Source organism: Saccopteryx leptura, chromosome 7 (assembly GCF_036850995.1).
Source record: "Saccopteryx leptura isolate mSacLep1 chromosome 7, mSacLep1_pri_phased_curated, whole genome shotgun sequence".
Taxonomy (NCBI): domain Eukaryota; kingdom Metazoa; phylum Chordata; class Mammalia; order Chiroptera; family Emballonuridae; genus Saccopteryx; species Saccopteryx leptura.
In genome coordinates this window covers 61,895,693-62,039,871 of record NC_089509.1, presented here as the reverse complement: position 1 = coordinate 62,039,871, position 144,179 = coordinate 61,895,693, and the positions used below count along the sequence as shown (strand labels likewise).

The 144,179-nt window shown below is 35.6% G+C and overlaps 1 protein-coding gene and 1 pseudogene across 4 annotated transcripts; one reads left to right on the top strand and one right to left on the bottom strand.

Annotated features, from left to right (window-relative positions):
* Window positions 1-2,157: 2,157 nt before the first annotated feature.
* On the bottom strand, window positions 2,158-3,028 carry LOC136379001 (small ribosomal subunit protein eS4-like; annotated as a pseudogene).
* A 45,291-nt stretch (window positions 3,029-48,319) lies between these two features.
* Window positions 48,320-139,598, top strand: LNPK (lunapark, ER junction formation factor). 4 transcript variants are annotated; one of them, XM_066345589.1, is made up of 14 exons: window positions 48,320-48,465; window positions 54,117-54,209; window position 54,253; window positions 60,871-60,912; window positions 63,345-63,532; window positions 74,011-74,069; window positions 78,406-78,446; window positions 84,991-85,074; window positions 85,158-85,209; window positions 104,678-104,890; window positions 128,809-128,914; window positions 130,173-130,243; window positions 131,013-131,183; window positions 138,073-139,598. In XM_066345589.1, the coding sequence occupies exons 1-14, from the start codon at window positions 48,335-48,337 to the stop codon at window positions 138,309-138,311; spliced, it is 1,491 nt and encodes a 496-aa protein (XP_066201686.1). In that variant the 5' UTR covers window positions 48,320-48,334; the 3' UTR covers window positions 138,312-139,598. The 4 variants fall into 4 exon arrangements, with proteins under 4 accessions (XP_066201686.1, XP_066201685.1, XP_066201684.1 ...); XM_066345588.1 differs by lacking the exon at window position 54,253 and adding an exon at window positions 132,686-132,768 and having other exon boundaries at window positions 48,354-48,465; window positions 54,117-54,205; window positions 138,073-138,208; XM_066345587.1 differs by lacking the exons at window position 54,253; window positions 138,073-139,598 and adding exons at window positions 132,686-132,768; window positions 132,945-133,810 and having other exon boundaries at window positions 48,354-48,465; window positions 54,117-54,205.
* The last annotated feature ends 4,581 nt before the right edge of the window (window positions 139,599-144,179 follow it).

Sequence of the window (144,179 nt, the reverse complement as noted above, 5' to 3'; positions counted from 1 at the left end):
CAGTGTGGGCACAGGGTAACTCTATAATAAAAAAAAGGCAATAAACCTTGGGTAAGCCAGACCTGCTAGCTGGAACTGGCAGTGTGGACACAGGGTAACTCTATAATCAAAAAAGGCAATAAACCTTGAGTAAGCCAGACCTCACTGCAGAAGCTTCAAGTACCACAGTTGTCTCAGAGTTTTAGGAACCTCTTAGGTGGTGGTGTACATATCCTAATTGAACTCCAATGTGCTTGCGCTCCCTAAAGTTGTATTTCATCTATGAATCAAAAGCTCCATCTCCATTTTTTCTTTTTGTTTGTTAGTCTTGTAGGAAATGGAAGTTTATCTGTGGGTGAGAGGAATGACTCTTCAAGAATCAAAATTCTTTAAACTCGCCTTTGACTCTAGTTCTTTCTTAGTCTTTAAGTAGTTTAGGGTAAAAACTATTACAAAGAAAAGTATTAAGAGTTAAAAAGTGAAAACTTACTTTGTCCAGAAGTCATTTGGCCTATCTTAATATAGTCTTTTTGGTAGCTAGTCCTTTGTTTGAATTGAAATGTCTTTTCTATGGCTTTCATTCATTAATTCTAGTTGTAACCCAGGACCACATAGAACAAATTCAAATGATCTGCTACGTTATAGTCCTTCAATATTCTGAGCCAGCTTGCTTATGTGATTAAAAGTCACTGAACTCATAAATATCATGTGCCATGTGCCTTGGCCCTGGCTGGTTGAGTCAGTGGTAGAGCATCCACCTGGTGTGTGGATGTCCTGGGTTCAATTCCTGGTCAGGGCACACAGGAGAAGTGTCCATCTGCTTTTCCATTCTTCCCCTCCCCCTTTTCTCTTTCTCTTCTCTTCTCACAGCTATGACTAGATTGATTCCAGCACGTTGGCCCTAGGAGTTTGGACAGCTCTGTGGAGCCTCTGCCTCAGGTGCTAAAAATAGCTCTCTTGTGAGCATGGTCCCAGATGGGCAGAGCATTGGCCCTATTGGGGGTTGCTGGATGGATGCCGGTTGGGGTGCCTGTGGGAGTATGTCTCTCTATCTCTACTCCTCTCACTTAAATAAAAATAAAATATATATCATATGCCTAGCATACATCATAAATGGCAGTTGTTGTTATTAGTTGTATCATCTCTGTCCTTTCAAGTCATTTCTTTATTCATAAGTCAAGCCTTTTGAGGAAAATGGCTCACATTGATGTCACAGAATTAACCACACAGAAGTTCCCACTTAATTACATCAATAACTCTATGTGGAAATCTTAGACACCAGGGCACTGGACAACTGGAGATGTCTTTGTTTTACTCTCTACTACCTGTCCTTTGCCTTTATTAAGTACCAAATTACCCTTGAATACTTGTCTCAAGCTGTTTTTGCTTTTAATCTCTTTCCCCTATCCAAGGAGAACTGACCACCACATTTCTTCCCTTGAAATTGAGACTGAATATTGTATTTCTTTTTTTATTATTAATTTTAATTGATAAATCAGGGTACATATGTTCAGAGAAAACCTCTCCAGATTATTTTGACATTTGATTATGTTGCATACCCCTCACCCAAAGTCAAATTGTCTTCCGTCACCTTCTATCTGGTTTTCTTTGTGCCCCTCCTCTCCCCCCACTCCTCCCTCTGCTCCCCGCCCCCCCCCCCTCGTTACCATCACATTCTTGTTCATGTCTCTGAGTCTCATTTTTATGTCCCATCTATGTATGGAATCATATAGTTTTTAGTTTTTTCTGATTTACTTATTTCACTCAGTATAATGTTATCAAAGTCCATCCATGTTATTGTAAATGTTCCAATGTCATCATTTCTTATGGCTGAGTAGTATTCCATAGTGTATATGTACTATATTTCTTTTTGATGTTCCCTCCACTTGCCCCCCCACCTTACCTAGATGCTGAACTCTTTTTGGTATCTCTAATGTCAAGCAGAATGTCTGTAACATAGCATCGATTCACATTTATTAAAGGGATAACAATGTTTTTTGGGTGTCAGGTTATACTAGATTTTATTTATGTATTTATTTATTTATGCCGTATTATCTTTAATTAAATACAATACTTCTTTAATCATGTCACCTAGAGATCAGTTAACTCACTGCTCTGTTTGACCACCAGTCTCTTGTCTCTCTCTCTTCAACAATGCTGAAGTGGATATTTTTTTCTTCAGGGAAAGAAACTGATGCCTTGCTTGACCTCTGATGGTGCAGTGGATAAAGTATTGACCTGGAGTGCTGAGGTTGCCGGTTTGAAGCCCCGGGCTTGCCCAGTCAAGGCACATACGAAAGATGGCTGTGAACTGATTCTTTCTGCTCCCCCACTGCCTTTCTCTCTCTCTCCTCTCTCTAAAACCAATAAACAAAATCTTAAAAAAAAAAGCGAGAAAGAAATCGATGTCTTATTGCCTTCACTGTTAATGATAATGCTGGAGAACCAGGTGGAAAAGCTCTTGCCATTGGCATCTTTTACTTAAACCACATCGAAAAAAACCACGGTATCTCTCTCTTGGTGATCACATCAATTCTTACCAGATTAATACTTCTGGGCACCATATACAAGTTACCAATGTCAAAGTTGATGAAGTTGGTAATCTTGCCAGTCTCCAAATCAGCCTAAATGGTGAAGAGGGACTCCTCTTGTGCCCACAAAGATCTTTCTCACTTTGCACAACTTGTACTAGGCGATCTTAAGGGTAAAATGATGAACAGCAAAACCACCCATATGATGTCATATATTAGACAAAAATTTTCTACCATCCTGTCAATGCTGATGACGTCCATAAAACCGCATAGATGATATCAGTTTGGACCTTATCATCAATCTTAAGACCTGTTGTGTGTAGATCTTCTCTACTTAATCTTCTGTTAAGGCATACTTAAGTCTGTTCCTTAGGAAAATGATGAGAGTGAGACATTCTCTCAGTTTATAAAAACCAGTAGATGGGCAAGGAGCAAACACACTGATCAGTCTGTTTATCCGGCAGCCAATGCTTTGGAGCTGCTACACATTTCAGATGCTTCTTGGGACCCAGGGCCATTGCTGCACTAGACATGAATAGAAGACTGACTTTTTCTGTTATGTGAAAAAAATAGCTAGGCTATACCATTTTTGGAGCTGGGAGGAAATTTCAAAGATTTTCCTGTGCTTCATTCCTCCACTTTAGTGGTTCTCAACCTTGACTTTGTATTAGAAAATATTCAGGAGCTTAAAAAATTCCTGAGGATGAAGTGCTATCCACAAAGGTTGTGATGTAATTGATCTGGGCTGCAGCCTGGTCATTAAGATGTTGAGTATCATCTTAGGTTGTTGATTGCATTCTGCGAACAATGTATTCCCTCTTTGTGGATGAGGAAACTGACTTCCAGAGAGGTCATGTGTCCGTCCCATGTTACATGATGGGTGAAAATGGACGAAGAACTCAGGCTTCCTGACAGCTGCTATAACACACCAATGGTAGAATATCAGTAGTACTATTCATTTTTGCCTCAAACAGTGACACCCCTCTCCACTGGGGCACTGAGGAGCAGCCCTCAGTCCAAAGGCACAGGAAAACCAGTTAACTGTCCAATTTTAGAATAAAAGATTACAAAATAACTTTCATAATTCTGCTTTACAAGTAGCACCAAATAGTAATATTTTTGCATGGGAAAATAACATCATTTTCTTCATTGCTATTTTAATAAAGGGAATAATCTTACTTTCATAAGATTCTACTGACTGAATTGGCCTTTGTTTAAAGGATTTTTACCAGCAACCTTGGATACAATGTTAAGGCAGATTGTCGTTGTTGATCTCTGAGGAAGATCAATGTTTTACCATCCACACAGTTCTCTAAACCTCCTAAAATGTGACTGAGTGGCATTTTTGCCAATACCTCTCTTTAAGTTCCACTGTAGAAACCATCAGGTTAACCCACTTACAGAAAGTAGAAGGTATATGTTCTGCTTATCTATCACTGTGTGACAGGTTATCCCCAAACCTGGCAGTAAAACAGCAATGACTTTGTTATGTCTATGATTTTGAGGAGCAGAGCAGGGTTCAGATGGGTGATTCCTCAGTTCCAAGTGACATTGTTTGAAGTCACTCGGAGAATCAGCTGGAGGTCAGGCTACACAGAGGGCCTAAGATGCTTTACTCACATGTTCTGCTCCTGCAGGGACAGTCGAAAGGTCAAGATCTGCTGCGTCTATCAACCAGAACACCTACCTCCATGTGGCTACACAAGTGATGACCTCAAGGTATTAGGACTAGGAGACTTCCTTCTTCCTCCTCCTTACCCTCCTCTTCCTCCTTCATCTTCTTCTTTAAAAAAAAAAGTGTATGATATAGTATGCCAATTTTTTCTTGTATTTTTCCTTATGGTAAAATATGCACAACATTAACCATTTTAAGTGTACAATTTAATGACATTAAGTTCATTTACAAAGTTGTACAACCATTATCTATTTCCAGAATTTTTTCATTATCCCAAATTGAAACTCTACCCATTAAACAGTAACTCACCCTTACCCCTAAATCCTAGTAACCTCTAATCTATTGTAGTTTCTGTCTCTATGAATTTGCCTATTCCAGATACTTCATATAAGTGCAATCATAAAATATTCATCTTACTGTGTATGGTTTAGTTCATTTAGCATAACTTCTTCAAAATTTACCCATGTTGTAGCATGTGTCAAAACTCCACTTCTTTTTAGTGCTGGATAATATTTCATTGTATACAGACCACATTTTGTTTATGTGTTCATCTGTTGATGAGTGCTTGGGTTGTTTCCACCTTTTAACAATTGTGAATAATGCTGCTATGAAAATGAATGTACAGATATCTGTTTAAGTCTTTGATTTCAATTCTTTTGGCTATGGAATTGCTGGATCATATGCTAATTCTATGTTTGCTTTTTGAGGAGCTACCAAACTATTTTTCATAGAGGCTGCACCATTTTACATTCCTGCCAGCAATGCATGTACATTCCAATTTCTCTACATCTTCAGCAACATTTTTTATTTTCTGTGTTTTGTGCAATAATTATCCTAATGGATGTGAAATGGTTTTGATATGTATTTGTGATTTTTATATACATTCTCCTAATGACTAGAGATGTTGAACATTTCTTTGTGTGCTTATTGGCCATTTATATATCTTCTTTGGAGAAATGTTTATTCAAGTCCTTTACCTATTTTTAAAATTTCGTTATTTTATTGTTGTTGTTATTAAGTTGTAACTTTGGACTTGTTACATGACAGCTCAAGCTGTTCAGAGAGAGGATCCCAAGAGGCTCAGGTGGAATCGGCAAGATTTCCTATGACTTAGCTTCAGAGTCCCAGAACCTTGCTTCTGCTGTATTTTATGTTAGGCAGGACACTGAGGTCAGCCCAGATTCTAGGGGAGAGGTAACACAAAATTTGTGGTCATCTTAAATCTACCAGAGTACAATATTAAAATTAACTAAAGTAATTCAATGGTTTGAATAACAGCAATAATACGAATGAAGGCTGCTACAATGTTGGATTAATATAGCTTTTTTTCTCCTGGGGTCTTGAAGTGCTTTCATCTGTAAAAGCCATCACCATGTTATTGTTACACATTTCTGAGATCTTTAATTATAATATAGAGATGCTTACAGTTACTTGATTTTCCAAAATTACTTTATAATGATGGGGTAAGGCAGAAAACCTGGGTTTCATTCTTGCTCTGCCATTAACTGGCCTCTCTTGGGGGACGGGCTAGATGTCCTCTGCCTTCTCTTCTAGCTCAGACATAGTATTTTTTTAAGAAGAAAGATGAATTGATCAAGAATTAGGAGATGTGGGGTGAGGAGGGAGAGAGGGGGGGGTGTGGGGAGGGGAGAGGCACAAAGAAAACCAGATAGAAGGTGACAGAAAACAATTTGACTTTGGGTGAGGGGTATACAACATAATCAAATGTCAAAATAATCTGGAGATGTTTTCTCTCAACATATGTACCCTGATTTATCAATGTCACTGCATTAAATTTAATAATACTGTTAAGCCTAATCCGGAGGGACGCGAAACATTGAAGACACAAACAAAGTCCATCGATTACACACCAAAGCTTTATTGTCTAGTTTGGCCAAGTGGCGGCAACTCCAACAGTGGTCTGAGGGACCTTTGTTCTACTTAGTTTTTATAGTTTTGTAAGTGGGAAGTACAGAAGCAAAAATTGTAATTAGGAGCCCCTTACCACTATTGGTTATAGTCATATGTCCTTTAACATGATAGGACCACGTTCAATTTGCAAGCCATACATTATTTTGGAGAAAACAAAATTTACAAGTCAACACAATGGTAGAAAGATATCTTTTTACATATTAAAAGGCATTCCCATATTATCTAGTGTTCATCTGCTATCTCTCTGTCCAGAGTCACACGTGTTAACTACACGCATTTACATAGGAGAGGTAGTTTCCATGTGGACAAATACCCGCAAATGGTTCATTGCTATAAGAAAAGGTTTATTTTGGCTTTTCTCTCCCTGCTCCTGGCTAGCCATTCACCCCTTTCCCCACAGGTGTGGTGAAATGTCTGGGGATCCATGTTTTCCTCCCCTTTGTATTTACAATACAATGCCAAGGGCCATCCTGACTATGCCAATCACACAGTACAGAAACTATTCTCACAATTTCTCTACACACCTTAACCCAAATTAATAAAATGTTCTCCAAGCCTCTTAAAATATTAATATTAATTCTGTAGTTTTTGGTACTTTACAACACCTGCAGGTGAAGTGGCTCAGTGGCTCCTCAATACTAATAAATAAATTAATTAAAAAAAGAATTAGAAGATAGAAAATGTCTAAGTACAGGACAATTTGTTGTATAGAAATATTCCCAGGTGTCATTCATTCACTGGGACAGAGAAATAACTTTAGGTAGGAGGGCAAAAAGATGACAGATAAAGCAGTTCACAGGTCAGTTAGGTGCAAGAGTACCAGAAACATGGTTTTCTGGATAAAGTCTCAGTCTAACAGTGGTATATAGCAACAAGATCTGCAAACTGGCTAATTTCACAAAACAAAATATGCAGCAATAGGGTGGTGGCGATTGAGGAAAGAGGGCACTGAACATTTGTAGTGTGAGTTTTTCATATGCTAAGTACAGGGCCAGTTGTTTTCATACTGAGTTTGTTTGATTTTCATAGGCAACCACAAGTGTAAACATTCTTTTCACCTCTTTTCTGTTTTACAAATGAGGAAACTGATGCCTGGTATCCTGTGCATGGTCCCACAGCTGAAGACCTGGGAGAAGCAAAGCTCATGTTTTTTCTACATTAAGCTGCCTTCAATAAGCCACGAAGCTGTATTTAGAGGAGAACAGTGTTTGGAAAAGATTCTTATTAAACATTAATCTTCTCAACATTTAAAAAATAATCATCATCAGTTTTATAGGTCCTCTATTCAAATTCAAATGAAGAGAATGTATCCTCTCAAACCTGGTTTGGAGGATCCTTCAGTAGCTGTTTCTGACTACTTGCAAAATTCTCCAAGATTAGCTGATGACTACCTGTAGTAAAAAAAATGATCCTTAATAGAAGAGATCATCTTAGTAACTTAAGTTCTTTAAAAAGTATACAAGTTATGGCCCTGGCCGGTTGGCTCAGAGGTAGACCATTGGCATGGCATGTGGAAGTTCTGGATTCGATTTCCGACCAAGGCACACAGGAGAAGCGCCCATCTGCTTCTCCATGCTTACTAACTCTTTACTTTTTCTCTATCTCTCTCTTCCCCTCCCATAGCCAAGGCTCCATTGAAGCAAAGTTGGCCCCAGCACTGAGGATGGCTCCATGGCCTCCACCTCAGGTGCTAGAATGGCTCCAGTTGCAGCAGAGCAACGCCCCAGATGGGCAGAGCATCGCCCCCTAGTGGACATGTTGGGTGGATCCTGGTCGGGTGCATGCAGGAGTCTATCCCTCTGCGTTCCCACTTCTCACTTCAGAGAAATACAAAAAAATTTTATGTAAGTTATGAGTGGACCTCAGGACATCTGTACTGAGTCTCAAGCACCTGACAGTTTCTTGTTATTCCCTCATCTAAAGAAGACCGTTGTGTAGTATGGCTGCAAGATCCCAGGCCCAGTAGGTTTTTCTAGCTGTCCCCCAAGGCACAAGGAGTTCCCCAGAAGCTGTGGGTCTTTGCCTGGGTCCCTGCATGAGAGGCTTTGCTACCTTCCTCCTGCCCCTTAGCTGCTCAAAACTAGCTTTGTATGACATGGTTTGGGGGAAGTGGGTTGTGTATTTCATACCTCTCCCCTATGGGAGTTGATTATTTCCTGCATGCCTGAGCCCACAAAGGGGCTCTAGCCCATCTCTTACTCTTCCCCCAATCTTTCTTGAGATCCACCTGGTGGATAAGAGTTTAGAAATAAGTACAATGTCCCTTGTAGAAATCTGAGGATCCCATTTATTCTAAACTGGCACACTAACCCATATTCAGCCTTTAAACATTTGTTAAAAGTTTAGTTGTTTTCTTCTTACCTACCTTAATGGTGGCCATTCCTTCCTTCCATGCTATGCCAAAGGTAAAACTTCATGTGCTCCATTTTTTCTTTGGAGGGGTTTGTTACACTTTGGGATTTAGTTTATTTAGTTATCTTGTGTATTCAGGTCTCTAATGGATTTAAGAGTAATTTTGATTTTGAAGTTTATATTTTTTTTCTTGTTCTTAACACATTGTTGACCAGCAATTTTATTCAGAAGTTATCTCATGTCTCCGGCTATTTTTCGTAATTGAGTATGAAAGTGAAACAATCTAAATAAACTTCAGTATACTTTATTTATACATAATGAATTTAAATGAAACTTTGTACATATCTGCTATGTATTATATTTTATACATATTATATATTTTAGTAACTTTTTTGGTGTGGTATATATACTGTATAGCAATCACTTACGTGTAAAGGTACACAACATGTTTCACTGTGCTTTCCTTTTGAAACACACACTTTACACGTTCTAGTTGGATTCTTTTTATACCAGTGACTATTTCTTTCCTAAAATCTAGTCTTTTAGTTGCCCTGAAAGCTTAAAAAGTGAATCAATGTAAGGAGCTCTTTTAGAAGTACCAAAAGAAGTGTTAGGTTCTGAGCTGTACTCATCTGAACCAGCAGCTATCCATTTCCTAGCTACTTCAAGTAGAAATTTTTTGTATCTTATTTTATTTTGTCTATTGTAATTACAGTAAATTTTGAATGCATTGAATAAAATGCAATGATCAGAAAGAATGCTACTTTTTTAGACCACTTTATACTTTTTCAAGTTAACTCATGAGTGGTCAACATTAAGATGGGGGTGATGTTGTCTTAAAGATTTCTAAATCTTAAACAGAAGTGGAACTCTAAATTACATTTTAAAAACTCTTTGTATTATGAAATTTTTTAAGCATTCAAAGAAGTAGAGAGAAGAATGAGTACTTTTTGGTTTCTGCAAGAATTTGTCATTGACATTCTTCCATATTAACATATGCAGATTCACTTCATTCTTGGTAGCAGCTATATAGTATAGTATAGTATCAAAACACTTCAGTTTATATAACCATTCCCATATTGATGGCTATTCAAGTTGTCTTCAACCAGTAAAAACATTACATCAAACGTATTTTGTGTATATTTCTTTGTGTTTTAGTGTAAGTTTTTTTTTGAGATGGATTTCTAAAAGTGATTTAATAGGTCAAAGATTATGCATATTTTATATTTTGCTAAATAATGTCAAATTGTAATTTTAAAAATCTGTACCAATTATATTCCTTCTAAACATTGCATGAGTGGCACCAACAATCTTAATGTATCAAAAATCTGAGGCTCCTCACACTAAAGAAAATGATGAAACAATTTAGTGTCCTGTTTAAGCTACTGAAAGACATTCTCAGTATAAAGTCTATTTGCCATTTCAAAAGAGCATTTCATAGATGGACATAAAAATTGGCCTTTGGATCTTTTGATCAAGTATTTATAGCTAAAGCTATTTGCTATTTAAATGTAATTCACCAAAATCTAGTGCTTAATCACATGAACAACACTTCTGGTTTTGATTAGATCCTTATTTTTGTACATCAGAGAATAATAATAACTCTGATAATTTATGTCATAAGCAAAGGATGTGCTTAACTCTTGACATTAAAGGAGAGGTGGCTAAATAAACTTCTATAGCTTCCAGTTTAAAAAGAAAGAAAAACATCAGCCATAGATCTGCTTAAATTCTTATACTTCTGATTATTTGAAATTCTAGCATCTCATAAGTTTTTTTAATTAATAAATATTTATATTAGTTCCTATAATATGCATGTGTATTCTGCTATGTACTGAGAGAATTAAAAAATTAGATATGGTTCTTTTTCCTAAGACGTTCCATATATATATATATATATATAGAGAGAGAGAGAGAGAGAGAGAGAGAGAGAAAGAGAGAGAGGAATCTGTTCATCTCTGCATTCATTTATCCATTCATTCATTCAATTTTCATTCAATAAATATTTGTCTCTAGTGTCTCTGTTGTAATAATGTAGTGGGAACTCAAAGTTGAATAAAATATGGTCCCTGTCTTCAAGAAAGAACAATATAGTGGGAGAAACAGACATTATTATGTCCTACTAGAGGATTAGAAAAGGTTTTCCAAGAGAGGTGGTCTTCCTTTCCCTTTCACCTTCCCAAAGATGCCCTGACTATATATAGGAAGATATTTGCAAGATAGGTAGGATTTCAATAAATGGTGTATAAAGAAGTTTATTCAAGGTTGAGGAAATATGAAATATCCTTGGCAAATGCATGCAGGTGCAACGTACATTGGAGAACAGGTTAGAGAGAGAGATTGAGTGATATAGCAGATGTTGAAACTGAAGCTGGAAAAAGTTGGCTAAAATCAGTAAGGAGAAAGGGTCTCATTATGGTGAAGAATGATTAGAGAAGACTTTATGGAGAAAGAGGATATACTTAAACAGGGCTTTGAAGGATGGGTAGGATTTTATAGGCAGATTGCAGGTGGAAAAATACCAGAGGCAGAGAGAACAGTATGAGACTAGCTTTGGAGTTGACCAGGAGCCTAGTGTTTTTAGAGGCAAAGGAATGGAACTATTTTGGAAACAATAGTATCCAACATTGTATTACACTCTTTTCTGCTTTAGGGTTTTCACATGGACAGTTTCCTCTGCCAAGAATCCTCTTTGCCTGTAACAGATTGCTATGAACAAAAAAACTCTCAAGTTGGATGGACTAGTGGCTCGTTTAGCCTTCAGTTCATAATACCACAAGGGCTCTGTCTCATTGTGATTATCCTGGTTCTCTCTTGCATGTTGGCTTTATTTTTCAGGCTTGGTTTTCTCTTGATAGAGAGATGGCTGGTGCTAGCTCCCAAGCTACGTATCTTTGTTCACATCCAGGAAGAAAAAACAGCTATTTCCCATCCACCTTCAAAAGCAAGCCCTATCATTCAGATTAATTCAACTTAGGTCACATGCACACTAAGAATCAATTAATTCGACTGAAATCTGTCATATACTGATTGTCTTAGGCCAGTCCATCTCTGAACCAATCACTATGACAACAGATTTGATTGTACCAGTCAGGGGCCCAATCCTTGAGATGAGAGTAGGCTTCCTATATCAGCCCAAACCTGTGGTTGATAGATTATATGTGTAAGGGGTGTTTGGGGTGAAGGTGTATGAAACTAGGTAATCACAAAAGCTGCTCTGTTTCTCCATTAGATCGTCCAGCCAAGTCACATTCTCTCTTTAGTTTTCATCTTTAATGTCAACTCTGCAGAAAGGCTTTCTCTGATCTCCCAAACTCAGTTAGAGTCTTCCTGTTTTAGCTCATGGTACCCTATAATTTTTCTTTTTCTTTTTTATTTGTGTGTGTGTGAGAGAGAGACAGAAAGAGAGAGAGATGAGAAGCATGAACTTGTAGTCGCATCACTTTAGTTGTTCATTGATTGCTTCTCATACACGCCTTGATGCGGGAAAGTTTAGGTCAAGCCAATGACCCCTTGTTCAAGCCAGTGACCTTGGGCTCAAGCCAGCAATCATGAGTTCATGCCAATTATCCCATGCTCAAGCCAGCAACCTTGGGGTTTCAATCCTGGGACCTCAGTGTCCCAGGTTGATGCTCTATCCATTGCACCATCACTGGTCAAGCTATAATTTTTCTTCATAGTACTTAATCATTTTTAAATTACATATTTATTTGTGTGATTATTTGTTAGAATAAACTTGTTCTTCTACTACTCTAAGCTGTATAAGAGCAGGGACTATGGATGTCAGCACATATCCCTTGCTGGCACATAATAAATAACTCTATATAAATGTGTGAAATGAATCAATGGATTCATCTCAACTCTTACTCAATAAGGAGAAATTTTATTTTGGCTAGCTTCAAAATTTCTATCGTAGCAGGGGCAAGAGAACATAAAAGTGAATATTAAGCTCAAAGCTGTTATAATATGACCTCAAACTGATAAGCACCATGTCCAACAGATAAAGTACTCCAGGAATTTCATAGACTGCAAGACTCACTGGTATTGTAAATTATACTGTTAAGTGCCAGCTTTGCATAAAAAGTCTTGTCATTTATAATAATATTCATTTCCACTTTCTTTTCTTAACAAGGTTATAGCTCACAGAGCAGAGTAAATTTTAAATGTTATTACATAGACCAGGATTATCTTGCTTTCTTATAATAAATTATCTGCATCAGAAATACACAATCATGGAATTGTAAAGAAGTTTTTATATGGGCTAAATAAATGATATGAACCAGTAGAACCGCTGTCATTCAAATAAATATTTTGACTCCTGGCTATTTCAAAATCTGTTTTCATATAAATATAAGTACACTTTTCAATCAGAGGGATTTAGGGAAAAAATCAAGTTTCAACACTTTGAAATATTTATGTCAGGAAATGTGAGTGTACTTTATCTCATCAAACCTCAGCATTCTGGTTAAAGATGTTTGGAAAACCCACCTATAGAGTATTAATTAAACTTGGGCAAATTCTTTGGACAGCCATAATGTAATTAACTTCTATGCTTTCAGTGAAAAAAAGTCCACTGTTGAATTGGTCCTGAATAAATAGTGAAGTGTTTCAGTGACCACACTAAGTAATTATTGATTTTACCTCTTTTAACATAAACATATTTTTGCATTGTTGTGCAAAACAACTCAAGTATGATATGTGTTTAGATTCTTATTTAAATATAAATATATGATGAAGTTTATATTTAATTTAATTTCATCTTATAGTCTTTTATTCATTCTTAAGTTATTCTGGACTTACAGAGCTTGAAATTTCAATTTAGTAGTAATATGAAAATTAAAGATTTAAGTAATATTTATTCCATAGAGAATCTAAAATCAACAATTGATAGGGTGACTGTGGGCTAATCTATTTAGTATAACAACTTCATTTTGTTAGGCAATCTCTGGGAGAAAGCACTTATTTGTGAAAATAAATCATCAATGAAAAGAGACAATTTGTTCTCCTGCCTCTCATCCATTGTTTGTCCTTATTATTTGATATATTATATAGTATTGATTAAAACCTATAGAAATCACCTGACCAGCGGTGGTGCAGTGAATAAAGCATTGACCTGGATGCTGAGGTCCCAGATCGAAAGAAACCCCAAGCATGGGCTCATCTGACTTGAGTGCAGGCTTATCAGCTGGAATGGGGGTCACCAGATTGAGTGCAGGATCATCAACGTGATCCCAAGGTTGCTGGCTTGAGGCAGCAAGGTTGCTTGTTTGAGCCCAAGGTCACAGGCTTGAGCAAGGGGTCACTAGCTTGGCTTGAGACCTCAGGTCAAGGCATGTATGAGAAGCAATCAATGAACAACTAAAGTGACGCAACTATGAGTTGATGCTTCTTATCTCTCTCCCTTTATCTCTCTCTCTCTCAAAAGAAAAAATAAACTTATAAGAATATCACTATATGAAGAAATAAAGACAATATATACAGTAAAGAAATAAAAATCCCAAGCCCTTAGTTAACAAGACATATTTTTGTTAGATTTTTTGAGACACAGATAATGCAATATGATAGATTTTTGTATGGTTTAAGGATTTGTTGGCATCTTTTTGTGTGTGTGGCTCACATTATACAATTCAAAAAATATATTTTGTTCTGTTCAAGAACACATTTTAGGCAGATTTTAAATCATTACGCCCTTCATACAACCAAAACAAGAAATAGGCTTGTCTTTAAAATGTTTCATAATTTGAGAAGCACCTGGCTGTTTCCTAAATCTAAGTTAGGTTTTAACATCACATAATTAACAGTATCAACAGTTCAAATGCTATAGAAATGTTTACCTGAAATCTATGTACTCTTATTGATCAATGTCACCCCTTTAAATGTAATTTTTAAAATAAAATAAATCGCATTAAAAATGGATATTTGTGCCTCAGTCCTCTCTCAACAGTATCTTTGGATAATTGCACCAGATTTCTGTGACTCAGTTTCTCCATCCATTGCTTTGCAGTTGTGTTTAGCGTTTGTTGAATAAATGAATGAACTAATAATAACCATAACATATTGAGTTCTCACCATGTGCTAGACATGTCACATACATTATCACATTGAAGCCCTATGAAGTACATGCAGTTATTAACTATTTTATAGAGGAGAAAGTTAAGCTTAATTAATTGGCCCAAAGTCACACAGCTAGCAATGTGTGAAATTTGAACCGGGCTAAACTCAGTGCCTGTGATCTTAAATATGCTATGTCTGAACCTTTCCTCGGCTCCAGGAGGAGAAAGTCAGCTAAGGGCGACTAATAACACTCCAACTATCCCTTGCCTGGTGAACCTGTGTCTGTGCTTTATCATGTTACACCATGTGAAGAAGGAATTTGGCACAGCTGGAATCTCTCACCAAAATTACTACTGGTCTTGAAGATTGTGTCCTTCTAAACCAAAGAGAGAGAGTAATTGATTTCAAAATATGTATTGCTCTTTGGCCCCTTTCGGGGTAAGTGAGGGGCCAGAACTAACTATTACTGCCACCTTTTTTAGATACATAAATATAATACCCTAAAAAAAATTTGACATCTGACAGAACAAATGACCCATGGATGCTTCAGACCCAGATGACACTGGTTGAAGTTTGGAGGAGGAGGCCCCACTATGGTTTATCGGAGACACATAGTGTTCTAATTCATATTCATAAAGTGTATACATGAACATTGAAGTTGAGTTTATAAGACTCTGAAAACGCTCATTTCATTTTAAAACAGTGCCACATACTAACCTGGCTATGTGGAATTTGAGATGAGATTCTACATTCTTATTGAGGGTTTAGAAATACATTCCATATTTTGGAATCATATTGGAATCTCATTTATATAGTGAACACATTCTAGGGCATAAACTGAATATATAATGAAGCTGAAGTGAAGTGACAGTGGCTCCAGTACCATTGTGGGTGTCAAGGGTGTGCTCAGGCAGAGTTAACCCTGTGAGTCTTGAACAAAATTGGAGAAGCCACAGCCCATGTGAAAGGTCGAGGAAACACACAACCTGTTAGGTCAGGTGTGGGAAACAGGCATCGCAACTGAACAAGTATATATCTTCCCTAATTTATTTTTAAAATATATTTTTTAAAAACTTAGCTTGTCTGAGAGGAAGAGAATAAAAAAGCTACCCCAATGAACAAGGAGAGGACAGATATAGTGGAGGAAAGAACTACAAGGTAAACAGAAGAAATGTGATTTCTGAGTATTTTCTTAACCAGAATCACGTATGCAAAAGGGATTAATGTTTCATAAATTCTCAGAAGTATTTATGATAACAAGAAGATATTTTAAGGCCCTCACTCTGGAAAAACAAAATAAAACACAACACAAAACTATTAAGACCATTATATAAGCCAGTAGATAGTAAAATGTTCTGTTAATTTTGGAAACCTACCATTTGGTATAACACAACAGAATCTATTTTAATGGCTCTCTTAACATATCCTGTGGTGTTTGAGTACTAGATGGCATAATATCCTTCTGGTTTAATTGTGCATTTCCTTACTTCCTTTGGTTTATGCCCGTCAAAACAAAAATATTCTAATGTTGATGCAAGTATAAAAAATTAATAGTTGATCATGGAACAATTTAGTATGCTTGAAACCTTTAAAAAATTCAAAGAAAAGCATACATAATATATAGTAACCTCTAAAAACAGTTTTCTGTGTTAATTATTTACCTTCCAAATAATATTCAGGGAAAGAGATTTTAAGGTGGTTTATTCATACCATGTATGATGCATAATTATTAAAATGGATGAAAAAAATAAAGCTCTAGAGAAATTATTTAAGTTATGTAAAACAACAGTAAATGATATTAAGTTGTTAACTTATAAAACTGAGTACCGTAAATGTTCTTTGTACATTTATGATATCTGAGTACAATTATTTGTATTTAATAAAAGTATTTTTCTTTGTATTATATAAAATATCAAAATAACTGCACTTTAATAATTTGAAATACATTTATCTGAATTTAAAATGTGTTTATGGAATCAAAATCTATTAAGAAAACATCCAGATGATTTTATGTATTAAGGAAAACAAGAAGAGATAAAATTGCTGAGTATACATTAAGGCCAGATTAATATTGATGCACTCAAGAATGAGGTCAGAGTTCTTACTCCTGATGATGTATAGGCAAATATCATTTTTCCTTTTCTCCACAGGTCCTTTTATCTCCATATTAAACTTAAAGAGAACTCTTCTTTTTACAGAATTTAAGGACAAAGAAATATATAGTTAATATTTGAAGAAACAAAAAAATTGCCACACATATGAAAGTTTTAGTTCTGGATCGTACATTTCAAAGAAATAGAATATAATAAGATGGCTTTACCATTAAGATTAAGTCAAACAACTGCACTGCTTTGTGTTTCAGAAGGCACTAGCATCTTGCAAAACCAAAGAACTTCTACAGAAACAAAAATTATCATTGTCTGACTACAAAGAATTCTGTTATTTGGCTCTGGGTAGATAGGTGTTTATGTTATTTGCTTCAATTCTACTTTTGACCTATATAAACAGTACCTTAAGTAAAATGGTTTCCAGAAATTTTCTTAAAGATCTTCTTATAATAAAATAGTCCCTTGTGCCAGATAATTTTTTCAAAACTAAAAATCACAAAAGACTTGTAGTAACTTATGTCCTATTTGTTTATTTACTCTGATTTAATATACTACATTATTAACAGTATATTAAGTATAACAATATATACTACATATATTATGTCAGAAGTAAAAGTCCATTCATCCCTCCATTCATCTATCCATCCATCATCTATCTATATCTATCATCTATCTATCTATCTATCTATCTATCTATCTATCTATCTATCTATCTATCTATCATCATCATCTATCTATCTATCCATCTATTTTGATATCAGGTAAATAAATGTAAAATGATACTTATAATGTCCTTGACTGAATAGTGCCTCCAATTTAAGAACCAAGTTTAATCTGCAGTTCAGTGAGGGGAGTGTATTCTTTCGAACTTTTAAAAATTTGAAACTATGGCCTGACCTGTGGTGGCGCAGTGGATAAAGCGTCAACGTGGAAACACTGAGGTTGCCGGTTCAAAACCCTGGCTTGCCTGGTCAAGGCACATATGGGAATTGATGCTTCCTGCTCCTCCCCCTTCTCTCTCTCTCTCTCTCTCCCTCCTCTCTAAAATGAATAAATTAAAAAAAATTGAAACTATGTACATGATTATTATTTAAAAATATTAAAACAAAGTAGTTGGCATTTTCTTAGGTTAGATTGGAGACAGTAATATGCTATTAGTTTTACCACAGGTGAAATGACTTATTTTAAAAAGTATCTTGCAGATTCAAAATTAAAATGTTATTTAGTTCTCTCTCATTGTTTGTTTTCCTGGATATACTTTCTGAATTGCAGTTACTATAGTGTGACTATGTCTAAAAAATAAAGTAATAAGAATCACTCATCTTATAAGAACATTCTAAGATGAGAGATGCTGAGAAGATCTTTTATAGTTTGGAAAAACATGTATCATGTAAGAAAAAAGAATTATTATATTGAGTTAGGACAATGCAAGTAAAGGAGAGTTTCACAGTGGTTCTTTTGAGGGATTTGACATTTCCCATATTGGAATTCTGTATGTAGAAAACAGGTGCCTGGATGCAAGGGAGTTTACTTTTTCCAGCTGACCTAATAAAACCACATATTTACACTTATGTTTTATTCATGGGAAGATACAGGACAAGTATGCTATTGTTATTTTAACTCAGGATAGTTTAGGACACAAGGTAGGACCCAATAATCTGTTGTTTCAGTGTATTTATGGAGGCAAAGTAATATTAAATACTTGATTTTTGTGCCAGAGGTTGAGATTTGGAAATTGGTGATATCTGATCAATTTTTTTGATTTGGACACCATGCAGCTTAAGTAAAGGCAGTCACAGAATTCTCATTTCGTTATTATGTCTCCAAATTTCCTGGTGGTTTTTAATAAGACTCTAATATTGACTTCAGTAAGGAGATGACTTTGTAAGATAACTTTTTTTATCCTCTTGGAGAGCCTTGCCTACATACAAATGTTCAGCTGAGTAAATATCATAGCAATAGTTCATTTTTATTGAGTGCTTACCATATAGTCTTCACAAAAATCTTTAAAATGTAAGCATGATTGTTATTTGTACTATACCAATAATGAAACTGAGACTCAGAGAAGTTAAAAAACTTGCCCAAGTAAGTACCTGTTCATAAATGCCAAAAGTGGGATTGATTCAAGTCTGTCTGACTCTCAAAACTGAGCTCTTTCTACTCTGCCATCATCAGACTCCAGATCTTAGGCTTGTAACCAATCAGACAATATTTTGTTAACACATACACTTATTAAAAATCAAATATTTATAAACGCTTTGACAAATTGTCCTCAATTCACTGCATTAACAAATGGGCTACCTATTTCTTCTGACTTTTGTTCCAGTATACTTAATAAGGTACAGTTTTATCATCCATCGTTCTTTTTATATTTTTATAGATTGTATCTAATCTTCACAGTGATGGTCCAGATCTTTAAAAGTAAGTGTCAAAATACAGTGCTTCACATTTCCAGTTTCTTGCTTATTTACGTGGAAGTCATTGTCTTTACTTCACCATAGAAAATCCCCAATTTTATTCTCATAGCTTTCTGTGTAAAAGAACTGAATGCCAGAAAATTCTTGTATATAAGATACTACTCCATTAAAAAGAATTAAAATCTGAGTTGGTTTTTAAAAGAAAGTGATCAGAAATGCATAGAAACTATTTTGAATGGAGGAAGTAAATAGAGACAATAAGCCAGCAGCAAAGGGTTATGGCCATCACACTTGACTCTATATGTCCTGAGTACTTCTCCTTAGAACTTCTACTGCATCATTTTGGACTTATTTATTTATTGCCTTGTCACTGTTCTACAGTTTCACGTATTCCTTTTTTGTTATCTCAACTACTTTATAATTTCACCAGAATGGGATTCCCTCATCATCATTGTTTTAAAATTTTTTGAGACTTGATCCTGAATGTCTCAGTATTATGAATAAATCAGCACTCAATAAATACCTAACACAATATACTGAAATAACCATTTCTGTGTGAAAGGAAGAATTTGTACCATAAACGTAAAAATATGTTTTATTTCTTAAATACATTTTTCTAACTCTAAAGTCAAAGTGTATGTTAAAATGTGTGTCTCCTCAAGATCAAACACCAAAGGATGAAGCTATCAACAAACTCAGTTTTTCAAAGAAAAACCATGAGGATGAAAAATATTCTATTAGATTTTATGAAGGTAAAGGCTTAGGCTGTGGGTGATGAGTATCTCACCCATCTCAGTTGTAGGTTTTTAAAAATAGAAATGAAAGGAACATAGAAACCTTTTTGTCTTGGCACAGGAGCATCACACTCTTCCTGAGAAACTGTTAAGAGTTTTTGGTTTGTGGACATGTTACTTAGGATCCCAGTCCTTCATTAAGCAACCCAAGAAAATTGGTTTGACTATATAGTTTGTCTTTCTGTATGAGATTCATTTGTGATCATTTGCTAAGTATCATAGACTCATATTTGGATCTAGACTATCTGGACTAAACCTTTTCCATGAGCGGAATTTAAGGCATAGCAAAGTAAGTGACTTGCCCAGAGTGTTTTTCTACTTAACTCTGACCTTTTCTCTTCTTGAGCCTGATTTTGGGATACAAGATAAACATTAGGTACAACTAGCAATAAAACTTACCTCTGAAGACCCTGGAAAAAAATGCATGGGTTCTTTTGGTATGTGTTTGACTTATAATTTAGGTATTTTTGTTTATTAGTTTGTTTGTTTTGGACAATGATTGAAGTAAACTAAGGTCTTTTAAAAAGGGCCCAAGATATTGCTGATTCTTATAGTGGCACCCTTCTTACTCCATCAAAGTGCTTGCTAAATTTTCTGAAGCTGGGACAGCAATTAGACCCATAAAAATGAAGTTCATTAATGAGAACTAATTGAAAATTAATTCACCATGACTCCAGGGAAAGAGCTTGCATTTAAAATGTTGTGTTGTTAGTGAGCAAGTCTCTAATCATCAGAGCATGGCAAAATACTTCAAAATGACATATAGGTTAATGAGGTGGTGAAACATCAGAAGAACAAAGTCTTGTAATATTATAATAGCCACCAAGCCTAAAACAACTGCCTTGTCCCTCCCTTCTGACTTCCCTTTCTGTCTCATTCCACCTTCTTGCTGTATTATTGTCACTAGACAGAGAAGACCCTCATCATATCATCTTTTCCCCCAATAAATCTTTCTTAGAGAAGAAATTTCACAATATTTTTCAAGTTTTGATTACTAAATATGAACTTGGCAAATGCAATTTACCTACTCTCCAAACCATAAAGAATCCACTTTTTCATTTTTTAAATATTTATTTTGGAAATTTCCAAACACATGCAAAAGAGAGAATGCTATGATGAAATCTCATCTGACTTCTACAGTTAACTATCAGGAAACTATTTAAAACCACATTTTAGTAAATTTTAAAGAGCTAATCTTTAGGCATAGTATTTTCTTTCTTATTCTCATTTATCTAAAAAATATTAAAGGTATTGTACATATAAGATGGAACTAAGAGAGATAAGACATTCATTCTTTTAAAATCCTAACAATATGTCTTCTGAGAAGTCATCTAGGATCCTCTTGAATCATATTTGCATGCAGATAGTTTCTAATTTTATGTTTATATTTGTGGAGCTTTCTTTTTCTCTGTTAGAGCCAGTTACCATTAACATATTATTGTATCTTTAGGTCACTCCGAACGGGCTTGTTTTCCATGAAAACATCCATTTCACTCTGTTCTAAACACAATTCATAGTCATGCTGGTATTTAAAATATAGGTAAACTGGTATGTGAAAGAACCTAAAGAGCACTTCCTTTCTTCTAGATAATGTTATTTTATTATTTTTGAAAACAAGAAATCAAAGGTAGAATTTTGAAGATAAATTCTTCTCCATTTGGTTACTAGAGTCAATTTGTATTTCATCATCAATCCTTTTAGCAAATCTCATCTCTCAACTTGTCCAAACTTTATTATTCAAGTATTCTAGTTTCAATCTCAATCCAAAAATGAGAATAAATACATTCTCTCTGTTTCATCTTTTAGAAAGTTTTTCAGATAGCTATTCAAAACTATTGAACTTTTCTGGAAAGCTTTAGTACATTCTTTCAAGATATAGAGTTTAGATGTATCTTCACAATAGAGCAAGGCCCTCTTTAAATCCTTTCTTTCTTTACATACTCCTCCCATTTGAGTTTCATTCTCTACTTCTCACAAATTATTTCAGAACAATTCTATTTAAGTATGTGCTCTTTAAATTTTATTTTTTTTTAAAAAATGATATATCCTTTCATATCACTTTATTCTGATTTAGTTACTAAATTGTTTAAGCAAATATATATTTATGGCATTGTTATACTGTTATGTTTTGAAATAAGAAATTTTAAAATAGAAAACAGAAAACCTGACAGAGTAAAAAGTTAAACATCCTCTGAAAACACCTATCACTGCCCCAGGTGGAAGAAAAGATTGGTGTTGGGCTCTCTGCGATTTTGTTTCTTATTTATTTAATTGCTAAGAAAAGTTCTTGCGTAAGTCAATTTTCAAAAGATTTGATGTAATACTAGCCATGGCTTTATTAGAACTAGAGGCAACTTCAAAGGAGGACTAGAGACATGAAAAAAATGCATGAATTAATCTCCATTTTAAATGTCTATTAAATTTATCTGATATGTTTGGTCAGGTATTTTACGCCTTTGAATTTCTTCTGCTTTGTACAATTATTGGCTTAAGAAATCTTATGCATCTATTTTAGGTTCATTCCTTGCCTTGTTCTGGAATATGCAAGTATACTACACTTAGTAAGAAATACAGTGTGATGAGTTAACAGTCAGTGAGGGAACAGAAAAAGAAATAGGCTGTTTAACTGAAGTGTTCCATTATGATAGAGAAGTCCAAGACTGGATGCAAGAAGAGCACATCAAGTTGTCTTCTCCTTCACAGAAATACAAGCTTACATGCAGCACATATACCAATGAAATTCATGTACATAGCATTTCTTGAATTTCGGTATGACTCTTTACTTTATAAAAGTCATACCCATTTTTTGTGTATCAAGTTCCTTGGCAGTTGCCAATGAGGGCGATTTTAAGACATGAGCAAAGTATTTGAATGACAGTATCAAAGAAAACATGTCTGTTTTCCTTTATTATTAACAACCAGTCAATTAAATATCTCTAATTTTCCTTCGATAACTTACAGTGGAACTTATAGTTGAAATTTGATCTTGTAAAAAACTTTTTAACTGTAAAAAAAACAACAACACAACAATGAAAGAAAGAATCCTTGGCTTAATTTGACTGAGTATTTCAAAGCTGGTATTCGCAAACTCAGAAAAAAAGAGCTTTTCATTAATCCATGATTTTGGAAACAGTTACTCTAACCCACAACCACATACAAATACAAAAATCCTAATGGGACTATTTTCTTACTAAGCCTGTAACAGTTTACATTCACCTAATGGCCTGGGGTTATGAGCAAACTACTCAATTAGAGAATTTAGGCTGGTTGCCCACATATTTTAGAGCAAATTATCCCTTCACAAATGCAGAACCCCTATATAAAACGCCTAACCAGTATTTCCTGTAAAAAAAAATACTATTCCCTAAATTCCCACCTTAAACCTACTAAGAATTTCTCTTTTTGCTAGGGCAAAGATTTTATGGAAATATTTGTTTTTATATCACATACCTTACTGTTGGTCTTCCTGTGGGCTTGTGTTTTGACCTTAAAGCAGCTAAGAAATTATAATTAAAACACTTCTAAATAAGATATTTCTTTTCTAAGTACTTCTGCTAAGTACTTAAGCTAAGGACCTTAAGTTGGAAGGAATAACGTCCTGCCAATTCTTTGATAACAGATCTTCTGCTTGGGGGGTTAAATGAATTTCATGGTTATCCTTAACACTTACTATTTCTTCTTAGGCCTCTTTCATTTAAAAGGGGGTCGGTGCTTCCAATCTATAAACACCCATTAAAAGTTCTCCACCCTTTTATACTTGGCTGCTGGTCTTAATTGTCTGCAGATGGGTGGATCACTGCATTTTTATTTCAAAGGTAGAGATTTGCAAAATGTAAACGAGCCTATGAAAAGTTCTAAATCAAGACTCTCAACATCCATTAAAGAGATCCATGTGTAAATAGGCATAGAATTCGATCTGAAAGTGTCTTTTTGTAAAAAACGTTTTCAGCCACTTCTAAGTAAAGTATATATCACCTCCAAAGCATTATACATGTGTTCAACACAAATAGTGCACTGCTAGAGTGGTATTTAAATTTTTCATGTAAAACTAAAAATTAAGAAAAATCAGCATTATATGTTTCTTTTGTGATAGTTGATAGATAAGAGATGCCACATAACTTATCCTACATTATAAATTTCACTGGGTTGAAAAGAAAAAAATACATTTTTATATTTTAAACAACAAAATAAAAATTTCAATACAATATGTATTAACAAACATATTTTATTGCATTTAATATAAAATCTTAAAAAGTGACTATTTTCAGCTTACTTATTAAATTATGATTTTCTATCCTGGCAAAATTCCTTTTTAAAAAATGGACCTCAATTCACAGTATTGCTTCTGACTAAGGCCTGAAACCCGAGCTAGTTGTTATTGGCACTGTGGTGTTCTGGCTTATCTTGCCTAAGGGACTGACAGTTTATCTCAGATTCTACAGTTTCTTCCATTCTTCTTTCACTAGCATTTCCCCTTAGTCTTGCTTTTCATTAGCCCACCCTGATGGCTGACCACTTCAAATCCATAAACTAAACAGAAGGAAAACACAAAGGTGTGCTTCTTTTATCTTTGGAAATCAAACCTATTACAAACTCAGTTTAGTTTGATTTCTCTGGGTCTAAAATAAAAAATTTCAAGTTGCACAAAATCTTACTAGAATACGTATGCCTGAAACCCAGCCTGAGATATAGTCACCTTGCAGGAGAGGATGCAATGGAATTGTTTTGGACTATTTTATTCACTTTGACTTTGAGCCTTATAATCTATACCCAGTAGTCAAATCAAGGTTTGACCATTTGACAACTACATTTCCTTCACCCTTTTTCTAAATACAATTAATTTAACTTTAGGGGAATGGTCCAGTACTAATATACAGATTATAATGACAATATTTAAAAGATGGTCCTGTCTTTGAGATTGCATTTTCTTTCTTTTCTTTTCTCTCTTTTCTTTCTTTCTTTCTTTCTTTCTTTCTTTCTTTCTTTCTTTCTTTCTTTCTTTCTTTCTTTCCTTCCTTTCTTTCTTTCGTTCCTTTCTTTCCTTTCTTTCTCTCTCTCTCTCTCTCTCTCTCTTTCTTTCTTTCTTTCTTTCTTCTCTTTTTCTTTCTTTTCTCTCCTTTCTTTCCTTATTTTTTTCAGCATGAAGAAAAGGGAAGCAAACATTGGGTATTTAGATAGAAACAAAAAAACAATTTACATTATTCTCCTTCAGCTTGCAAAAACACATTTACAAGCTCTCAACAAAATTTTTCTTTTAAAAGCCATTTTAATATTTGTTATCTTTTTCTGAGTAAAATAAGCTGATGCTTTTACATGTGGATCTTATTATGTGAAAAGCTGTCTAAGCCTGCTATTGAACATAATCATATGAATTACGAACTGTGACTTTATTTCTTTTATAATCTTTGTAGTTCTTGCCATTACTTTTACATGTCTATGTCTGGCATTATGTGGCTTTGAAACTATGCCAAAAATATTTATTGTCGTATATCTGGCATTCTCATACTACGTGGCTGAGTTTGGTTTCCAAGCTGGGCAAAACTTATTAGCAGATACAGTTTGTGGCAGCATTTGTTTGAAAAAAAAAAATCATATGTAATTTTAGTACCCCCCTGAAATACAACCTTTTGCACTTTCTAAAACATGTATGAAGTTGAAATTCCAATATTTGAGCATCTCTTTTTTCAATTTTGGGTAATATTCACTTGTAGCATGAGTAAAATGAAATGAAATAACAATAACCGAAGAAAACAGAAAAGGGAAGAATGAATTTAACTGCAAACAGAAACATTTTGAAATATTCAGATGGATGATCTGTGTAAGAATATTTCCCTTGTATGCAAATCCCAAGGAGCTGGAGAGGGCCCGGCTGACACGGTTCAGTGTTAGTACTTCGTGGTTACATGAATTAAAAATAATGCTAGAAAGGAGAACAGGTATGAACAATTATTTTACAAATCTTTGTTGTTTGACTAGTAAAATTCATTGAAGAAGAGTTATGAAGATATTTAGTTCCTGCTCAGGTATAGCGTAGTGATCTTCATGTATTTTATTCTCAATGTATTTTTGTGTACATAAATAAGCTATTAACATTATTTAAGATGTTTTTAAGGTATTATTAAGGTTAAAGGAAATTTTATAGAAGGTAAAATCATGACTTGTATTAATATAAAATGAACATTAAATATTTTGTTTAATGCATTAATTAGTGAGGAAATCAGTGGAGTGTTATAAACAAATCAAAAGATAATACAAAGAACCACATACACATGGCAATATGTAAAGCTAAAATACATTTACAGCCCTGGCTGGATGGCTCAGTTGGTTAGAGCATTGTCCCGATGTCCTGGGGTAACTGGTTCCATACACAGTCGGAAATGTACAGAAGCAAATAAATGTTTCTGTCTCTTTCTTTCCCTTCCTCTTTGTCTAAAATCAATAAATTTTAAAAAATTCTTTAATAAATAAATTAAATTTATAAATAGATACAAAACTGATCTATGCATAGAGCAATAACCAATTGGATTCTATTGGATGTAATTAATTTGCATTTTTATGAAAAAGAACCATTTGTATTACCCATTTTCTATAATTTACAGATGAATAAATAATAATACTTGTACATGTACTTTAAGTAAAGAGTCTATTATTTGAAATGTAATTTAAATTATTCTAAATTTATATATTCATCACTGGTTTTGGTCGACAAAGACGCTACATACAATGCTAGGTACTGCATTTGATGCTGGAGACACAATGATGATCAAAAATAGCCCTAAGAGATTTATATACAGTTCAGTGTGGGAGACAGACATTAATCAAATAAGCACAAAAATAAATGTACAATTGTAACTGTGATCGGAGCCACAAAAATCTCTGAGATAAGTCTATGGAATCTGAGAGCGTAAAATTTGTAGAATAGTAATCTCAGTGTAAGTTAATTTTACTTTAGCATCTGTATTTTCTGATTTTTGTATTTATCAAAGGTGATACTTTAAATTGAAAATCCTTTTAAAAATTCTCTTACCGAGTCATTTATTTATACAAAACCTAGTAATTTTTCAACACACGTGTAATATTTATATTAAGGTGACCAGTTGTCCTCCTTTAGGGAGAAGTGTCCTTCTTTTGTAAGTTCTGTCCTCCCTCAAAGTGTCCTCCTACATGTCCTCTTTTTTGATATTGGAAGACTAATCTGCAAATGTCCGAATTCGATCGATGCAGAGTCGATTCATTGCATGTGAGGTGACGTATTTGTATCTAAATGAGTACTTTTTTCTTGTAATTATTATTAAAAATTAATAGGCATGTAAGCATACTTACAATATAAAATATTATAAATGTTTTTATTATGCATTTATCATATTATAGTGTATTATTGTTGCAATGAATAAAATGTTTCTTTTATTTACGATATTGTGTTCTTCAATTTATTTTTGTCCTTTTCACTGTAAAAAGGTTGGTCACTTTATTTATATACTTCAATATTATGTAAAAAGTACTGCATAACATAAACTTCTATAGTTAATTTAATAATTGAAATCACAGAAGAGAATTATAGATGGTTCCAATTAGCAAAGTCAAAATTAAATCAGCTAATCTTTTGCCAAATGCTCCTTCTGGAATTTTCCCTCCCACTCTTCCACACCACACTCTACTCTTTTTTAGTTTGGTGGCCAGTGTCCTTGTTCAAAACAACTACAAGTAATACATTTGGCCCAGAGATAGGTGTCACTCCTCAATCCATGACATCCTGTATTCTGAAATGCTCGAAGTTCTTGTTGGATTACCCAGCGATACTGAGCACTTCTGTTGCTCATTCTCTCTGTTCACTTAACTGTATTCCCTTTATCTTCAAAAATCTAATGAGAGGCTCTGGCAGGGTGGCTCAGTTGATTAGAGTGTTATCCTGACATGCTGAGGTTGTAGGTTTGATCCCTGGTCAAGGCACATACAAGAATCAGCTAGAGACATCATGAATAAGTGCAATGTTTCTCTGTCTCACTCTCTTTCTCTCCTTTGTCTCTCTCTCTCTCTTCTTCTCTTTCTAAAAATCAATAAATTAAAAAAAATCTAATTAGATTAATTTTATGAAGCCTAATTTGATAAAATAGAATAAGATACAAATTCATTCATTTTTGCAAGAGGCAGTGAATATCTACACCTCAAAGCTAAATTTATATGTATGAATGTGACCCTAGCAAAATGATAATGATATACACTTTATTTTTTCCCCCATAGTACTAGTGATAGTTGTGAGCTAAGACATTCATACTTATCCAAATGTATGGAGGAGTATGATCTTATATATGAAGCCACTAAAAACTATCCAGCATCTTTTGTGTCTTGATTAGGTTTCCTAGAAGCAGACCATCAAATGAAAATTTATGTGCAAGGGACATACTATAGGAAAATACTCCTGGGGGAAACCAGTAAGGGGATGTGGAAAGCAGGGCAAGGAAGAAAATACAGCCAAGGAAGGATGAGTCTCAGGCCAACTCTTATAGATGGTAGCTCCAGCCTTTGCCTGCACGGAAACCAGAGTGTAAGTTAGGCCTCAGAATTGTCTTGACCAGAGGGTAAGAGAGTTAGCTGGCACTTTCCAGTGTTGGCAAAGTGCAGTGTCCCCAGAGCATCTTTTGAGAAATAGCCCAGAATTTGCTGTTGAAAGCAGAAAACACACAAAGAGGTAAAAAGGGATCTGAGGATATTGGGGAGAAACATTGATAGTGTTTGCAACATACTATTTTACCCTCCAAAATCCATTCTCTTCTTCCTGAGCACATGGTTAGAGTATGCCTGCAGCCTCCCTTGCCAACGGTGGCCCTGTAACTGTCTTCTTCTCAATGGAACAGAGTGAAAGTGATGTGTGCTACTTATGGGCCTAGGACAGTTTCATCCATATTATTTCCTCCCTTCTGGCTGGAACTCAGGGAGACCCAGCTTATAGTATAAAGGTAATGGCAATCATCTAAGATATGTTGATGAAACATGATGGAAGGACTGGGGTCCCTGAATGACTTTAAGAAGTTGAACTTCTTGATGATCTAGAGCAGATATTGGACTGTTAAGTAAAGAAACAAACCCCTTCTTTAAACCACTGAATTATTGTTGGGTCTCTAGCCCAGCAATCCAGCCTTTTTCTAATTAACATAAGATGCTTTATTTTTACCATAGCATCGTTTGTATTACAGATTCATTTTTGTTTATTCCTGATTTCTTCTATTAGAATATATTTTATATGAGAGCAGGAGATTTGCCTATTGTTCTCTCGTTGGCACAAAATACCCAATGAGTACTTATTTAATGAATAAATGAAAGTGAAGTTACCTTACCCTATCACAATTAAAATTTTAAAAACTATATTGTAATGGAAGAACTTAACATAATACTGTTAGGAGTGATATAGAACAAAGTGAAAGAGTTTAATAAAAATAAATACAAATGATTAATGAGATAAATTATTAATATATTAAAGATAGACAGAAGATAAATTATATAATCTTGAAAAAAAAAAGGATGAAGGGCACCTTGGCAACTGCCTTTTGCATCTTAGAAAGCTGATTATAAAGAGGTTGCTGACCAACTGTTTCCATGTCTGCAGAGGAAAAACTAGCAGGAAAGAGCTTAAACTGACCTGACAGTAATAGTGATTAAACATTAGAAAAGGCTCCAGAGTAATATTGTAGAATCTCCGTCCCTAGTGAATTTTAAGGACAAACCATTTGTCTTAGACATTTCAGGCAAAGCCTTGCAGAAAGAGAGAGGTCTAGATTAAAGGATTCTTTGAGCTGGCTCCCTTTCAATTTCAGGAGTCTGTGCTACTTACTATACAGAGTAGCAGGGAATCTGGCGGCGACATCCCTCACTCCAGTGACGCGACATCTCTCACTCCAGTGACCAGTGAACTGATTAATTGACATCTCTTATCTGTACCTTGAGGGAGTTATTTCTCTGGCTAAGGCTGATGGTATAGGGTGAGATAGTAGGAAGAAAAAAGATCAATTTCTCAAATTAATGATATTAAGAAGTATATTTTGTATCTAGAACTCTAAGATGTTAAGTAATTTTCTTATGATCAATACAAACTAATTAGAAAACTCCTGAGATTTTTGATACATTTCAAGTGCTAGGTTTTATTTAGTAAGATTTAATGTCTATTATAATGATGGAACTATAATAAGTGAATGTCAACAGTGAAATGACACAGAACATAGAGAAACATTTCTTTTGATATTAACTTATAATATTTATTTACATTGGTGTTGCAAATCTAGCAACAGTGTAAAAGCTATTTATGGATACTGCATTAAGATTTATACTATATCTATATTACTCATCAATGGTCATGTTAGAAGTCTCTAAAAACAAACTTTCACTTTTTGGAAGTGAAATTTAGAAGAGAAATTTTTCAAGTCTTAGAAGTTTGGTTTTTCATTACTAAATATCACAGCTATAGTTTTGACGAAAACTTTTTTTATTGGTGTATATAATTTGTCATGTAATTGCGAAAAACAATTAAAATAGAGGATTTATATATTGTGGGGATTTTACTAATAGGTAATTTTACTAATAGGTAATTTTAGTGAAACTTTACACGTTTCATTACAAGTCCAAAGATGAACTTTTTTCTTTCAGAAAAAGTAGGAAAACTCTGCTTTTATATTCTAAGATGTTGTAGTATTTTATCTATCTATCTATCTATCTATCTATCTATCATCTATCATCTGTCAATCTATCTTTTAATCTAAACAGCAGATGTTATAAAGTTATAACTCAGTAGAAGGTTTTTCTTTCAATGAAGGAAAAAAACCTAGTCAAATTTAGAAGTGAAGTATTGACCATTTTTAATGTAATGCATCTTGAAAGTAAATATTGTTCTCGAACACATGAAGTGGTGTTCAACCTCCCTCATAATTAGAAAAATATAAAACTACAATGAGATATTATTTTTAAATATCTAGTCTACTCTAAATTTAAAAAAAATGTAATCATACACTCTATTGTCCAGGATGAGGAAGGAGGCGCATTACCGGTGGTACTGTGATTCAGAACAGCCTCTATAAAGGGTAATTTGGCAATATCTATTGAAATCACAGTTGTATATATCCTTTAACCCAGCATTTTCACTTCTAGGGATTCTTTCTTATGGATGTATATTGATGCACAAAGAAATGGCACATGCATAAGGTTATAGATTGCTGCATTGTTTGTAATTGTAAAAGATTAGAAACAACCTAAATGTTCATTAGTAGGAGATTAGATGAGGAATGCTCTATCCTTTCAATTGGATATAATGTAGCCACTAAAAAGATTAATAATTCTTAAGATATGTGCAGAATAGTGTATAAAATGAATTACTTTATACAAAATAAAAATTTAAAAATATATAAAAAGAGAGAACTATATATTTACAAAATATATCTGAAAAGCTACCTAAGAACTGACAACAGTGGTTTTCCATTGTCAGGGGAACTATGAGTCCTGAGAATGAAGTTAGAGAGAGACTTGGTTTTCACTGAATGCTTTTTTGCAACTTTTGAGTTTTGTAACATATGCATGTGTTATCCATTAAAAAATAAACAAAATAATTAAAAAGAGAAATACAAGAAATAGTATAAAAACCCATTTATTCTTAGTTTGAAGAATATTACATTATTATTTAGATTTAATATAAAATTATCTTCAATTTTTAAGACTCTGTCATACTTTCTGAGAGAATTACTAATATTTAAAATATGAAGACACACTTCAAAGCAATTTTAAAATATCACCCTATGTAAAAATCATAAGATACTCTTTTTCTACTTCAAGTATGAGGTCCTTGAAGCCAGGGACCCAATACACTTTTATCCAGAATGATAGAATGAAAGAAACCTACTTTTTAAAAAATTATTGTTTTAATTATAAAAGTAGTATGTGTCATGCATATTTCAAAGTTGGTCATTCTTTCAAATTGACCTTAAACAAGTACCAGTTTATACTTCTACCAATAGTGTATGAGAATACACATTACAGAGCACATCTCAAGTAAAATATTTGAAGTATGTTACTCCATTATCTCAGAGAAATAGTCATAGATATATTTGGCTAGACAATTTAGATAGAAAACTTACTGATATATATATAGAGTTCCTATAGGAAGTATACATATAAGGTCTCCAAAGTACTGTGAAATGAACCATTTTGCAAAAGGTTCAAAGTGAAATTTAAATACTGTAGAAAAACATGGAGTAGATTATTCTAGAGTGAAATTATCTCTAATAGAAATTACTAAAAGATGTCCAAAACAGTAAGCAGTGTTAAATAGAACAATGTTTCTAAGATAAAACAAAGATAACTTGGTCATATTTATCTGTTGTGGAGAGTCAAGCTTTAATGCTAGAAAAATTACTTTTGGAGGTGTTGAAAAATGACATCTGTAGAAATAACTGAATTAAATTAAAATTTGAATTTGAATAATTGAATTTGAAACTGAAAATAATTCAAATTTGCTTTGAATAATTATAAAAAGAAATATTTTAAGTTCTTTCATCAAGTTTTGATCACTAGAACTAATGTGAGCCATATAAGAGTCTAAAGGTAAAAGAAAAAAAATCAGTAAATGGATCCTGTCTTTATATAAAATTTTGATATTTTATTCATCACAGATTTTTAATAATCTTGAATTAAAATACTTTTTATATTGATAACTCAGTTTTTTCTCAATGTTTCTTATATTTTGGACTTGAAGAAAATGCCTCACTCACTTCATCCTGGTTTGTTCTGCTGATCACCCTAATAGCAAAATATTGAAAGAAGGGAAATAAATAAAGTCTCTCTTAAGCACCATTTTCTCAATGTTCTTAATAGTCTATGGAGAGATGTTAAAATGAGAAGAACAGGATTGATGAAATGCTGAATTAAAAAAAAATTCTTACAGTCTGCAAGGTGTATATATATATATTTTCTTATCCATATTTTATGGATGAAGAAATTGAGACACTAAGAAGTTAGTAATTTGCTTGTGACACACAAATGGCACATGACTCACCCAATATTAAAGCCCAAGTTTTTTCCAATACGCTAGGTTCTTTCTCAGGGAATTATTGACATTTGAATCAAGTCCTGAAAGAAGAGTAGGTATAGCCAGGAGCAGAAAAAGGAATCAGACATTCCAGACAGTGGGGGAGAAATTGTGGATAAAGCCTGGAAGTAATGTTCAGAGACAGATTTACCATGAAACTAAGGAGGTTGATGTGTCACGGCTCCTTGGTAGAAACTGTTACAAAGCTTCGTGACAGGGACTCGAATGGCTTCGCAGAATCATGTATTTTAGCAACATTTGCCCTGGTAGGTTATTTTCATTCCAATCAGAGAAGATGACTCTGTCATTCCCTTTTGGCTTTCCCTCCATCATATTTCCCCTTGTGCCAGGTGGCTTTGTAATTGCTCAGGCATTTTTAGGATCCAGTTTAGGGGCAGTTGATTTGGAGATGGGCTATTTTGGGTTTAGTGCGATAATACTTACATGGTTTACAGCCACTCCTGTTGTGATTGCTAGCCCTCTCGGGGTAAGAATAACTTCTAGGCATATTCCAATTGCTCATTCTGCCGATTGACTTGGTTTGACGGTATAAAGGTGCAAGGCCAGAGACTATCACAAAATGAGTGGTACCAGGGTAGTGGGAATATGTTATTAGTGGAACAGAAACAAGGTTTGCAATATATGAAGCTGGAGACTAGTCTGTGAAAAATTCTTTCAGTCATCAGATGAGTAAAATTTAAGAGGATGATTGAGTTCCCATTAACATCTAATGAAATTAAATGTTCTTTCTTATCAGGAATGTACTTGATAATACAACATATGTAATTATATATGACTCACATGGTTTTTCTTTTTTGGTGGGCACTGTGAAAAATAGAGTTTATCTGAATTTCTGTCTTTGTAGGGCACATACTTATAGCAAAACTAAAACAATAAGCATTTTGTGCATTTTTCTGCATCCCAATGTATTGTAAGGTATCTAAGCCTAACTTATTCATCTTATCCTGACAATGTCTGGTTGTTCAGGGGACTACATATGCAAAGTTGCTATGAACACAGTGCAGAGAAGTAGTCCAGTGACAAAATTCCTGCATATATTTATCAATAAATCAATGTATGCAATATGAGTAATTTGCACAATTTTTCAGCTCATTACAATACAGCAACAAATTAAAAATGCATTTGAATTACTCCTTTGCATGTTTTAATTTCAGGATTTAAAAAAATGTAGGCTTATTGTTCATTCTAAACATTCAAATATAGCTAGAAAAAAAGTGTCCTTTTGGAAGGCAAAAATTTAAACTGAAGATTCACAAAAGCTTCAAAATCTCTTATTATATTGGAGTATGCACTGAATGTGTCAACATCATGAAGAAAGCATTTGAGAGAGCAAGAAAATCTATACAATTAAGATGACAACAGAAAAGATAAGATTATAAGAATCAGGACACTCCCGAAGAGGAAATTAAAAAAATGAAATACAAAATAGTAAAGTAAAATACAATTTGCATAGTCAACAAAGGTTGGAAATAGCTTTATGTTAATGACTTCATTGACTTTAATAAATATTATGGTGTTTCACTGTGGCCTGCTACAAAAAGTAATAATGTTATTTAATAATTTAAACTTTTTTCTTCAATCTTGTGATTTCAATATTTATATAAAATCAACAGAATATAAAATGGGCAAAAAATATTTCTCAAAAAAATTAAAAAATAAATAGTCATACTTTTAGATTTTAGCTGGTTTATTTCAAGGGATAAAAATGGTCATAAATATTGCTTGTTTGTAAATTATTTCCAATAAGACAGACGTTACTTATACTGGATGGTTTTTCAGACTTAATATATTGAAAAAACTGAGCACAAGACAACTATCTTTTCTTAGATTACAAAATCAAAAATCAGCTAAGAATGTTCTATTTTACTTTGAAGTGCTAAAAAGAGTAGTTGGGGTTATTGCATTTTAAGGGAAACTCCAGAGGTCATGATGAAGATAATGATCATTGTTTAAAAAAAACAAATTTAATAAGAATCCTAAGTAATTGTTAAATTTAACTCATTTTTACATGAGAACTTGGGAAAAACCCCAAAATGAAAGGGTTAACAAATAATAAACCAGACACCAAATATTGCTTCATTATTGTAGATTCTATGCCGGATGTGTCCAACACTGATTAGGTGGCCATTACTGTGCTCTACTGCTGTGACTGAAAACTGTATAGTTTTAAACTTTTTCACTGACTGAAAACCAGCCTGTGGCTTTATTCAACAATGAGGAATAATAACATTTGGACAATAGTAACCTGTGGTTGAAAACATTCATGGAGTGTTGTCCAACAACATGGCTGCTATGAAAGGTGAGGAAAAGGGCTCCTAGCACTCTTTAAAGATATTAATAAGTGTGCAGGATGTACACCATGTGCGGCTCATTTCTTTAATCTGGTAAGAGAAAATGCTGCCTCCACAGTTGTTAACCACGTTGGCATTTTACGACACGTATTTTCCTTTCAGGTTCTTCTCATAAATGAAGTATTTTACATACACATATTAACTTGGATTAAAAAAAGTCTAAGTGTAATTTAATGCGTTGTCCATTATAAAGCTGTTCAAGTCTTACAACATGGGTCAAGGACATTTTATGGACTCTAAAACATATTTTTCAAAGATTTGAAAGAAGAACTGCAACACAAAAAAAGCAAAAAGCTTATTGAAAAAGATGATAGAAATAAAATATGATACTTTAATTGCAATTCAGAAAGACACTTTGAAAAGTTTCTGTAAGATATTTAAGAAATAGCAATCATGTAATCTCAATTATACGAAGGAGATAATCTTTTGTCATTTTTAAATCCATTTGTTAAGACCTGAGAAAAAAATTCAGGAAGAAAATGGAATATAAAACAAAAGTAAAAAAAAAAAAAAAAAAAGCAATTAAATCAATAGAAAGTATTCTGATATCAAGAAGTATTTGTAACAAAAAATATTTTAAATCACCACTAAAAGCATGAATTCACTAGAAGGAAGAGATACATTTCAAATAGAAATAATGAATAGGCTCTTGGATTATTTGCTAATCCAGTTAATGAGAGGAGGGAGTCATATAAACACATTGGAAAAGGATTTAACGTACTTGTTGATAAAATTATTACTTTGAAAAAGTAATATTGGGTGATGGACACACAACACAGTCAACAGTTCAAACGCTATAGAGATGTTTACCTGAAATCTATGTATTCTTATTGATCAATGTCACTCCATTAAATTTAACTTCTAAATAAGAAAAAGAGAAAAGTAATATAAAACTCATAATTTGCTATGACAACAGGGATATCACGGATGGGTAATAACTGTCACTGATTCAAGGAACACTTCAGATTAATTATTGCACAAGGAAATTTGCAAAGTCCTGACATGTAACGGTATATATATGGAAAAACAAACAAACAACTAACAACCTGGTAGTACTTTTCCCACATTTGACAACCAGTCTAAAAATCTATATAAAATTAATACAAAGCTGAAATATTTTCCTAAAATGTAAATAATGCAAATTTTGTTAATCAATTAAAAGACTGAGTTGTCTATTTTTTATAGAAAATGACATTACAAAATCATTGTCATATAAAGAGGCAATTAAAAAGTATACAGGTTGAACTTCTGATGTGGCCAAGGTGGAGTAAGGCCATTGAAGCCTACCTCTCTGCTAATTACAATTGAAATCTGTAGACAAAATACACAAAGCAACTATCTGAGGACTTTGAAAAGTTAAGCAGGCAGATTGGGGAAAGGGGTCAAAACCTAGAGTGGTGAATTGTATAGGGGTGAGTTTCCCATTTTCCCCCCTCTTTTTGCTCATGGTCTTAAGCCAAGGGTGGGCCCCTGGCAAAGCTGGGGTATCCAGACTGCAGACAGCTAAGACTCAGAGAAATCCCATCTTTTTGTCCAGAAGACCAGGAAAGGGGATACTGTGGACAAGGAAGTGTGGGGATAATACTTTTTTTCTTTTCTTTTATATTCTCCCCCCCCCCCCCATTTATGGCTTACAGAGGCCTGGCCGATGGTAGAGCTGAAGCAGTGGGTTTCCTGTCTTTCCGTTCAGACGGGTTGACATAGGGATCCAAGGGCCAGAGAAGGTGGGGAGTTAAAAGTTTTTTTAACTTTTTATTTTTTTCATCTCCGCCTTGCCCCATGAGTGGCCCCAATTGTTGGAACTGTGCAGCAGCATGGGCATCTAAGAATCGAAGAGTAATCCCATCTTTCAGTCCAGAAAATCAGAAAAAAGGACCCGACGGCTGGAGAGTGTGGGGAGATCCTGGGAAGAAGTGACTTGGAGAAAATGACCTTCCAATTCCGTGATAAACCAGCATAGTATCAATCGGCCTTACCACTGAGTTGTGCACGTGTGGCTGAGCTGTTTTTACTCACAATACTTCTAACATCAAATGTGCTATTTTTTTCCCTGCATGCCAACCAGTTTTCTAACTCTGAATGAACATCAACTGGGTATCCTACAATTCAATTCTGAGACCAGTGGTGGAGTTAGCCTCAGACTCCACGGATTTAAGGGCTCAGTCTCACAAGACTGCCTTCACTTCAGATGCCAGTCACAAATATTGAGTCTCCAGGTTACCCACACTTTCATCTGATTTAGCTATAAATCAGGGGTTTCCACAACCTTCTTCCCTCTGGTTCAATAATTTGCTCAAACAGCTCATAGAACTAAGGAAAACAGTGTACTTACTATTTCTAAATTTATTATTAAGGCTACAACTCAGGAACAGCCAAATGGAAGAGAAGCACAGGGCAGGGTGAGGAGTGGGAGAGAGTAACTCAAAGCTCTGTGCCCTCTCTGGGCCCACCACCTCCTAGTACCTCAATGTGTTCACCAAGCCAGGAGCTCCTTGCACCCTGTAGTTTAGGGTTTTTATGGAAGTTTCATTTATATAATAAGCACGATTGATGGAATCATTGGCCATTGGTAATCACCCTCCCATCTCCCCTTCCTGAAGGTCAGTGGATGAGACTGAAAGCTTAAAAAGGTTTGATCTTGGCCTGACCTGTGGTGGCACTGTGGATAAAGTGACAACCTGGAATGCTGAGGGCTGAAGTTGACAGTTTGAAACCTTGGGCTTGCCTGGTCAAGGCACATATGGGAGTTGATGCTTCCTGCTCCTCCCCCTTCTCTCTCTCTCTCTCTCTTCTCTAAAATGAATAAATAAAATCTTAAAAAAAAAAGATTTGGTCTTTCTAGTGATCAGCTCTTATCCTGAAACTATCTTGGAACCCCTGAGGCAACAGTCATCTCTTAGTTTGCCAAAGGAATTTTTATATAGGAGAATGCAAGGGTTTTTAGGAGTTTAGTGCCAGGACCCAGGAACAAAGACCAAATAAAAATATTTTTATTTTACCACAGTAGGAGACACAAAGTTACATAGCCAAGGCTTTGAGAATGGAATTAAAAACCTTAAAACTTAGACTAAGTAAAACATGAGACAAACACAAAACAGCCTAGCAAATCAATCACTCAAAACAAAACAAAACAAATAAATCCTAAACACTGGAACCATCACCTATAGAAGGAATGGTGAAACTTGTGTGTTGAGCCTAAATTGATTGCATGCTACCTAGAGTTAGCTAAAGTGTGAAGTTTAAGAGTACAGGTTTCCAGATAGCCAAGTCTACCTAAGTTTACTGACACAAACTGCAAGTTCAGAGGGGTTCTCAAAACCGCATTCAGGTTTGATCATTCACTAGAAAGATGCACAGAACTTAGAATTATTATACTTATGGTCACAGTTTTGTACAGGATTTAAGAGTGAAAATCAGTATCATTCATCATATCTTCTCAGTAAAAAAGAAAAACCATGTGATCAGTCCAGTAGATGTTTCAAAAGCATTTCACAATATATATTTTTTATCAGATAATTCTCTGAGTATGACCTATTTGGGGAATAAAGAGAAGTCTATATAGCTTCTGAGTCTACAAAGGTAATGCCAGAAGATGGTTTGGGCACAGGAAGTTGGTCTTTATCTTAAAGGAAAATATTTTGCCTTATTTCAGTACGGATTCATTGGGACTTATGTGTATATATAAGGAAAAACGGGCCCTGGCTAGTTGCCTCAGTGGTAGAGCATCAGCCTGGCGTGTGGATGTCCTGCGTTCTTTTCCTGGTCAGGTAACACAGGAGAAGCACCCATCTGCTTTGCCACCCCTCCCCCTCTCAGTTCTCTCTTTTTCTCTCTCTCTTTCTCCTTCTCCTCCTCTTGCAGTCATGGCTTGATTGGAGCAAGTTGGCCCTGGGCACTGAGAATGGCTCTATGGCCTTCGCCTCAGGGGCTAAGAGCTCAGTTGCTGAGCAACAGAGCAAGGCTCCAGATGGGCAGAGCATCACCCCCTAGTGGGCTTGCTGGGCAGATCCAGGTCAGGGTGCATGTGGGAGCCTGCCTCTACTGCCCCTCCTTTCACTGAATTAAAAAAAAAAGAGAGAGAAAAGAAAATTAGTGCTTCTAAAGTGAAATTTCTATAACACTAAAGCTCAAAAATATCCTTAACTTTTTAAGTTGTTCACAATTCAGCTGCATAAAGATCTGTATGGAATTACATATATAGATACATATGTTTTAGATAGAATAATATGGTTTGAACAGAGGTTTGGTTTAATATCTATTGTTTGGGAAAACAAGATCTTAAGTTTTATAACAAATGAATTATATAGTTAGAATTTTCAGTTGTCTAATTTTTGTCAAGCAAATCAATCTTACTTTCTTTTTCACATATTGGTTTGTATCTTATAGCACCAAGTCTTTTCATCCACCTTTATCTTCCTCTTTCCTCATTTCTTAGAACTTTGTCTTTCATTTCTCTCAGCTCTTTTTCACTCTTTGAGCTTTCAATGTTGCCTTTTACCCAAATCCCTGGAGTTTTCCAATTCTCTATTTTTATAGGACATCTATTTTAATACCCAGTCTTCCATTGGTGATCACTTTGTAAATCACCATGACTTAATATTTTTCCTGTTAGCTATTGCATACACATGTTTTACTAAGCTCTTCAGGGAAGAAAATTTGTCTTTCATATTTTATGCTTTGTAAAGCGCCATGTACTCTTATGACTTTTATAAACAATAAATCTTATTATGACTTAGCTAAAGCTATGTGTTATTTTATGTATAAGCCTTACATGCATACAAGAGAAAATTCAAGTTTCACCAGCTACCTGATTTGTCATGTGTATCATTGTTTTTTAAGTAGCATTAGAATACCACCTTTTGGAATTACTAGATATCAAGTCAAGAATTATTTTAACCTGCTTAATTTACATATATATGTTATATATATATTTATATATATATATATATTTTCAGAACAAGCAAAGTTTTTTTGTATTGTAAGAAGGAAATGTTTCTCTTCTTCAAAAACTAGATTGAGTTCACATGGAATTGTGTACATCCAGATACCTTGTGTTTTAATTTTAAATCATGATTTTTCAGATACAAATGCCTTTTGGAATTATGCATTTATGATAATAGGAATCTTTAATTTAATGTTAGCCTTGACAACTGTCAATATAAAAATACATTGTCTTTTCACAGGGGTATAGACTTTATTTTCTACTTTTTTATTGGAACATGGGAACCAAGGTTAGCATACATTGCTCCAGGAGAGTGTGATGGATGAGTTTATAGTGAAGTGAGCAAGCTGTGGTTGAGGAGCCACACTGTTCATTCTGCTCCATTCCGAGCTCTTGACTTAGGTGCTGTCCTTTCCCTGACTTGTCCCTCCTTTCCCAATACTCTCTTATCTTGTCTACCCAACCTACCTTCCGGAGGTAGCTCAGAGTAGCTTTAAGTTGCCACCTCCCTTAGATATATGTGCATTTGTAGTCTGGATTCTAAAAGGTCAATCTCAGCTGTAGGATTTGAGTAGTGCAACCTTCCTGGTTTCATTCTGCATAAAGGCTTACTTGATGAGCCAACAAACATATTTTAGCTTAATAAGAAAGGTATTAGTTTTATTTTCCTGCCATAACACATTATCACAACTTGAGCATCTTAAAACAGCACTCATTTATTATTTCACAGTTCTGTAGATCAGAAATCCAGGCAGGTGTGACTCAGTTGGTTCTGTGCTCTGGGTTTCATGAGGCTGAAATAAAAGTTTCAGCAGATGATGCACCTTTCTGGAGATTGCAAGGGAGAATATATTTCTAAGTTCATTCAGGCTGTTGACAGAACTCTGATCCATACAGTTGTGTACTGAGCTTTCTATTTGTTTGCTAGCTATCAGCCAGGAGGCATTCTCAGCTTCTAGAGCTGCCTGCACTCCTTGGTTTATGATTCTTGTCCTTCATTTTCAAAGTTAGCAAGAATGGGTCAAGTCCTTATGCTTTAATGTCTCTCACCTCTTCTGCTGCATTTCTCTCCAGCTTTCCTCTTATGCCACATCTCTGTGACTCTGGCTAGAAAATTTCTGTTTTAAGGGGCTCAAGTGGTTAGATTATTCAAGATAATCTATAACTTTAGTTACATCTGTAATTGTCCTTCACAGTAGTACCTAGACTAGTATTTTATTTACTAACCAGGGGATGGGAATCTTGAAGAAACATTTTCAGCCTGACCTGTGGTGGCACAGTGGATAAAATGTCAACCTGGAATGCTGAGGTTGCCAGTTCAAACTCTGGGCTTGCCTGGTAAAGGCACATATGAGAGTTGATGTTTCTTGCTCCTCCTACCCCCTCTCTAAAATGCATAAATAAAATCTAAAAGAAAAGAAAAGAAACATTTTAAGAATTCTACCTACTATAAGGTATGAGATCTATATGATAAAAAAATTTTTTTGAAGAACACTTGAGGACAAATGTAGAGCTAAACCATATTCCAGAACAAGTTCATGTCTAAGAATGTCATTCTCCCTGAAATTAATATACACAATTAAATAAATATTAATAAAAATAGAAATGTTTTTTTGGGGAGGTTCTTGACAATTTTATTGCAAAAACAAGAAGAGTAAGTGGGTAAAAATGTCAATAGAGAGAAAAAAGAAATTATATTCCCCAAGTCATTTTATGAGGCTAGCTAGTATAACTGATACCAAATCCAAAGGACATTACAAGAAAGAAAAATTACAGATCAATCTTATTCAAAGAGTTTTCCACCACCCTTCCAACCTAGGTCTTAAAAAATATTAACATGTTGAATCTAGTAACATATAAAAAAAATAAAATAGGCCAATGGAACAGATTAAGGTCAAAACAAATTCATGCATATATGACTTCCTGATTTATGACCAAGATAGCACAGCAAGTTAGAGGGCAGAGAACCACCTGTCAACAAATGGTGGTTGTTTACATTTCCACATTGGAAGAAGGTGGAGGAAAGTGAGTACTACAGATGTCTTAATTTCTTCATACATAAAAAAGTTAATTTCAGGTCTGCTTAGAACTAAATTTGAAAAGCAAAACAATATACTTTTAGAAGACAGTGTGCCTTTAGGGTAGGAAAAATCTCTTAAACAGAATACAGACATCCCTAATTATAAAGGGAAAGAGTGATAAATTTGACTCCATTAAAAATTTCTTTTCATCAAAAGACATTATTAACAGAGTGAAAAGGCAAGCCAGAGAGTGGAAAAAATACATGTAGCACATATAATCAACCAAATACTTGTTTCCACACTCTATAATCAATTAATACAAATAGATAAGAAAAAAGACAAACAACTCAATATAAAAATGGGGAAATACCTGAACAATGAGGCAATACTCACATGAAAAGATTCTATTCTTCATTAATAATCAGAGAAATGCAAAACAGTGTCACAATAAGTTGGCAGTACACATCCATTAGATTGACAAAAATTAAAAATGTTCGACAATGTTGGTTATATAAATTGGTACAATTATTTTGAAAAAGTCTAGCATAGTCTTGTAGAGAGGAAGATAAACATCCCTATGAATCAGGAATTCCATTCCAAGGTAAAGATTCTATAGAAATCAGTGTTTATGTGTTCCAGTATACACACACACACACACACACACACACACACACACACACACTCACTTAAAAACAACAGCATTCTTTATAATAGCCCACAGTTTGAAATAGGTTATATGTCCATCAATAGTATAGTAGATAAATTATGCAGCATAGTAATGTAAGCAATGAAAATGAATAAACGACAGCCACATTCCATGTCTGAATCTTAAGGACATAATATTGATCAAAAAACTTTAAGATGTGAAAAAAACTTATTCTATAATTCCATTTACATAGAGTTCCAAAACAGATATAAACTATATTGTTTAAAAGTGAGCAATTAGGCAGTACAACAACAAAGGAAAGCGAGAAAATGAGTAATTTGATAATCATGACAGAGGTGATAACTAGGTACTTGGGGAAGGGGCACATTGGGGCCTTTTGGTAGTCCTACTTTTTGGCCTCTTGTAGTTATATGAGTGTTATAGTCTTTACATAGTATATTTCTGTTCCAGAACCTTTTCTGTTTGTTATATTTCCTATCACAAAAAAATAATTCTAGTCTTCTTTTCCCTCTATTCTTCCTGATTATTTCTCTAGTTAGAAGCATTTATAGTGCCTCATAGAGACTTAGAGTTGTTCTAGCAAGACTACAAAGAGAACAAACAATTCAGTCTTTAAAAACACTTCCAAAGTAGGTTTTCAGGAATTAAAAAAAAAAAAAAAGTTTTGCGGAGAGTGAAATATAACATTTCACCTTGTTTCCCTCCCAGTCCTGGCCAGATTAATTATAAAACTATTGAACTGGAAGGAGTACAAAGTAGGGAATTGGGAGGCCAGGGAGGGAAGGTTGAGGTTTGATGGGAGTAGTGGAAAAAGAGCATCAGAGAGGGCCGAGTGCTATTGCAGTGGACAGGGAAGGAAGCTCGGCCAGGAAAGCTGTTATCAGAGCAGCTTTCAAGGCCTGCTTACTGCGCATGTATACATCACCCAGCAAAGGACATCAGCTTTCCTCTGAACCTGGTAGGGAGCCTACAAAACTTCTGTCAAATATGGAGGCTGGGATTGTACAATTTTCCTCTTTCCATTCATCCCACCCATTATACCCCTAGAGATTTTAGTCTGCAGGGCCCAAGAATCTACATTTTAGCAAGCCCCTTGGATAATTCTCATGCAGGTGGCCTCTGGTACTGGAGTATCATCACCCACGGAAACTCCCACCAGTGGCACTTGTTAAAAATTCAAATTTATGTGCCTCATACCAGACATGTAGAATCAGAATTTCCAGAGAAGGGCTCTGAGAATTTGTTTTTTTTTTAAACAAAGACCACAGGTGATTCACAGGGAAGTCTGGAAAACTGCTCTAGAGATAACTATTTATTTTTTGTTTTTCAACAATGTGGTCAAAAATAAAACATTTAATTTTATTTTGAAAACAAAACAAAACAAAAAACCACAAGTATCTTGTGGGAAAGAACAGATTAGAAACAGTAAAATGTTTTTTCTCCAGTCCAGATTTCTCTTCAGCGCTGAAGATCCATAATCCTTAATTTGTTTACAGGACATCTCTCCTGGTAGTCACAAAAACATCTCAAACTCAATGTGTTCAAACTGACATCACCATCTTCTCCGAAACCCAACTCTTATTTCATTGTTCCTACATGTCATTAATAGCATGACTATCCCCTCACTGGGCCTGACAGAAATCCTGTTATCTCTGACTCCTCCCTCTCCTTCAATCCCCATTTGACCCCACCAAATCTAAATCCATTACCAAGAGCTAACATTTTACTTCCTAAATTGTTCCATTTCCTAATGTGTCTTCATCTCCTTGTTTCCACCCCAATCCACTTGAACTACTACCAACATGTTAACCCAGGGGTCCCCAAACTTTTTACACAGGGGGCCAGTTCACTGTCCCTCAGACCGTTGGAGGGCCAGACTATAAAATAAACTATGAACAAATCCCTATGCACACTGCACATATCTTATTTTAAAGTAAAAAAACAAAATGGGAACAAATATTATACAATATTTAAAATAAAGAACAAGTAAATTTAAATCAACAAACTGACCAGTATTTCAATGGGAACCATGCTGCTCTCACTGACCACCAATGAAAGAGGTGTGCCCCTTCCAGAAGTGCGGTGGGGGCCGGATAAATGGCCTCAGGGGGCCGCATGTAGCCCACGGGCCATAGTTTGGGGACCCCTGCGTTAACCACTACCAATAAATCCTAATTGGTCCAGTGTTGATCCTGTTTGTATTCTCACACTGCCACTGGAATGATCTTTTCAAAACACAGATCTGGGCCCTGGCCAGTTGGCTCAGTGGTAGAGCATAGACCTGGCTTATGGAAGTCCTGGGTTCGATTCCCAGTCAGGGCACACAAGGGAGGTGACCATCTGCTTCTCCCCTTGTCCCCTCCAATATCTCTCTCTCTTCCCCTCCCTCTCCTGTGGCCACAGTGGTACAGTGTTACTTGCAACCGTGTACATAATGGCTTGATTGATTCGAGCACATAGGCCTCGGCACTGAGGATGGCTCCAATAAGCCTCCGCCTCATGCTAAAATAGCTTGGTTGCAAGCATGGTCCCAGATGGGCAGAGAATTGGCCCCAGACAGGGGTTGCCAGGTGGAGCCCAGTTGGGCGCATGTGGGAGTCTGTCTCTGTATATCCCCTACTCTCACTAAAACAAAAACAAAAGCACCAAACCCCAAAAAACCACACAGATCTGATCTGATCAAATCTCTTCCCCACTTTGTTCTCAAGAAAATAAATGACGGTTCTTAGTACGGCCAGTGAGGCAAAGTTCGCTTTGCTTTTAGTGCTTCACACTGTAGCACCGTCTCCCTGCGACTATACCATAGCCACAATGGCCTACTTTCAATCCATCAGGTTTGTCATGCTCTGTGCTGACAAAAGACCTTAACACAAAGTGTTCCTTGTTTCCTTTTCTCCTTTCTTCAGGTTACTATCCTTTAGATTTCTGTTCCGAAGTTACTTCCTCAAAGAGGTCTTCCCTTAACTTTCTGATCAGATCAATGAATGACTCCACTGTAGCCCTCATGGCGCCTATCTCTTGCAACTTTTATTTATTTCTCTAAATAAATGTGGTTCACTTATTTAATTAGACCTTTTTAGAATTCCTTTGGCTAGTGTGGTTTATTTCCTTTCCATCTTTTCTGGTGCTCTTCCAATTTTACTTTCTTGTAATTTATCATGGTATAATTTTAGGATTACTAGGGAATAACTAATATTTAGACTCAGCAAAAGCACCACTTTCACTGGTTGTCCCGTATCACTTCTGGGCAGCTGTTTTATTTATTTCTGTATCCTCAGCACTTACACAAGGTATTGTCCTCAATAAATATAATATTTAGAAGGACACCTATAGCCTGTAGTCCAGCAATACAGTGCATCTGTTGATTTCTCAGCTTGTAATGTCTTCCCCTCATTGTGTCTAACAAATCTTACCACTTGATATAAAGTACAGTGTTACTTGCAACCATGTACATAATCTTTCTATTTTTAAGTTTCCTCATTTGAAAAATAATATTTACCTTAAAAGTTTGTTGGGAGGATTAAAAGCATTAATGATTCAGTACTTCTTTTCCTCCCCTTGACAGGCCAAATCTCTGCTCTTCTGGAGCAATTACCTATAAAATTTTGTCATTGGATTAGGTTTTTGGAATTTCTTGAATAGAGCTAGTTCTTGTCTCCTATCTTTTGTCCCCCCCCTTTACAAATAGACCTTGATGGCTCAATTAAAACTAGAGAACAGCCTGATCAGGCGGTGGCACAGTGGATAGAGCATCCGCCTGGGACGCTAAGGCACTGGGTTTGAAACCCTAAGGTTGCTGGCTTGAGCACAGGTTCATCCAACTGGAGTGCAGGGTGGCTGGCTTGAGTGTGGGATCATAGACATGACCCCATGGTCGACGGCTTGAAGCCCACGACTTGAGCCCAAGGTTGCTGGCTTGAGCAAGGGGTCACTTGCTCAGTTGGAGCCCCCTGGTCAAGGCACAAATGAGAAAGCAATCAATGAACAACTAAAGTGCTTAACACTTTAGTTGTTAAGCTAAATTAACAACAAGTTAATGCTTCTCATCTCTCTCCCTGTCTCTCTTGCTCGCTAAAATAAGCAAAAAAAACCCTAGAGAACAAATTAGCAAGTGGAAAACATTTTTTTCCTATTTTCTTAAGAAAAGAGATCTTCCTGAGGTTAGATCTAATAATTGCATAACTGCACAGCCCCCACCTTCCCCTTGAAATTAATATGTTGAAATAGCAAAGGTTGAAAAAACGGTTTCTATATCAAAATAGGTGAAACCTTTTCTTTTTTCTTATTTCCTTCTTGACTTGTGAAGTGTCTGACCTAGAACACCCAACAAACAAACTTTGGTTCCCTTTCTTTCATTTTGTAACTAAAGACTTGAGCAGCTACTACAGGCAACTCCACACTGAATTATCTGGTAGCTTACAGGATAAATTCTTCTTACCAGCTAGACACTACGTTTTCTTTTCTTTCTTTCCTTGTTTGAATATTAAAACAAGTATACTCTTTAAAAGTAATCCTTTTTTTTTTTTTTTAGAGTAAGTAAAATAGAAAAATCTCATGAAAATGTTAGCACATACGGTTAAAACACGTCATGGGGGTAATACAGGACAAAAAGCTTTTGCTGAAGTTTCTCTGCCCTTGTCCTACGTTACCCTGACGGTTCAATTATCTTTTCATTTAGGATTGTCATGCCCAGTTGGCTAGGACATTGAATGCTTTTCGGCAATGTTTCAAATCTGAGGCAAATGTAGGCTGGGTGGTTCAATGTGGGCCCACCTATCAGGTGCTGTGGGAGTGTTTCCGGAAAACTCGGCTTATGTTGTTATCCACAGTTTGAAATCAAACTCATTTGGCATCTGAAGCTTGCCACGCCCGGGTGAGGTAAGCGTCCAGTTATCAAATGACTCATTTTGACGTCCTTGGGGATACGAGCCTCCAGCACTGCTGGAAGCGAGGCTGAGTTTTCTCCACTGTCTTCTTCGGGAACCGGTGTCTTCTAATACGTGTAGTACTACCTTGCTCTGCCGCCCGCTGGACGACAGCCAATCGGGGACTCTTCAGGGAGCAGTACCTCCCAGAAGACCCACCTCCGCCTTCAACCCCGCTCCTCCCTCGCGGTGGTCTACCACCAGTTTCGGGGATTTCCTTTCTTCAGTGAGGTTTGCAGAAAGAGCTTTAAAAGAAAAGGAGGGGGCAGAGCAAGACTAAGAATTAACTGTAGTGGGACGAGTCAAAATTAGCAGCATCACATCTCTGGGACGCGACGACGAGCACCCCATTTGACCGTAAAGTAACAAGAGAAGGGGTCCCGGGCAGAGCGAGCAGCTCGCCCTCCCCAACCACCCGCTCGAGTCACAGTCACGTGGCGGGGGAGCGGCGCGCGCGGGTCGCGGCGCCGATTGGCCGGCGGCGGGAGCGCGGGGTTTGATGGGAAGGAATTGGCCGGCTGCGTTTCTCAGTCAGGGGCGGCTGCTGCTTGCTCCGGAGGCGGGCTGTGGAGTGGCGGCCGAAGCTGGCAGACGTGAACGCCAGCGCCGGGCTTTGCCCGCTTCCCGAAGGTAGAGCTCTTAAAATGAGGGCCGTTGGAAGGGCTCAGCGGAGAGGAGGCGCGCTGAGCTTTTTCTTGGGCAGTGCGCTCCCGCTGCCCCCGTGCCGAGTGGCCTAAGAGCTTTGCGGTGAAGGCTAGTCTGTCTGCTTCACTCCCGGCTGCGCGCCGACCCAGCGTCGCCGCCCGGTCTCTGCTTTCCCCGCACTGGGGCCGGGGTGGCTCTGGACTGCTGGAGACGCCGTTCTTCCTCCCCAGGGGCGGCGGTTCCCAGCCCTGTCTCGGCGGGGCCGGGGGCGGGGGCCGGGGGGTCCTGGTGTGAGCTGAGCGGCGGCTAGTCGGCCCACCTACGTGGAGGCGAGGCGAGGGGTCAGGAGAGCCTGCGTTACGCTTTTGTTTAGAGGAGCCTACCCAGGTCTTTCAGAGGTTTGCCGGGCGCCACGGGCTGGAGACACCGGGAGGGACCGAAAACTGTCAGTGTCATGCGGCTCGGCCCAGGCGTGTGGGCGTGGATTGTGTGCAGTTTAGAGGAGCTTGTGTACAATTGTCCTTATTTGAGGAATGGTGGGCGGTGTCGGGGGGGGGGGGGGGGGTTAGGGCAAGATTGTTGTTGTCATAAAAGCATGGCAGAAGGAGACCGAATCTAAAAGTACATCAATAGTTTTAATTCTTTTAATATTGTGTATGGGGGTTGAGAGAGAATTGTGTTTGGTGAACTCAGTTTTCCTGATGGTTCCCTGACAGTACTCAGTAAAACCCGTGACTCACTGAGTTTTCCATGTTCTGCTTTTCCTAGTTGGATCCTGGTTTGTGGTGCCTAGTGTCAGCTGTTTCCTCCTTTCTCTGTGGCCTGGGTGTCACAATTGGCAAAACTGACACTATTCAGCAGGGGTTTATGTGGATGTGTGTAGGCTTGGTTTCAGGTATATGTTCAAACAGGCAGAGAATGCTAATTTCTTGTCCCCATAGTTGCGATTTAGGAGGACCAAGTTGATTTTGAACACATTAAAAAACAAAACAAAACAAAACATGAGTGATGCATTTAATAATAGAATTTTAAGTTTCTCTGTCATCTACTGAGATCAGCCAATGCTATTAATAAACTTATATAGTGTTTATGCATATATTGTTAAACTGAAAAAGAAGAAAAGGAAGAAGTTATTGGCTATCATAACTTCATACAGAAATCTTTTAAATCAAATAATTATTTTTGGTAGTGTTTAATTCAGAATGAATGTTGACTTACCATGAAGACCAGAACTGAATCATCATATAGTAAAAGTGCTTTGCAGGTGTACTTCTTTCCAATAATTTTATTTTTAAGTAATGTGGCAGTTTGGGATATTTCAGAATTGCCTTTTCAATTATGATATTTCCAAGTTAGAGTTCTAGAACAAATCACTTTTAACCTTAAATTGAATAGTACAATGTGTTAGAGAGGTACTGTTGAAAGTGATTGAATAGTTTCTACTTAAGTTTTAAACTTGATAAACAAAACTAAACTTCTTTTGCACTTAATAGCCATCATGTTACTTTATGGAAGAGTCTGCAGAGTATTTTGCTTTATTTTTTATACTAGAGAAAATGCGAGCTATACAATTTCAGTTAAAATACAAACTACAATTTGATTTTTCAATTTTAAAATTATGAAACATTCTTTCTTTATAGGAAGTTAGAAATGTGTTCCATATTAGAAGTATTGTCTGTACTACATGTGTTTTTTGGTAATAGTAATAACAATGGCTTATTTTATTAGGCATTTAAAATTTGTTGGACACTGTGCCGGGTGGTATATAATTTCATTTAATTCATACAATAATTCTATGAAGTATAGATATTTTGCCAGTTTACAAATGTGGAATCTGAGGCTTAGAGAGTTTAATTTACCCAACATCACATAGCTAGTATGTGGCTGAGTCATATTTTGAACCTAGACCTTTTATACTCCATTATTTTAACATAACTTGAAATAAGCTGAAAATTTAAAAAGAACATGCCCCAAGACTTTAAATTCATCCAAACCTGAGTGTGAGTTGTAATTAATAGCAAAAACATCCAAATAATATGAAAGCATTATTATTCATTGGAAACATGTTAGATGCACCTAGCTTTTAAGGTCATGTCAGGTCCCATTGTGATATCAGAGTGGAAAGAGACTCTGTACATGTCATGGGAGAGTTGGGGACAAGCCACTTGAGATTGAACCATCTGTCTACTCAAGAGCAAGCAAACTGATTTATACTTGAGAAAGAAATGCTGGTTATTTGGTTCCAATGTAATTAATATGTGGAAAGGAAGCAGAGTAGGGCTAGAAAACAGCAATGATCACAGCAGTTAAAACAACAATTTGTATTGAGAAATTAATATGGGTCAGGCACTGTTGTAAATAGTTCAGAATGCATTATGTCATTTAAGCCTTTCAACATTTAAGAGAGTCCTTAACTATCCCTTTTTTGCAGATGAAGATATTGAGTAACTGAGAGGGTAGGTAACTTATTTGCTCAAGGTTTCATAGTAAATAATGGGCCACAGGAGTTGGAGTCAAGATGTTTCAGTGGCAAGGAAGGAGAAAGTGTTTGAAAATAGAAGAGGTATGAAATTAAAGCTATAAATAAATAGTTGATTTATTTAATTTTGTTATGTTTTTGTATCTTTTGGTACTACCATTTCATGTGCATTATAGTAAATCATCTATTTAAACAAATACCAGAATTTAATAGGAAAATTGCTGGAACAATGACAGTTGACTGTCTCTTTGATTATGAACCTGAAAGCATGGATATGGCGTTAATGACTGTTACTCTAATGTTGTTAGAGGACAAATTGAAAAGCACAATCCTTTGCTTCAGGGATCTTGAAGGCTAAGCCTTAGTTTGTTTCATTAACATCAAAATATTTTTCCAAGCAAACACAACTGATGTCAAAGTCAGTATGAATTGCAATTTTATGCATATATTTCATGTTACACTTATTTTAAAAGTGATATAGAGTAAGCAAGTAAAAGAAGTGCTTGCAGATTTCTAGTGCCAGTTTTGTCCCTAGCTGGAGTTGTATGATTTTGGCAAATCATTTAGCATCTGTTCCATGAAGATTTATGCATTCAAAGTTAACCAAATGAAGGAATTAGACTACATGATACACTGTACTAACACTGTCTCTTGTGTTTATAACTCACTTTCCACTTAAGTAGCTCTGTTTACCAGCTATTTGAGATTGTCAGAGGTATTTTCATGTATTTTATATATAAATATTCCAGTCTAATTAAGCAGATTTTATTTCTAATTTTGTGTTATTGGGAATAACTGGTTGCCTTAAAAATATCAAAACTAAAATGTGGGGCCTTAATAAATCACTTCTCTAGCCTCAATTTCTTCACTTAATAAATGAAGCAATAGAAGTATCTAAATGATAAAATTTTTATAATGCATTTGTTATAGGATCTGAGATGAAGTGCTTACGAAGTGTTTAACTGATGTTATTGTTGTTATTACTTTCAAATATTAAAAATTTTGATTTGTGATGGCTACAAATTTAACTTGGAGGAATATAAGTTTGTTACAAACCAAAATATGTAGGTCAGTTGTGTAAACTCTATACATTAGTTCCAAAATAGTGGGATGATATTTACTTTGAAAATACCAAGGTAAAGTGGATCATCTGAATCTCTTCTCCCCGCCTTTCTTGGTCTAATTATTTTTAGTATCTTAAGGTTTTAAGATCTATTTAATATCTTAACTCAGAAATTTATACTTTCATTCATTAAAGTTTCTGGATTTCCTACAACTGCATTTTAGAAATTTGAATACTGAGTTAATATTAAAGGATTAATAATATTTAGATTGAAACTTGAATATGGCTTGTAACATTCATTATATTTATAAACTTCAAAAAAATTCAGGACAGATTATAGTTCTTTCTGTCCCTGTAAATTACTTTGTAAGTTCAAGTATTTCATAATGAGGCTCTTTGTTACTTCTCTAGCCAAGAAAATCCAAGATGTGTATGGTTTATGCTAATTTTAACCTATGAACAGTGTTGTAGAGAGTACTTACTTGGTGTTGGCATTATTTTTTTTATTACATTTATGGTTTAAAAAAAATAAGAATCAAAGTGTAAGAATCATTGCCCTAACTTTTTTTTTTAATGGAAATGAGGTAATTTTATATGTTGGCAGTATGTAACTATAATCTGGTAAAATATATATAAGTTTGAAAGTGTATTTTCATTGGTTTAACTTAAAGGAATAGAAATTTATATAATTATTGACTGGTAAATTGATTTAGAATATAATGTTGATACGTTTTCAAACATATGGTAATATAATTAAACATTTCAGAGTAATAGAAAAACAACTAAACAAAAAGGGAATATACAGGTAGTTGACAGGAAAGTCAACTAACTCGAGGGGTACTTAGACATAGTTTCAGAGAAAAATGTTTATTTGGATATTGAACAGTAGTGAACAGATGAGAATTCTGCAGATAGAGTGGCTTTGGGCCTTGTTTCTTCTGAGCTATTGGGCAAATCACTAAACCTCCTTTCACTTAATTTTCTTATCTGTAAAATGGTAATAAGGCTATCCTGTGAAAAGTGGTTAGTATTATTAACTCTAATTTACAGAAAAGAAAATTAAAGTTCAAAAACATTCATTGATTTGCTCAAGGTCACAGGTTGCCTTTAGACTCTTATTTTCTTACTCAGAATTACAGTTGGCTTTCTATTATTACTTGTAAAATGATGTTATTCTAAACATTGTAAAACACCCTTACTTCCAAAGAACTAGTTTAGTTGGGAGATAGCTGAATGATAGAAAGTGTTGTGTCATGTAGAATGAAAATAATATGGTAAAACTTTTTTTACAAGAAAAGCTCAGGTACCTATCGTATTTCCCCATGTATAAGACACACCTTTTTTGAAAAATTTGGGGTCTAAGAACTGAGTGCATCTTATGTAGTGGTTGTAGATTTTTTTTTACTTGCATTTCTCGCTTTTTCGCTCGGATAAGGAGTTGTATGAATTTTATGATGAATAAAACTTGAGTTCAATAACTTTATTGTAATACATTTTTTTTTTTCAAATTTTGGGCCCCAAAATTAAGGTACGTCTTATACATGGGAGCATCTTATACATGGGGAAATATGGTACTTTAAAAAACAAAATCACAAAGTGGTATGAATACACACTTCTAAAATGCCTTGCTATTAACCCATTGATGTTGGAGGTTGAAATTTTTGAAATTCAGTTCTTCAAAAATATTCTAAAAATTCACAGCACTTTTTGACAAGTTCCCAGCACACCAGTATCTGCAGCAGTGACTAACTCTGTGTACCACATGATAACATGTACCTTCAGGAGGCAGACATGTGTGAAAAATCAGACCCCGGCAATGACCTTGAGCATTAGGATATAAATAACTCCCATGTTATTATCGTTCCAGTAGTGGAAGATGAGGCATAGATAGTTTAAAAAAAATCTTTCCAACTTTATTTTCACTTTTAAATATGTTCTTATCCCAAGACTTTCTAAAATAAAATTTCACAAAAGTGGAGCCCACAGAAATTAATCTTCTATAGTATTTTTAAGCAGTATTACAACATATAGATTTTATAGTGGGTAGGCTGTGTGTTGTAACTTACAATTTTAAAATACTTGCTTTATTTCTAGCTGTGGATTTCTTTGGACAATTGATGATACTTATCATTGTGCCCAGTTTCTACAAATAAAAGATGGGTGGATTATTTTCTCGCTGGAGGGTAAGTTACTTTTCTTTTTAATTGATTTTAATTTGTTGTGTTTACAGAGTTACAAGTGTACCCCCTGAATATATCTCCCTCCTTCCCCCTTTGTTCTCCTTGATACCTCGCCACTAACACCTTCCCCACTTCCTCCATGATTTACTATCCTGCCCTCTATCTCTCTGTGTTATGTATATATACTTTCACTAATGACTTTCTTTTCTTTGTTCCCCTCCTCTCATTCCCTTTCCTTCTGCCCGCTTTCCTTCTGGACTCTTTGACCCCTCTGCCTCTCTTCCGTTCCTAAGTTCACATTGTTCATTCGATTCCTCATATGAGTGAAGTCATATGATATTTTTCTTTCTCTGCCTGGCTTCTTTTGCTTAGCATAATAGACTCCAGGTCCATCCATGTTGTTGCAAAGGGCAAGACTTCCTTTTTCATGGCCGAGTAGTATTCCGTTGTGTATATATACCACAGCTTTTTAATCTACTTGTCTACTGATGGACACTTGGGCTGTTTCCAGATCTTGGCTATTGTAAACAATGCTGCAATAAACATGGGGGTGTTTTTATTTATTTTGTCCTCTAATTCTTCTTTTGAATCAGTGATTTGTTATTCTTAGAATATATTCCTAGAAGTGGGATAGCTAGGTCAAAAAGCAGTTTGATTTTTAATTTTTTGAGGAATCTCCATACTGTTTTCCACAGTGGCTGCACCAGTCTGCATTCCCACCAGCAGTGCAGGAGGGTTCCCTTTTCTCCACACCCTCGCCAGCACTTGTTAATGAGCGCCGTTCTAACTGGTGTGAGGTAGTATCTCATTGTGGTTTTAATTTACATTTCTCTAATGATTAGTGATGTTGAACATTTTTTCATATACCTATTGGACATCAGTATGTCCTCTTTGGAGAAGTGTCAATTCAGTTCTTTTGCCCAATTTTTGATTAAATTGTTTACTTTCCTGGTGTTGAGTTTTACAAGTTCTTTGTAGATTTTGGTTATTAACACTTTATCGGACATGTTGGCAAATATGTTCTCCCATTGTGTGGTTTGTCTTTTTATTTTGTTCATGTTGTCTTTTGCTGTGCAAAAGGTTTTTAGTTTGATATAGTCCCATTTGTTCATCCTGTCCTTTATTTTACTTGCCTGTGGAGTTAAATCAGCAAATATTGAATATATTGCTACGAGAGATGTCGGAGAGCTTACTGCCTATGTTTTCTTCCAAGATGATTATGGTTTCATGACTACATTTAAGTCTTTTATCCATTTTGAGCTTATTTTTGTGAATGGTGTAAGTTGGTGGTCTAGTTTCATTTTTTTGCAGGTATCTATTCAATTTTCCCAACACCATTTGTTAAAGAGACTGTTTTTACTCCATTGTATGCTCTTACCTTCTTTGTCAAATATCAATTGTCCATACAAGTGTGGGTTTATTTCTGGGTTCTCTCTTTTGTTCCATTGATCTATATGCCTTTTCTTATGCCAGTACCAGGCTGTTTTCAGTACAATGGCCTTGTAATAAAACTTGATATCAGGAAGTGTGATACTACCCACTTTATTCTTCTTTGTCAAGATTGGTGAGACTATTCGTGTTCTTTTTTGGTTCCATATAAATTTTTGGAATCTTTGTTCTATATCTTCAAAGTATGACATTGGTAATTTAATAGGAATTGCATTGAATTTATATATTGCTTTGGGTAGTATAGATACTTTAATTATATTTATTCTTCCTATCCATGAATATGGTATATGCTTCTATTTGTTTGTATCTTTTATGATTTCTTTTATCAGTATTTTATAGTTTTCCGAGTACAGGTCTTTAACCTGCTGGATAAAGAATTCTTGGTTGTGGCCTCTTGTTTTGCATTACTTTGAATATTTCTTGCCATTCCTTTCTGGCCTCAAGTGTTTCTGTTAAAAAGTCAGATATCATCCTTATGGGAACTTCTCTATAGGTAATTGACTTGTTTTCTCTTGCTGCTTTTAGTATTTTTTCTATCTTTTTTTTTTAAATTATTTTTACTTATTTATTCATTTTAGAGGAGAGAGAGAGAGAGATTGAGAGAGAGAGAGAGAGAAGGGGGGAAGAGCAGGAAGCTTCAACTCCCATATGTGCCTTGACCGGGCAAGCCCAGGGTTTTGAACCGACAACCTCAGCATTTCAGGTCAATGCTTTATCCACTGCGCCACCACAGGTCAGGCCTTTTTTCTATCTTTTAACTTTGGTATTTTAATTATGATGTGTCTTGATGTAGGCTTCAGAGGATTTCTCTTTACCAGGACTCTCTGTGTTTCTTGAACTTGTGTGTCTTTTTCCTTCATCAATTTTCATCTATGATTTCTTCTAACAGGTTCTCTATCCCTTGTTTTTTCTCTTCTTCTTCAGGAACCCCTATGATGCAGATGTTATTTTTCTTCATATTGTCACAGAGTTCTCTTATAGTTTCCTCAGACTTTTTGAACCTCTTTTCTTTTTGCTACTCTGTTTCTGTGTTTTTATTTATTTTGTCCTCTGATTCGCTGATTTGATCCTCTGCTTCATCCAGCTTCTGTTGATTCCTTCTAGTGTAGTCTTTATTTTTGATATTGTAATTGCTATTTCTGATTTATTCTTTTTTATGATTTCAGTGTCCTTTTTGATGCTTGCAGTTTATTTAGGTGCTCATTAAGTCCATCCATTGTAGCTCTGAGATCCTTAAGCATCCGAACAATCATTATTTTAAACTCTGCATCTAGTAATTTGGTTACTTCCATCCCATTCAGTTCTTTTTCTGGGGATTTCTCTTGTTGATTCATATGGTTTACATTCCTCTGTCTTCCCATTCTTTCTTTGTGCAGTTTGCAAGCTTGTTAGAGTTGTTGATCTGATGTTGGTTTATGGAATGCAGCTTCTCCTCCAGGACTTTATCCCTCAGCCTCTGCTGGTTGCTTGGATTTTAATTCTCCCTAACTAGTAGAGCCACTTAAAAGTTTTAATTTCCCTGCTGTTTGTTTGCTGAGCCCAGCAGGGAGTTTCTATGTTTGCTGAGCCTAGCAGGGAGCTTCTGTGTTTGTTTGGGGGGAGTGGGCATATCTTTATCTTTGGCCCCAGTTGAAACTCTATCCAGGAATGTGGTGGATGTGACCTCTGAGAACCAGAAGGTGTGATCTGCTCAGTGTCTCTTCAGGGGCAGGCACATTCTCCATATCAGAAGGAGAAGGTGTAGCTCACGTCTCCCCGGAAACCTGAGTCACTGCCCCTCCCCTTTACTTCCTCCTTTCCGCACAATGTTTCACACTGATTGGAGCTGGATAGCTTTTTGGAGGTTTGTCAGCTGGGTCCATGCTAGGTTTGTGCTGGACAGAGGGAGTGACCTCTCTCCCAGCTATGGCCACCTCAGCATTGGAGAATGACTCAGCTCAGGTATTCTTCTCTCCATTACCGTTTGTGTCCCCGTGCCTTGAACTCCCCACTCTCCTCATGCAAGACCTGTCCTCTCAGCCCTCCACGCCCCTGGAGCCCCAGGTAAGTGGCTGTGTGCGATGTTTTCTTCACTGGCCCTTTAAGGCTGCAACTTCTTTTGGCAGCCGTTTCCCAGAGACAGAACTTCCACTCTTCTCCTTACTCAATGCTGTCATGCTATCTCCTCCAGTACCTGGGTTTCTAGGCTGGGACTCCAGTCCTGGGACTGAGGATCCCCACCTCTCAGGGTCTTTCTCCTCGCAATGAGAAACTCTCTGGACCCTCAGCCTCAGCCTCCCCTCGCTCCTGGGAGCCGGGGAGCCCCCACCGTGCCCCTGCACTCCCTCCCAGTCTCAGTGTGGTTTCTTCAGTGCTCCTTGGTTTTTGAGTCCTGTTCTTTTAGTCCAAAGTTGGTTTTTCACGATGATTGTTCTTTTTTTTTTTTTCTTTTTCCGAAGCTGGAAATGGGGAGAGACAATCAGACAGACTCCCGCATGTGCCTGACCGGGATCCACCCGGCACGCCCACCAGGGGCGACGCTCTGCCCACCAGGGGGCGATGCTCTGCCCCTCTGGGGCGTCACTCTGCTGCAACCAGAGCCACTCTAGCGCCTGGGGCAGAGGCCAAGGAGCCATCCCCAGTGCCCGGGCCATCTTTGCTCCAATGGAGCCTTGGCTGCGGGAGGGGAAGAGAGAGACAGAGAGGAAGGAGGGGGGGGGTGGAGAAGCAAATGGGTGCTTCTCCTCTGTGCCCTGGCCGGGAATCAAACCCGGGTCCCCTGCACGCCAGGCCGACGCTCTACCGCTGAGCCAACCGGCCAGGGCCACTATGATTGTTCTTAAATTAATTTGTAATCCAGTTTGGTCACAAGAGATGTCAGTCTGTGCATCTGCCTATTATTCCTCTACCATCTTGGAATTTCCTAAGTTACTTTCCTTTATAGACAGTTTTTAGTCTAATATGAAAGTGTCAAATAAAGCTATTTTTAAAAGTTTTGTTTGACGTGTAGATTTGATAAGTAGTTTGATATTATCCTAGACTCTAAGTTTTCTTTCTTTCTTTATAAGTTAGTTTTTTTATTTGTACTTTAATATGTAGTTCTACTTGCTATATAGGTATCTAATAACTCTGTTTAACAGAAATATTTTACTCTGACTTATGAATTGTTTTTATTTCTCTATGTATTCACTGTAAAAATAGTTATATCTTGTTTTTATCTCATAGTGCCTAAGTTTCAATCTTGTTTGAAAGATAATTGAAATTAGTGTATTGTATAATACTAATGTTTTTACAGGCAATATATTTTTGCTTAAAACTTTTTACAGGCCCTGGCCAGTTGGCTCAGTTGTAGAGAGTCAGCCTGGCATGTGAAAGTCCCACGTTTGATTTCCAGCCAGAGCAAACAGAAGTGCCCACCTTCTTTTCCACTCTTCTTCCCCCTCTCATTTTTCTCTGTCTCTCTCTTCCCCTTCTGCAGCCAAGGCTCCATTAGAGCAAAGTTGGCCTAGGTGCTGAGGATGGCTCCATGGCCTCTGCCTCAGGCAATGTCCCAGATGGGCAGAGCATCGCCCCCTAGTGGTCATGCCAAGTGGATCCTGGTTGGGCACATGCTGGAGTCTGTCTCTCTGCCTCCCTGCTTCTCTCACTTTAGAAAAATACAAAAGAAAACACCAAACTTGTTACAAATATTTACTGAAGTCATACTAAATGTACTTTTAGAAAATATAGGTTAAACATGATTAGAAATGTAGTCTGAGTTTATTGGTTAAGCCCTTAGAGGAAGTAGCTCAACTTTAGAGCTTGAAAAATATAAAATATATTGATAAATGCTCTTATGTAATATAAGAGGAGATAATATAGTCTAGGACAAATTACTTTGCTTTGTTTTCAGACTCTTTTTTCTCATAATGATGGAGTCTAGCAATACTTGGTATACAATTTACTTTTGAACTATTTTGGAACTGTTCTTTTTGGATTGGCATTATATGGGCCCTTTTATAAACCTTTTACAGTTCTGCCTGAAGATCAAATTTATCTATTCTTTCTTTATCCTTCTTGTTCGGTTGAACCATATAAAATTGCCAATATTCAGCAGCTTTGACTTAAATGAAAAGCAATTTCATATGGTTCAACCTAATGTTAATAAGTCTTGTGGGAACTACAATGAATTGATATTCATTACCGTCCTAGATTGTGGAGTATATAGTTGGTAAATATTTTCTCAAGTGTTGTATGAGTCGTTTTGGCTGGTTTTTATTCTAGGTGACATAAAAAAAAAAACCCTTTAACAAACAAGCTTTGTTATAATGAAGTATTCTTAGATGTTCTTTTTAAATCTGATCTTCAGAAAAATACTTCAGGAATTCACAATGAAGGTAGCCTATTTATTTTGACCTCCAGAGTCCTAAGTGAACTTTTAAAAAAATTTATTGGTTTTAGAGCGTGAGAACAGAGCAAGAGAGAGAGGGAGAAAGAGAGAGAGAAAACATTGATTTTGTTGTTCTACCCAGCCGTTCATTCATTGGTTGCTTCTTGCATGTGCCGTTACTAGTGATCAAACCCACAACCTTGGTGTGTTGGGATGATGCTCTAACTAACTGAGCCTACCTGGTCAGGGCCTAAGTGAACTTTTTTTTTTTTTGAACACTTTTTTATTTATTTTTTTATTGACTGCAGAGAGAGAAGGGAGGGAGAGAGAGACAGACAGACAGACAGACAACATAGGAACATCGTTCTGTTCCTGTATGTGCCCTGGCCAGGGATTGAACTGTCAACTTCTGTGCTTCAGTACAACGCTCCAGCCAGCTGAGCTATCCGGCCAGGGCCTAAGTGAACTTTTTAACAAGAGCAAATCAGACCAATGTTAGTCTTGAATTTTTAATATATGAGTATTTTGAATAATCAGTGCCTAAGAAAATTTTTCTTCTAGGAAATTTTTTTCTCTTGATAAAGGTATGTTCTGTTGGGATTAAGAATGGTAAAATTGAGCTATCAGAATTGAAAGCACTTCTAGGACTAAAAAAAAGTAGAAAATGCTTATTTAATCATATTTCATCCTGTTTATAATTATAATTTTTTATTTTTATCTAAATCTTATAAACAAACAGGAATTCACATTGCTTGCCATAACATATGAAAACCAGTTTTGGATGAAAGTGTTCTTTTCTGATTATATAAATCAAGGTGTTTCTAAATTTGCAATAAAAAGTTTTAATGTCTCATTTCTATTTCTATAACAGACAAAACCTTCAACTGTAGAAGTTCTGGAAAATATAGATAAGGTATGGTCTTTGCATCTGGGGTGTTTCATTTAGGTGTTACCCTAAATATTATTTTGAAGACTGGATGTGGTATGAGAATTTAGAGATGATAGAGAGTAAGCATGGGAACTTCAATGTTACATGATCTCAGAGAAAAAGCCAGGTCTGTCACTGACTTAAGACTGTCACATAGTAGAGCTTGTTCAAATGAAATTAGATGTATAATATTGTATGAATAAGTGAAAGGTAGGATAAAGTAGATTATAAGATAGTCTGCAACAATTTTTATTAGTCTGCAAACTTCTCAGCTTTTTATGCTTTCCATGATTATTAAAAATGTCTATTTCATAGGAATACTGAGAGTGATAAATTGAAAAAAAATAGATCACTGTTTCAATGTTTATTCTTTTTATAGCCAGATGTTTTATAGACTTCTTTAAAAAATTTTTTTAAATTAATTTTAATGGGGTGACATTGATTAATTAGGGTACATAGATTCAGAGAAAACATCTCCAGGTTATTTTGACATTTGATTATGTTGTATACCCATCACCCAAAGTCAAATTGTCTTCCATCACCTTCTATTTGGTTTTATTTGTGCCCCTCTCCTCCCCCCACCCTCCCTCTCATCCCTTCCCCTCCCCCTGGTAACCACTACACTCTTGTCCATGTCCCTGAGTCTCATTTTTGTGTCCCACCTATGTATGGAATCATATAGTTCTTAGTTTTTTCCGATTTACTTATTTCACTCAGTATATTATCAAGGTTCGTCCATGTTGTTGTAAATGATCCTATGTAATCATTTCTTATGACTGAGTAGTGTTCCATAGTATATATGTACCACATCTTCTTTATCCAAACATCTACCGAGGGATATTTTGGTTGTTTCCCTGTCTTGGACACTGTGAACAGTGCTGCAATGAACATGGGTCTGCATGTGTCTTTACGTACCAATGTTTTTGAGTTTTGGGGGTACATACCCAGTAGAGGAATTGCTGGGTCATATGGTAGTTCTATTCTTCATTTTTTGAGGAACCACCATACTTTCTTCCATAATGGTTGTACTACTTTACATTCCCACCAACAGTAGATGAGGGTTCCTTTTTCTCCACAGCCTCTCCAACACTTATTACCTGTCTTGTTGATAATAGCTAATCTAACAGGTGTGAGGTGGTATCTCATTGTAGTTTTGATTTGCTTTTCTCTAATAGCTAATGAAGATGAGCATCTTTTCATATATCTATTGGCCATTTGTATTTCATCTTGGGAGAAGTGTCTGTTCATGTCCTTTTCCCATTTTTTTTTATTAGATTGTTTGCTTTGTTGTTGAGTTTTATGAGTTCTTTGTATATTTTGGATATTAGGCACTTATCTGTACTGTTGTTTGAAAATATCATTTCCCATTTAGTTGGCTGTTTGTTTTGTTGTCAGTTTCTCTTGCTGTGCAAAAGCTTCTTAGTCTGATGTAGTCCCATTTACCGTATTTATCTTTGCCTTCACTTCCCTTGCCTTTGGAGCCACATGCAAAAGAATGAAACTTGACTACAGTTTGTCCCCATGTACTAAAATTAATTCAAAATTCATCAAAAACCTAAATATAAGACCTGAAACAATAAATTACATAGAAGAAAACATAGGTACTAAACTCATGGACCTTGGCCATAAAAAGCACTTTATAGACTTTTCACAGGAGAATAGTTGTTTGGTTTGACAAATACTATGTATTGGTGCTAATTTCATATCTCTGACCTTTACTAATTTGATAGGTTAAAAATACTATCTTAATATTAAATTTTAAAAAGTTATTTATTTCAGCATAATGTTATCAAGGTCCATCCATGTTGTTGTAAGTGATGCTATGCCATCATTTCTTATGGCTGAGTAGTATTCCATAGTGTGTGTGTGTATATATATATATTATACTGAGTGAAATAAGTAAATCAGAAAAAGCTATGAATTGTATGATTGCATACATAGGTGGGACACAGAATTGAGGCTTATGAACATAGATAAAGAGTGCAGTGGTTACCAGGGTGAGGGGAAGGGAGGAGAAAGAGGGAGATGGGGAGAGGGGAAGGGGCGTAAAGAGAAACAAATAGAAGGTGACGGAGGATGATTTGACTTTGGGTGATGGGTATACAACATAATCAAATGTCCAAATGATGTGGAGACGTTTTTTCTAAATCTATGTACTCTAGTTGACCAGTGTTACCCCGTTAAAATTAATTGTCTAAATAAAAAGAAAAAAAAGTTATTTTTCAGAATAGGCATTTTTATTTATTTTTAACTTTATTTTCAGTTTTTCATATTCTGTTTTAAAATATTTAGGTGTTAGAAACGTTTCATTGTATTTTAAAAATTCTTTCTATATAACCTATCATGTGAAAAAATTTTAACATTTTATTCTTTATGAAATTTGAAATTTAATAGTATAAAATTTTTTTTCTTAACAGGAAATTCAAGCATTGGAAGAATTTAGGGAAAAAAATCAGAGACTACAAAAATTATGGGTTGGAAGATTAATTCTTTACTCCTCAATTCTCTATCTGTTTACATGTTTAATTGTATATTTGTGGTATCTTCCTGATGAATTTACAGCAAGACTTGCCATGACACTCCCATTTTTTGCTTTTCCACTGATGTAAGTAAATTGTTCTTTTTGTTGACCTTTCCTTATTCTTCTGATGAGTTAATATATTCAATCTTTTTATTAGAAAAAAAGCAATGTCTCAGATTGAATAAATTTTCCTTTTCTTTATAGTTTGAAAAATGTTCTTTTGAAAAAGTAGCACAATGTTTTAAACCTTTATTTACTATCCAGTATACCTGAAGAATATGACCCTGTAGCATTAGTAATAATGTCTCTATATGGCAGTCTTTTCTGATTCTCTAATAGATGGTTATGCTTCCCTTCATAACTGGAATAGGCATTTCAGCTTGTGGTTAGTGGCAAGTGAGGGAGGGTTTGTAAAACAAAAAAGGACAACCGCCTCAGTGATTCTGAATATATTCCATTCATCCTACCTGTCTTCCCCTCTTTTTTGTCACTGTTATAAACAGTAGGCACTTATGATAGAAATACTTTATTATATAGTACATTACAGAAGGTATGTTGTGATTGACAATTTTGAGAGACAATTGAATAAAAAATTTATTCCATCAACAAATCTCTGTGGCTGCCAATTGTGTAGACATTGGAATGGTGTTTGGTCCACAAAAATACAGAATTTCCAACTGTAGATCTTAGCTTGCATATATTAAGTAATAAGTACCTTTAACGGGGCCTTCACACTGCCTAGGTTGAAGGAGGGGGTCAGGGAAGGGCCTTTATCTTCATTTTTTATTGCCGCCACAAATTTAGTGGCTTAAGGCAATACCCGTTTATAATATCAGAGTTGTAAAGGTCAAAACAGATGGCTTGACTAGATTCTCTGTGTAGGATCTTACAGGTTTAAATCAAGGTTATCAGCTGGTCTGGAGTCTTATCTGGAGTCTCTGTAGGGAGAGTCTTCTTACACTCACTCAGGTTATTGGCATCTCTCTGACTTCCTATTCTGCCTTTGGGCCTAGAAAGCTCTGCTTGTAAGGGTTTAGCTGATTATATTAGACCCACTAGGATAATTTCTATTTTAAAATCAATGGAGTAATAATTGTATCTAAAAAATTTCTTCATAGCTGTACATAGATGAATATTTGATTGTATAGCCAGAGGATAAAAATCTTGGTTAAGGAGCTGGATAGCTTTAGTATTCTGCCTACTGCAAGCTCTCTCTGGAAGTGATGTTTGAGTTTGAGACTCAAAAGGATGAGTGTGTGTATCAAGGGTGCAGTGCCTTGGTGGGTAGTGTTCTGGCAGAAGGAACAGCATATTTGAAAGCCTTGAGGAAGGATAGAGCATGGAAGGTTTAAAGAATTAAAAGAACCGTTAGAAGGAAAGGAGAATGTTTTGTGGAACATTTGGGTTTTTTGTGTGTGTGTGGCAGTTTTTAAGTTATTAGTTTTTATAATAGGTACTATTTATTTATTTATTTATTTATTTATTTATTGTATTTTTCTGAAGCTGGAAAGGGGAGAGACAGACAGACTCCCGCATGTGCCCGACCAGGATCCACCCGGCACGCCCACCAGGGGCGACGCTCTGCCCACCAGGGGGCGATGCTCTGCCCCTCCGGGGCGTCGCTCTGTTGCAACCAGAGCCACTCTAGCACCTGGGGCAGAGGCCAAGGAGCCATCCCCAGCGCCAGGGCCATCTTTACTCCAATGGAGCCTCAGCTGCGGGAGGGGAAGAGAGAGACAGAGAGGAAGGAGAGGGGGAGGGGTGGAGAAGCAGATGGGCGCTTCTCCTGTGTGCCCTGGCCGGGAATCGAACCCGGGACTTCTGCACGCCAGGCCGATGCTCTACCACTGAGCCAACCGGCCAGGGCTTATAATCGGTACTTATTAATGGAAACAACTTGACCAAAAATCTATCACAGAATTTTGAGACCTATTAAAACAAAGTTTTTTTTTTTTTTTTTTTTTTTACAGAGGCAGAGATAGACAGGGACAGACAGACAGGAACGGAGAGAGATGAGAAGCATCAATCATCAGTTTCTCGTTGCGCGTTGCGACTTCTTAGTTGTTCATTGATTGCTTTCTCACATGTGCCTTGACCGTGGGCCTTCAGCAGACCGAGTAACCCCCTGCTGGAGCCAGCGACCTTGGATCCAAGCTGGTGAGCTCTTTGCTCAAGCCAGATGAGCCCGCGCTCAAGCTGGCGACCTCGGGGTCTCGAACCTGGGTCCTTCTGCATCCCAGTCCGACGCTCTATCCACTGCGCCACCGCCTGGTCAGGCTAAAACAAAGTTTAATGAGAAAAATAAGCCTGACCAGGCGGTGGCACAGTGGATAGGTGTTGACTTGGTTTATGCTGAGGACCCAGGTTCGAAACTCTAGGGTCACTGGCTTGAACGCAGGCTCATCTGGCTTGAGCGTCGGCTCACCAAGCTTGAAGCATGGTGTCGCCATCTTGAGCATGAGATTCTAGACATGATCCCATGGTCGCTTGCTTGAGCCCAGTGGTCACTGGCTTGAATCTGAAAGACGCTGGTTTGAGTAAGGGGTCACTGGCTCAGCTGGAGAACCTCTGTGAGGGCATGTATGAGAAGGCAATCAATGAACAACTAAAGTGCTGCAGCTATGAGTTGATGCTTCTCCTCTCTCTCCCCTCCTGTGTGTTTGTCTGTTAGTTTGTCTACCTCTCTTGCTTAAAAAATAAAAAGAAAAAAGAATCAAAAGAAGGCCAAAGACTGGATTATAGAGAAAAATATAAGTAGTCAGGCAAGTGATATTTCTTGTGGGCCTTCTAGTTCATAATAAAGATTTTAGGCTCTAATCTAAGAGTATTGGGAAGCCATTGAAGATTTTAAAGAAGGAATACAACATGATCATATTGTTATTTTAAAAATACCATTGAGGCTATGGTATGGAGAATCAATTAGAGGAGAATAAGAATGGGTCTGGAACAGCAAGTTAGAAGTTATTGTAGTTTTCTAGGGAAGAAATGATTGATGGTGATTTGCACTTGACTACTGGTAGCAGAAGTGCAATGGATAGATTGAAGAGATTTAGGAGGTAGAAATGAGGTAATATGGAGAGGCTCTTGATGGTTAGTTGGGTTTGGGGTAAGGGGGGAGAATTGCATCAAGGATAAAATTCAAGTTTATGGCTTGGGAAATTTGATTGATGGTAGTGCTATTAAAATAGGGTGTTCAACAGCCCCAGGAGGAGCAGGTTTGGTGACCTACTGAGACCGAAATACTCATGTTCTATTCAGATAGAGCTGCCAAGTGGGATGCTTACGTATGATTATGGAGCTCAGGAGAAAAATTTGAAGAGGAGATATAGGATTTGTCAGTTTATAAATGTTAATCAAAGCCATCTGTTTATTCTTTAATATTGGGCACTTGCAATCTGTTAGGTATTGGATTAGACCCTTGTGATAGAGAACGTAGTGACAAGATTTGTGCCCTGGAACTTACATTCTATTAAAGTTGGACAGACAAAAAATGAAGAGACAAACTTAAGTAATTTAGAGATAAGTGCAATGAAGAAAATAAAACAGTGATCTGAGCAAGAGAAATAAGCTACTTTAGGTTGGTCCTGAAAGGTCTCTTTTGAGGAGGTGGTATTTGAGTTGAGAACTAAAGTATGAGAAAGAACCAGCATGGAAAGAATTGGAATTTATGGAATATTATTAATAGATGTGGTATATAGTAGCACATTTATCCATAGATAGATGTAGGAAAGGGTTAACCTAAAATTATTAATGGTAATTCTCTCTAGGTGGTAGAAAGCAGCTTTTTTCATATTCTTTTGGTATTGTATGAATTTTTTACTTTAGTGTGTTCTTCAAGTCCTAAAAACAAAACCAAAATTCAAGTCCTGAGAGATCTTTCCAAGAGGCGAGAATGAAAAATGCTAAGGTCAAACAGTAGGAGAGAGCATGACTTATTTGAGCATCAAAAAGATATCTGGAATGTGTAATGGAAAGGAAGAGTGATAATGAAGCAATCTTGCAGAATCGGGCATGATCTAGATTATGAAGAATTGTGGAGAGAAGTTTGAATTTCATTTCGGGCAAAACAGGAAGTTTGTAAAGGTTTTAGAGGAAGAATGGCATGATTTGTTTTTAAGTTGAGAGGTTCAAGTGCACTGCCTTGTGGAGATTAAGACAAGAATGAGTAGAGAGGATAAGAGTAGAAACAGGGAGGAGCCTGTTATAGAAATTTAATCTAAAGATGGAAGATGAAAAAAAATAAATAAAGATGGAAGATGGATTGGATTGCCCTGTGGCAGTGGAGATGAGTAGATGGCTTGTGAATTATTTGGAAGTAAAATTTGAGAAAACTTGATGAGAGGAAATTAGAGGTAAGGAAAAAGGAGAAATCACAATGATACTTAGGTTTATTTTGTTTGACATGGGGGAGGGATAGGGATCTTTTTATTTGGGACTATAATAATTTTGTGTGTGTGTGTGTGTGTGACATTTTTTAAATTGGAACTCCTGGACCTCATGAAATTTTACCTTTGAATATAGATAAGAGAGCCAAAAATGGAATGCATACATACTACAAAATAAATGTCTCTGCCATTTTATTTTCCTTCTCTTTTGAAATCCTTTGGAATGCTTCTTATTTTAGGTATAATAGCAGATTTTTTAATGCCGTGCTTCTTTTTGTTTCCCTTGTATTTTTTCATGAAAAGGGAAGAGAAAAGAAATTTAGAAAGGAAATTAGCATTACTGGGCTCATTTTAATGACTACCCACAAATTGAGATCTAATGTATCTGCTCCTATGATTTAGAAGACTTTTTTTTTTTGGCAAATCATATACTGATTGTTTTTAAAAGCAGAAAAGAACTTCAATTCCTTAAAAATGTTTGCTTTTTCTTCAGTTTGATCTTTCTAGTCCTTTGAGTGTGAGGCTTTATTATTCTTACGGTGTCCTCTGCCTGTTCTGCATCACCTGCATCTAGTATTTCTTGGCTTGTTAAGCTTCAGAGCCATTTCTCACTTTGTCTCATTCATATCTGTGACCTGGTTCTCAACTGCTGCAGCTTCTATTTCAGCAAGCTTTTCACTTTTGGAAGCATAAGCCAGTTACCCAACAAAGAATAGAATTGTCCTTCTGATTGATGACAATCAAAAAAGCATGAAATAAAATACAACAACGTAAAAGTGGATGTTGTGGAAGATAGAAGGAAGACTTACCAAGGGACATTTTCTTTTCTGTGTAATATGAGCTGTTGCCCAAGCTTATTCCTGGACTTTTTTCCTTTGAAAATAAATGTTTTGAGGTCTGGACCTGGGTTTACTTAAAGGGATGGAGGTAGAAGGAGCAATAAAATGTATAGATTTATTCATCACTGTTTACATAGATGTCAAAGCTTAGAAATCTACACAGTAACTGCAAAAAGTTACTGCTCTATCTGTAGTCCAAGTTTTCCAAATGCTTTTACTGGACAGAGAGGCCATGGATTCAGGGCAAAGCATATATTGCATAATCATAACTATTCCAATATTATCTTCTTTTTTTTTTTTTTTTTTTTGTGAGAGACAAATGAGAAGCATCAACTTGTAGTTGCATCACTTTAGTTGTTCATTGATTGCTTTTCATACCATCCTTGACCAGGGAGCTCTCACCGACCCAGTGACCTCTTGCTCAAGCCAGCAACCTTGGGCTTCAAACCAGCGACCTTTGGGCTCAAGCCAGTGACCATGGGGTCATGTCTGTGATCCCATGCTCAAGCTGGTGACCCTGTGTTCAAGCTGAATGATCCTGTGCTCAAGCCAGTGACCTTGGGGTTTCGAACCTGGATCCTCAGCGTCCTAGGTTGATGTTTTATCCACTGCGCCACCACCTGGTCAGGATCCAGATGATCTTTTATGGTATCAATACATTACATGAGATACTTTAAGATTTTTATTATATCTTTTCAGGAGGTAATGTGAAGGAACTAACTGTGATTCCAACCTGTTGTTTTTCTACTTTTCAGATTCACTACTATGTATGTCTGATCTTTTCAACTCTTATGAAACTGAAATTATAATATAAATGCTGAACTTAGAAGTCATTAAGGCTATGCTTAGTGAGTGAAGATATGGGTTATGGTTGGATTTTTGTATTTCTGCCTTATACTGGCAGGTATGCATTACCTTGAGAGTTGCTTCATTTTCTAACAGTGAACAAACATTAAACTTTGCCTCTACTTTAACTGACTCTATAAGCAATCTTAGAGGTTTTTACTTCTGGATACCTTATTTTTACAGATTATAACTTTCTAGAAGTTTCATTCTCTGTAAGATCCTTTTAGAGACCAATTAGCATAAAATGTTGACATCCCCAGATGATTATTTTCCCTCTGTGTGCTTTTTTTTAAAATTTTAAATGGGGTTATTGGGGAAAATTTTAAGCAAAAGAACTAAGGAAAGGTGGTCCTGTCCCAGTTTCTTATGTTTTCTTATTTTCAGTGATTTTCAATCTTTTTCATCTAATGACACATGTAAACTAATTACTAAAATTCTGTGGTACACCAAAAAAATGTAGTTTTTGCTGATCTGACAAAAAAATAGGTATAATTTTGATTCATTCACACTGTACGGCTATTGTTTTGACTGTTGTCATTTTTATTTGACAGTCTAAGGAAAAAGAGGTCAGTGTTCCTGATAAAATAGTTAGGTATTGCACATTTTAAAAATTCTTGCATGGCACACTGGTCCAAAATCGCTGTTCTACTAAATAGCATATTATTTGAGGATAGGGCTTTGATTTTTGTATAATTTCCATCTTTGCATTCCTCCTCCCAACTGATTTGTAACAGATTTTCTCAATCTAGATTAACAAATATAATTTGTAGACTTTTGAGGAAAGTTAAACATTTGTTTCATGGCACTCTAATAAGAATACAAAGTGTCTCTCATCAAGTACAGCTGGCTCTTAAAGGAGAAGTTATCCGTGAATATTTCCTGATATTTACTCAAGGAGAGTACAGTTCATCCTTCAACAATGTGAGGGTTAGGGGCAACGACTCCCACCCTCCTGTGCAATTAGAAACCCACATATAGCTTTTAACTCCCCAAAGTCTTAATTACTAATAACCTATTGCCTGGAATACTGATAACATAAACAGTTAATTAATATATATTTTGTATGTTATATGTATTATGTACTGTATTCTTAAAGTGAGCTAGAGAAAAGAAAATGTTGTTAATAAATCATAAGGAAGAGAAAATAAATTTATTGAAAAAAATCCACATATAAGTGGACCCACACAGTTCAACCTGTGTTGTTCAAGGATCAGCTGTATTTACTTTGGTGGATAAGAAAATTACTTTTCAAGCCTTCCTTTTGCAATATTAATAAATATTTGAATATTTATAAATATTCACTTCATAGGATTTTGTAAAGAATTATGTACTGAGACTTTAATGAAGCACATCTTATTCTTGGATGAGAAGAGTCATTGCAATGAGATCAATTCTCCCTAAATTAATCTAAAAATGTGTGATGATAAAAATGCCAACAATACTTTTAAACTTGGCACACTTCTATAATTTTAGTGGAAAAATCAGCACATAAGAATAGTCTTGAAAATTCTAAAAAAGAGAAGTCTACTAGATATCAAATACATTATAAAAGTTTATTAACTAAAAGTTTGGTATAGTGTATAACTATAAACACAGACCGAAGAAAGAAACACAGAATCCAGAAATAAATTCCAAAAGAAATTTTTATGTGTGATTTGTTTTATATATAATAGAGATGACAATTCTGGTCATTGGGGGTGTTAGTTATATTGAAAAATAAGTAGATAAAAATAAAATGTAAAGCTTGATTCCTGTTTTACTCCTTATACCAAAATAAATCATTGTTTTTTGTCTGAATATGAAGGTTATTCTTGCTAAAGCCTTTGGTAGTTAAATAAACAGATAAAATATTCAACGTAGTTATAAATATTCAGATCTATTTTTTTTCATTTTTAGTTTTGTTTAGTATTTAAATCTCATCTAAAACATTTCAATAATTTGGATAAGGGCTTATGTGGTTTTTGGAAAAAGAACACTTAAGTTTGGCAGAAAGAATAATTTCTCTTTAGGCTCTTCCTTCTCTGTGTTATTGTTGGAACCAAACTGAGGAGTTTCGGCCTGTAGCATGTGTGTCTTATTTTCCTTGCTATAAACAAAGGTTTTAGGTTTTACACTTTGAGAAGTTTATCTTGCTGCCTCTTTGTGAGATAAGCCGTTGTCCTTTGTTTCTACTCTTTTGAGCCCCTGCATGATCTTCATTGCTTTTGAGAGCCCTTCCACATATTTTGAGTTGGGTTTTAGCTATCTCTTCATTTTATTATGGAAGGAATTTGTGTTTTTGTTTTTGTTCTTTGGATTATTTCTAAGAAGAGGAGGGGGAAATGTTGATTGGTTATGTCACTATTCTCAAGTTGGGAGTCAGTAATATCTTTAATATCTTCCCAAAATATGTTGCCACATTTTCATAAATTTATTGATTCCTGAAATACTTTAATTCTTTTTCTAAATTTTATTTTAGAAATGCCAAAGTGTTTCATTTAATTTAGTGTTAAAGAATATCTTACATGTTACCTTTTCAAGTCTTAAAGACTTGATACATGGAAAATTGATAGCTCATTTTCTCTTGCAGTAGTTCTGGTAAAAAACAAAAGGAGAATTTATTGTACACAAAGGGGGACTAATGAGTTTTATTTTGAAATAAGGGAATCTTTCAATTCTTGTAGTTTTTATGCTTTGAAAATTGCATATGTGTCTTAGAAAGTATCTACTCATTAAAGAAAATTAACTGATTTTCTATAGAATTCCAGTCACTATCTCTGCAGTTCCTTCTCTTGTGTTCTCTGTTTTCTTTCTCTGTATTTTTTTTCTAAATCATTTCTCTCAGCTTGCCACTGTTTTAGTGTAATTGAAGTAGAGAAATATTATGGGACTTTTTTACTGTGGTAGGATCCTTGAGGATTATGAGCACTATGTTTAACAACTCTTCTCTCATGTTCCTTTCCTTGATAAGGACAATGCTGATTTTTTTTCTTTTTTTTTTGTTTGTTTTTTGCTTAGGTTGTTGTCCAAGTACCATGTGGGAATTTGGTGCTGGTTATTGTGCCTTTTTAGATCATGAAAATAAAGTATAATGATATAATAACCATGTTTTAGTTATTATGTAACAAATTGTCCCAGAATTTAGTAGTTTAAACCAACAATTATTTACTATCTCTCATAGTTCTTGAGGGATAGGAATGTGGGAGCAGCTTAGTTGGGTAGTTCTGGCTCAGAGTCTATTATGTATATACAGGGTGTATGAATTTCATTTAAGCTGTTCACTGGGGCTGTAATCATCTCAAGACTTAACTGAGGCTGGAGAGTTCACTTCTTAGCTCACACATGTAGTTGTTTGCAGGCCTCAGCTCCTCATTGGCTGTTAGCCAGGGACCTCTGTTCCTCACCACATGGGCATTTCTATAGCGTTCCCTGAATGTCCTCATGTCATAGCAGCTGGCTTCTCTCGGAATGAGTAATCCAAGAGAGAATAAGATAGTGAGTGGACGAGGAGGTCTAAAATGGAAGCTGGTAGCCTTTTATAACCTAATCTTGATGTGACACACTATCACTCTTGCCATATGCTGTTGGTCACACAGACCAACACTGGTGAGAGAGGACTACCCAGGAATGTGTATACCAGGAGATAGGGTTCACTTGTGACTCCTTTCAGGCTGACTCCCAAGAAGAGCAATGACATTTTAGAGTAATAAACTGATTTTCATTCTTACTTGAATTTATAATCAGATACCATGTATTCTTTTATAAAGTGATGTATTCTGCCATAGAGAGAGGTATTTTGCTATATTTACATTAAATTTAAACGATGACCTTGACAAATTTGTGATTAGGATTATTGTTTGATTTCCTTTAAAATTTTTAAAATGTCATTTACTATCTTACTAATACATGGTTTAAACAATTATCCTCATAAAAATCTTAGGAAGGAAGTATTAAGCTAAATTTGCTTATCGAATGATTATTTAAAGGTAAGAATTTTTTCCCCTCCAGATAGCTTATTTCATTTAGTAGAAAAGATCCCTCCAATGTTAAATAACAGGGAAGGAGCAGCAACTTACATTTGTATAAAGCTCTGGATTTTTAAAACGTTCTTTTTCCTTAATGTGTGGAATAGACAAAGTAAGCTGAGATTTACTTAGTAATAAGGGATTCTAAAACTTTTCCCTAATCTTTTGTTGAGGTTCAAAACTCCTTTGAGAATGGTGAAAGCAGTGATCTCTCCAGAGAAACAAATTTTTATATACCAAGACAATTTTGCAATTTAGAGGATCTTCAGAAGGTCCATGGATTTTATATTGAGAACTCCTCCTTTGAAAGCACAGGTAGAATTCTGGTCATCTCTGAAAGAAGAAAGGAGTACTTTTTGATTTTTAACATATAACAAGAAATAGTGGACCTAAATCTAATTGGAAATGAATATTTGTTTTTATTTTATATGGCTTGTAATTTCTTATCCTAATGATGGTTTTGTTTCTTAATTTTGCCTTTTCTTTAGCATCTGGAGTATAAGAACAGTGCTTATTTTCTTCTTTTCCAAGAGAACAGAAAGAAATAGTAAGTTTAATTTCTAAGTTTTTATAAATGCCTTAGAAAACTTATAGTGCACTGGTTTATAATTAAATGATAGGTTGTACAATAGTGATTGAAATAACAATGTGGTAAATATTGAAGAGTTGTTTGCTGTGAAGCATAAGAAAGCTTATAAATGATCAAGATGGTTCTATTTTTTATTTGTGTTATTTCTCTCTTGTTCAGAGTTTTTATTTACACATAACTAAATCATTTCTTTAGGTCAAGAAAAATTATATTTGTTAAATCAATCTTTATAGGAAACTTGTTATGGAGTAAAATATAGTTAAATTCCTTTTGATTTATTATTTTAATTGTACCATTCTCTTTAACCTCAGAACCCCTAGGCTGTTTTTATTGAAATATGCAAATTATGATAAAATAGTTCATATTTGTCCTGTATGTGTACAGATTTTAAGGATTTTCAGGTCTTAAAACTATGAGCTATAATTAAGCAAAGATATGCAGATTTAATTTTTAATAAAATTTATATGTGACTTATTTTTTCTTTTTTGAAACACAATACATTATAACAGCTAAAAAAGAATTTTAAAAAACCCTGAGGTTAACATTGGTTAATAACATTATATAAGGTTTAGGTGTACGACATTATAATTTGGTATCTGTATACACTATAGTGAGCTCACTACCAATAAACTAGTTTCCATCCATCCCCATATATTTGACCCTCACTGACCCCCTTCCCCTCTGGAAACCACCAATCTATTATCTGTGTCTACAAGAGGTATTTTTTGTTTCTTTGTTCATGCTTCTTTAAAAAAATTCATTTTTTTTAAACTTTAGTGAGAGGAGGGGAGGCAGAGGCAGACTCCCACATGTATCCCGACTGGGATCCACCTAGCAAGCCCACTGAAGGGTGATGCTCTGCCCATCTGGGGTCCTTGCTCTGCTGCAACTGGAGCGATTTTTTAGTGCCCGAGGCAGAGTTCATGGAGCCATCTTCAGCGCCTGCGACCAACTCACTCTAATTGAACCATGGCTGCAGGAAAGGAGAAGAGAGAGAGAGAGGGAGAGATAGAGAAGTGAGAGGAGGAAGGGTGGAGAAGCAGATGGGTGCTTCTGTGTGCCTTGACTGGAATCAAACCCGGGACTTACACACACCAGGCCAATGCTCTACCACTGAGCCAACCAGCCAGGGCTAAAAAAATTCTTAATTTCATAAAATTTGAAAGTATTAAATATTAAGTTATCTCATAAATATCATTTTCTCTAAAATATTTTGTTTGTTTGACTCAGGATCTAAATAAGTATCATACAGATATATGACTTTCAAACTGCTCTCTTTCTCACGATTTGAACTCAGTTTGGATTCTTCGGTTTAACCCAATGACTATCCCTTGCAGATTCCCTTGACTTCTTTGCCCCCTTCCCAATCTACTTGTCTGGCAAACCATATCCTGTTTAAATATAAATATATGCTTACTCAATGACTGGCAAAACCCTACCTGGTTAAAAACATTTATATGCTTTTTTTTTCTGTATCAGAAAAGCTAAACATGTTAGAGGAAAATCATATAACATGTTGACCAGACCTACTTAAAAGTATATATGATTGCAAACACCATATGTACACTCAACACTGCTACACAGTCTTATTTTATAGTTCTCTAGTAAATTCACTTTTTTTTCTAGAGCATTGTTTGAAATTTTATTTCTTCTCAAATTACTAATACCCACCTCCCTACAAAAACCCCCAAACCAAACCGGAATAAAACCAACCACCAAATAAACTACCTAATCAAATAAAAATTCAAAAGCCACAAACAAATAAAACCCCACAAAATCTACATGGCAACTCTCACCTGATAGTCTCACTTTATGGAGAAAATAGATGTAAACAGATGGGAGCTACTGCTGCCTCCAAATATATCGTTAGCTCCAACTGTTAGTCAGTATGTTGTCATCCTTCATGGTATTCTGTAAGAATAATTTTGATTCCATCTATGGCTAAACTCTCCATTTGTGCCCTGGATTCTAGATACTCTGGACATTTTTTACAACTTTGCTTTTGCAGTTATCTCTTCCTGGAATTACCCTCTCTTTTGCATTATCTATTTCTGTTGGATTATTTTTACTGGCATATAATCCTGCCTCAAAGCAGTCATCGGGGTTGGGGTGGGGGACTTGTCCTGACTCCATATTCCCTTTAACCTGCATTTTTCTCTCCTCTTCAAAGTCTTGTTATCTTTACCTCCAAAATTATCTTGAATCTTACCACTTCTAACCTTTACTACTGCTACAGTTCTTAATTGGGTCATCATTTCTAGCTGGTAGTACTTCAATGGCTTCATAAACAGACTTTTTAAGGTGTAGTTCAGATCTTCTGTCTCTTCTGCTTAAAATCTAATGGTTTCTTATCGCAACCAGAGTAAAATATGAAATCCCAACTCTGGATTATTTCATCAGATGTTTAGTTTGTCATATAACATTTTTTCTCATTCAAATGTGTTAGTATTTTAACTTACAAATAGGCACATCAGGACATGGTTATTATATAAAAGGATTTTTACTTTAAAAATTTGTTTTAGGGATCATTTCATTTAAAGATTTTACTAATTTGGTGGCCCTGGCTGGTTGGCTCAGTGGTAAAGCATTGGCCTGGTGTGCAGGAGTCCCGGGTTCGATTCCCGGCCAGGGCACACAGGAGAAGCGCCCATCTGCTTCTCCACCCCTCCCCTTCTCCTTCCTCTCTGTCTCTCTCTTCCCCTCCCACAGCCAAGGCTCCATTGGAGCAAAGTTGGCCCAGGCACTGAGGATGGCTCTATGGCCTCTGCCTCATGCGCTAGAATGGCTCTGGTTGCAACAGAGCAACGGCCCAGATGGGCAGAGCATCGCCTCCTGATGAGCATGCCGGTTGGATCCTGGTCAGGCGCATGCGGGAGTCTGTCTGACTGCCTCTCTGTTTCCAACTCCAGAATAATTAAAAAAAAATAAAAATTTTTTTTTTACTAATTTGAATAGGTATTGCATGTATGTTTCAAGTAGACTTCATAAAAGATTGTCTTTTAGTCTTATACTTTTTTTTTAACATAAAGCCAAGTACTATATATTTTTAAATTAAATTTAATGTTATATTGGTTAATAGAATCATATAGGTTTCAAGTGTACATCTCTTGATACATGATCTATATATTGCAGTGTGCTCAATATATATATATATTATTAAGCCTGAAGCTATTTTTCCTGTTTTTTTCATTTTCTATTTTATTTCTTTTGTTGGATCTATTATAGATTAAATTAAGGGTTGGTCATCTTATCTAACTGAAGATGACTATTCTCATTAAAAATGTCAGCATATTTTCCATCCTTTAATAATAAGTCTGCTAGCTTATTAAAGACTACTTAATGTATTTTGGAAAAAAAATTTATATTAATAATATCTTTTCTGTCAGTTCTTATTTCTTTGGGATTTTTACATAAATGATATAGTTTGAATTGGATATTCAGATGTTTGCTACCCCAGAACTTCAGTAAAGAGATAATTTTATTTATATATTTAATTAAAAATTAAGAACAATTATTTAAATTTTCTTTGATAAAATATTTAAATCAAATTAAAACTCTTTCCAGATGAAATAATATTCCTACTTGTACTAGCTAAATATTTTTAGATTAAAACTAGAAACCTAAATTAACTTGTAAGGTAGATATTAACAGTATTTCTAGAGAAGAACTAGAAACCTAAAATACGTTTGTAAAGGAAACATTGATTCATACATTATTTTTTGAATTGATTCTTCACTGTGTCAACCTAAATAAGCAGACAAATCTTAGAAAAGTTTAATTTTGAAAAAAGTGATTAGTATCTCTTTCCTTTCCAAGTCCCTCCTCAAGTATAATACTATAGATTTTCAAAAGATTTTCTTTATTAATGCTCAATATCTTAAAGGTTGAGTAACATAATAAAATATATTATGTACTTATTTCTTTATAAAAAACCATTTTTTATTACTAATGTTTAAAAAGATTTGGTAGCTTGTAAATTTGGGTGAATGTTAAAAGAAAGAAGAAATAGTAAATGTTTCTGAAAACATTTAAAATATATTTTTAAATTTGGGAAGGTATTGTAGTCTGTGTTGGTGTTTTTTGTTCATCTACTTAGCTTATAATGTATAAAATAAGCAAAAATATAAAAGATACATGGATAAAAATTGAGAATTTTTATCTACATATCGGTGAGAAATACTGAAATGATAAAGTTTTCTTGTGTTTGCTTAATGTATATCTTTTGACATGATTTTTCTTTATATCTAAGTGTTTTAATATTTGATTTAGCTTTGATTTAAATCTTGTTTTCTAGATGAAGCATTGGATGATTTAAAATCCCAGAAGAAAAAAATAGTAAGTTCACTCTTACTATTAAGTTCACTCTTACTATTATAAATTAAGAACTGAATAATTAATAGTTTTATGTGTAAGTAATGACTAAGAAACATATACTGTCAGATAGCATTTTAATCATGAAGCTAAATTATGAGTATTTTTGCTAGTAAATAATGATTGACAAGAAAAAGTAGTTAAATGGACTTGAGACCCTGAGACCTATGGCCTTTGGAAGCTGAGAAGTAAGTAAATTGTATTGGAGGACTAAATAAAGCAGAGGGGTAAAAAAAGTGGGTGTCCAGATTAATTATTGATTAGGCCCAAAAAAGGACAAACATTTACATATGTCAGTTCTCAGGTTTTCTTGACACAATAAGGCTAGGAGAAAGGGAATCAAGAAGATTGGTTTAAGAGACAAAATTTAACATGAATAGGCTAAAAGTAAGGTGGGGAAGAGAGAACATTTTTTTCTTTGGTTTCTTCCATTTTCTGTTAGCAGCTCTGATTACATGGGTAACTATGTGGGGCCAGTTAAATGCATCCTTTGGACATATTGGAAAGAGAGCAAAGAGTAAGAGGGCCCTAGATATTTAGAAATTGATATATAACAGTCTGTAATAAGCGAATTGAACTTGATTTTGACTTAAATCTATATGTACCTTTTAACGTAATTATTTTTGAAGTATGAAAATGATCATTGATAGCACTATCATGTTATATGCAACATTATTTAATGAAATTTAATCAGATGCAAATGGTCAATGTATTTTAGTCTAATATAATGTAATAATCATGTGTGGAAGTAATAAAAATTATTATGGTTAAGAGTAATATTAAAAATTGTTCCGTGAATTGGTAATAAAAGACATTGGTCTTGAAGGTTTTAAGTACCTGCAAAATAAAGGAACATTTAATTCTGAAGTCTTCCTTACCTGTTTTGTTTAATGTTTCTTCAGTGTTCTGTGAAGTATTGATCAAAACTGCAATAACATTTTTGATGACCCTAAATTAAAACATAGCAATAATTCCATTATATTGTATTGTATTTCTGGCATTCTGTACATTATTGGAGCAGCCAGAATTCAAAGTGAGGAAATATTGAAAAAGAATATTGAATTACGTAAAGTGTAATTGAAAAAACACAAAGTGAGGAAATACTAATGGTTCTCAGTAATATAGAAGCTGTGATGTGATTGGTTTGCTCTGCTGCTATGATAAAAACAAGAGTTGGTAGTGGTAGTAGGAGCCAAGGCCTACATGTACCAAAATATCGATTAAAGTAGGAAAGACAAGGAGGAAGACAAAAGAAAAAGAAAATAAACCGAAGAAAATAAAAAATTCCAAGTGATAAGAAACGGTCCCAATTTTAGTGGCATCATATCACCAGAAAACAGTATCTTGAAGAACATACATATAACTGAGGAAAAACTCTCGATAGAGTAACAGAGCAGACTTGGGAACTTCTTTGAAAGGGCAAGGCAAGATCTTTAATAGTCCTTGAAAGACTCACAACATAAAAGATGCTTCATCTAGTCCTGACAGTGGGAAATTCTTTTCAGTGTTTAACAGTTATATCAAAATGGTATTACAGAATAGTTCAGTATGATGTTTTTCTTGCAGTATGATTAAAGAAAACAGTTGACTGTTCTAGCTTATTAATTAGGGAACACAATTTACATTGACTTGACTGTTGCTGATTATAATACTGTTGCTACTGGGAACTAGTCCCTGGCCTTTATTTTTTTGATTTTCTTTTTTTTATTTTTTTGTGACAGACAGAAAGGGACAGAGAGAGGGACAGATAGGGACAGAAAGAAGGGAGAGAGATGAAAAGCATCAATTCTTTGTTGCGGCACCTTAGTTATTCCTTAATTGCTTTCTCATATGTGCCTTGACTGGTGGGGGGGCTACAGCAGAGTGAGTGACCCCTTGCTCAAGCCAGCGACCTTGGGCTCAAGCTAGTGAGCCTTGCTCAGTCCCTGGCCTTTATTGCTCAAGCCCTTAACAAAGCTTTGTTAGAATAGCTTTACACTTTGTTTAGAACAATTGATGTTAAGGGTGAATTAGTCACCAAGTTAAACTTAATTTTCTAAGTAAAGTTTAAATTAAAAAGAAAAGTGAATTAGTAAATAGCGCAAGACTAGCTAATGACTGTGCTGGTGATGAGAGGAAAAAAAATGGACATTACTTTGAGCAAAAGCTAATTGTAATCAAAACTGAACTTGTATCATTGAAGCTTAAGTTTAAACTACATTTATGGCTTTAAAAATACTTTTATTGTTAAAATGTCTGCAGGAAAAATGACTTGGTTTAAAATTATCCAATTCCTAAACTTTCTCTTTTATTAACAAAATTAATGCAAGTTATAGTTACTACTTGACATTTTATTAAAGGTGGTTTTCTTAGGGAATGCATCTCTTTATTATGAATAGATTTGTAATGTAATTTGTAACTTGTAAAAGTAATTTGTAACAATGAACGTGAATTATAAATTGGTTAAAAAGTTAAATTACTTAGAAAGGAAAATGAGTGTTTTAAATCTAAGAACTTAATATATTTGCTTATTAAAATAAGGCTAGGAATTAATCTTTAGCTATCTAAAAAACTTGCAAGTCTGGATGTATATATTTTGCCATTCACATAATTTATGGCCTTTAAAAAGAAAAAAAATTTTCTATTAAACAATCCCTGTTCAATACATAATCCCTCTGCATCCTATCAAAACAGTTCAAAAATCAAGATCCTAACCTCCTGAATCAAAATCACCTCTTCAAGTGGCTTCATGAACATGCTGTGCTTTCCCAAAATGATATTTCTCTGTGGTAATTCCTTCCTGGCATTTCTCAAGAAATTTGCCAAACGCTGGGAAAAATCAGTTGAGAAATTGGGAATAGTGAAGAAGTGTTATAACTGAGAATTAAAGCTTAACAGCCAACTACAAATATTACTGTTTCAAAGGAATCCACTAATGTCAGTTGAAAGCAAGAGCAAGAAATGCTGACATGCTGGGTTGTAGGTTAATGTGGACATTTCTGGGAACAGGACAAGACCATGTAGAAGAGAAATGGCACCATCTAATTAGTCAGTCTTGCTCTTGTGGCCATGTTAGAAGTATGTTTTATGGGCCCGTTATTAATGGTAGTTCTTACAAATAAATAATAATAAGTTCATATACATAGTATACTTTATACAAAATCCTGCAAACGATATTCCATGAAATAAATTTTGGAAGCAAAGAATGTCCTTAAATTGGCAATTTCAGCATGTGATTCTGTGCAGCACTGTAACCTCTTTAGATGTTTCAAAGGTTACATTTTTATATTATCCAGTAATGTTGCTGGCATTTTTCAGTGTTTGAATATTCACCACAGGGAACAGATCTTTGTAAATATATATTTTAACAGAAATGCAGAGAGAGATATTGTGACTATTATTGTAAAATATTCCTATATGAAATCAGAAAATGATATAAAATCTCAATTAGTAAAAACAATATTAATTTCAACAGCAAAACCTAAATTAGGGTAAACAGACAATATTTTCATTGCTGTAAAAAGATGAGTTTAAATGATGCAACTTATACCATTAAAGATGCCTTTGCTCACACTCTTAATAATTTGACCAAAGTCAGTGCCAAATAAAATAAATTTTTCTATGAGATATTTGTCATGAAATAAAAATCAAGAATATTGGATAGGACAATTAGTAATTTATTTTAAAATTTTATTTCAAGAATAATTTAAATATTTGTAGAATTATTTTTCAAAATTAAAATAATTTTTGACATTTATTTTGTGTTAGTGTTTCTGTTTAGTGTTCTCTATGATGAAATGTGTATATACCAGGTTGAAATGTTACATATTAAAATATATAACCTTGTCAAAATAATGTTGATTAATATATTATAACCATGATATATAATGATATGATTGAATAATAAATTAATAACTGTGTATTTATTTTCTTAAATAAAAAACTAAAGCTTTCAGTCTAACCATATCATTGAAAAACAATTTAGTCTGTTGTATTATTTTTTAATATATATAAAATATTGTGAAAAATGCATAGTAACTTATAATTTAGGGAATTCAGAGAATCCAGTCTTTTACTTCTGAATCCTAGGATTAATATGTTGGGTATTTGGAAACACTGCTTGTTTCAGACCCATTCTGAGTAATTGAGGTATTATTGAAGATTATGTGTTGTTTTATTAGGTACTGTGGTAGACTTCTTCTCCTACATTATTATATTTAAATTGCGTGACAGTTCTATGAAGAAAATCAATGTGTCTTACAAAAGGAGAAACTGAAGCTAACAGACTTGCTAAAGTCTTTCCAGCTGATTAAGAATGGAGATATGCTTTGAACCTCGAAGTTCCAAATTTATGTTCTTTCCCACTGATCAGAATGTCTATTTAAAAAAAAAATTTACTTAAAATGTGTATATATAAGTATGTTAAAATTGTTGAGTGAAAAAATTTTAGCTAGAAGTAAATGCAAAAGTAGAATGGATTTATATATTTTAGTGCTTTTAAAAATGATTTTATTTAAACACTTTATATGTATATGGATATAAACATGGAGTATTTGTTGAATGATGTACCAGGAATTACAATCTGATGAAGTGGTATTTTGGTTTTGAGTTTTGTGTCGTTTTAAAGATCACAGTTGTATCTAATTATTTTAAACCTAGTGGTGGTCTTGATTTAGAATTGTACTGTCCAAATCAGTAGTCACTAGCTCCATGTAGCTTTTTAAATTTGCACTATTTAAAATGGAATAAAATTACAATTCAGTTCCTCATTTGCACAAGGAACATTTTAAGTGCCCATTTATTACATATGGCTTAGTGGCTACTATATTGTGCAATAAATAAATTTTAAAAAGAAGATATAAATCATTTATTTATGTATGTATGTATTTATTTATTTATTAAATTTTTTTAGTGAGAGAAGGGGAGGCAGAGAGACAGACTCCTGCATGCTCCGCAACTGGCCGCCTTTGTTTGCTCCATTGCAACCTGAGCTATTTTTTTTAGTGCCTGAGGCCAACTCAGAGGGAAAGAGAGAGAGCCAGAGACAGAGGGAAGGGGTAGGGATGGAGAAGCAGATGGTTGCTTCTCCAGTGTACCCTGACTGGGAATTGAACCCGGGACTTCTGTATGCGCTCTACAGCTGAGCCAACTGGCCAGGGCTGATATAAACCATTTCTATCACTACATTAAATTCTATTGGTACACTTGTCTAAAACATCCAAAATTAATTTGTAGAGATCAGGGATTCAGCTCTTTGATATTCCGCTGATTTGGGGATATAGCCAATCATATACCTTCTCTTTACCCTCATTCCCAGTTTTTCCCCAATTTTAAAGTGATATCACAGACATTTCCTTTACATCAGAAAATTAAATGTGCTTGCTTTGAGAATTTATTATTATTTTGAAATAATTAGGAAAATGTTTTAGTTTCACAACACCAAGGTTAATCATTTAAGCACTTGGCTTCTTAAATGTTAAATTGAGTTTTTAATGAGGAGTCTATTAACTACTATTGTAGTAGCATATTTTTAACTTGGTAAGTATGTTCTGTTTTGCATTTTATAATAAATGTCCTTTGGAATATGACATTTTATGAGTACAAGTGGCTATTAGTGGTCACCGAGAAGGAAAAGGTCCCATTCCAATTTTGGCAAAAGCATTTTATTCTACACAGTAGCTATTTGTCATACTATGATTGTCTTGTACTAAAGTTAAACCTTTTCTGACATTGGGTCATAACTGCTAAAATGATACTTTACTAGTGATTACTTTTAAATTAAACCCATGTATTAAGCCATAAAGTGACTTGGATACATTGTAAATAAAATGCTATAATAATGAAGTGTCTTAATTACAGTCCCTAGTGTGAGCATAGAACTCAATAAAAATTTTACTTTAATTCTTACTATGTTCATGTTTTTTCCCTGTAGTTGTTTTACTCTAAGTAAAAAAAAGGAGCTTCAGCTTTTAAAGTCATTTGAACAAAATCTGTGGCTGTTCTCCCAGTTAGTGAGTGTTCACTGCATTTGCAGCAAGCTAATTGCTTCTGCTAATAAATAATCTAAAATCGATGCTGACAGCAGTTAATTGGCACAGAGATTTTATTTTGTAAAGCTCTTGGCTAACGACCTTCTTTAAATTAATAGCATTAAGTGCTATGAGGAAATAAATCTGAGGAATTGCCTGTCATTTGCTTGTCATGTCTAATAACTTCCAATAATGATGGCTGATAGATTTTTGCACATTCCATTATTAAAGTTGGTGCATGTAATTATTCTCCTCATTATATGTAAACAATTAGCAATATTTGGTATTTTCTTGCAGTAGAGCTGTTAAATACAAGTAACATATTACAGGTTAGAAGTCATTTTAAAATCTGGATTTTAATTATTTGAATGTAGGAAGTCTTTCATGCTGTCTGGAGATATTATATGCTGTTTAAGCCTTATACACTTTTTGAATAGAACTTATGAAATAAGTAGTGTGTTTCTTAAAATGTGGCAATTTATGGAAATTTTTGTTTGCAGCTTGAAGAAGTCATGGAAAAAGAGACTTATAAAACAGCTAAATTAATTCTTGAAAGATTTGATCCAGACTCAAAGAAAGCAAAGGTAAGGCTGTGATATCACTACTATTTTATTTTAAGTTATACATTGTAATAGGTCACTTGCAATAACATTATTGTGATTGACAGGAGTTTGAGCCGCCATCTGCTGGAGCAGCTGTAACTGCGAGACCTGGACAAGGTAAATAACTTTGTAGAAACTGCTGCTGCTGTTGGAAAGATCCATATTTACCCAAGTGAGTTCAAAAGTATGGTAGAAGTGTTTGAAAACTTGCATAGAATGCTTTTAAGTTAATTTTTATTTTGTAATGTGGGATAAGACTTAGAGTGACAGCAATAAATTTATTTCATTTTGATTTTATTATGTTGATAGAGATAACTGTTGAGACTAAATATACAATTGGTTTTAATCTTTTGAAATCTAAATAATTTCACCAATATTTTGTAAGTTTCTCCCCCCTTTAAGTATTTCTTGGGATATCTCTTGTTAATAAAATTTTTACATTTCTGTGATTTATTTTTGAGATAAATTTTTATTAAGATTTTTATATTTAAAGTTTCTTTGGCCCTGGCTGGTTGGCTCAGTGGTAGAGTGTCAGCCCACTGTGGGGGTGTTTTAGGTTTGATCCCCAGTCAGCACAGGAGAAGCAACCATCTGCTTCTCCACCCCTCCCCCCTTTCCTTCTGTCTGTCTATCTGTTTGTCCGTCCCTCTCTCATCCCCTCCCACAGTCATGGCTTGATTGGTTCTAGCACATCAGCCCTGGGCTCTGAGGATGACTCTGTGGAGCCCCTGCCTCAGGCACTAAAAATAGCCCAGATGGGCAGAGCATTGGCCCCAGACAGAAGTTGCCGGGTGGATCCCCGTTGGGGTGCATGAAGGAGCTATCTCTCTCTCCTCTTCTCACTTGGAAAAGAAGAAAAAGTTTTTGAAGTTTCTTCTAAAATGACATTTTTATTTAGGAAGAGAATAAAATAACTTAGAAATAAGAAAAAATTGAATTACTGCTATGTAATAACATTAACATTTTGTTTTGGTGGTTGTATTACCAGGTTATTAGTGAAATCATCACTGTTATATCAATTATTATGTAAATTTTAAAAGTCATTATTTTAAGTGTACATAAACTTTTACCAAGAATGGCATGTGAAAAGGTATTTTTGAGTTTGCTTTGGCTTCCCTCTTTGTTCTCTTTTCTAGAATATAATAATTAGTTTGTAAGGCTTTTGTTGAAATACAGAGTATGTTGTTTTCAAGAAATTTAACATCTGTTCTTATAAAGCATCAGAATTGGAGCCTGGTTTATGAAGTTAGGATGGCATTTAGAACTTTGAGAATTTAATTCTTTTATAAATGGTCCACAAAGACTATGGGTACTAAATAAACCATAATAGTTTTAGGTTTTCTAATTGGCAGAGCTATGTGGGAAGAATCCCACTCTCTTCCATTCATATTCCTTAAGTAGGATTTTGGTTTTTAGAAATATTAGTCTGCTCAGTTTACATATGATTAAAATGAATTAGGCATAGATACTTACAATGAAACTCCTATTTTTATTACCAGTTTAAATTTTTCTACAATTTATACTTTCTAGTAATTTAAAAATGTTTTTTTGGCCTATAGGCTAGGCTTATATAATTTTTACAATATTTTGTATAACTGGGAATAACTTTTAAATAATATTAGGGAATATATTTTTAAAATGTGATATTTTGCTGAAAGCTGTTGCTAGCAGTTACTTTTTTTTTTTTAAAACATCTGTTCTTTTCTCTCATTAAAAAGGTACAGATGTATGATCCTCTTTACTGACATTGTTAAGAATTTATTAGTATTTAGGCAACATAACTTCTTTCAAGAAGCTAAACTATCTTTCCTTAGAAGCTTTGATATTCAAATACATTTTTGCCTCTGACATCATAATTATTGAAAAACCATTGCTTAAAAAAAGTAAAAAGAAAAACCACTGCTGATCTTTTTGTTTTAGATTCTAGTGGCACTGCTTTTAAATATTCCTTTCTGGGAAATTAACACTTAGATATATATAAGTGAATTGTTTATTTAAAACAATGTATAACCCATGTGCAGGCACCATTGAGAATAAACAGTGATATAAAGTTTTTTTTTGTTTGTTTGTTTTTTACCTTAAGCTGATAACTGTTTTAAAATATTTATTCTGAAGTGTATTGTTCCAGTATTTCTGGCTCTTCCAGGTCTGTTGTAGTTAACTGCTGTTTGGAGGTGTGGTTGTAAAGAACGGGGTTAATTTGGGATATGTATGTTTGAGATGCCTGTTAGACATCCAAATGGAGATTTTAAGGAAGCAGCTGAGTATGAGTATGGCAAACAGGAATTACCTGGGCTGGCGATATAAATTTGGGTGTGATCAGTATGTTGATGTTGTTAAAACCACGAGACTGGATGAGATTACCAAGGATTAAATGTGAAGAAAGAAAAGGGGCAAACCATGTCACCCCAATAAATTAGAGGAAAAAAAAAAGAAAAAGAGAAGGACCAAGGCCTCCATAGGACATGCTAACATAAAAGTGTTGGGAGTAATGAAGAGGAACCAGAAAAAGAAACTGAAAAGAAGTACTTACGAGATAGGAAACCCAGGAGAGTGTGGAGTCCTGGCGGCTAACTGAAGAGAGTGTTTCGAGATCGTGATCATCTGTGACTGCTGTCAAGTAAGCTCAGAGTCAAGAACTGACAATTGATTTTCAGCAATGTTGAGGTCCTTGAAAAGAACAGTTTTTGGTGGAAGAATGGGGTCAAAGCCTGATTAGGGTGGGTTTAAGAAATAAGAGTAGAGAAGTTGGAGATAATTTGAAGAGACAATCTTTTTGAATGATGGAGTGGAAAAATGGGTAACTGAAGGCAGAAGTATTTGCATGTGTGGGTGAACATAGAAAGAAATGGTAGCATGTTTGTGTGCTACTGGGAATGGCCTAGAAGACATGGAATAATTGATGTTGAAGGAGAGAGTGGGGACAGTTGCTGAACAGTACTTGAGGCAAGAGGGATGGGATTTAGGGTATAAGTGGAGGAGCAGGCTTTTGATAGGAGTACTCACAGTTCCTGTATAGTAAGGAGGAAAGACAGAGAACATGGATAGATAGCATAGGTGATGGACATTTTCTTCTGGTTTTATCTGTTTTCTTAATGAAAATAAGGATGGGGAAGATGTTGCAGTCTTGACGAGAAGGTATAAAATAATTCTCTAGGAGTATAAGAGAGTAAGTGGATTAGGAAAATGTAGGAATGTCAGGGATACTAATGTCCACTTAATAAAGTTAATGTTTATGAATTTAAAGCATTGTTGTGAATTTTCTGGTTGTGTGTAGCTGTATCAGTACCAGAAGTAGGCAGAGTTAGCTTTAACCAGGGCTGAGATTTTGCCTAATGGATTGGATAAAGTAGTAAAGGGGCAGGGAAGTGAAATTTATATACAAGGGAATGATTAAAACGCTGTATTAAGAAATCTAATATGATCATGAGGGAAATAGTGGACAGTCAGAAGATGTTGGTACTATTAATGTAAGGGGTCCGCTAACTACTGCTTACAAATCTGGGCCAAAATCTCTTTTATATGGCTCTTGAGCTTAGAATTGGTTTTACATTTTTAAAGTGTTCTAAAAAACCAAAACAAAGAAGAATAAGAATATGCAACAGAAACCATATTTGGTCAACAAAATGTAAAACATTTACTGTCTGACCTTTTACAAAAAAGCAGGGAACTGAAGTGTGGTTTCAAAGTAGGATGATTGACCTTGAGAGAGGTGCAGTTTTCCTTAATTGCAAAGGATAGACTAGATTCTGACCATTGCTAAGAGTGAATGACTGAAGTAGGGAGGTTGATAAGATTATTGGTGCATGTCATCAGAAAGCTAACATAAATTCTTAACAGACCCTTCTGTATTTGTTTTAAAAGGAAGCCACCTGTACATTCTCTTTTACCTTTGTATATAACACTGCATCATCTCTACTAATGAAATTTAACAAAAGAAAAGTCAGTTGTAACCTGCCACAGCCAAATTTGAAATCTAGAACTATTGCAGAAAAATTTAATGGCTCTAGCAAATAAATAGCAATTTATTTTTTTCCTTTTTTTTTTTTTTTTTTTTTTTTTGATGGGCTATCATCTTTAATCCTAGTTGCACCTGGCGGGCAAGTACAAACACACACTGGGCTCCAAAACCCACTCACATTCAGTGCTCACAAAGCCACTGACTTATCCGATTTTCCTAGAATCAAAGGTTTCTAGCTCACCAGACTTATTCACCTCTGTTCCCCATCTCCTTCCTTCTCCCAGATACAAACTCTGCACAAACTGCCTCTCACTCAACACTCCGCCATCTTGGCTGCTTTTCCTGGCCTCCTCCACGTGGCCTTTCTCTGCTCTCCTCTGCTATCTCCTCTAATATTAATCTCAGGAACCGAGAGAGCAAGCTCCTGTTCTGCCCCCATTTTATAGTGTCTATTTTTTTTCCTTTTTTAGTGAGCGCAAGAGAGAGAGAGGACAGATAGGGACAGACAGACAGGAAGGGAGAGAGATGAGAAGCATCAGCCCATAGTTGCGGTACCTTAGTTGTTTATTGATTGCTTTCTCATATGTGCCTTGACTGGGGGGCTCCAGCCGAGCCAGTGACCCCTTGCTCAATCCAGCGACCTTTGGGCTCAAGCCAGCGACCATGGGGTCATGTCTGTGATCCCACTCAAACCAGCAACCCTGTGCTCAAGCTGGTGATCCCCTGCTCAAGCCTGCAACCTCAGGGTTTTGAACCTTGCTTGCTGCTCAGCATCCCAAGCCCACACTCTATCCACTGTGCCACCACCTAGCCAGGCTACCCCTTCTTTTTTTTTAATTAAGGGAGAGCTGGGGAAGAAGAAAGACAGACTCCCACATGCACTCTGATGGGGATTCACCTGGCAAGGCCCCTATGGGGCAATGCTCTTCCTGTCTGGGGCATCGCTCTATTACTACATAATTAAGATATTTTTAGTGCCTGAGGTGAAGGCCATGGAGCCATCCTCAGCATTCAGAGCCAACTTGCCTGAGCGAATCAAGCCATAGCTGCAAGAGGGGGGAGAAAGAGAGAGAAGAGAGGGTGAGTGGAGAAGCAGATGGTTGCTTCTCCTGTGTGCTCTGACTTAGAATTGAACCTGGGACATCCACACACCAGGCCGACGCTCTACCACACAGCCAACTGGCCAGGGCCTACAACTTCTTATTTAAGTAAGGTTTTAGAGCTTACTCACTTGTGTTTCATGGCATATATGGAAGATTAAAGTAGAAATCATTAATCTTTTTCATCTTGAGAGCAAACAGAATGGTACTTCATATTTTGGTGTGGGTTTTTTTTTTTTTTTTTTTTTTTTTTGAGGAGTGTACATTTGACTAAGAAAATCTGGAAAATACTTTATAATGAAGTAAATTCACTTGTTTGTGTGTTCTTTACTCAAGTGTCATACCTATACTGTTATAGTTATCTATTGTGTAACAAACTACTTTAAAACTTAGTAGCTTAAAACAACATTCATTTGTTTTGCTTTTGAATTTGTAATTTCGGCCAAGTTTGGTAGAATCATCTCATCTCTGTCTCATTGGTTTGGCGGTACCTGATTAGGGCTGGAGGATCTATTACCAAGATGGCTTTCTCACAAGCCTGACAATTTGGTGCTGGCTGTTGGTTTGTCTCCACTTGGATGTCTTTAATGAGGTCATTTGGGCTTGCTTCTAATGTGGTGGCTGGGTTCAAAGAGTAAGCAGTTCAAGAGACAGAAACTAGTCCTAAAAACTGGCACAAATATATTTCTGTGGTCAAACAGTAACAGAGCAGCACAGCTTTAAGGGAGGGGATGTATATTCTTTTCCTCTATTTGATGAGAGGCAAATCAAAGAATTTTGAACTCACTTTAAAAATGCCACATGTACCTTAATACAGTTAACAAGGGCATTTCTATCTACATCTGTTTTCAGTGTTCATCTTAAATGTCATCATTATCATGAACCCTTCATCTTGTCACTGAGCATCCCCGTTGAACTCTCCATGGAACCCTGTTGGTTCCTTTTTTATGGCACTTACCTTGCGTGTGTGTGTTTTGTAATTTTGTATTATCTTTGCTTGCCCACCTCTATATGCAGCTCTGAATCCTTTTCAGTAGTGCCTTACTCATGGTGATTGCTTAATAAATGTGTTCAGCTGAGGAAAATAAGAGGAAACTTTTTTCTTAGCTCTTAAGTTTTGTTTAAATGTTATAAAATAGTAATTTACTGAATGGGATCTTGGTGAACTGTAAGGTACAGGTTGTTTAAAGTTTAGAGAGGTAGGTGACAAACCAGAGTAGAAATAACTATCAAGGTGATGGAAAAAAGTAAATGTTGAGATAAAGAACTATAAAGCAAAATGTATTCTTAATTCAAAAAGCAGAACAGGCCCTGGCTCTTTGGCTCAGTGGTAGAGCTTTGGCCTGGCATGTGGAAGTCCCGGATTTGATTCCCAGTCAGGACACACAGGAGAAGCAACCATCTGCTTCTCCACCCCTCCTTTCCTCCTCCTCCTCCTCCCTCTCCTTCTTCCCCTCCCCCTCCCCTCCCCCTCCCCTCCCCCTCCCCCTCCCTCTTCCCTTCTCCCTCTTCCTCTCCTTCCTGCAGCATGGCTCCATTGGAGTGAGTTGGCCCCAGGCGCTGAGGCTGGCTCCATGGCCTCTGCCTCAAGCTCTAAGAGTTCTCAGTTGCTGAGCAATGGAGCAATGCCACAGATGGGCAGAGCATTGCCCTCTAGTGGGCTTTCTGGGTGGATCCCGGTTGGGGAACATGCGGGAGTCTGTCTCTCTGCTTCCCCTCTCACTGAATTAAAAAAAAAAAAAAAAAAGGAAAAAAGGAAAAAAGAAAGCAGAACTACAAAAAAAAACTCAACTAAAGTCTGGCAAGTGGTATAATTAGCGAATTTTCTGCTTGAATATAGTATTTTTCCTGGTCTCCTGAAGTTCAACTGAAATTCTCAGTGCAGCAGGCAATACAGATTCAACTGATTAACAATCTAAATTTCACCTGCAATGTTAATTCTTCTTGCATGTAATGAACCATATCTTTACAGGTTCTGGTGATGAGGAAGTGGATGTGTTTGGGAGGCCAGTCTGCCTACTATACTATCTATGTAAGTTGTATAGTAGGCAGTTGGAAATTTGGTACTGAAATGCAGGAGAAAAGCAGATTTAAATTTTAGACCTTTATTAAGTTCATACTTTGTGCCAGTTACATTGCCGTATCTCGGGACTACAAAAATGCAGTTCTGGTCCATTAGCTTTTGGTTTAAAAATGGGTGTGTATGTGTAAATAATCTTAGCACACTAAGGACCACAAAGAAGGTAAGCACAAATCATGGTGCATTATAAATTTTAATAACATTTTGCTTTGAGAACACACCTGAATAAAAGACAAGAAGAGAGAAACAACTTGGTACCTAGAGGGACTGTAAATAGTGCCATATGCCTGAAAAAGGGCAGTAGAGTTTAGATGAGGGACGGGTAATTATGAAAGATTTTGTATGCAATATTATGGAGATTAGGCCTTTGTCTTATAAGCAATATGGAAAGCCACTGGAGGCTTTGCATTTTATTTTTGATTTTTATTTTTTTAGTGGGTTAATGATAAGATTTTATTTTCTCATCATAATAAGTCCAATGATAATATTTATCTCCCTATATGGCTTGACTAAGGACTCAAATGACATTGGAAGCTTTGCATTTTAGAAAAATACTTTTATGTAATATGGAAATAGATTGGAGAGAACAAAGCTAAAATCATGGAGATTGGTTTGGATTGCACCGAGCCTGCACTAGATAGATAACTTGTGGCAGAGTCAGAAAAGGAGTTGAAAAGATTTAAGAGTAGATTGACAGGACTTGGTGGCGATTAGATTTATAAAGTGGGGAGTGAGAGGAGTCATCAAAATACTGCCTAGGTTTTTGGCTTAGGTCACTGGTCAGATGTTAGTGTTTTAAGCAAGATAAGGAACTTAAGAATTGGAATAGTAGGTTTGTGTAGAAGATAATGAATTTGCTTTTGCATCTGTAGAGTGGGAGTTAACATTTTGGTGGTGCAGTATAGGAAGTTGATACTGTATTTTCCCATGTATAATACACACATTTTCCAAAAAAATTTGTGGTCTCAAAACTGGGTGCGTCTCATACAATGGTTGTGGCGTTTCTAATGCCATAGATGGAACTGAGGATGAGGCAATATATGAAGACAGTGATTCATCATCAGATATAGATGAGGACAAGCTAATGGATGGGAGTTTTGACAGTGATGAGGAATTGTATCAATTTTATGGTGAATAAAACTTGAGTTCAGTAACTTTATGTAATACATTTCCCCCCCCCCAAATTTTGGGCCCCAAAATTAAGGTGCATTTCATACATGGGAGCGTCTTAAACATGGGGAAATACGGTATTTCATGTGGAGCTCAGGAAAAAAGTTGAGGTTGTAATTACAGATTAGGAATTATAGGAAAGTATAAGTGACAGTTACTGAAACCATGGGATTGAGTGAAATTGCTCAGGCAGGGAAAACAGTAAGAGGACCTGTGGCAGAATGCCAGGGAACATTGATATGTAAGGATAGATGGAGAAACAGGAACCCAGGAAAAAGAAGGCTTGAGCAGAGTTAAAAGCAGAACTAAACTGGTATCTAAAAGTTGAAGTATAGTAAAGATGGCATCCATTGTCATAGTCTGCAAAGAGTCAAGTAAGTAGATGACAAATGAGGCCATTGCATCTGACAGGTTTTACAACATAGTGAGGACATAGTCATAAAAACTGGGATTTGAACCTTGGCTTCAGCTCTTATTTTACTGTGAGACTCTGCAAGTTACTTATCCTCTGAGTTTTGGTTTCTTCTGAAAACTGAGGATAGGAGTTATCTTAAGGAGTTGGTCTAAATGTCACATAAATTAGTAAACTCACAGAAAGCACTTAGTATAGTTCCTAGCAGATAATACCCATTTGATAAACAGCAGCTGTGCTGATAACAATAATGGTGATATAACCAAAGCAGTGGTACTTTCAGTGGTGGGTTACACTGTGGTAGCTACAAAGGAGCACGAGCACAAGATTGTGCTGTGTTGAGGAGTGAAATATTGGGCAAGTTTTTCTTTTTTCAAAAAGCTTTACCTTTATGGGAAGGAAGATGTTAGGGGGTCATTTTTTAAAATAAAAAGCCATCAACCTATTGAGAAAATAATTTCAGTGGAGAAGTAGGGCAGAAACTGTAATTAAAGGAGCTTGCAATGAGTAGGATGTGAAGAAGATGATATAGTGAATGTAGATTTCAGAAAACTTGGAAATAAAAGGAAGAGATCAGAAGCATGGTCTTTATTATATTAGTTATTCAAAGGAATTACATAAATTTAAATAATGAGATCTGAAATTATATAAATTGAAAAATAGAAACTCTCCTGATGATATATCCCTGTATCCCTCCTAACCTCTCAATGATACTTATAAAAAGCCAAATTTAAATTGGCCTTAAATTTAAGTTTCCACATATGCATACATGGGTCATTCATAGGCTTAAAGATTTGTTTCTCTTGAGACTTAGAACTGGACACAATAGGTCAGAAAGCCTTTGACCAGTTCTAAGGAAAATATGAGAATTGTGTTTGTAGTTTTGCCAGCACTGTTTAGGAGAAAATTGAAATCCAGAATGGATAAAGGCTTTTTAGCTCACAAGTGCTATTAGTTAGGGTGAAAATCCACACCTCCTAAATATTATATGGTGTTCTTACTACAACTGAAAACCAAAACATAAAACTTTCTATCAATATGTAAAGAAGCAGTATTTAAAAATTTGATAAATTAAGAGGTAATTATTTGTATTATAGCACATTTATCTCAAGAATTATTTAATAGTAAGCTAGGGCTATAGATTTAAGTTTCTAGATAAATTGTGAATTTACATATTAAAATAAGTTCACAAATAACTAGAAAAACATTTAATATATAAACTAATATCTATTTTATTTTAATAACTGATTTAAAAATTGTAGATGACTTTGCTATTTATTATAATTTCTGGAACTTTTAGAAGTATATATACTTCTAGTTACTGCTTATTAAGTCATTTTTCTGTGCTCTAGCTAAGCTCTGCATTGATGATCTCATTTAACCTTATTTTAAAATTTATTAATTTTTTTTCCTTTTTATTGAAAATTGGGGTGACACTGGTTAACAAAATTGTACAGGTTTCAGGTGCACAATTCCACAACACATCATCTATATAGTTTATTGTGTGTTCACCACCCCAAATCAGATCTCCATCTTTTTTTATTTATTTTTTATTTTTAATTTTTATATTTTTTGAAGTAAGAAGAGGGATGCAGAGAGACAGACTCCCACATGCGCCCTACTGGATCCATCCGGCATGCCCACCAGGGGTCGATGCTCCGTTGCAACTGGAGCCATTCTAATGCGTGAGGCAGAGGCCACAGAGCCATCCTCAGTGCCCTGGCCAACTTTGCTCCAGTGAAACCTTGGCTGCAGGAGGGGAAGATTGAGATAGAGAGGAAGGAGAGGGGGAAGGGTGGAGAAGCAGATGGGCGCTTCTTCTGTGTGTCCTGGTTGGGAATCGAACCTTGGACTTACACATGCCCAGTTGACACTCTGCCATCAGGTCTCCATCTTTTTTTTTTTTTTGTATTTTTCTGAAGCTGGAAACGGGGAGAGACAGTCAGACAGACTCCCGCATGCGCCCGACTGGGATCCACCCGGCACGCCCACCAGGGGGTGATGCTCTGCTGCGACCAGAGCCACTCTAGCACCTGGGGCAGAGGCCAAGGAGCCATCCCCAGCGCCCGGGCCATCTTTGCTCCAATGGAGCCTTGGCCACAGGAGGGGAAGAGAGAGAGAGGAAAGGGGGGGGGGGTGGAGACGCAAATGGGCGCTTCTCCTATGTGCCCTGGCTGGGAATCGAACCCGGGTCCCCCGCACGCCAGGCCGATGCTCTACCGCTGAGCCAACTGGCCAGGGCCCACCCAGGTCTCCATCTTTTATCGTGTATACCCACCATACCCTCCTCCGTCTGCCCCCACTTCCCTTTTCCTCTGGCAGTGACCATGCTGTTTTCTGTGCCCATGAAGTTTTTTTTTTCTTTTTCTTTTTTTTCTTAGTCCCTTGACCCGCCCCTACCCAGGCCCCAGTTCCCCCAACTTTGACAACTGTCAGCCTGCTCTCTGTCTGTGAGTCTGTCTCTGTTTTGCTTGTTAATTCATTTTGTTCATCAGATTCTACTTATGAGTGAAATCACAGGGTACTTGTCTTTCTCTGACTGGTATATTTCATTTAGCAATGCTCTCTGGGTCCATCTGTGCTGTCACAAAGGATAAAATTTCCTTTTTTTTTTTTACTGCTGATTAATATTCCATTGTGTAAATGTACCACAGCTTCTTTGTTCACTCATCTATTGATGAGCACTTGGGCTGCTTCCACATGTTGGCTATTGTAAATAATACTGCAGTGAGCTTAGGGGTGCATATATTCTTTTGAATTAGTGTTTCAGGTTACTTCAGATAAATTTCTAGAAATAGAATTGCTGGGTCATGAGGCAGTTCCATTTTTAATTTTTTGAGGTAACTCCATACTGCTTTCCAAAGTGGTTACACCAGTCTGCATTTCCACCATCAGTGCATAAGGATTCCCTTGTCTCCACATCTTTGCCAATACTTGTTTTTTGTGGATGTATTGATAATAGCCATTCTGACAGGTGTGAGGTGATGTCTCATTGTGGTTTTAATTTGCATTTCTTTGGTAATTAGTGACATTGAACATCTTTTTATATGTCTATTGGCCATTGTGTCCTCTTTGGAGAAGTCTCTACTCAGGTCCTTTGACTATTTTTTAATTGGATTGGGGTTTTTTTTTGGTGTTGAGTTTATAAGTTCTTTATTAATTTTGAATATTAACCCCTTATCAGATGTATCAGTTAATATGTTTTTCCATTCAGTGGGTTGTCTTTTCATTTTGTTGGTGCTTACCATCGCTGTGCAAAAGCTTTTTATTTTGATTTAGTCCTATTTATTTTTTCTTTTGTTTTTCTTGCCCAAGGCAATATATCAGAAAAAGTATTGCCAAGAAAAATGTCTGACATTTTACTGCCCATGTTTTCTTCTAGGATTTTTATGGTTTCAGGTGTAACATTTAAGTCTTTAATCCATTTTGAGTTTCTTATGTACGGTATGAAAAGGTGGTCTAGTTTCCCTTTTTTGCACTTATCTGTCCAACTTTGCCAACACCATTTATTTAATAGAGTATTTTTACCCTATTGTATGTTTTTGCCTCCTATGTAAAATAATAATTGACTATAAAGGTGTAGATTTATTTCTGGGCTCTCTATTCTGTTCCGTTGATCTGTATGTCTGTTTTTATGCCAGTACCATTCTGTTTTGTTTACTGTGACCTTGTAATATAGTTTCATACCATGTGGCGTGATTCCTCTTTGTTCTTTCTCTAGATTGCTGTGGTTATTTGGGTTCTTTTGTGGTGTGTTTGCATAGAAGTTTTTGGAATATTTGTTCTAGTTCTATCAAATACGCCATTGGTATTTTGATAGGAAATGTGTTGAATCTGTAGATTGCTTTGGTTAGTATGGACATTTTATGATGTAAATTCTTCATATCCATGAACATGGTATATGCTCCCACTTATTTTTATCTTCTTCGGTTTCTTTCTTCAGTATCTTTTACTTTTCTGAGTACAGGTCTTTTACATCCTTGGTTAAGTTTATTCCTAGGTATTTTATTCTTTTTGAAGCAATTGTGAATGGGATTGTTTTCTTAGTTTCCCTTTCTGGTAGTTCATTATTGGTGTATAAAAATGCAACTGATTTTTGGATATTTATTTTGTATTCTTTACTGAATTCATTTATCAGTTTTAGTAGATTTTTGGTGGGATCTTCAGGGCTCTCTATATTGTAGTATTTTGTCATCTGCAAATAATGACAGTTTTACTTCTTTCTTTCCAATTTGGATGCCTTTTATTTCTTGTCTGATTGCTGTGGCTAGGACTTTCAGTGCTATGTTGAATGAGAGTGGTGAAAGTGGGCATCCCTGTCTTGTAATTTTTTTACCTGTTGAGTATGATGTTGGCTGCAGGGTTGACATATATGGCCTTTTTTACATTGAGGTATGGTACCTCTATTCCCACTTTGCTGAGAGTTTTTATCATAAATGGATGCTGTATTTTATCAGATGTTTTTTCTGCATCTATTGATGTGATCATATGGTTATTATTCTTCATTTTGTTTATGTGGTGTATCACGTTTATTGATTTGTGGATAGTGTACCAGCCTTGAATCTCCAGAATAAATCCCATTTGATCATGGTATATGATCTTTTTAATGTATTACTGGATCCAGTTGGTAATAATTTGTTGACTATTTTAGTATCTGTGTTTATCAGGGATATTGACCTGTTAATTTCTTTCTTTGTAGTGTCTATATCTGGTTTTGGAATTAGGATAATGCTGGCCTCATAAAATGAGTTTGGGGGTCTTTCCACCTTGAATTTTTAGGACGTTTGGTAAAATTCCCTAGTGATCCCATCCAGTCCAGGACTTTGTTTGTTTGGAGTTTTTTGATTAAGGGCTTAATTTTACTAGTTGTAATTTGTCTATTCAGATTCTACCCAGTTCAGTTTTAGAAGATTGTGTTTCTAAGAATTTATCCATTTCACCCAGATTGTCCAATTTATCGACATATGGTTATTTGTAATATTTTCTTACAACCCTCTTTATTTCTTTGGTATCAGTTGTTACTTTTCCTTTTTCATTTCTGATTTTAATTATTTGAGTCCTCTCTTTTTTTTTAACTGATGAGTCTGGTTAAAAGTTTGTCAATCTTGTTTATTTTTTCAAAGAACCAGCTCTTGCTTTCATTGATCTTTTGTATTGTTCTTTTAGACTCTTATTTCATTAATTCTGCTCTTACTTTTATTGTTTCCTTCCTTTTACTCACATTGAGCTGTATTTGTTGTTGTTTTTCCGAATTCCCTTAGGTTGTTTATTTAAGGTTTTTCTTGTTTCCTTTTTTTTTTTTTTTTTACAGAGAGAGGGATAGATAGGGACAGACAGGAATGGAGAGAGATGAGAAGCATCAATCATTAGTTTTTCGTTGTGACACCTTAGTTGTTCATTGATAGCTTTCTCATATATGCCTTGACCATGGGACTACAGCAGATGGAGTAACCCCTTGCTCAAGCCAGCGACCTTGGATCCAAGCTTGTGAGCTTTGCTCAAACCAGATGAGCCTGCGCTCAGGCTGGCGACCTCAGGGTCTTGAACCTGGGTCCTCTGCATCCCAGTCCGATGTTCTATTCATTGTGCCACCACCTGGTCAGGCAAGATTTTTTTTGTTTCTTGAGATAGGCCTGTGATGCCATGAATTTCCCTCTTAGGACTGCTTTTGCTATGTCTCGTAGATTTTGGGTTGTATTCTCCTTTTGAGTTCTTCCTTGATCTCATTGTTAACCCATTCATTGTTCAGTAAAATGTTATTTAGCCTCCATGTCTTTGTGTGTTTTTAAGTGTTTTTTTTGTGATTGATTTCTAGTTTCATACTCTTATCGCCAGAGAAGATGCTTGTTATGATTTCAGTCTTCTTAAATTTATTGAGAATTGTTTTGTGTCCTAACATGGTCTGTTGTAGAAAATGTTTAATGTGCACCTTAAAAGAATGTATATTCTGTTGCTTTGGGGTGAAATACTCTCAAGATAACAATTTAAATTCATGTGATGTAGTGTGTTATATAAGGCTACTGTTTTCTTGTTGATTTTCTGTCTGGAAGTTCTATTCATTGATGTCTGTGGGGTGTTAACATCCCCTACTATTACATTATTGCTGTCATTCTCTCCCTTTATTCTATCAAGATTTGCTTTACATATTTAAATTCTCCTATGTTGGGTACAGATATGTTTTTTTTTAAATTTTTTTTTACTTTATTCATTTTAGAGAGGGAGAGAGAAAGACAGAGAGAGAGAGAGAGAGAGAGAGAGAGAGAGAGGAGAGAGAGACAGGGGGGAGGAGCTGGAAGCATCAACTCCCATATGTGCCTTGACCAGGCAAGCCCAGGTTTCGAACCGGCGACCTCAGCATTTCCAGGTCGACGCTTTATCCACTGCGCCACCACAGGTCAGGCGGGTACAGATATGTTTATAAGGATTATATCTTTTCTTTTCTTAGACTGCTCTCTTTATAATTATGTAATATCCTTCTTTGTCCTTTACTGTAGCCTTTGTTTTAAAGTCTGTTTTGTCATATGTAAGTATTGCTACTCCAGCTTTTATTCCTTTCCATTTACATTAAATATATTTTTCCATTTCTTTACTTTTAGTCTGTGTATTTCATGCTGGGGTAGGTCTCTTATAGACAGCATGATCTCATTTAATCTTTACAAGAACCTTAAGAGGTAAGTATTCTCATTATGAGGAAGCTGAACTGAGACATGTTATCAACTTGGAAAGGTTGCATGCCCATCTAATAGATAGGGTGTAGCCAAAATTTAAATAGAAACAGTTTGATCTCAGAGTGTATGTATGCTCTAGAAACTATCCTGTTTTATCCTTATTTAAAATTTTTCTTCCGTTTATCATAATATAATAGTTTTTAATCTTATTTTGATTTTAAAAGTATAGGTATGTCCTCATATTCAATGAGCATGATTTGATTAGTCATTGATAAGGACATTAATACATCCTCCAGTCAAGAATTGACCTTTTATACTTTTTAGGATACTATACCAGATTGACATAGAACACTTGGTAAATCTTTTTGGGAGACGCTATTTTATATTTAAATGCTGGAAGTGTTGAATATAACCAATAAAATTACCTTGTTGAATACTAGAAACTTTTTGGAGTGGTAACAGTACAAGGCATTTGTGAGTGGAAAGTGATTAAAAGTTGAGAAATCTTAGATATTTTAACTTGAGACTAACAGAATATTTTATAACACTTTACCAAATATAGATTTACTGTATTGCTAGCTATTTTTAACTAGTGATATTGTAACTCTTTTTTAATTTTTTTTATTAAGTGGGAGACAGGGAGCAGAGAGACAGACTCCTGCATGCACCCCAATTGGGACCTAACCGCAAGCCCTCTGTGGGGCGATACTCTGCCCATCAGAGCATTGCTCTATTGATTGGCAACTGAGCTATTTTAGCACCTGAGTGGAGGCCTTGGAGTCATCCTCAGCATCTGGGGCCAACTTGCTAGAACCATTTGAGCCATGGCTGCAGGAGAGAGAGATAGAGAGAGAGATATGGGGGAGGTGAAGGGTGGAGAAGCAGATGGTTGCTTCTTCTGTGTGCCCTCACTGGTATTTGAACCCAGGACTTCCACATGCCAGGCCAGTGCTCTACCACTTAGCCAACTGGCCAAGCCATAAGTCTTTTAAAAAATGTAAGTTTATTGGGGTGACATTGGTTAATAAAATTATAGGTTTCAAATGACAATTTTATAATAATGAATCATCTGTACATTGTTTGTTCATCACCCAAAGTGAAGTCTCCTTTTCTCACCATTTATCCCCATTTTACCCTACTTTCCCTCTGGTAATCACCATACTGTCTTTGTTACCTGCTTTTCTATATCACTTTCCCCACTTTGTCCGCCTAAATTTAAATTTAGAAATTATTATGCCAAGTTTCTTTTACGGAATGCTAGACATGGTGTTTTTTTCTTACAAGTTATAAATCTCACCAATCAGTAACACATAAATGATGTTAAAAGTGTGCTTTGGTTAATTTTCACTGGGTAAATGCACATTAAGAGGAAGCAGTCTCAAGTCATTGTCCAATAAGTGAAAAGATAATAACTACCTTTATTATAGTCTAATAAATGTTAAACTTTATCTGGAAGAAAATGTCTTCTTTTGAGTTATGTTTTTTATGAAAATCAGCTAAAAATGATTTATAATACAGGCAGTCCCCACATTATGAATGAGGTACTCGGTTCTGTAGGTTTGAAAATGTTTAAGTATTTATATGCACAGAACGGTAAAAATACGTACTATGTTAAGATGAAAATCTGTCTGAGTTGTATTTAATATGTAAATATACCTGTTCCAACTTCCATACAAATTCAACTGAAGAACAAGCCTACAGAACCTATCTTGTTCATTACCTGGGGATTACCTTACCTGTATTTGATACCTTGTTTTTTAAAATTAACAAGTGATAACCTTAATATGATTTCATTGATCTAAGTACCTTTTGTACCATTTAATGACTTTCCTAATTTGTCACTACTTTCAAGGTGTTCCTTGTGATTATTAAGTGACCAGCTAATTTGCAGGAGATGTTAGGATGTAATTAGTTCAGGTAAAATCTGAAATTTTCTATATAAATTGCATGGGAAATAGCCAAGTATAAAGGCAGTTCCATTTATATTGTGTAATGATGGCATGCTTGAAATTTATTATTACAGTTGCTAGGTTAGAGACTACATTAAGAATCAGTAGAACATTAGTTGGTCCCAGTAATTACAGTTAACAGGTCATTTGAAAATACTTAATTGTGGCCTGGCCGGTTGGCTCAGTGGTAGAGCATTGGCCCGGCAGGTGGTTGTTCTAGGTTCGAATACTGGTCTGGGCACACAGGAGTGACCATCTGCTTCTCTACCACTTCCCCTTACTCTCTCTCTCTCTCTCTTTCTCTCTCTCTTCCCTTCCTGCAGCCATGGCTCAGTTGGTTTGAGTGCATCAGCCCCTGGCACTGAGGATGGCTCCATGGAGCCTACAACTCAGGTGCTAAAAATAGCTGGGTTGCGAGCATGGCCCCAGACGGGGGTTGCTGGGTGGGTCCCGGTCAGGGCGCATGCTGAAGTCTGTCTCTATCTCCTCTCCTCTCACTTGGAAAAGAAGAAAAAAACAATTGCCTGACCTGTGGTGATGCAGTGGATAAAGCATCCATCTGGAATGCTGAGTTCACTGGTTGGAAGCCACGGACACATACGAGAAGCAACTACTACAAGTTGATACTTCCTATCCTTCCCCTCACCCTTTCTCTTTCTCTCCCTCCCCTCTCTCTCACTCTCTCTAAAAAAAAAAAAAAAAATAGATCACTTTCTTTGGTCTGGCCTGTGGTGGCACAGTGGATAGCATCGACCTGGAATGCTGAGGTTGCCAGTTCAAAACCCTGGGCAAGCTTGGTCAAGGCATATATGGGAGTTGATGCTTCCTGCTCCTCCCCTCTTTCTCTAAAAAAAAAAAAAATAACGTCTTAAAGAAAATACTTAATTGTCTGAAAATGCTGTCATCTGAAATAATATGTGTTTAATAAATGTGACCTATGAATTTACAGATATCTTATTTAATACTCATAAAAATTCTGTGAGTTAAGAATTGACTTTGTGAAGTTAATCCATCTAAAGTAATGTAGCAACAGCCAGGATTCTAACCAAACCTTTCTGACCACAGAACCCAGGCTCTTAACTAGTAGATTGGATTGTAGTTAACTAAAATCTGATGCTAGAGCTGTACTTCTTATTGCAATGAACTGTTTATGGAAATCTTTAACTGTCAAAGTTCAAATCTAAAGTAGTTTGCTTGTGGAAGTGTGCATTTTAGTAATGATGCCAATTAAAATTTAACTTCTTTAGTTTCAGCCTACTATTTCAAGATTTGCAATAATTTAATGTGATATGTAGAATTTAAAAGATACAATGTGCTTCTTTACTTGAGATGTTACCATCAACATTCAAGTAAGGTATTTGTGGGAATGGGGAATGATAGAATTGAGTTTTATGTTATTGAGTTAGTGGATTATAAAACTTTCTGTAAAGGGCCAGATAGTAAATAGTAAATGGCTTTGAGAGCCATATGGTCTCTGTTGCAACTACTCAACTCTTTTAAAGCAGCTGTAGACAGAATGTAAACAAAAGAGCACTGTTGTGTTTCAGTTATACTACAAAAACAGCAGTAACCTGGATGTGGCACTTTTGCCAACTCATTACAGAAAATCTTGTAATTTTTGCAACTAAATATAAAATTTATTTAGGATGATACATTATTTGTGCTAAATGAACAGTTTCCTTTACTGAATGTATTGGCAAAAATAAATTTACTAAAAAGACAGTAATAGTAAAAAGGTAAATGGGCATGGTACTTAATAGTAAAGACACTTTTTCAGAATTTCTATAACTATTTAATTACCTTATAAATTATTTGATAATTCCAGAATATACTTACTCGTTTCTTAGGGTTACCATTATTTTTATCTTGAGAAACATATCTGCAATTTTCACTAATTTTGATAAACTGTCTTTTCCTTCTTATAAATTAGGAGGATATTGTAAAAGACACGACACATAATTGGGTGATGATTTGAATTTATTTTGAGAAGTGGTATCAGTAGATAGACCGAGATTAACACTTGTGTAAATATATGCAGTTGACTTGTAAGTTCAGAAATGTAGTACTCTGTTATAGTCAGTTTTCACTGTTACATTTTATAGGTTTCTTATTACAAGCAATTTTGGCCCTGTAGGTACCTTTTGGTGATATAAAACTTTATAAATGTTAAGTAATACTTGTGGTATTGGCTAATGTGTTATATTGGATATTAAATCTAATAAATACTTTTTATTCTTATCCTCAGAGATTCGTCATAGAACTACAGCTCAAAGAAACCTTTCTCCAACACCAGCAAGCTCTAGGCAGGGCCCTCCTCCACAAGTTCCAGGATCTCCTGGACCAGCAAAGGACACTTCAGCCCCTGGTGGACCCCCAGAAAGAACTGTTACTCCAGCCTCATCATCAAATGTATTACCAAGACGTCTTGGATCTCCTGCTACTTCAGTGCCTGGAATGGGTAAACAGAGCACTTAACGTTATTTACAGTTTATATTGTTTTCTCTGGTTACCAATAAAACAGGCCATTTTCAGACAGTATGGAAGTGGCATTTCATTTGGAAATAGCAGAACAGTTATCTGATTAAGCAGGAGTTCCATATTCAATTAGCCATAACTCTTTACAGCTGGCACCTTGTGATACTGAAACCTATTTCTTGAGCTCATTTAACTGTTATGGCTTCTTTGTTTAAATGGCAATAAAACTTTGTAGTATTCTGTAGTCAACAGTATAGCATATCTTTTTATATTCAGCTTTAGAATGACTCCAGATTTATATAAAATGGGAGATAGAAGAGAACACTTTTGGAATATATTTATGTGTTTTGCTACATCTTTCACAGATATTTTTAAACATGACAATTACTTAACATATTTCAGGAAGACTGTTCCTTCTCTGTGGTATACAATACTACTGTTGTTAATATGGACTGGTATTAAAGTTTTCTTTTTTTAAGCCAAAGAATCTTAATATTTTCTGACAGATACTTTAGTCGTATTAAATTAACATGTTACCTTTACTACTGTTTTATTCTTTTGGATTCTCCTTTTTTAGTGTGGTAGATTACTAGGCTAAGATTCCATTTTCAGAGCATAATAGATTGTATTGCCCTGCAATTTTCTTTTGCGGTATGATTGGAACTCAGAAGTTCACTGCTTTAGCAGATCACATTATTTTATGTAAATTTCCTTGTTAGGTTCTTGAATGTAAATTATCTTACTTTAGGATATTTAATTTTAATTTAGATTATTTTGGTATTTTTATGACTAATTACTAACATAATTTATAATGATATTGAGGCTAATCAGTAGTTGGTATTGGGTATTCAGGGTACTTATGTAATAAAATCAATAAGCAATCTAAATGTTAATATCAGTCGATTTTTTTTCCTACCCTTCCCTTCAAAAAAAACAGCATAAGATTTAAGAAAACTATTAATTTATAAACATTATGAAATCTGCTGAAAATAAAATGTATACAAATCATAATTTTTTAAATAGTTGCTGAAAAAATACTTTTAAACTTGGCAATAATGATGTCCCTTAAGGTATTCATGTATTTTATGAAATTGAAAAAAATTAAATTGATTGAAAATTATTCATTTTTCAGTTATTATCTGACTGATTTGAGATACCCATGGTTTGTAATGTTCTTAGTTGTTTAATGAAATAACTTTGTTTTTCTTCTTTTTTTCCAAGTGAGAGGAGGGGAGATAGAGGGACAGACTCTTATATGCCACTCAACCGGGATCCACCCGGCAACCCCTATCTGGGGCTGATGCTCTGTCCATCTGGGGTTATGCTCGCAGCTAATCTGTTATTAGCACTGAGGCACAGGCTTCTTGGAGCCACCCTCAGCGCCCAGGATTGATGCTCTCGAAACAATCAAACTATGGCTGCAGGAGGGGAAAAGAGAGAGAGAGAAGGAAAAGGGTGGAGAAGCAGATAGTTGCTTCTCCTGAGTGCTCTGACTGGGAATTAAACCTGGGACATCCACCTGCCAAGCCAGTGCTCTACCACTGAGCCAGCCAGCCAGGGCCTGGAATAACTTTTCTTTGTGAGAATAAATGTATTATATACATTTGTGTATCTAGTGAAATAAGAACTTAGCAACTTACATAAAGTAATAAAACTGTATTCCACATGTAAGAATAGGGTTAGAAGAAATAATGGCCTAAATTTGTGATCATGTCAATACAACATATTTGACTAAAGTTTTTAATTATTTCCTGTGTAAAAGACTTTGTATTTAAGTTGTACATTGCCAAAAATATGAATGAGTTAAGTGATTTCTTATAGAGAAGATTAATAATTCATTTTTTCATTATGCCATATTTGTGGAAGAGAATCAATTTAATGTGTAGTACCACAGAGCTCCCATATGTTTGAAAATTAATAACCAGCAGGTACTTGATAATTTGCCAAGCTGTATAAAAATGACCAGTATTCCCACAATGATTGCTCTTGATGTTTGTATTAATTACTGTTATCCTTAACAGAATGAATATGAAGATGAGTTACTTTAAAAGTTCCTAAGTATATAAGGATTTTAATATATTTTTATGAAATCTGTTGTTTTATGTATTCAGATTCTTCTATGAACATTTTTATTTAAACATGTAGAAGTAAAATATTCTAGCAAAAGTTAAGCTAGCTTAAATGCTTTCAGAATCTAATTTGACATATGCTTATTCAAGTTGAAAATTTTATAAGTGGTGACAGTGTCTGCATTGAAGTCTATTTTTGGTGATAATGATTGAATGTTGTTAGTATAAGTAAACAAATAACATACTTGATAAAAGCAGAAAAATGTACTTGATTTGTACTAAGAACTGTTTCTAGAACCTAAATTTCATTTACTAATAGTTATAATTTTGATGTTATTTTCCCTTTTTTAGTTATTAACAGCTTTTAGATTTGCTTATTTTCAAAGAAAATCTTTTTCGTTTTTTTAAAAGAATATTAGAATAATATTTTTATCCTAAAGCGTATCTTGGATGCTTTAAAGTTTTTGTCATAGTCAATTAGAAAAAATTTGTATCCTTGTATTGCAAGGGTTGTTCCAGCAAGGCCTCATTTTGTTTTAAAGGCTTCTGTGAGGTTTCCATGTAAATCTCCATTTTTGCCCATCTTATTCTTATGTTTTATCTTGCCTGTTTTACAAAGGCAAACATCACATTTAATTTATCCTCCCACTTTCTTCTCACTGACTCTTCTATGTTGTCTCTCAATTCAGAGTATTTCCTGCAAACAGTTCTCTTTCACTTTTGAGAGATTGTGGGATAACAATTCATAAAGTTTGGATGAGTAACTCTTTATTCTTGTTGTTACTGTTTTTTATATGATGTAAATCATTAACTAAATTCTAGATTATTATTCTAGTCCTCACTCTTCATTCCTCTCTTCTGATATTACCTAATTTATTATCTGAACACAGTATATTTTTTCATTTTAGGTCTTTAGTTTCCATCAGCACTGTTTTATAGTGTTCACTATATAGGTTTGCACATTTTTTGTTAAATGTACATCTAATTACTTTACATTTTTGATCAAATTGTAAATGGTATTTAAAAAAAACGACGTCCCATTGTTCATTGTTTGTATATAGAAATACAATTGATTTTTGTCTATTGATCTTATAGTCTATAATTTTGTTAAGCTCATTTATTCTAAGAGCTTTTTCATAGATTCCCTAGTATTTTCTACTAGGACTATCAAATTGTCTGTGAATAGAGACAATTCTACTTCTTTCTTTCTAATCTTGATTCCTTTTTCTTGCCTTATTACACTAGCTAGAACCTTTAGTACAATATTGACTAGAAGTGGTGAGAGCAGACATCCTAGTGTTATTGCTGATCTTAGGAGGGAAGCATGGTATTAGCTACAGTTTGCTGATTTTTTATGGATAAGATTTATCAGTTTTCAGAAATAGAAGTACCTTCCTATTACTAGGTAGCTGAAGGTTTTTATTAGTAATAGACTGGATTTTGTCAAATGCTTTTTTGCATCTTTTGAGATGCTTAAATGGAGTGTTAGGTTTTTTGTTTGTATTGTTTTGTTTTAACATGTTTATTTAGTATAAATATATTGATTGATTTTTAAATGTTAAACTACCTTGCTTTTCTGGAATAAATCTCACTTGGTTATAATGCTTTATTTTCTGTATATATTGCTGAAATCAGTTTACTAAAATTTTGTTTAAAATATTTTTACATCAATTTTTCTTAAAAATATTGGCCTATTGTATTTTTTTTCTTGTAATGTCTTTGCCTGGTTTTGATATCAGTGTAAAACTGACCTTATATGAGTATACCCTTATCTTTAATTTTAAGGACAAGTTTGTGTAGAATTGATTCATTTCTTTTTAAATATTTAGTAGAATTTACGATTTGAAATATCTTGGCATGTTTTATTTGTAGAAGAATATTTTTAATAAAAAATTTAATATTTTTTAAAGAAAAATGATGAATATCTCTCATGAACATAGATGCAAAAATTCTTCTTTTCTTTTTTTTACAGAGAGAGAGAGTCAGAGAGAGGGATAGACAGGGACAGACAGACAGGAACAGAGAGAGATGAGAAGCATCAATCATCAGTTTTTCGTTGCGACACCTTGGTTGCTCATTGATTGCTTTCTCACATATGCCCTGACCATGGGGCTACAGCAGACCAAGTAGCCCCTTGCTCGAGCCAGCGACCTTGGGTCCAAGCTGGTGAGCTTTTGCTCAAACCAGATGAGCCCGCACTCAAGCTTGCGACCTCGGGGTCTTGAACCTGGGTCCTCCGCATCCCAGTCCAACGCTCTATCCACTGCACCACCTCCTGGTCAGGCTATGCAAAAATTCTTAACAAAATTTTGGCAAGTTGAAGTTACATTTTTTTCTTTTAAAGATTTTATTTATTGATTTTAGGAGGTAAGGTAGACAAGTAGTTGCTTCATTCTGTTCATTGGTTGTTGTATGTGCTGTGACCAGGCAAGCCTCAAAACAACAACCTCAGGATTCCAGGTAGGCACTCTCTCTTCTGCGCCACCACAAGCTAGGCTGAATAGTTATTTCTTGTTGAGTGAGCTGTGGTAACTTTGTAGTCTTTCAAAGAACCTGTCTCTGTCATCTAACTTATAAAATTATTTGGCATAAAATTATTCACAATATACCCTTATTATTTTTTACTGTTTTTACAGTCTGGATTTATGCCACTTCTTTCATTCTTGATATTAGTATTTTGTATCTTCCCTCTTTTTTTTTCTGATAAGTCTGGCTAGAGGTTTACCAATTTTATTGCTCTTCTCAAAGATCCAGCTTTTCTTTATGATTTTTATAATTTGTTTTATTTATTTCCTCCCTGATCTTTATTATTTTTTATTCTATTTACATTGGGTTTTGTTTGCTCCTCATTTTAGTTTCTTAAGCTGAAAACTGATTTATGTATTTCAAACCTATCATCTTTTGTTTAGCGTTACAGGATTTAGTGTTATAAAATTTCCTCTAAGTACTACTTTAGCTGCATATACTGTATTTTTGGCTCCATAAGATGCACCTGACCATAAGACACACCTAGGGTTTTAGGAGGAAAATTAAAAAAAAATATTATGAGCCAAAAGGTGTGTTAAAATATTTAATAAAATACTGTATTTTTCGCTCCGTAGGATGCATGGGCTTTTTCCTTTCCACCTTTGGGGGGGAAAAGTGCATCTTATGGAGTGAAAAATATGGTAATAATTTGATGTTTTAAAATTCTTTTATTTATTTAAAAATACTTTCTAATTTTCCTTTGAGGTCTGGATTATTTATATATATATTATTTCACCTACAAATATTTGCAGGTTTTTCTGATGTCTTTTTGTTGTTGATTTTTTTAATTTAATTCTATTAAGACCAGAAAACATTTTGTATTATTTAAATCTTCTTAAATGTATTGAGACTTGTTTTATGTCTTAGAATATCATAATATGTAGTTGTGTACCACATAATGATGTTTTGGTCAGATATGATGGTGGTCCCATAGATTATAATGGAGATGAATTTCCTGTAAGAAATGGAAGCATATGTGCTTTAGGAGGAATTTTTTTTTCTTTGACAGGAACAATATCTGTTGGACTTGGCAATAGATTCCCTCTCACTCTCAGCACCTCAAATTTGACTGTACAGATTACATCCGTCAGTCAGCTACTGAACTGTTTCAGCACAGAGGAACTGGTTCCCCAGCACTCTATATTCAGAGGGCAGGCACCACAGCCCTCCCAGGTCTAGCTTATGGTGTTCAGAGTACATTGCTGTAAATTTTTTTTTTTTTTAAGTGAGAGTAAGGGAGATACAGAGACATGCACCCTGACCAGGATGCACCTGGCAACCACTGTCTGGGGCCGATTTCTGCCCATTTGGAGCTGCTGTCAACCTAACTATTTTTAGTGCCTGAGGTGGAGGCTCCATGGAACCATCCTCAATGCTTGGGGGCCGACGTGCTTGAATCAATTGAGCTATGGCTGCAGGAGGAGAACAGAGAGAGACAGCGAGAGGAGGCGGTGAGGGAAAAGCAGATGGTTGCTTCTCCTGTGTGCCCTGACTGGGAATCGAACTTGGGACTTTCACATGCTGGGTTGATGCTCTACCACTGAGCCAACTGGCCAGGGCTAACTGCTGTAAATATTTTGTTGAACAACTAAGATTCTGTACAAAACCACAAGTTCACAGGAGCTACCTTAAAAAGTATTAAATGCTGCTGTCACTTTAGTGAAAGCTTTCTGAGGTAGTGTGGAGCCAACCTGTCTCTGAACTTTAGAAATATTTTCAGGTCATAAGGATGTAAAGCGTAGATAAGTTTTATTTCTTCCATCAGTTCAATTCCATTGACCTTATCTGACAGTGCCCTGTGTGTCAGATAGGGTCAATGGAACCAAAAATAAATTTCCAAAGTAAAAATATTGAGCCCTCAATTCTGTATCCTTTCCATATTAAACATACTTTTTCCCTCTGTGAATACCATAAAGTTTCTTAATCTGACCACTGCTCCAATGTACAGTAGCAGAAACCACATTGCCATGACAATCCTTTATGTTTCTTTATCTCTTCATCTTGATTTCTTATTCCTACTGGTCCTTAGGCAACCTTTCACTCCCTCCTGACAGTCAGTGTTATGCTGATCTCTGCCTTACGCAGCCAGTTCCTCCTCAATATTTCCAGTTGTTCAGCTCACATCCCTGTTCATACAGCAGCATTGAGAGCTTTGGTGGTCTATTTCTGACCTGTTGTAAGGAAGCGAGGGGAGGGCTTATGGAACAGTGTTTATAAAGTCTAGCAGGCTTCCCCAAACTACGGCTCGCGGGCCACATGCGGCCCCCTGAGGCCATTTATCCGGCCCCCCACCACACTTCCAGAAGGGGCACCTCTTTCATTGGTGGTCAGTGAGAGGAGCACTGTATGTGGCGGCCCTTCAATGGTCTGAGGGACAGTGAACTGGTCCCCTGTGTAAAAAGTTTGGAGACCCCTGGGAATGTTTTAGGCCCTCACATTCACCCACCACTCATTCACTGACTCACCCAGAGCAACTTCCAGTCCTGTAGACTCCATTCATGGTAAGTGCACTCACAGGTGTACCATTTTTTTTTTATCAGTTACAGTTTTTCCATAGTTTTTCTATGTTTAGATACACAAATACTTACCATTGTGTTACAATTGCCTGTAGTAATCAGTATAGTAGTATGCTGGGCAGGTTTGTATTCTAGGAGCAATAGGCCATATTATACCATATAGCTTAGGTGTGTAATAGGCTATATACTGTCTAGGTTTGTGTAAGTGCACTCTATGATATTTGCACAATGATGAAATTACCTAATGATGCAGTTTTCAGAATGTATTTCCATCATTAAGTATGGCTGTATGCTGTTTCTGTTAGTTAGAGTGGCTATAAATGTCAATCAGGTCAAGTTGGTGGTAGGCAGTGTTCTATATTAACACTATATTATTACTGGTTTGTTGTCTGTTGATTCTGTAAACTATTGAGAGAAGACTGTTGAAATCTCCAATTATAATTGTGTATTTCTTTTTGTTTAGCTTTTGCTTTATGTAAGTTAAAGCTCTGTTTTGTTGCACACATATATTTAGGATTGCTATGCCCTTTTGATGAATTGACTCCTTTGTCACAAAATTACTTTTTTATCCCTGAGAACATCAGCCCAGCATATGGACATCCCAAGCTTGATTCCCAGTTAGGGCACACAGGAGAAGTGACTATCTGCTTCGCTTCCCCCCACTACTCCCCCTTTTATCCCTCTTTCCCTCCTGCAGCTAGTGTCTAGATTGGTTCGAGCATGGCCCCGGGCACTGAGGATGGCTTGGTTGATCTGAGCACATTAGCCTCGGGTGCTAAAAATAGCTTGGTACTTGAGCATCAGCCCAAGATAGTGTTGCTGGGTGTATCCTGGTCAGGGCAGAGGTGGGAGTCTGCCTCACTTTCTCCCATTCTCTCACTAAAAAAAAAAACCACCAAAAAAACTATTTGATATTAATACAGGCACTACAGGTTTCTTTTTGATTAGTGTATTTTATATGGATATTTTTTCTATCATTTACTGTTAACTTATTTGATGTTTATATTTCTTTTTATTTTTTATTTTTGTAAGCAACTTATGATACATCTTGCCTTTGTATTTATTCTGGCAATCTTTTTCTTATAATATGGGTGTTCAGGACACATGCATTTAATGTAATGATTGGTATTTATAGGTTTGAGTTTAAATGTTCTATGTGCTATTTTTTTTCCATTTGTCCTACTTGTTCTGTTACCTTTCTTTTCTTGTTCTACCTTCTTTTGGATTGAAGTTTTTTTATGATTCTATTTTATAGTTTTGTTGCCTTATTAGCTATATTGCTTTTATTGTGTGATTTTTAATGAGGAATGTGCAGTTTACAGTATATATCTTTGGTTTATCTCAATTTACCTGCAAGTGATAGGGAGGGTACCAGTCCACATAAAGTTTAAGAATCTAACAACAGTATATATACTTTCATTGATCTCTTCCTGGCCTTTGTGCTGTTGTAGTCATACATTTTGCTTCTACATATGTTGTAAACCCCGTAAAAAATTATTTTTTGCCTTTATGCCATCAATTATCTTTTAAAAGATTTAAATAATAAAAGTTTTGTATATTTACCCACATGGTAACCATTTCTGCTACTCCTCTTTCCTTTGTGTTGATCCAGCTTTTCATCTGGTATCATTTTCCTTCTGCTTGAAGGACTTCTTTTAACATTTCTTGTAGTGAAATTCTTCCAGTGATGAATTGTTTCAGTTTTTATGTCTGAAAAGTCTTCATTTTTGCCTTTCTTTTAAAATATTTTTTTCACTAATATGGAATTTTAATTTGATAGTTTTTCCCCCAGAACTTCAGTGTTTTATTGTCTTTTGGCTTGCTTATATTTTCTTTTTTTTTTCATTTTTAAAATTTTTTTAGTAATTTTAATTTATTGTGTTTATATAGATTCAAGTGTCCCACTGAATATATCTCTCTCCCCTACCTCCGTGTTCCCTTCAGCATCCCGTGTGCTGCCCTCCCCCTAACGCCTTCCCCCTTTCCCTCCAGCATTTGCTTTTGTGCTCTTTATACCCTGTGTTATGTGTATACAATTTCACCAATCTCTTTTCCTTTTCTGATCCCATCCTCTCATCCCCTTTCACTCTGACCGCTTTCCCTCTGGTCCGTTTGATCCCGCCTCTGTCTCTATTCCAGTCCTCAGTTCACATTGTTCATTAGATTCCTCAAATGAGTGAGGTCATATGATATTTTTCTTTCTCTGCCTGGCTTATTTCACTTAACATAATAGTTTCCGTGTCCATCCATGTTGTTGCAAAAGGTAAGATTTCCTTCTTCTTCATGGCCCCATAGTATTCCATTGTGTACCACAGTGGTACATTGTATATATGTACCACTCGTCCACTGACAGATACTTGAGTTGTTGCCTGATCTTGGCTATTGTAACAATGCTGCAGTAAACATTGGGGTGCATTTCTTCTTTTGAACCAGTGATTTGTTATTCTTAGGATATATTCCTAAAAGTGGGGTGGCTGGGTCAAAAGGCAGTTCGATTTTTAATTTTTTGAGGAATCTCCATACTATTTTCCACAGTGGCTGCACCAGTCTGCATTCCCACCAGCAGTGCAGGAGGGTTTCCTTTTCTCCACGCCCTCGTCAGCACTTGTTATGTGTTGTTTTGTTAATGAGCGCCATTTTGACTGGTGTGAGGTGGTATCTCATTGTGGTTTTAATTTGCATTTCTCTAATGATTAATGATGTTGAACATTTTTTCATCTGCCAATTGGCCATCTGTATGTCCTCTTTGGAGAAGTGTCTATTCATTTCTTTTGCCCATTTTTTGATTGGATTGTTTATTTTCCTGGTATTGAGTTTTACAAGTTCTTTATAAATTTTGGTTATTAACCCCTTATCAGATGTATTGTTGAATATGTTCTCCCATTGTGTGGTTTGTCTTTTTATTCTGTTCATATCATCTTTAGCTGTGCAAAAACTTTTTAGTTTGATATAGTCCTATTTGTTCATCCTGTCCTTTATTTCCCTTGCCTGTGGAGATAAATCGGCAAATATATTGCTGTGAGAGATGTTGGAGAACTTACTGCCTATGTTTTCTTCCAATATGATTATGGTTTCATGCCTTACATTTAAGTCTTTTATCCATTTTGAGTTTATTTTTGTGAATGGTGTAAGTTGGTGGTCTAGTTTTATTTTTTTGCGGGTAGCTGTCCAATTTTCCCAACACCATTAGTTGAGGAGACTGTTTTTACTCCATTGTATGTTCTTACCTCCTTTGTCAAGTATCAATTATCCATAAAGGTGTGGATTTATTTCTGGGTTCTCTGTTCTGTTCCATTGATCTATATGCCTGTTCTTATGCCAGTATGAAGCTGTTTTCAGTACGATGGCTTTGTAATAAAACTTGATATCAGGAAGTGTGATACCACCCACTTTATTCTTCTTTGTCAAGATTGGTGAGGCTATTCATGTTCTTTTTTGGTTCCAAATAAATTTTTGGAATATTTGTTCTATATCTTTGAAGTATGATAATTGGTATTTTAATAAGAATTGCATTGAATTTATAAATTGCTTTGGGTAATATAGACATTTTAATGATATTTATTCTTCCTATCCATGAACACGGTATATGCTTCCAGTTGTTTATTCCTTCCTTGCTTTCTTTTATCAATGTTTTATAATTTTCTGAGTACAAGTCTTTAACCTCCTTGGTTAAATATACTCCTAGGTACTTTTTTTGTTGTTGCAATATTGAAGGGAATTGTTTTCTTAATTTCTCTTTCAGATAGTTCATTATTGATATATAAAAATGCCTCTGATATCTGAATATTAATTTTATATTCTGCCACCTTGCTGAATTCATTTATCAGGTCCAGTAGTTTTTTGATTAAGACTTTAGGGTTTTCTATGTACAGTATCATATCATCAGCAAATAATGATAGTTTTACTTCTTCTTTTCCAATTTGAATGCCTTTTTATTTCTTCTTCTTGTCTGATTGTTGTGGCTAGGACTTGCAGAACTATGTTGAATAAGAGTGGTAAAGGGGTACCCCTGCCTTGTTCCAGATCTTAAAGGGGTTACTTCAGATTTTTTCCCATTGAGTATGATGTTGGCTGTGGGTTTGTCACAGATGGCCTTTATTATGTTGAATTACCACTTTGCTGAGAGTTTTGATCATAAATGGGTGCTGGATTTTATCAAATGCTTTTTCTGCATCTAATGATATTATCATGTGATTTTTCTCTTTTCTTTTGTTTATATGATGAATCACATTGATTGATTTGCGAATATTGTACCAGCCTTGCCTTCCCAGAATAAATCCCATTTGATGATGATGAATGATTTTTTTCATGTATTGCTGGATTCAGTTTGCTAATATTTTGTTGAGAATTTTAGCATCTAAATTTATCAGGGATACTGGCCTATAGTTTTCTTTCTTTGTATTGTCTTTGCCTGGTTTTGAAATGAGGATTATGCTCGCCTCATAAAAGGAGGTTGGAAGTCTTCTCTCTTCTTGAATTTTTTGAAATAGCTTGAGAAGAATACGAGTTAGTTCTTCTTTGAATATTTGGTAGAATATGCCTGGGAAGCCATCTGGCCCAGGGCTTTTGTTTGTTGGGAGTTTTTTGATAACTATTGCAATCTTGTTTGTTGTAATCAGTCTGATTAGGTTTTCTGATTCTTCCAGATTGAGTTTTGAAAGATTATATGTCTCAAGGAATTTGTCCATTTCACCTAGGTCGTCTAATTTTTTTGGCAGACAGTTCTTCATAGTTTCTTACAATCCTTTCTGTTTCTGTGGTGTCAGTTGTTACTTCTCCACTCTCATTTCTAATTTTACTTATTTGAGTCCTCTCTTTTTCTTGATGTGTCTGGTTAAAGTTTCATCAATCCATTTTACCTTTTCAAAGGACCAGCTTCGGTTTTATTGATCTTCTGTATTTTTTTTTAGCCTCTATATTATTTATTTCCTCTCTGATCTTTATTATTTCCTTCCTTCTACTTCCTCTGGGCTTTACTTGCTGTTCTTTTTCTAGTTCTTTTAAATCAGGGGTCTCAAACTCAACTCAGCATGTGGGCCGCAGAGCAAGATCACAACCGTTCAGCGGGCCGCACTAGGTCTACAAAAGGCAACTGTTACACAACACTTTTCTCACTGCAGTTGAAAAAAAAAAATCAGTACAACAAGCACAATCATACATGCAGTTTACTCAGTGTCACAAAACGACCAGAAACTGTAGTTCGCATCACAACTGCTGTTAACTAAGCTGTTATCTAGCTAGGATGCTAGAGAAATGAAAAATACAAGTAGGCCCCTAGGCTTACTTAATTTTATCCAAAATATTTTGAACTTCGTGGATTAGTCTGCGGGCTGCACAGAATTGTTCAGCGGGCTGCATGCGGGCCGCGAGTTTGAGACCCCTGTTTTAGATGCAGGGTTAAGTTGTTTATTTGAGCTTTTTCTTGCTTCTTAAGGTATGCTTGTAAAACTGAATTTATCTCTCAGGGCTGCTCTTGCTGTGTCTCATAATTTTTGAGTTCTTTGTTCATTTTTATTTGTTTAAAGGAAATTTTTTATTTCTTCCTTGATCTTACTGTTAACCTATTCATTATTTAATAACATGCTATTTAGTTTCCAAGTATTTGAATTTTTTTCAGTTTTTCTATTATAGTTGATTTCTGTTTTCATGCCGATGTGATCAGAGAAGTTGCTTGATATTTCAGTCTTCTTAAATTTATTGAGATTTGTGTTGTATCCTAACATGTGGTCTATACTAGAGAATGTACCATGAGCACTTGAAAAGAATGTATATTCTGCTGCTTTAGGATGAAAAGTTCTGAAGATATCTATTAAATCCCATTGATCTATTGTGTCCTTTAAGTCTACTGTTTCTTTGTCAGTTTTATTTCTTGAGGATCTTTCCGTTGATGTTAGTGGGGTATTGAAATCCCCTACTATTATAGTATTGCTGTTGATCTCGCCCTTTATTTCCATCAAAACCTGCTTTATATATTTAGGTGCTCCTATATTAGTCTCATAATGATTATACTTCATGTTGGATTGCTCCCTTTATCATTATGTACTGACCTTCTCTATCCCTTACTATAGCCTTTGTTTTAAAGTCTATTTTGTCAGATATAAGTATTGCTACCCCAGCTTTTTTTTCATTTCCATTTGCATGAAATATTTTTTTCCATCCCTTTACTTTCAGTGTGTGTGTATCTTTTGTTTTGAGGTGGGTCTCTTGTAGACAGCATATGTATGGGTCCTGTGTTCTTATCCACACAGTTACCCTATGTCTTTTGATTGGAGCATTTAATCCATTTACATTTAAGGTTATTATTGATATGTAGTTGTTTATTGCCATTTTATTCTTTAAATCTACATTCCTCTTTTACTAGATCCCCCTCCCATTTTTTTTGTTTACAACAGGCCCCTTAACAATTCTTGCAGCATTGGTTTGGTTGTAATGAATTCTGTGAATTTTTAATTTTTTTTTTCTGGGAAGCCTTTTATTTCTCTTTTAATTTTAAATGATAGCTTTGCTGAATAAATAAGTCTTGGTTGTAGGCTCTTATTTTGCATTACTTTGAATATTTCTTGCCATTCCCTTCTGCCCTCAACTGTTTCCATTGAAAAGTTGGATGTCATCCTTTTGGGGCTCCTTTGTAGGTGACTGCTTTTCTCTTGCAGCTTTTAGTATTCTTTATCTCTTAGCTTTGGTATTTTAATTATGATGTATCTTGGTGTATGTCTCTTTGGGTTCCTCTTTAATGGGATTCTCTGTGCTTCTTGAACTTGTATGACTTTTTGCTTTATCAATTTAGGGAAGTTTTTGGTTATGATTTCTTCAATCAGGTTCTCTATTCATTGTTCTTTCTCTTCTCCTTCAGGAACCTCTATTATGCAGATGTTGGTTCCTCTTCATGTTGTCACAGAGCTCTCTTAGAGTTTTCTAAGACTTTTTGATCCTTTTTTCTTTTTGCTGTTCTGCTTCTGTGCTTTCGTTTATCTTGTCCTCTAAATCACTGATTCCATCCTTTGCTTCATCCAGCCTACTTTTAATTTCTTCTAGTGTAGTCTTCATTTCTGATATTATATTTGTGATTTCTCTCTGATTCTTTTTTATGATTTCAGTGTCCTTTTTGATGCTTTATCTCTTTATTTAGGTCCTCATTATGTCAGTCCATTGTTGCTCTAAGATCCATGAGCATCCTAACAATCATTATTCTAAACACTGGATCTGGTGTCTTGGTTATTTCTATCTCATTCAGTTCTTTTTCTGGGGATTTCTCTTGTTGATTCATTTGGATTGCATTTCTCTGTCTTCTCATTTTGTCTCGGTATATACTGCTCCTTTGGATGTGCTCTTTGTGTAGCTAGCTGAGTATATAGGATTGGTGTTGTCTGCCTCCAGCTTTCAGTTCTTTTGTTTCTAGATCTTCTTGGGTTGGCCTTAGCTGTTGTTTTTAATCTGCTGTGGACTACTTGTATTGTGCTACTGCTCTTTTTACTATTGTGTCAGCATTTTCTGTGCCTTAGGTGGGTCAGGTGTGAGGAGTCCTTTCTTAAGCTACCACTCTAACTAGGGTTGTTAGGTCCAGAGCTGATGCTTTTTGTATCTGGCCACTGGATGTGCCAGCCCTGGACCTCCCTGGCTGAAACCTGGTGCAGACCAGTGGGGGATCACTCCTTATGACCAGTCCTGAGCAACCATAGAGCTACAGGCGATCCAGAATTTGTGGCTGCCTCTGCTGGACTCAGATGCCGTTGTAAATATCAGCTGCACTCCTAGGCTGGCCTTTATCTACTCTTAACCAGTGCGTGTGGCCTCTCTATTCCCGAGGTGTGATCTGTCTGCTGGCCCACCACTGTTGCCGCCTCCTTGGGCACTCAGGCACTGGCACTGCTGTGCATGTGGACTCACGGGCCGCAGGTCGGGCTGCCCCGTGGGCACAGGATGCCTCACTGGGCTCAGTCCCCTGCCACTGGTGTGCAGGCCCTTGGGCTACCCCACTGCCACTGCCACTGCCACATGGGCTGCCTCACCAGGTTCTGCCCCCCGCCACTGTGTGGCCTGAGCGCTGCAGCTGCAGCTTAGCCCTCCTGCCCTTGGGAGGGTACTCAGCAGTTTGGGAGGGGCAGTGTAGCCCAGACCTCAGCGCTCAAAACCTGTTTCCCTGATGTGCCTCCTGCTTCTAAGCGATTCTTTGCACTGACTGGAGCAGGAGAGCCTCTGGTAGGGGGGGTAATTGCTTCCCTTTGCTGGCATTGGTTCACCCAGGAAAAATGGCTACTTCACAAGGGTCAGGGTGACTGTCCCCTGCAGTCTCTCCTTGTGCCCCCAAGACTACACTGTCCTCTCACAACTCTAGTCTTCTCGGAGGTCCCTGCTCCCGGGCGTAAGTGGCTGTGAACAAGGTTTTCTGCGCAGTCCCTTTAAGACAGAGTTTGGGTTTGAGAGTTCTGTCTCCCTTTTGCAAATAGTAACCCGGCTCTTTTTTTTTTTTTTTTTTTTTGAATTTTTCTGAAGTTGGAAATGGAGAGGCAGTCAGACAGACTCCCGCATGCGCCCGACCAGGATCCACCCGGCATGCCCACCATGGGGTGATGCTCTGCCTATCTGGGGTGTTGCTCTGTTGCAACCAGGGCCATTCTAGCACCTGAGGCAGAGGTCATGGAGCCATCCTCAGCGCCCGGGCCAACTTTTGCTCCAATGGAGCCTTGGCTGCAGGAGGGGAAGAGAGAGACAGAGAGGAAGGAGAGGGGGAGGGGTGGAGAAGCAGATGGGCGCCTCTCCTGTGTGCCCTGGCTGGGAATCAAACCTGGGACTCCTGCACGCCAGGCTGATGCTCTACCACTGAGCCAACCGGCCAGGGCCAGTAACCCGGCTCTTATTTCAGCTAAGTACTGTCTGTACGCCTCCTCTAGTCTCTGGGGTTCTGGTTCTGGAGTTGAGGACCCACAACTCTCTGGGCAAACCACCCCACCATGAGAGACCTTCCAGGCCGCCTCTTGCTCCTGGGAGCAGGGCAGCCCTTTCTGTGTCTCCGCCCTTCCTACCAGTCTCAGTGTGGTTTCTTTGATGATGCTTGGTTCTAGATTCCTCTTAGTTTAGTCCAAAGTTGGTTTTTCAAGATGATTGTTCCTAAATTGTAATCCACTTTGGTTCTGGGAAGTGGGAGTTGTAACATCCACCTACTCCATTGCCATTTTCTCTTCCTCACTGGCTTGCTTATTTTTCTGATGAGAATTGTGCTGTCATTCATCTGTTTCTCTGTACGTAATGTATCTTTGCTGACTGCTTTTAAGATTTCCTCTTTATCACTAGTTTTAAGCAATTTGAATATGCTGCATCTTGTTGCAAAATTATGTTTCTTGTGCTTGAAGTTTGTTGATATTTTTGGATCAGTGGGTTTATAGTTTTCATCAAATATGGAAAATTTTTGTGCATTATTTCATCAAATATTATTTAATTTACCTTCTCTTTTGTTTCTGGACTCCAATTATATGTATATTAGACAGCTCACTGATGAGTTTTTAATTTCAAAATATTTTTAGTCTTTGTGTTTCATTTTGTATGGTTTTGATTGCTATATCTTTATCAATTTTTTTTGTAATGCCCCAACTGCTGTTATCACATCTGTGGATTTTTCATCCTAGATGTTGTAGTTTTTATCTGCAGAAGTTCAGTCTTGGTCTTCTACATTTTTTTTTCATTTCTCTACTTAATATTAAATCTTTCCTCTAGATTTTCAAGCATATGGGATATACTCATAAGTGTTTTAATGTCTACTAATTCTATTATCTGTCATTTCTGTTTCATTTTTTGTTGATTTTTCTCATTATGGGTTGTATTTTTCTGCTTGCTTGGATGTTTAATAATTTTTTATCTGATGCCAGACATGAGTTTTTACCTTATTGGATGTGGGATGTTTTTATATTGCTATATGAAGCTCTCTGGATACTTAACCAGTCACCTGTGAGTTTGAAATTTTCCACTCTGGCTGGTGAAAACATGCAATATTTTTGGCTTCATGCGAGCTACTGTTACCTTTAATAATTAGGGACAGTCTTTCTCTGTCTTCAGATATTTTCTTCATATGCATGTGTCAATCAGTACCCTGTGAAATAGTCTGCAGATTTTTGGTGTTCTTGCTCTGTGCATTCTCTTGTACCCGTTTCCCATAACCTCAAGCTGCTTTGGCTTTCTCTATCAGCTTTATCCCTTTATTCCCCTTTCAGCTTTATCCCCTATCTAAAGGAGACTGATTCAGTTCACTTGGGTTTACCGTTTCTGAGCTGTTGCCTGAAAATTAGCCAGCAAGCTGTGCCAATTAGAGGGGGGTCATCTTGTCTCTCAGAGAGTTTTAGCCTGTGTTACCTGATACCCAGTGTCTTTAAAAGTGTTGTACCATAACATTTTCACAGTGTTTTAGTTGTTTTAAGTAGGAAGGTAAATATAACCCCTGTGACTCTATTATGGTTTAGAATGGACTTCCCTAATTTATTATTACACAAACTTTTAAGAGTCTGACCATTTTAAAAATTAATGTGTACAAAACCTATCATAGTTTCATGTCTTAATATATTACGACGTTGGTGGTTCTGAAATAGCTCATATTTAAACTTTTTTTTTTTTATAGTGCAGTCTTTTGTTTTTTAAAGCAAGAGGAGTGGAGATAGTGGGGCTGACTCCCACATGCCCCCTGACTGGGCAGATGGTTGCTTCTCCTGTGTACCCTGACTAGGAATCGAACCTGGGCACTGGTGGGATTCATTTAACAATCAGTTCTCTGCCCTAATGACCGTTTTAAGTATAAAAAACAATATACCAAAAGGTAGTTTATTATTTCATGCCTTTAATATTTAAAGAAGAACAATAAAAGAGGTACACAAAACCAGATTGTTATAAGAAAGAGTTTAAAAATATTAATGAAAAAATATTAAATAATACCTGACAACAATAAAACTGTTAAGATAATTCCACATGGCTTCTTGATTGGCATCCTCACTTGCAATTTTCTTTGCTTTTATCCGAGCATCATCAGCAATGTGATTTATACTTAACCATCTTTTCACTGTTGAAGTAAGATCCATTCCTTTACAGGTAGGCTGATTAGACTAATAGTCATTGTACAGTGTGTCCATAAAGTCATGGTGCACTTTTGACCGGTCACAGGAAAGCAACAAAAGACGATAGAAATGCGAAATCTGCACCAAATAAAAGGAAAACTCTCCCAGTTTCATACCTATTCAGTGCAGTTCGATGTGGGCTCACGCACAGATTTTTAGGGCTCCTTAGGTAGCTATCCCGTATAGCCACTACAGACTCGTCACTGACTGATGGCCTACCAGAACAGGGTTTCTCCACCAAACTGCTGATTTCCTTCAACTGCTTATCCCACCGAGTAATGTTATTCCTATGTGGTGGCGCTTCGTTATAAATGCGCTGATATTCACGTTGCACTTTGGTCACGGATTTGAATTTAGTGAGCCACAAAACACACTGAACTTTCCTCTGTACCATTCACATCTCGACTGGCATGGCTGTTGGCTGCTCCACTGTATACACGGTGTTATGTCATCATCTGCACATGCGCACATGCTGCCACATCATCCTCCAGAAACTGGAAGGGTTTTCCTTTTATTTGGTGCAGATTTCACATTTCTGTCTTTTGTTGCTTTCCTGTGACCGGTCAAAAGTGCACCATGACTTTACGGACACACTGTATTTGATATATTAGAAACAGGCAACTTCTCTTCTCTGAACATATTATGTGCATCTTTGAAAAACCCCTTTTCACTCTGCTGAGCTTACAGCAATTATTCTGACACTATTTTTAGCTCTTTGAGCCCTTTCAGGAATTGCATAATTCTGGGAATTTTAAAAAATATTTTCCATAAAATCTTGATAATCAATAATAAAATGTCATTAAATATGTATAATTGTTCTTTAGCTGCTTTCCATGGAACTAGTATATCTTCAATATTCCAGTATTCTGGCTCCAAAAAACTGAGAAATTATAATTTATTCCTATTTTGAAATTGGTTACAACATGCTTTTAAATGTTAATCCATTAGTCTCTTTTTCAAATTTGTTACGATGTTTTCAAACATCTTTCAAAAGTCTTTCCCAATGAAGCCCAACAAATTCATAATTTTCTAAAAATTTTATATTTTTGAAGATTTCTGAATTAATTTATAACTTTTTTTCATATAGACTCTTCCTTTCCAAGCATTTGAAATGCTTTACTAAATCTTATCACAAGTTTTTCAGTCTTTATTATGTCTCTGTTTCTTGCTTGCAGTGCATTTGAAAGAAGATAAATTTTGTTTAAAATATCAATCATCGTTGCCAAATCAATTATAAAATATATATTTTCAAGATGGGCAGCCATATCCGAGTACTTCTTATTTGAATAAAAATAGTGATGTAGCACCGGATAAGTGCGCCCCACAGCTAGGGTTGACCTTAAACTACAGGCAGCCCATCTTAGTCCCAAAACTCTACCAAAATTTATAATTTTAATTCCAAGTTGTTTGGATATTTTGGTTAATTTAATTTGATTCTTATTGGATTGATGAAAAATAGTATATATCTTAATAAATATTTTAAAATGAATTGTTTTATTTCCTTTATTGGATCATCTAAAACAAGATGGAGGTAATGCTTTAAACAGTGCTATATTATTGTTTGGCAACTCTGCTATCCTAGTGCTCACTCCAGATTTTCTCCCAAGCCTAACGCTGGCAACATCGGAGCAAAATCCTATTAAATTTTTTCTAGTTAGTTCTTAGTAAGCCCAACATTATTTTAAACTTTCTATAACTGAAGAACATATTGTCTCTTCATCTTGTTTTTCAAATTCAGCTAGCTCAATGAAAATTGTTGGTGATGTAACTGAATCCTCAACTTTTTAGAAAAGTATAACTGGTTTGCAAGGTATCATTGAAGCTTCATCAATAGTCAAACATTTTCAGATTATTTTCAATAATTTCAGTAAATATTTCTTTTTAAATTTCCTTTGCAATGAAATCAACTACTTTCACAGCAGTTTTATGTGAATGTAATCCTATTTCCATATCTATTCCATTTTTAATTTGTACTTCTGTCTCATCCTCTATGTGTAAAAGTGGTTTTATATATTTTTGCCAGGCTGTAAGCTGTAATAAATACTCTACAAGTAGTACTTAAATATGTTTCATTCATCATACCTATTACTTTTGTTATTGAATCCTGCTCACATTTTTTTAAGTTCTCTTTATAAATGTTAGGAGCTTTTGATGAAAAATGTTTTCATTTTTTCCTTAGAGAAGCTTGTTGTACCTCTTTATTTTTCCCTGATGTCTCAATCTGAAAACATTTCCATTCTTTTGGCACATGAACACTTTTCTCTTTTATGAAGGCATATTTTGCACAATACTTGCGTGTAACTTTTTGTTAGAAATTACCAGTTTGTTATATTTTTCTTTAAAATTGTTATATTGTTGCACTGTCCAGCATTCAGGAAAACTATATTCAATTTTGGAGTTTTTATTATTTTTTATTTCAATAATTGATGTGCTGCTTTCTTCAAGATGGAGTGGTTGTGCTTGTGACAGTTTCTCACCATCCAAGGCCAATTCCAATATAACCGATTTCGATATTGGGTTCTTATGAAAAAAAATTGTCAAAATCTGTTGCCTTTTTATCCTTTTAAGGTCAACTGCAAAAAAAATTTAAAGAATGTTTTATTTTAATTATTATAATAATATTTCTATACAGACATTAATACCCTTAAAGATTACAAGATACTGTACAAAAACTTATTTAAAAATGTATGCATCAATAACTAAGCAAGGACATGTAATAAATAATGCAAAGCTTTACAACATATTACTACAATCACTATAGGAAATTATAGAATAAAGAGTAGGCTCCCTGGCTGGTTGGGTCAGCATTAGATCTTCTGCCTAGTGTATGGAAGTCCTGGGTTTGATTCCTGATCAGGGCACAGAGGAGAAGTAACCATCTGATTCTCCACCCCTCTTTCTTCTCTCTCTTCCTTTCCTGCAGCCATGGATCAAACAGTTTGAGCAAGTTGGTCCCAGGCACTGAGGATGGCTCTGTGGCCTCACTGCAGGCACTAAAATAGCTTGGTTGCCGAGCAACAGAGCAGCGGCCCCAGATGGGCAGAGCATCCCCTGGTAGAAGGCTTGCTGGGTGAATCCTCGTTGGTTGGGGCCCATGTGAGAGTTTGTTTCTGCCTCCCTGCCTCTCACTAAAAAAAAAAAAAAAAAAAAAAAGAATAAAGAGTAGGCACTAATTACAAAAGAAAAAGGAAAAATTCTAAAAGATAAGCCAATGGCTGGGACAACACAAAATTATCACAAAAAATAAGCTGGTATTGCTCAAGTAAAAAAAAAAATATTATGTTTCAAACAGTATGTATAAATAAAATCAGTATCAGTATTTAGAAATAAGGTATTTCAAGAATAAAGGACAGATATGTAAAGGAACAAAAAAGAGTATGTAATCACAGAACATGGAAAAAATAGAAAAAATATAAAGTACCAACAGTGGAAGTTACATGGCAACAGATACATAGAATCACAATAGGAATTAAATTTAAATATAGGCAATAAGAGAGTACAAATTATTAAGACATTATGCAGACAATAGCAAAGTAATACATATTATAAACTGCATAATGATAAATTATATCGATATCAAGAGGCAGTTTGTTATATTCCTTCATCATTGTCTTTATGGCACTAAAATAAGCATAGTTTCTTCTACAGAAACTCACATTAAAAAACTTGCTTCCTCTTGTTATGACTTTAGGAACATTGAAACGCAGGGTCTCAAGGAGAGCAGGACACTCAACAAGATTATTACAAAGTTTGTACATGAAATTTAAGTCAATGACCCTCCTCCTATGCAGTAATGTTGTTGGCTTAAGTACTTTCATAACATCGTAAGGTACATCATAAGTAACGTAGCCACGTTTATAGGATATCAATTTTGAGAACTTGTGCTGTATTCTTTTGATGCTATTTTGATGACTTTTGTAATATGGGTTCCAAACTGTTGTTAAATTCCAAGGTAGGTCAAATCAGGGTACAGTATAGTATTCTTAGCACGTTAATATTACAAAAATTCTTTGTGAAGGGATAAACAAAACCTAACATTTTAATGCTTTTGTTAACAATGCCTTGAAGGTGCAGTGCTTCTTTAGGGCATTTCAGCTCGACCTTTATGGGATGCATTTTGTTTGTAGCTGGTTTACCTAGTCTATGACCTGTAATCTTGGATAAATTGAAGGAATTGATCTTAGAGAGCAAGGATTTTACTTGTTCAGTGTACGCTGTTTGATGTGGTGATTCCCCAAATTAAAAATCACTACATTGTTTGCTCTAAGACATCTGTCTTCAAACTCTCAGGAGAAATTTTTGTCCACATGTGGTCATATCATAAACTTATATAAACAAAGCACTGTGCTTATACTATTGATAAATATTAATCAGAACATACATTTTCTTCATTTTATTGATACTAAACGAAAATTTCTAGGCTGAATAAATAAATGGCATAGGCTATGCAGATTAAATATGATCAAATAATGTGTATGACAAACCTGTTTGTGACAGGAAAGTTGTGATCATTCTTCCACCGCTTCTAAAATGGGTGATAGGCCCTGGCCATTTGGCTCAGTGGTAGAGCGTCGGCCTGGCGTGCAGAAGTCCCGGGTTCGATTCCCGGCCAGGACACACAGGAGAAGTGCCCATCTGCTTCTCCACCTCTCCCCCTCTCCTTCCTCTCTGTCTCTCTCTTCCCCTCCTGCAGCCGAGGCTCCATTGGAGCAAAGATGGCCCGGGCGCTGGGGATGGCTTCTTGGCCTCTGCCCCAGGCGCTCGAGTGGCTCTGGTCGCAACAGAGCGACGCCCTGGAGGGGCAGAGCATCGCCCCCTGGTGGGCAGAGCATCGCCTCTGGTGGGCGTGCCAGGTGGATCCTGGTCGGGCGCATGCGGGAGTCTGTCTGACTGTCTCTCCCCGTTTCCAGCTTCAGAAAAATACACACACACAAAAAAGTAAAATGGGTGATAAAATAACCCTTGAAATATTTCTATTGGTTCATTGTGTCCTAGCTTCCTATTGGTTTCACCATTTGGGGTACACCAGCACACTGGTAATATCTTGAGGAAATTTGAGGCTTAACACAAAGCTGAAACAAATGACAGCTTGTCACCCCCTGGTTGTTTGGCACTTTTTCTCTTTATGTTATATGTTTGTTTACTGAAGTAACAAACACAAGGGAATTAAAATGTAGTATTCCATCAAAGGTATAATGAGTTTATGAAATGAATAAATACATATTTCAAGCATAGTTCTGTCAAATTTTTTTCACCTATGGACAGAATGAACATTACTGCGGGTGCTTAGAATGAATACGCTGTTGCGCAGATGGACATTAAAAAAAAAGAATGTAAATTTGTGATTTTCACACTGGACAGCTGCTCAGGCACCCACCTTAGAGAGAACCCTGATTACAAGTGCTGTTTTGACAGCCTTTTGCCGAACTCAACAAAAAGTTAGGTTTCGGTTCTGCCGAACCAGTGTGAACAGGCTGAATCTCACCACTGAACCTGGGACATTCAGACATGGGTCCAGCACTCAATCCCCTGAACCACCAGCCAGGGCTTATAATGCAGTCTTCTTAATGAAAATTTGAAAGTTCTAGAGAGGTTTATAAAAATCAACATTATTTTCTGTTAATATAGTTTAATTTCTGACAAGCATAGATAGTTCTTGGTAACTGAATTAAAATGTATTTGTTTATTTACTAGGTCTTCACCCGCCAGGTCCACCTTTAGCAAGACCCATTCTCCCCCGGGAACGAGGTGCTTTGGATAGAATTGTTGAATATTTAGTTGGTGATGGTCCACAAAACAGGTAGTGTTTACTAGGGTGGTATTCATTTATTTAAATGAAAATGAAGAAAAAGTTTATTGGTCATGGTGTGTATGTTGAATGTGCACCCACTAGATTTCTATAGTTTTATGGCTCCTGTTTTCGTATTTTAAAACATAATGGAATATTTTATAGCCCTGCAAAAGAGTACCTATCCAAGTGTTTCTTTTTTTCCAGTAGGATAAAGTATCTAGATAAAAATAAAGAATAAAATATGTACAGTATATAACAGAAAATATAAGTATATTGTTGCCCTACTCTATTATAATTCTACCCTATGGTTATTTTTAGAAAAATTGATTCATTTCACTAAACTTTTAAACTTGAAGAGCACACAAATACTGAAAACATGGTAGGTTGTAAGAAATAGAGTTTTATAGATGTCAGTACTGGACTTGGTGATGGTGATAATTTTAATAAGGATAATTTACATGTATTTGGCATTTCCAGTTCTCAAAATGCTCTTCCAATTATTACTTGATTCTTAAATAATTCTAGGATTATGGTATGATTTGAGCAAAGCAATTGTCATAGAATAGACTTAAAAATTATTTGGGGGTAGTAGAGTAGATACTTGACAAGATTATTGGTTAATATTATCAATTTAATAAAGAGACTAGAATTTAAAGCTAATATAATAAATTGTAAAGTTATTCAAAACAGAATGCTGTTTAATAGGGCCAAATATTTTGTTAAGTACAATCACAGAGAGTAGAGTGAATTTATAAATAGAAAATGAGGAAGATGTTTGAGTATAACTGGGATAGATACAGGAATTAATTATGATGTATAAAAATTAACCTTTGGACTGTACTAAACAAATAATTTCTTTCTTACAAGACTTCCTCATTATGAATCTCTAAGAGGTTCCATCATTTCTAGTCTTATCTGACCACAGACCTGAGGCCTGTCGTCCCCAGGAATATACTTTAGTAAACACTGAAATTTAAGTGTTCTATCATATTACCAAATATTTCTGCTAACTTAATAAGGATATATTCGTTTGACTGTTGCTTAGTTTATTTTTAATTTGGTATATAAATTATATTTTAAAATAGTTGATATTTTGGCTGGTATGTTTAAAGAGTATTATTTATTGTTTACTTAAAATATCTAATCAGTTATGACATATTTAGCTATGCTAAAATATAAATGAGCTGTGATGGCTAAAGTAGCCCCCTCCCCCCATAGGCTTTGTTTGCATTTGTTACTAATTTGTTTATTTTTCCTTTCGGTATAGGTATGCCCTTATATGTCAACAGTGTTTTTCTCATAATGGCATGGCTTTGAAAGAAGAATTTGAATACATTGGTAAGAATTATTGGGCAGTTAGCTTTAAATATTTCACTCTCAAATATGTCATTCTACGCCCGTTCCCATGGAATACCATTTTATTTTTGGTACTGGCTCTGTATATATTGTTCAGGCATGTTGTTCTTATTTAGAACACAGAGCAAAGCAGGAAAGATAACAGGTTTTTTCACAACAGTGTACAACCTCTAGGCCAGTTGTTCATAAAGTTCACTGCATCAGAACCACCTGAAGAGCTTTTAAAAATTATATCCAAGGCCCACCTACAAAAAGTCTGCTTTAATTGGTCTGGGGTGGGGTTCTAGGCATCAGCATGGTTTTAAAGCTCCTCAGGTGATTTTCATATGTAGCCACTATTAAAAAATATTGTACTAAATTAATTATGCTTCTCAGCTATGACATACTACATTTTCTTGGGTAAATGAGTGAGTGAGGTTCTGGGTGTCAAAGTATCTTATTCTGGTGACTAGAAATTTCTGTAATATGTTTAGGTCATTATATATTGTTTTGATATTAATGTGCTATATATAACTTATCTTTTCTGCTTTAAAATTAATATTCTAATAATAATTAGAAAGTATGCTTTAAAATTAGCTTTGGTTAGAACACCTGCAATAATATTACTAAAACCATATGTAATTTTACTAGGGATAAATAACTTTTGAAAGGTTCTTTGACTATTTGCAAAAGTAATCTTAAGAATTATTGATTAGTTTTTAAGTTTTCTTTGGTTTGTGATTTTATTTTATTTTTTTAAAATTGTCTGCAGCTTTTCGATGTGCCTACTGTTTTTTTTTGAACCCTGCAAGAAAAACAAGACCCCAAGCTCCAAGACTTCCAGAGTTTAGTTTTGAAAAGAGGCAGGCTGTGGAAGGCTCAAGTTCAGTTGGTCCCTTGCCCTCAGGAAGTATGATTTCATCAGAGAACGAGATCAGTCAAGGTATGAATATGTTAATGAAAGAGTTTTGTCTTAATAATGTTTGCCATTTAACAATTACAGCATAACGCTTTAAATAAGAAGAGATTTTTTTTATCAGATTTTGCAGCATGCATATATCAGCTATTGCTCTGATACTGTAGCTTCCTGTGTGATTGGTATGATGTGTTTTAATTTTAAAATACAGGTTATATCTTGTTAAGCAACATCCAGCAATAGCTAGGTAAACATTGTTTAGAGTGACCTCTTCTAATAACTGTTAGAAGATCTGACTAGTAATGTTTTTATGGAATCTTTTTAAAAATTTTACTTAAATGAAGCAGAATATTAGAATTATGAAACTATTACCTGTAGGGGTAAAGTTCTTACAAAGTTTATAATTAACATTGATAAAATAGGGTGTGCTTACCACTTGCGTTATTAGAGGTTACCATAAAGCAGGAAACTGGAATTGGAAGGTCATCCTTGCACCTTTATATGGCTATGTTGATAGGACTGGTGTTTCTTTGAAACAATTTATCTTGGTCCAGGAGACTAACATTGCTGACACATGCCTTGATGTAAACAACCTTATTTTAGAGAAACAGAACTTTTCAGAATTCATTGTTTTAGACCTCACCTTGCAAATTCTATTTTCAGAATGCTTGGGTAAGTTTCATGAAAAAGTAAAAAAGGTGAGTTAGAAGATTTGACTGTTAATTGCCAACTATTTCTTGCTGTTAATATGAAGTGAGGAGCTGTTTGTTAAGCAGCTCTGATTTATGAAGACTGATAAAATTATGACACAAGCCATGATATTTTGGTTTTAGGCCCAGTATAGAAAAAAAATCCATATTGGATGTTGAGTTCACCTAGTTTATTTAGCAATCAATATTTATTCTTTTAATTTCTAGGAATTATCATTGCTTTAACCAAGAGTAATTTGAGAGAGGACTTTTCAGATATCAGAAGTTTACTATGAAAATTTGTGTGTGTCTTATTTTTTTTTTAACTTTGAAGAATTAACCTAAAATATGTGTGTTGATTTGGGTTTGGCTTTTGGCTTACTAACAAATACCAAAATGAGTTTGGATACAGAGAGCCATGACAAGAGGCCTGTATACTTCCAAAAGTGAATCAATGCATTCATTTTTCTCCAAGTCTGCAACATCAACCCCAAACACAACATCACATTGTTTCTTTTGCTTAAGTCATGCTCTGAGCTGCATGCTGCCACATGCAAATCGTCCGCCTTGCCATTGAAGCCTCTTGGAACTGAAAAATGAAAGAATTTCATACTGAAGATGCCTAGTGGAAAAATTGAAGTTCTTTTCATGAGTAACCTTGCTTATGAAAGCTAAAGTGAATATTTGAAAGCCAATAGTTGGGACAAAAAGAAAAAGAAAAATCTGCCAACAAAATAAAAATCTTGATAATGAGTCCAGTGCTTTATATCTTCTGCTAAGGTCGAGATGGATAGTTAGCACACAACACCCAGCTATACCTTTCCTTCTCATCTAATCTAGGAGGAGCAATATCCCAGATGTCTCATTTTCTGTCTGAATTCTCCGGAAGGAAGTCTAACTGTCTCATATTCAACCCTAATAAGGTAATATTAATAGGTGAAGACAAAACTTGAGTCAGGGTCTGATAATTTAACAGTACTAGAAACTGAAGCAACAGTTCCCTTTGGTTAAGAGAGCCTGTAGAGTAGTAACTTTTTCATACTTCTCTTTGGATTCATTTAAATGGCTATGAGTACCTTTTACTTCTTTGGCTTTCCAGAAGACTGAACTTTTCTCCAAGACTCCTATATCAACACTGCGATATACAGTAATCAGTTCCAGGCTGGATTCCTTTAGTAAGTGACTGGAAGTATTTCTTAAGAACAGAGAAGCTGCGTTTGTTTTGGACACTGGAGACATATCTCTATGATTAAATTGAACTGTTAAGTAAGATCATATCATCTCAATCATCTACTCTGTGCTGGCACTATAATTGAAGGCTTGATTTCTGATTTCTGCATTCTTGCTATAAGAAACTTAAGGTCTAAAAAATTTTTTTCTGCTAGAATTTTTATATTTTTTAAGAATTGAAATGGCTTGTGGATAGCAGCAAAAACTGTAGAGATTAGGTTATTGAATTTATAGATGGAATAAAAAGGTAACTTTTCTCCATCTGCATTTTTCTTTTACTGAATATTCTAAAACCATTTATATGAATAATTTAGAATCAATAAATCTGTGATGTGAGACTTTGAAATTAAGTTTTGTCTTGATTCTGCTACTGGAAGATTTTATATTTAGGATGAGGCACAAGGCTTTTGAAAATTTTGGGCCACTCCTTAGAACAACATATGAAATCTTGGGAAGTTTTCACTGAAGAGGAGACCTAGAAGAAATTCTTCCATTAATTGCTCATTTGAATTTCTAGAATATTTTCCTAGATTTGTGTATACAGATGCTTTGGTAATAGAGTATTAGAGAAACCTAAGAAATTAGGACTATGGATTGGCTTTATCTAAGCATCCTAGTTATGGTATGCCAAATTAATGAACTGCTTTTAGGTTCCTTGGATTCTTTGATGTTTAAATAGATAATAGAGTAATACTTGAATCTCTGCTAAGTCACCTTAAAGTGGTTTATCAGTTTTGCTTTTTCAAAAAACACACATTTCAAAATACCTGATTATATAGCATTTTTTTATTAGATATAAGAGAGTAAGAGGTTTCTCCATTGTTAGTATACTAGTACAGTGATTTTAGGCTAGCATGTTTAAAAAATATTATTACTGTTTTCATTGCTCAATTATATATGCCTGGGTTTTATGTAATTATTTTAGGAGAAAATAGCTTTTATTCAACTGGAAATAACTCGCTAATATAATAAAACTTGTGGCATCTAATCAGTACTTTCAAAAATAGCATGTAAAATTTTTATGGGGTGAAATTTATCTTGGTAATCTGATTTTTGCTCTTCCCTTCCTGTCTTTTAAGCAGTGTGCTGTTACTATTAGATTATGTTGAACTAGGGAAAATTCTATTTTTAATATTGTTTGTTATGTTGTTCTAGGATATTAAAGTACTTAATAATGTACATTTTGTTGAATTCTGTATATTTGCCAGATTTAAAAAGCTTATACCTTTGTTTATATTTAATTATGACAGTTTACCTAATGTAAACTTCACTGTAGTGTGTTATTGCTTGCTTATTTTAGACATAGAGATCTTTTGGCCCTCTGATTTCCTTTCTAAAACACCTACACTGAATAGTTTTATATCACTGCTTAATAATGATATTCTTATGCATCTAATAGATTTGTTCACCAATGGTAAATAAATAGTATTATGTGTATTGAATGAGCTATTTTCTCATAGTTGGTTATTATTTAATTAAGCCACTGGGGAGTTTTGGGATGAAATTTATATCTTTGTTGCTTAAAATAAGTTGGCCATTTCCCTTAAGACAGAAAAATCTTGTAAAAACTTTTTTGTTTAAAACCTATAAGTTCATAAACAAACTGTTTTAATTTAACAAATTTTCTTTGGACAGGTTTTATAGTTTATAGTGAGTACTGATGTGTTAGCAAGACGAATTTTGTTGTTAAACAGGAATAAAATATATATGAATTCACCAAAATATGAGGGGTTTTCAAAGGCATAATCTAAATAGAATCATGCATTTTTTGGTGGAAATTATATATTTCCTTTAGAAATATATGAAATTGTTTTGCTACAGTATCCTTTAATTTTCTTAGAAGATTATTTTCTCAAGAGATATACTAAAAACCTTAAGATAAGCTGATGTTTTTACATGTTGTTGCATGAGTGTGGTTTATAGGTGAGGCATTGTTACTGGTTTTACAGTTATACTCAGTTTTATGATTTTGAGTTGTCTAGTTGAGTTGAAGCTTCTCCCCCAAAGAACTGGAAGCCAATTTCTACAATTCGGTAGACAGAATTTCTGTTTTAAGATTACTGGTGTAGGGATGGAGAAAGGAACAAATTTCATGGGTCATTTTGTTTTGTCACATTGCAATACATTCTTTTCTTGGCATTACAGATGCCAAAGTTGATTTTAAAGATTTTCTTAAAGATGGACTTAGATTATTCAGGTAATGTTGTTTCAATTTTAATTTAAACTGATATGACTCCAAAAGCTGCTGTTTCTTTTAATGTTTTATGCCCAAATGTTGACATCGTCTGTAATGTATTTTATACCACCAAGTTATTTTAAGTTACAACTTCACAGAAAATATTTATTGTTTTTTTTTTAGACTAGGCAAATGATACTATCCCATAGAAATAAAGTACCTTTAGAATACCCTTAATCATGTGATAAAGCTCTGTGGTTTAGTTATTAAACTAATAAGTATTTCTCTGCTCTTGGATTTCTAGTTCACTTAAATCTTGTTTGGATCCGACTTCTCACAAAATAGCATTAGCATCCAAACATTGAGTATCTATGTCATTTAGACTAGCCGGTATCTACATTATAGAGGCATCATGGCATATGCCAGTTTTTTTTGTAGTATTAATGCTGTTAAAATTACTTTTCTGTAGATTTACCTAGGAGAGGTGAAGTAGTCATTAATAGGCATTTTGGTTATTTTTAAGCACTACCTATTATTTCACCAATTTTGGTCTTTCATATATTCTCTGAACTGCAATGTGGTTTTGATGATCAAGCTTGCATATAATATTATTATCTAATTATATCAGCACACGGTATTTTTTAGAATTCACTATTGTAGACATTTAAAAACTAAATGGCCCTGGCTAGATAGCTCTGTTGGTTAGTGCATTGAGCACAGAGGTTGCTAGTCAATCCTCAGTCAAGGCACATACTGGAACAGATTGATGTTCCTGTCTGTATCACTCTGTCCCTTCTCTCTCACTAAAATGAATAAATAAAAAAAAATTAAAAAATAAAAAATAAATGGATTTGAATAGTGATGTGTTTCTGAAAATAATTATATCACAGAACTTGAATATGAGAAACAATGAACTTTAATACCTCTCCTGTTCAGCACTGAGACGGTCTGTCAAACAAAATATGAAAAACTCTGGGTCTATATTCACGTAAAGACGTTTATTGTTGAGTCGAGTCCCGAATTTTGAGTTTTTAATTTTTAGTGTGACTTTATTGGCTTGTTTATGAAGGCTTTACTAAATTGTACCAAATTGTGAAGTTCTTGACAAGTAAGTATTAGTCTGTGACCAGAGAGTGGTGGAAAACCATGACTTCAAATTCTATCCTGGATAAATTCGGTATGGGTAGAATTATAAGTGGTTGACAACTCCTGAAGTTTTCTTCTGAAGAACTAACTTGCCCTGTAGCAGAAATGATCTGTACATGTCCATAGAATTTCATTTGCACTTTCTGCTTTTTCTTTATGCCCTGAAATATTCAAATAGCAAACTCAGATGACCTACTGCTTTTTACCTTGGATCTTTGTATGATTTGAAGTGGTGTAGCAATGCCATTTAAGTTCCTTTTAAGATAAAAATAATATTTTTGTGACATTTAGCAAAATATGATCCCTTTCTACTTTTTGTGATTATGTGATGTTTTCGTACAGTAAGACCTCATTAACTTGGATGTTCCTAACTTTGCAAATTTGGCCCTTTATTCTATATGAAAAAGAGGAAAGTTTGTAATTAATTCTGTGAACTAGAATCTAAAATATCTGTTTATAGAAATAATTCTTTTAAAATATTTTTAATCTTGGCATAGAGTATGAGATATAATTTATATTTAGTAAAACTGACATGTTAAAACCATGAACTTATAAAATTTTCAGGTTAACGTGTGTACATATAGCATTAATTTTTTTGTAAAGCTATTGATTAAATTTATTTAGCAAAATATGCACCTGCACACACACATTGTACTATACAAGGAACTAAAATAGAACTTTTTACTAATGTAGAATGGCCTTTCCTCCAAAAATTTCAAATCAATAACATTTGTAGTATTTTATAAAAGATTTTCTATGAAGGTAGGAAAATCTGCTTATTTGTTTAACTAATGTGGTTTGACCATGTTTTTTTTAGCAAGAGTATTAGTTTCTATTTATTATAAAAACAAAGCAGTTCTTGTTATTCCATCTTCTATCCCATTCATTAAACTTTAAAGAATTATAGGGACTTTATTTACAAAATTTTATTATTATTAAATTATTATTAAGGGATTTGAATTTAATGAAACTCAAAGGAGTTTAAAGGGAACAAACTTCAGATAAGGGACCAAGACTGACTTTGTTTCTATAATAGATACGGGGATGAAAACCCCTTCCCTTTTGCTCCCTAGCATTCTAGGTATGTAGCTTATTCTGACCCAGATGTTTAAATCCTAAGCATTTGTCTTGCACAGAGGGATGAAGGAAGACTTGTTATGTCTTTGGAAAAGGTGGATCCTGACTTCTAAGTCCTTGGATAATAGAGATGTAAATCAGTGTGGGAAATAGCACTGCTACATACACACAAAAGTACACATTACATATTGCTCACATGGTTGTCTGGGCATAAGGGAGACCATTCCTTCAGGAAACATAATCTAAAAGTTAATACATTTACTTTGTTTGCTAGGCTGTTTTCTTACAGCACATAATTCTGTTGTGGCTTTGTTTGATTAGACATTCAACTTTCAAATACAGGCAAATTCCTAAATATTATGTAAGTTTCTAAATTTTATTAAAATATGGAGCTTTAGATAAAAGTATGTTAATGAGTTGTTTCCTCAGATTGTTTTTTCTTAATTTATATGCTATAGGAAGTTAAGAACGCATTTTTAAAAAATTTAAGGATAATGTTAAATCATTCTACTGTTTCTTAGTACATCTTATCTTTTGCTTATCTTATTTAGCAGTTTTAACATACAGTATTCCTGAAGTGTTAACTCTATCTTTTCAGAATCTTTAGAAGAACAAGATATTTTAGATAACACTTCAGAACAGACAGAGGACAAAATAACAGATACAGAGCAGACAAATGAAGTGATTGATAAAGGATCTGGCATAGAGGAACCAGAGGAAAAGCAAGAAGAGACCGAGAATGAGGAATCCTCAATGAATGAAGCCAAATCAACTGTTCCCAGAGCTGATTCTATTCCTAATCCTGAACTAAGTGGAGAATCTTTGATGACAATGTAGTAAATGCCTCCATGTGCCTTCAACTGGATATTTGGAGTTTTTTTGATGTCAGTTATTGCTTTTTAGGTGGTGCTTTTTTTTTCTGTTAGGATGTGCTTGATATCATTTGAATTCGGATTGCCTAGCTATTTCATGTCAAAGCTATATCTACTAGGTATTAAACTAAAAGCAAGTGATATCAGTAAAGTAAGATCATTTTGAATGTACAAAGACCTACACTGTTTAGACAGCTTTTGGAAAATTTTTTCCATTCTAAAAGTAAACAAACGTGATTGCAAACTTGTTTTTTATACGTGTAACCTGTAAATAATATCCATTTTGACATAGGAAGAACTTTGGTTAGGAATAAGTTCTAATAGTGTTTATTTTAAAGAATGAAACTCAGTTAAGATTTTTAATACTTCATCATTAAAAGTGGATAGAATTTTCACTTGCAAGATATTTTCCAGGGGGGAAATGTCTGTTTAGGTATTTACATTAAGCAGTATGAAAGTTTTACCCATAGTTATATAGGCATTGGTACGAATTTCAGTACGAATGCAATTGATCAGTCAAGTGCAGCGTTTCTTTTGCTGACTCATATTTTGCAGCTAGGCCAAAGGCACATAATGTATATAATTTATGTTTACATAATAACATATAGGAAATATTTCTGCACTTGACTGTACTTGAATTCTGAGTATTATTTATACTTGTAAAATAATGATAATATTGTGAATTTTGTGCTCTTGTGTGTATTTTGTTGAGGAAAATAAGGATCTGGCATTGTTTATTTTTGTTAAATATCTAGACTTCTTCAGACAGAATCTTAGTGGATGATAAGCTACCTGAAAAATCTTAGTAGGAAGAGTTCATGATACAGTAAGTCTATAAATACTGCTGAGGCAAAGTATGATGCTTTTACTCAGACTTGCTACCTTTTGAATTCAGAGATGTAGGGATGTTTAGAGGTTCTAATTAGAGATTAGGTTTTTCTGATTCAAGAAAGCCATGGGCCATGTGTAATTTTTAATTTTGAGAGATATATAAGTTTTGTGAGAATAGGCTGTTACTGATATTTCATTGGATTTAATATGTGTATTAAAGATTAACTGGGAAGAAAAATTTAACCCACAATGGTAATTTTTGGACCTTAAAAGTGGTGTGATTTTCTTTTCTGTCTTTTATTTCTCTTCTCCATTATTAAAAAGAAATGAAATCAAGTTATGACAAAAGGAGAAATATATAGGAATGGTGTATATGGCAAATATTTCTAAGTTGTACACAGTTTTAATAAAAAGTCAATAAAGTAACATTTATTTAAAATTTATTGTTATGATTTAATTTATTATTTTTGGTAGGTATACTGCTCATGAAAATTAGGGGATATTTCAAAGTTAATATAAAGTGATAAAATATCCCCTAATTTTTGTGAGCAGTATATTTTTAAGGAACTCATTATGTTAATAGTCTGAGGCATCATGGCATAGTGACCAGAGTTTTCAAGATTACAGAACTGGGCTTAAATTCTGGTTCTGCAGTTTTGCACAAGTCACCTGATCTCTCTGAGATGGCTTTTTCATTTGTAAAATGGGAAAAGTAATACTTTTTGGGGTATGGAATATAAGGATGATTAAAAATAATTTATGTAATATGCCTACCTCACTGCCTGATAATAGATATTAAGTAAATGGTAGCATTTTATTTTATTTTTTTAAAGATTCATTTTTAGAGAGGAGAGAGAGAAGGGGGGAGAAGCAGGAAGCCTCAACTCCCATATGTGCCTTGACCAGGCAAGCCCCGGGTTTCGATCCAGCAACCTCAGCATTCCAGGCCGATGCTTTATCCACTGCACCACCACAGGTCAGGCATAAATGGTAGCATTTTATATTATTGACATCCTTGTGAAATTTGAAAAGACCATCAATTCTTCCTCTTGCAGATAAGGAAATGAAAAAATATGAACATATATATAATTTAGCTGCTCAGAATCAAGCCAATGTTTTCTGCATTAGTTTTTTATCTATCATATACTTGTATGTAGATATATAGATTAAGGAAATATGAACCTAAGACTATGGGATATAAATTCTATGGAATATCATCTTTTTTGGATGAATTTCATTAGGTTTTAGTAACACCTTGCTGAATCTTGTTATAAAACATTCAAATTCTGATGTACATTGCTTGAAAATGCCCCAGAGAAATATAATTTAGTGATAGAATCAAGCAAATATTATGAGAACTATCTTTGAAAGAAATATGAAATGTTAAAAGGGTATTAGTAAAGGCCCTGGCCGGTTGCTCAGTGGTAGAGCGTCGGCCTGGCGTGCAGGAGTCCCAGGTTTGATTCCCGTCCAGGGCACACAGGAGAAGTGCCCATCTGCTTCTCCACCTTCCCCTTCTCCTTCCTCTCTGTCTCTCTCTTCCCCTCCCGCAGCCAAGGCTCCATTGGAGCAAAGTTGGCCTGGGCGCTAAGGATGGCTCTGTGGCCTCTGCCTCAGGCACTAGAATGGCTCTGATTGCAACAGAGTGATAACCCAGATGGGCAGAGCATCGCCCCCTGGTGGGCATGCCGGGTGGATCCCCCGTAGGGAGCATGCGGGAGTCTGACTGCCTCCCCGTTTCCAACTTCAGAAAAATACAAAAAAAAAGAGGGGGGGATTAATAAAAATGTGACAATATGCCATAATTGTATAGTACCCTTTAAAATAGAAAAGTTCTGATATTGTTATAATAAACAGTTAATGGTTGAAAGAGTGGTGAAATGTCCTATTTCTGATTATAAAGGCTAGTATATATGAGGGAAAGCAAACGACCCAGGGCTGTTAACTGGCATGACCTTAACTTCCGTATTTACATGCTCAACAGGTCATCATCAAAACTTTTCCCATTATGCCCTCGGCCTCAGCTACAAACGTGGTGTGGCTTCTCTGCCTCCATCCCTCCTCCAACTGTTTATGCTGTGGTCTCAACAGCTTCTTTCAGTTCTCTAAGCATATAAGCCCTTTCTTGTTTCAGGTCTCAGTTTAAATTCTCCCTCCTCAGAGAAATGCACTGCAAACTTTATTATTTAAAGTGGGCTTCTGCTTTTTACTCTGTTATGTCACTTTATCTCTACTATTTCAAACAAAATAGGTATTTTTTTACGGTCTGTCTTCACAAGAAAGTCTGTGTGTGCAAGGCTCTATTTGTCTTACTACTGCATTTCCAGGGCCTAGCACAAGGCCTGGCACATACTTAGTATGAGAATGAGTCATTGTTGTTGCTAGATCCACTGAGAACTCAGTTCTTCACTGCAGTATTGATATTGCTCTCCCTTGTATTTGAAACACTTTTTCTTTTGGCTTTTGAGTTCTCACACTATTCTCTTATTTCTCAGGCCCCCTTCCTCTTGGTGTCCTTTGTTGGCTTCTCTTCCCCTGCCCATCCTGTAAGTGTTGCTGTTCCATAGCGTCTACCTAGAGTCAGGATGTCTTCATGCTATGCATCCTTTCTGCAGAGGCTCTCAGTAACCTCCGTGGATGAAATTACCATCTGGTGCTCTGGTGCTCAGACCTCCAGCCTTGATCTGTTTTCTTCACTTCAGAACACTAGATTCACCTGCCTGTCTCTCACAATCATATTAAAAAAGGAACACTATTTTCTACTTTAGACCTTCAAAACTTTCAAACCACCTGTGTTTCTCATCAAATAAGAGCCATTATTCAAATCCAAAACTAGAGTCTAATTCTGATCCCCTTTGTCTTACATCTAAACTGTCCATTTCTGTCTTCTAAACATCTTTCAGTTAATATTCTCATTTCTCCGTCCCAGTAACAGTACATTAGTAATAAACATTTGCATTCTTACTCTGTGCCAGGCAACATGCTGTTTATGTGTATTATTTTATTTGTTCTTCGGCAACAACCTTACGAAGATTTTTATCTTTGGATTATAGAAAACAGGTGTAGAGAGAGTAAGTTGGTAAGTAGAAAAATTGGGATTTGAATGCAGGCAAATGACTTAATTTTGCTATTAATTGCTGTTGTACTGCCTTCTAATTCAGACATTCATCATCTCAAAACTGTCTCTTAACTAATTTCCTGGTCTCCAGTCTTGACCCTTGCTACTTGTTCTGTGCATTTAGAGTCTGAAGAGTTCAAAGTTAGAAATTGAATCATACTACCACACCATTGCTGAAACCCTTTAATGATTGTCTAAATTTACAGATAGAGTCTACAAAGCCTGTGTAATTTTGCTGCTAATTACCTCTGTCATTTCTCACCACAACTACTGTCCACACCACCGCCGCCCCGGTCCCTACTCCACATACACTTTTAATGGGTCATACTGTTTTCTGTGGTTGGCGTATGCAAAGTTTTCCTAATCCCCCAACCTCTGTGCTCTTCCTCTGCCTGCAATATTCTCCCACTCACATAGACACAGGGACACTCAATAATAATTGTTGAATTGAAATAGTTTCTTAGACCCAAGTTTGGAAATTTTGCTAGTTAAGTTATGCCTTTTATTCTTGAAATTGGTCTTTCTCATTTTACGCATTAGACACACTCTTGTTATGAAGAACATAATTGAATCAGGAGAGGTATAGTTTTTTGTATGTATATAAGAGAGAAATTTTACTTATCTAATAATATTCATTAAATACTGTATACTGAGTGTCAGAAAAGCTAAATGCTTTATGAAAGGTCATCATAGCATGTCAGCTAAGCCAGAAATCAGATCTTAGCTCTTAATTCAGAATGCTTTATATTGAAACACCAATTTTACACTGCCAGTCAATATTGTTAGAGTTTAAGATTACTTTAAAAATGTAACATGTGCCTGACCAGGTGGTGGCATGGTGGATGGAGCGTCGGACTGGGATGCGGAGGACCCAGGTTCGAGACCCCAAGGTGGCCAGCTTGAGCGCGGGCTCATCTGGCTTGAGCAGAAAGCTCACCAGCTTGGACCCAGGGTCGCTGGCTTGAGCAAGGGGTTACTCGTTCTGCTGAAGGCCCGTGAGCAGGGCACATATGAGAAAGCAATCAATGAACAACTAAGGTGTCACAACGAAAAACTGATGATTGATGCTTCTCATCTCTCTCCGTTCCTGTCTGTCTGTCCCTATCTATCCCTCTCTGATTCTCTGTCCCTGTTAAAAAAAAAAAAAAAGTAACAGCCCTGGCCAGTTGGCTCAGTGGTAGAGTGTTGGCCTGGCGTGCAGGAGTCCCGGGTTCGATTTCCGGCCAGGGCACACAGGAGAAGCGCCCATCTGCTTCTCCACCCCTCCCCCTCTCCTTCCTCTCTGTCTCTCTCTTCCCCTCCCGCAGCCAAGGCTCCATTGGAGCAAAGTGGGCCCGGGCGCTGAGGATGGCTCCATGGCTTCTGCCTCAGGCGCTAGAGTGGCTCTGGTTGCAACAGAGCAACACCCCGGATGGGCAGAGCATTGCCCCCTGGTGGGCGTGCTGGGTGGATCCCGGTCGGGCGCATGCGGGAATCTGTCTGACTCTCCCCTTTTCTGGCTTCGGGGGGAAAAATATGTTTACTTCTAATCCTAGCTGACGACAGCTACTTAATTAAAATTTTTCTTAATTTTATAATTTTACAATATCACCTGTTGAATTGTGTGCAAATCAGTTAGATGAAGAGTCAAAGAATAGCAATAACTTATGAAATTATGGATAGATTTTGAAACAATCATGGAGAACAAGGCCTCTTTAGAAAACGAAGAAAATATGGTGTTATTATCTGGTATGACTTTAATTCATTGTAAAAATTATATAAGATTTAGAGTTTATGAACTACTAAGGAGCTATTAAAATAATTTAAGTATTTATGTAGAGATAAGGCAAGATAGAGATGGTTGTGAATTGATGGTCTGCTAAATCTTAGTTTGTAATTTAACTT

Bases quoted from the DNA above. Each gene is read 5' to 3' on its own strand.
- LNPK (XM_066345589.1), top strand. From the start codon at position 48,335: ATGGGAAGGAATTGGCCGGCTGCGTTTCTCAGTCAGGGGCGGCTGCTG. The intron at 63,533-74,010 runs GTAAGTAAATTG...CCTTTTCTTTAG, and splicing joins TTTTTTGCTTTTCCACTGAT to CATCTGGAGTATAAGAACAG. The intron at 104,891-128,808 runs GTAAACAGAGCA...TTTATTTACTAG, and splicing joins TACTTCAGTGCCTGGAATGG to GTCTTCACCCGCCAGGTCCA.